The 140,238-nt window shown below is 49.0% G+C and overlaps 4 protein-coding genes across 5 annotated transcripts; all 4 read left to right on the top strand.

The window, feature by feature from the left end:
• Positions 1 to 39,615: 39,615 nt before the first annotated feature.
• SLC32A1 (solute carrier family 32 member 1) lies at positions 39,616 to 41,944 on the top strand (the record flags this gene model as incomplete). The annotated part of the gene is made up of 2 exons (XM_082065478.1): positions 39,616 to 39,993; positions 40,757 to 41,944. 2 exons carry the CDS (start codon positions 39,616 to 39,618, stop codon positions 41,942 to 41,944), a joined length of 1,566 nt encoding a protein of 521 aa, XP_081921604.1.
• Positions 41,945 to 51,957: 10,013 nt separating this feature from the next.
• Positions 51,958 to 65,542, top strand: SGK2 (serum/glucocorticoid regulated kinase 2; the record flags this gene model as incomplete). Of its 2 annotated transcripts, XM_082065484.1 has the most annotated exons (14): positions 51,958 to 52,132; positions 55,567 to 55,636; positions 56,858 to 56,915; positions 57,737 to 57,786; positions 58,346 to 58,403; positions 58,995 to 59,078; positions 59,403 to 59,534; positions 60,362 to 60,474; positions 60,972 to 61,008; positions 61,550 to 61,636; positions 62,998 to 63,093; positions 63,368 to 63,523; positions 63,920 to 64,009; positions 64,228 to 65,542. In XM_082065484.1, the coding sequence occupies 14 exons, from the start codon at positions 51,958 to 51,960 to the stop codon at positions 64,381 to 64,383; spliced, it is 1,362 nt and encodes a 453-aa protein (XP_081921610.1). In that variant the 3' UTR covers positions 64,384 to 65,542. The 2 variants fall into 2 exon arrangements, with proteins under 2 accessions (XP_081921610.1, XP_081921611.1); XM_082065485.1 differs by lacking the exons at positions 51,958 to 52,132; positions 55,567 to 55,636 and adding an exon at positions 55,850 to 55,911.
• A 343-nt stretch (positions 65,543 to 65,885) lies between these two features.
• IFT52 (intraflagellar transport 52) lies at positions 65,886 to 74,930 on the top strand. The gene is made up of 13 exons (XM_082065562.1): positions 65,886 to 66,171; positions 66,738 to 66,825; positions 67,085 to 67,214; positions 68,002 to 68,077; positions 68,165 to 68,236; positions 69,106 to 69,232; positions 70,349 to 70,435; positions 71,164 to 71,232; positions 71,977 to 72,131; positions 73,117 to 73,204; positions 73,720 to 73,828; positions 74,357 to 74,502; positions 74,606 to 74,930. The coding sequence occupies exons 1-13, from the start codon at positions 66,053 to 66,055 to the stop codon at positions 74,651 to 74,653; spliced, it is 1,314 nt and encodes a 437-aa protein (XP_081921688.1). The 5' UTR covers positions 65,886 to 66,052; the 3' UTR covers positions 74,654 to 74,930.
• A 6,904-nt stretch (positions 74,931 to 81,834) lies between these two features.
• On the top strand, positions 81,835 to 95,712 carry MYBL2 (MYB proto-oncogene like 2). Its single transcript, XM_082065048.1, has 14 exons — positions 81,835 to 81,949; positions 82,753 to 82,846; positions 83,990 to 84,061; positions 84,366 to 84,458; positions 85,106 to 85,326; positions 85,487 to 85,643; positions 86,418 to 86,660; positions 87,887 to 88,270; positions 89,827 to 89,966; positions 90,925 to 91,024; positions 91,654 to 91,767; positions 92,305 to 92,421; positions 92,663 to 92,809; positions 95,016 to 95,712. Exons 1-14 carry the CDS (start codon positions 81,849 to 81,851, stop codon positions 95,142 to 95,144), a joined length of 2,112 nt encoding a protein of 703 aa, XP_081921174.1. The 5' UTR covers positions 81,835 to 81,848; the 3' UTR covers positions 95,145 to 95,712.
• The last annotated feature ends 44,526 nt before the right edge of the window (positions 95,713 to 140,238 follow it).

Here is a 140,238-nt window from a genome sequence, read left to right as displayed (position 1 = left end):
ACTTGCTATCCTATCCAGAAACAAAAGAAAAGGGAGGAGAATCCAAGTGGCTTTAGAAAGCTTTCAGAGCATTTATCGGAGGAAAACACCAGTTTATCAAACTCATTTCACCCATTCATCTTCAGTAGTATCAAAGTGTTAATCTTTCCCATCCCCAAAGGCATTTTTTGATTGATCATTACACAGCTATCTCCCCCGCTCAGAACAACAGCCCGGGATTTATTCTGTATGCGGCTTGAAGCCGGGTGAGCTGAGATAACAGGATATAGTTTACAAGAACCTTGCAAAGGCTGGTTAAACATATATGGGGATGAAGTGGAACTGAAATACCACATCAAAATAATAAGTAATCTTCTTCAGGAAAAAATCTTTGCAGAAATATGGGATCTTCACAGGAACAAATGAAGCCTCAAGCCTTGGAGGGAAATGCCATAGGAAAACAACTGAAGGCACTTCCTGGAACAAAGTGAGTAAATGACAGCGAATTCTGTTGTAAACAAAATACAGCTGCATTTGATTAAATGTATTTCTTTCCCCTAGTGCACTCCCCAATGTTGAAAACAAGACAAATGACATCCATGCTTTTGGATGCTGAGAGAAAGGAACTTAAAAGTTCTCTCTGAATCCTGCCTGGTCTTGATTGCACACAAAGGTTGCCGATGTTGTCACCTTGGGGGAAAAATAGGAGGCCATAGTTCAATACTTTAAGTTATTAGAGAAGAGAATTTGCAGCTGCACTGACTGAGCAGCTGGGCAATGTCTGTGGCAGGATCGGTTCCTGTAGTCCTCCCCGGCCATCTCTGCTCCCCACAAACTTGTATTCCTTTCTCTCCAGCACCTGGACCTGGCAGGATCCACTGAACTCAAGGGGTTGCTACTTTTTTCCCCACACTTCTTTTCTGCTATCTAGCTTTATCCAAGGGTTGGTCTAATGAATGGGGTGAGGGGAGGAAATCCCTTTAATCCTTAGTCCTTAGAAGGGAACTTGAAGTTATGTTTTCCCCTATCTGACCCCCTTGGTTGTCCCTACTTGCCTGGATGGTGAAGTTGAAGGAGTAATTGGATGAAGGAGTAATTAACCACTGGATAAAAGAGGAAGAAAACCAACAGAAATAGAGGGTGTAGGTGTACCTGTGGGGGTTATTTGTGATTTTCTGTTTGTTTTGCAGGGTTTGGAAGTGATTCAGATGCACAGGACCTCTTCTGTCCTCTCCACGCCCATCCCAAACCTTATTCTTAGCAGGCTGCACTAGAAGCCTCCAGTGGTTCCCCATCCTTTGCAGGCTGAAAACCAAAGGCTGGTTTCCCTCACCTGCAGCTCTTGCCAGCCTGTCCTTTCTGTGCCAGGAGCCTTCAGTACTGACTGTACTTCGTGTTGGTGCATGCATGTGGATGGATGCTCCAAGCTGTGTATGGGCTGCTGGGACTTGTGTTGGAACTGATCTTTGGAGCCTCACCCAGAGTTTTGAAAGTCCTGAGGAGTGTGGTTATACATAACCTGCCTGTGTTGCCTCCTAGCTCAGCTCTTTGTATGTGCCTAGTCAGTGCAGGTGGAGAAAGTTCCTCTTATCTGTGTTGATGACTCAGTAGTAAACCTCCTCTGGACACAAGAGGCAGTCAGAAAGTGGAATAATTGCCTTTTACTTATAACAAACGAGCAGAGCTGGCTCGGGGTTTCAAGAGAGACAATTAAAGATATTGCATTGTTTTCTTCAAAAGCAGAAATAGACCTGGGGGTTCCCTAATAGCCCTCCTGATTCTGTGCCGCGCTCTTGGAGCACGTTGTTGTGGGTTGCATTTATTATGAGCCACTTATTATCCCTAATTATTTAGCAGGGGGGAGGTTTCTTACTAACAGGCGAATTTGTGACTTGATGAACACTCAGCTGTCTGTATTTAAGATAAAATTACTGTAATTAACAAATCGATCAACCCTACTTTCACTTTGCCTGGCTGGGACAGAACAAATGGGCTAAATGGGACCTATTTAGTACAGGGGCAGAGAAAGGGGTTTGCAGACCTCAGGATATACAGACTTAAAGCTGCTTTCTTTTTTTTTTCTGCATGCTGCTTTTAATGGTAATGTCACATAATTGTCTCTTGTTAGATAATTCTATCTCCAACAAAAAACACGCATGCTGTGCTTTCTTCAGCTCAGCCCAGCAAGGCAGAGTCACAGAGGGTGAAGAGCCAGGTGGGTTGTTTTATAATAACTTAAACCTTGAGCAGGGTTGGGTTGGGTTCCTGAGGTCCTGTGCCTTCTTGTGACTCTAATCTGGTTGTTTGCACAACTTATGTCCATGTTGAGGGCAAGATTAATCCCTCAGGTTGTCTTATGTTTGGCAGATGTTGCTCCATCTCATCTCCTCCAGCTGCTGCTCTTGGTGCCGCATTGCTGACCAAGGGTTTATGCCCTTCTGACCCTGGCTGAGCCTCCCAGCTCCCTGCTGTGGGAAGGACTTGTCCCCAGCTCTTCTTACAGGTAATTGGTACCTGCTAGCAGTTGCTCATGTAGAAAAGGAATTTAAAGAACTGTTCTACAGCTGCAGTTTTGCCCTGGATTTCTGGACAAGGCACCTGCCCTAGATGGCATCTCTCAGGCCACACTGAGCATGTCTTGGGTGTGTTGAAATAGTCCAGGATGCAGAATAGTCTCTGGGCTTTGAATTCATGCCCTGACTTAGTTCACATTAGTTTCCCAATGAAAACCAGCATGTGCTGTCTAGAAAGCATTCGGCTGCCAGGAATTGTCCCTGTCTGAGCTTTGAGCTCTGTCTGCGCTCTCTGGCAAGCTCCACTGCATGTGGTGTCAGTCCATGCTCGCTGCCTTGTCACTCCAGGATTATGTGGCACCCCTATGTGTGTTTAGGGTGATCTCTTCACAGCAGACAGACTGGACGGCCAAGGAGTTTCTCTCCATTTTGCTGTATTCTGCTGCCTTGTACTATGTACTATTAAAGGGTAGACCTGCCATGGAAAAAGAAACTGGCTCTGGCCATCAGCACGAAGACAGGGGGGGTTACAAAGAGACATGGGGCTGTCCCTGTGGTTGACTTGATGAAGGGCAGATCTGGCAGTGATGGGGGGACAGAGTCTCCCAGTTACACAGTGTGACTGCTTCAGCACCAGTTGCTCTTACAGGAGAACAAAGATGTCTAGGGGGAAAGCTGGTGCTCCTTGCCTGTGATGGCAGCTCTTGCTGTGCCTCCTCATCTAGCAGAAGAGGGGTTTCCTTTACAGGTGCTGTGTAAGAAAAACATGGTCAAATTTATTTCAACAGACTGATAACAAAGATATTTTCTAAGTGCTTCAAGGGACTGGAACTGCTTAACCTGGAGAGTCATCTTCATCCTGTCCCTTTTTGCATACTCAGGTGGGGAGGTTTATTCTTGCTGCATCCATACCCACGGGCACGTGAGCAGCAGCTTTGGTGTGATATTATGTCTGATGGATAAATGGGCACTAGAAGATGTCTGGGCTTGGTCCGTAATGCCGATGGCTCAGTGTTTGAGGGCTTTGTCATCGCTGCCTTGTTCCACGGTGTGTGTGGCTGCCCTCCATTTTGAAGACTGGTTGCATCTTTAGGGCGTTGTGCCACTCTCCTCCAATCGCATCCATTGCTCTTCATCGGGCATTTCCTCCATCCAGCTCTGCAGACATCCCTGGCTGGAGGGGATGTTGGGTCGCTGCTGTAACTGTCACATACATGCAAGGAAAACCCGTGTTGAACCGTCAAAGGCAGAGCCAAGAGCATTTGAAAGCTTCATTAGCCGGGCTTTGTTCTGACGGCGCAGTCAGGCGGGGAAATAATGCCGTGAGTGTTATCAGCCATGTGCAGGAGGTGGTTGCGTAGCAACCCCGATTGGGGTACCGCGCTGCTTTTCCGAGAGTAAAAGAAACACTCATTTTCTTCAATTTAGAGGCATTTCAAACAGGAATTCATTATTGGTGAAGGATTCACTTAGGTTTTACATCTCCTAAAGAGATGGCAGGCAGTGCTGGCCTCGTTTTAGCATCGTGTAGGTGCAAACTCATAAGTTAAATGAACCTGAGACGATCTAGGTTTTGTTTGTATTTTCAGCTGCTGTTTTTCATCCCTTTTTCCTGCTGGGGCTCAAAATGGGATGAGAACTGGAGATTTCATTGCTCTGTTCAGACCTGATGTAAAGGCATCTCCGGGGAGCCCTCCTTGGTACCACGTTGAGTGTTACAGGTGAGAAGGGCGACTGTGTTCCCTCTTTCCCCTGAGCCCTGCTTAGAGAGTAAAGTGCAGAAAGGGGTTGGTTCTGCTACCGCATCTCTGTGCCAGGCTGGAACAGTGGTCAGACTTCAGAGCCCCTTCAGATCTGCGATACTGGTGAGGCTCTTAAGCACTGGATGTGATGGACAGGAAATAGGTTCACCAACCCACTTCTTGTCTGGAATCCCAGATAGTGAGATGTAGGTAAATTGAGACAATTCATATTGTTTTAAAGAGCAGCAGGATTACGTGGCACAAGTAAGAAACAAGTGCCAGCCCTGAGGAGCAGGATTGCCAAGTGTGCAGGTAGGACAGGGCATCCCAGCATCTCCTGTTCTGCTGCAGCTCTGGCCATTTCACACAGAAGGGGCACAAATTGCCTTTTTAAACTTCAGCTTTGACACATATTGTGTAGTAACAGCGGTGGGGTAGGGACAGTCCATTCTGAGAGAGGAATTGGGCTGCTGAGACATCATGTGGGCATTCCTAATGAATTGTCTAGGTTTGGTGACTGGGTACAGCACATTGTCCATGTGCTATTCATCCAGACAATGGATCTGCTTTTCCAAATAAACCTGCGTGGATCTGATCACCTGCCCTTGTACATCCCTCTCTGGGTGCCTAAGACAGGGCTAGCACAGAAAGGGCACACCTGAGTGCTACCAAGAGAAGACAGTAAATAGGGAATTAACAACTACAGAATATTTATTGTGCTTTTGCAGCTCTGTACAGTAACGTGGAAATCACTTTTGTTCACCTGTGAATATCTGTATTGCCTGGGTGTGCAGGTAACAGCAGAAGGGTGCTGGTGTTGGCAGAGATATTCAGGATCTGTGGTGAGGGAGACCTGATAAAACAAACATCCTCACTATAGTCTCATATACTGAGAAAGCGGAGGCATTTTCTTTCCCTGATTAGCCAGTGCATCAAGTGACAGCAAGTAGAAAGAATATTATATGTATATTGTGAAACTCCTTTCTTGAATCTGTCCTCTCACTTCAGTCTTTCAATATTGAACAATAATACATCTTCCCTTCCCATTAGCAATTCAGTTTGCAGCCTGATTCAGATTAACTTGGACTCTCGCTGTATTAAACACTTTAAGGAAAAACCATAGGATCTCAGGATGTTTATGAAAAGCAATTTCCTCAATGCCAGGCAGTTTAATAACTCTACAGCCATGGCATCCAGGCTCATTTATTTTAAGCTCTGTTTCCAAACTGTGACGGGTCAATAATAAATAAGGCAGTGTGGCAGATTTTGCATGGAAGAGAGCTCATTTCAAAGAAAAGAGCATAGGCAAGTTCAGTCAGGAGTGCAGAGAATAATGTGGCTCTCGGGTCTGCCGAATGAAAGGCTCATTTAGGAAACAGAATCTTCTTCTAATCAATATTTCCCTGGTGAACTATTGGCAGCAAGCGAACATTCGGAGGTGTGTATGGCAAAAAGAAAATTTTGCTTCTCCCCCATCCAAATAGTTCTGTTTCTTGTAACAGTAACATTGTTCTTCTGCATATTGGTTTGCTTTTTCCCTTAAATCAAGATCGTGGTGTAGAGGGCTATGTAGCCTCAGGCAGAGTTTTGCACCTGAGACCTCAGACCTATTCAAGCAATAAATACACACAGCACAGTGTGTTTCAAAGGACTTGTTGGAAATATTGGAAATCGGTATCTTGTAGGAAACAAAGTGAGTTAATACCATTTGTTGAAAACACCTTTTAGAAACCACGTGGGACCCCGAGCAGGTCAACTGGAATGTGTAACAACATTCACCAGTCTCCTGCTTCCCTCTGTGGGGATTCAAGCAGCAATGGTGTTGGCTTTAAGTTTTATTATCTCCTTTCGGAGCATGGAGCGTGCTGACGGGCCAAGCTGAGCTGGTTTGCTTTGTGTCCTGCTCCACTTCTGGCAACTTTGGGCTCTCCTGCTCAGCAAGGGGTTTTCTTTGGCATCTGCCATGTTCTGAGTAGTGTAGGTTCAAAATAAAAGTAAGCTTTGAAAAGTTGGAACAGTCAGATTGTCATTAATATACAGGGAGTGGGAAATTGGTTTCTGTTGGTGAAGTTTCCTTTCAGGTTACTCCTTGGTAGAAACACGTCCCCTTCCCTTCTCTGTGGAGTGCAAAATGCTGTAGATTGTTCCTTGTTAATCAAAATATTTAGCTTGCCTAAAGTGTTATCTATCTCACTAATATTTAAGATGTATCTGTTGGATAACTACGGTGAATAATTGAGCAGGTAGGTTGTCTCTGCCATTCATTACGAACCCAACTGGGAGGTTTCTGTGTGGCTGATCAGGGAGGTGAATTGCCTCTGCTTTTATTTTGGTTGAATAATAAGTTTATAAATCAGGTGCCCAGCATGAATGTTTATTTAAGAGTCCTAACTTACTCATAATGTTCCTGAGTGTTCACTTATTAGAAGCTCACACTGTGAATCCCCAGGAATTCATGAGATGTTTTATGTATCTGTGTACCTTAAATAAAGCCCACAAGTGCAGGCTGCAGGTCCTGGGTAGATGTGCTGCTTCTGAACAGGCTTCCCACACTAATCTTCCCTTTCTAAAGCTTGGCTGAAAGAGCTGCACCAAAACCTTGGGGTCTTTTTCCTGTTGATGAGCTTCCATGCGGATTTCTTAATTGAAATGGGGGTTATGAAATCTCCTCTGGAGACGTTAAAAACCTGCCTGGATGCATTACCTGTGTGATCTGCTCTGGCTGAACCTGCTTTAGCAGGTGGGTTGGACTAGATGATCTCCAGAGGTCCCTTCTAACTCCAACCGTTCTGTTCAGTGGTGGCCAGGGTGACACTGGACCTATGGGTGGCACTGTCTCCCGTGGCTTTGTGGATAATAGTATGAGCAAATCCAAAAATATGTCCATAAGAGCTAATGAGGAATTTTAGTTAGGTCCATTGCTGTATGTTCATGACTTTAATCTACGCTGTCACCTGTGATCTGCCTGTGACACCTGGTGTCTCATTACCCTACAACCATAAGTACCTACAAGCGCTGTCTCAGCGCTGTAACATTTCGGTAACGCTGCTGCTGAAATCAAGACCTGGATCTTTAAAGAAACAAACCCCTAACTCCTGATCTTCTGAGAAAGGTCAGACATAAAAATATCTTCACCCCCACCTTCTTCCTCCCCTCTGTCCTGAAGCCCATGATCTCTGTGACCCAACGAATCAGGACTCTTGGCACAGCATCTCTGCCATCAGTGCTACAGCTGGCAGGCTAATGAGACGGAAATATAATTCATCTTGAAGCCCCATCCCCTCCATCGCTCCTGCTCAGTGCACATGGTTCCTCCTGTTCTGTCCATGCTGTCTTGGGTATGGACATATGTGTGTGTGAATACCTACAGCAGGATGCAGATGTGATGCACAGGGGCAAATATTGCTTGTTTGGTGGTTAAAGGATTTTATTTCTTTTTTAAAAGCTACCATGACAAATTGAATCCTACAGCCTGCTTGCACTGGCAAGGATTAAATGGGAAGAATGTGTTATGCCTTGTCCTCGCAGTCCTGTCCACAAGGATGTCTCTGCTCTCAGAGCCATTTCTGAGTCACCACGGATGAGTGTGGCTGCAGGGGACCGACTGAGCGCAGCACGGTCCCGGGGCTGCAGCGCAGGGTGCCGTGAAGGGATGCTGCTGTTACATCAGGCGACCAGGAGCATCTGACTGATTTAAAGTCATTCTGCCACTGTGTGGGGATGCATTTTGCTTAGAAATGCTACTTACAGATTCATAAAGAGAAAGAATTTTCATCTAAATTTTTTGCAATATTTTCAGGCATTTTGTGGGTGCTGATTGTTGTTGTTGTTCATGCTTCGGCTCACATGTGCTTTGCTCTCTATCCTGATTTGGAGGGATATGACTTCTTTGCCTTTCCTTCTCAAATATCCTGTCTGCTGAAGGCTGAAGAAAACTTCTGTCTGAAAAACTTTGCCTGATTGCAGGCTTCCCTGCCTTAATCTCTGGTCAGGTAGCTGGGAAAATATGCAGAAAAGATAGAGAAAGCAGATAGTGTGCCAGTTTTAACAGTGTTCAGCTCTGGTGGTGACATCCCAGCTGCTTCCAATCTCTACCCTGTTAGAAAACCCATTTCCATGATGATAATCGTTTGACAGCTTTTAATCTTCTAGTGCAGATGTGACAAAATAGTTTCATAATCTGTTTCTGTGCATTAGGCTGCTCACTTCTATTCCTGGAGATCTGTGGCCGACTAATGTATGGCTTAGTCTGATGGTATGTGACACAACCGCATCAGCTTGTGCTGCTTAAGTGAAAGGGCTGTCGTGTTACAGCAAACGTGTCCTGAAAGCGGGTGTGTTGTAAATGCGTTGTCGTGATTTAGTGGGAAACCTGAAGCAAAAAGTCACAAAAACCCCATGGATAGCAACCTGAAAAACTTTTGTATGAATTATGGTAAATAGAAGTCACTGAGTTTGTGTAGTAACCAGGGAAAGAGCAGAGGGGTGATGTTCCCCATGCTATCTGCAACGTGACCGCTCTTGGTGGTGTTGGAGGGATCTGTGGGCTTCAAACCGAAAATAAGAAACGGTGACTCACTCCCACTCCGAAGGGGGGCAGAGCAGCAGGCGATCGTGTGCTCCCCTCCGTCACAAACAATGCCAGTTACTCCAGAAACCCCCAGAGAGGTTTCTATGAGTCATTTGTGGGAGGCGAAAGTACAGGGATAATAGGGAGCAATCTGAGCATCGTGTCATCTGAGGTGTGCTTTGCTGCAAAACTTGTGGGAAGGAGATAAAGCATTAAAATCTAACAAAACTGCGGCAAGAGGAGTGTGGGGAACATCTGGTTGTATATCTGAACATGTCATTTTAACTTGCACTCATGGTCATTTGACTCTGCATGTATATCTATTTAACAGTACACTAATTTGGTCTCGTCAAAGCTGAATGAAAGAATGGTCGGACACTTACTCAGAGTAAGTGTCTACATGTTCACTCATTCCTAATTGACCAAGTGTGTTTAATTAAAAATAATTAATTTCAATAGGTCTCAATGCATAGACAGCTTAAAATGAAGGTGAAACACGGTTGATGTAAAATCAATATCATGGTCAGTATTTGAATTTATTTCTGGGAAGTGGCAGTGAGACCTGTGGGGAAAAATGGCAAAAAGCCTTTTTCTCTTGAGATGGAATCAGATTAATCAAGAATGTTGGTAGAAAGAAAAGTAATTTCCAATTGTGCCTAATGGATCTACTAAAAAGTCTGTGAAAATGTGTGGACGGAAGGTTTTGACAAAGAATCTAACAGTTGTTTTACTAATAGTAACAATACTTAGATGTAGGTAAAGAGGGAAACGAGTCCAAAGCCGAGCCTAGATATAAATCCTGTCATTTATCATCCGTGTTCTTTTAGAAATAAGGAATGACTGGCATACATGCTTAATTCAAACTAAATAGCCTATAAAACAAGTTCCCCAAGGCTAATAATAATAATATCAGGAGAAATGAATATAAGGATGATTGAATACAGGATACACTGAAGAGTGAATATGGAATATAGATACATATCATGCTGGCAAGAACGGGCTGGTGTTTATGGTATGCTCGGAAGTCCAATCCATCATCTGACCAGAGGATGTAATGCGGTTAGAATCAAAAAAGATGCCTCTGTTCGAAGCAATACATGCAAGTTATAAACCAGCAAATTCAAATAATCAATCAAAAGCAGCAAGCGGGCAAAAGTAGAATATCATCAAGCAATAATTCAGATCACAGCTGTGATTATGAGCAATAACCTTAAATCTCCTATTTAATTAATATTAAGCTTCTGACAACCCCTAGGATAGGGCACGCAAACCTTCCTAGGCTAATGTGATAATAATAAGAGAAAATGTTTTGTTCCTTAGATATTTCAGAAAGTGAATTAACCATTCATTGAAAGGTTTCAGATCTGTGTGTACAACCAATGTTCTCTTCACCCAAAAGCTGCTCAGGCAAAGGCTGGTTGGCTGGGATCGAGCATCCCTTGCCAGAGACCCCCAGGTCACACTGGGGCAATAGGCTCAGTCTCCCAGTCACCTTTGGGGTCCCTCTTTTGGTACTGATCCATAACTGCTGTGTATCTTGGTCTTTTCTGCTCCCCAAGGAAGAAGAAAAATCATCTGTATGACCCTCCTGAGCAAGACTGGCTGCAGCAGCTCCTTGTCCAAGGCTGGTGGCTGAAATCTGGCTGCCTTAGTGCAGGATGAAGGTGCCCAACTCCAGCATCCAGCTTCAGAGATGATAATCTAGTAACCAAATACACATGTAGAGAAGTGGCTCACACCTGCTTCCACAGCCTGGATGTCCATACGCATGCAGATCTAAAGAACGGAGCTTTTTCTAGGTGAGTGCACTGGCTGCAGCGAAATGTATCTTTGTAGTAAGTATGTAGGTTTGCATCATTAATGGAGAGACTGTGATTTGCGATTCTGGGAATCAAGCAGCTTCCATCACCTTCCCCTGTTTTGTGAGTGTGTGTGTGTGTGGTAAATGACCTTTGGAATGAAAATATTAACAGAAAAGGAAAACATGATTGTAATTTATGAAATGTTAGCCCATATGCCTCTAGGGGGGAACAGACCTTTCAGTCTTGCAAGCTGATACATCGCTGGGGTGCCAGCATTGACACAGGTGCATTTAAAGAGTCAATTAAGGGGAAGCTGTGTATTTACACAGCCTGGATTAATTTTGTGTTTTGGCAACTTTCTTTTTAAACACTCAAGACTACTGATATTGCTTAAAGAGTTTGCTTGTTCAGAAAGTACTGGAGAAGGTACCAGAGGAAAGAGGTGAAGCACAGACCTCTGGTAATAAAATGTTTATGTGGATGTGGGATGGATTGAGCATCAGGCTGAGCAGCCAGAGCACAGGCTGGAGGAACCCTTGGTGGTGGGATATGGGCTCTTGGATGGAAATGGTGTTGGAAAATGGCTGCAGATAATTACCAAATTTCTAGGGATAATATCTGACAGAGAATAGAGAATGCGGGTACTCTCCTGGCCGTTGCTTTGTGCAATTCAATTTTCTGGGTAGAAGCCACGGGTTTCTGTGGTTGTTATTGGCCAGGGGCTTCCATGCAGAGCTATAAAAACCTTTAAAGACTCTCTTTGAACTCTGAGGCGGATCAGTGCGAAATGGAACAGGGGAAAATTGTTTATTGCTGAAGAAAATACAGCGCTGTGAATAATAAGGAAGAAAACGCAGCTGAGGGCTCAAATTGAATGTCTATTATGCCTATGATTAAAGATAATGTGCTAGGAAAAGGGGATTACAGAAGGGTTTCTGTGCTAGGTCGGATGGCTAAAAACACAGTGATTGTGGCTGCCGAGCCCTCATTGGCCTGGGCTTGATATCTAAATTATAGGGCTGTTACACAGAAATGAGCTTGATTCCCTGTCTGAAAGGCAGAGCCCTCTGCTGCCCAGCTGGCCGGGGAGCCTGGTCCTGCTTGAGGCTTGGAAACCCTCGGTCTCTTTATTTTCTTTGACAACTAAGGGTTTGTTGTGCTTTGCATGACTGAGGAGCAGTCTGTGAGACTAGGACTTGAACTATCAGCATTGTTGTTTTCCTCGAAAATCTCAGAAACACCACGTCAAAGGAAGGGGAAGAACCCAAATCTGACTCAGCTCAGATCCTCCCCCGGCAGGACGGGTGAGCAGAGCTGTGTGTTGAGTGAATGGGCTGAGGCTGATGATTTCTAAGGGCTGGACTTCATTTTGTTTTATTATAAATGCCATTCCAACCTTGAACACATCACTGGCCCTCTCACCATCTCCATTAGCATGTATAGAATAGGATAATAGTATTCCTTTGGTGTATTTTGGTCTATGCAGATTATAAGATGTTTTGCAGGAGTATACGTTTATACAAAGGGATGTCAGATTTGGTTAAACCTTCTGGTCTGGAGTAAAATACAATAGTGTGTACAACAGCCATGGAAGGAAACTCAAGAAGGGATAGAGACCTCTTCACAGACATCTGGAAGCCACCAGCAGGTACTCTGCACCCCTGTGCAGGGGTGCGGGTATACAAATAAACTGCTTCATTTTACTTTAAAACTTCACACTAAAGCTTTTTTTTTTTAGGAGGCTACAAAAATCAAATGTGTATAGGTCCTTCCAATCACCTACGCTCCTGTGTAGACTTTCTGACAGCTCATAAGTGACTACTTTGTTTTAAAACTGATTTTTTTGTTGTTGTTTTAATGAAGTCTGTGTCTGTTTATTGATAAGCATAATGTATGGGGAGGCAGTGCAAGATTTATGGTATTTTCAACAACAAACTTGCATGTTTTTAAGTAGTTAAGTTTGTAAGTGATGACTCAGTTGTTGTTATTTGGCAAACTTAATTACATTTGAAATGGATCTGGACTTGAATTTGGAAGACGCTACTTTCTGTTTTAAATAGAATTGTTTTCCATAGGGATAGGAATAAGATTTCAGTGACATGTTTTTGTTTAGTAAGCTCAAGGCACTTTTTACAAATCTCAGAACCATTCAGCATCACAAGTTGTTTTTTCTGGAAAATCTTTCTTGCTCTTGTATCCTCAGCCCCCATGAGCCTTGATCTGGGAATTGCTGCTATCAGCTGCCTGCAGGGTTCTGCTCCCGGCTTATCTGCTCCCGACACAGAAAGGACACGGTCAACTGCTCATGGGCCTCGAGCCCCCACATCTCCCAGAAACATCACCAGTATCTGCAGGGTCCCCTTCTCATCTTACCGAGGAGCGTGGGGGGAGCATCCTTTGCTGTCTGCAATTTCCCTAAGCTTAAAAACTGAAACACAATTTATTATGCTTGTTCAGTTCAGCTTATTGACATTTAGCTGAACCTTATTTTTAAGCATGGAGCTACTTAAATTTGGAGTTACAGGGCACACGGTTATCTGCTTAGTCTTCAGACGTGAAGGTCAGATCTCTCTCTGGCACCAGTAGTACCAGTTTGTACTGTGGCACTGGGTGGTGTAGCACTGCTTCCACTCTGGCTTTGTCACCGCTTTAGGGGACGTCCCGTTCCCTTGGAGCCCCAGACTGGTTGTTGGCTGCTTGGTGGCACCTCCGGGTCACCCTTCCCGTTAGTGCTTATTTGGTGAGCTGGCTGTGGGGTGTGGGTGCCCCACAGTCCGTCTGCAGGTGCCAAGGGTCCCATATGACAAACTGTGATTCCTCAGCCAAGGACAAGAGTGAAGATGCTGTAGCAAGAACTGTCCTCTGCAGAAGGACAGGACAAATTGTTGTTTGGTCCATCACCAGGCAGGTATTTCGAACTGGAGTATCTAACCTGTGCTAATCACATCCTTTCAAGCCTCTATTGACCTTGATGTTCCTTGAATTATTTAGTTTAAAAACCCACACAAACAAACCCCAGCTTTTCTTGCAGTCTTCCTATTGCCACTCCTATTTCTTCTGCTGCTCTGGCTGCCTTTGCCTGGGACCTTAACATCACAGTTGTCATCATTTTAACAAAATGGGGTAGGAATAGTGAGTGTTCCTGCAAGGGTGTGGGTGCCAAAGAGGATTTGGGGTCCGTAACTGGGGAGAGGCTGGCTGATGAACTTAAGCCTATGTTTGGTGTTTCTGTGATTTTTACTGAAAAATCAGGTAATACGTGCAGGCTAAACCTCCAGCTCTAAGTTGTGTGCAATTTTTACTGTTTTTAAAGGTGGAAAAATGATTATGAGTCAGAAGGTGCATCCCATGGTGTTGGGCTGCAGAGGCTACAGGCACTGGTGACCAGTGCGGCGCTGGTGCAGTGAGGTTGGAGACCTGTGTTTGGGTGATGCTCAGCTCCGTAGTGAGGATGAGGCAATGGCATCTGCATGTTTTACAGCTTTCGTCTGACTGGTTCCTATGAATTTTCCATTGTGCCTTTGTGGCCAACCGTGCGGTTGAGCCAGGCTGTGCTGGACCCCAACCTCCACCCTTCCATGTCTTGTTATTTAATGTTAGCAAACAAGGTCAAAGGTACAATAACTCCCCCCTCCTTTTTTTTCACAGCTCTCCTGCTGTAATTTTTTAAGAGCCAGTCATGTGTGGGATCAGGCAAAGGTTAAATTGCAAGGTTTTCTTAACCAAGGTAAGGTTTGACTCCTAGCCCGAGGCAGGGGTATCTAACCCGAGCTGTTATATTGCTTGTTAGAGTCTGTTTTTTCATAGGCAAAACATACAGACAGCATAACCTCACTATCCCTGTTTGCTGCAGGGAGCGATGGATTTTAGTCAATCTGTGTAAACCTGATCTAACACATCCTGGTAACATGTCATCCATAACCCTCCCAACATCACCCAAAGAATGGGTGACACTGTACATTTTTACTGAGTTATACCAGGAAAACGTGGTTTGTCTCTCTGCATCTCGGATCTGGTGAGTGTGAACCGATGATTATTAGGTGTCTTTTCAGACTGATGCAACTGCAGATGAACAAGACTTGTGTTTCTTGTGTGTGTATACAGGGCACAGAGCTGACTTGTGACGTGGCCATGAGTGCTGACCAGTTGCTTCTGCTTTGTAAAGGAATTGAGAAAATTTATTTTCCATTATGTAAGTTCACCTGCATTTAAATTTATACAAACGCAACCTGAAGGCAAGTTGCTGAAAGCACCTTAGGTGGCAGGTCTGCTCGGGTGTGCTGACGAACTGCAGGGAACCTGTAACAGAACAACAGCCCAGACTTGGCTGGTCCTGAGAAGCCTTACTTCATATGGCTTTTGATAGGAAGAGAAAATGAAGGTGCAGCACAGAAAATTGCATTAAAACCATGAAGTAGGACCATCCATATGGACCATCTGGCAGACCCAACCGAATTGCTGAGCCTGCAGGGCTCTGTGTCAGCGACACGCGGAGGGAAACCATGCGCGAACAAAAGCATTGCTCATTTTATCAGCGGGAACAGTGCTTAAATGTGAGAAAGGTTCTTATAGTGACAGTCATCTTCCATGAAATCTGTTGTAGTTATTTTTTCTTCATGGTGATATAGACAGACACAACATACTGTGTTTTTTCTTGACCCTGTGTAGATGTTTTGTACTCCATTTCTGGCCCCTTGTCTGGTGATGGAGGTAGTGGTTTCTCTATCCAATCCTCCCAGATTTCCCTAATTTAGTTTAGTTTTGTCACCAAGGAGGAAAATCGCAAGAAGTCCAACAATGTTCTGAAGTTTCAATTATTCTTTGAGATGTGGCTCAACAGAACCGCGTCCTAATGGCTGTTCTCTTTCTGCCTATTCCTTCTAGGCATCTCTGTCTGACTAATATGCTCATAAAAGAAATATTTTGGTAATCAGTCCTCACATACTGTTACAGAATAACTCCAAGCTTCTTTAAAAAGTCATAAACCCCATTTTTGTGGAGTGCTGTACTGAAATGCGGGCCATGGTACAGCCGCAGCAGATGGGAGAGAAAGCTCCTCCATAGCCACCTTCTAGGTGACTTAGTGCCTTCTGATTGCCAAATTAAAATACTTGGGACCCAAAGGATCTGGAATTTAAGGCGTATTAAAGCTTTCAGCATCTAAGGTGAATTTAGGAAGAAAGTATAGTTGATCTTCCCTCCTGTGGACTGGTTATTTCTCCGGTGTCTGTACAACATATGCCCCTGCAGACAGAAAACAATCTTTGCTTTCACATCAGGATTCAGATAAACAAAGGCATCGTCAGCTACCCCCCGAGAAGCTGGGCTGTAATTGAGGTTATTAGCGTTGCTATTTTTCAGAGCGTGGAGCAGGCTGGCGAGCAGCCAACCCCTCCTTGAGCTGACAGCATCTCCGCTGCTCCCACAACCGCTGCGTTAAACGCCTCCCGAATCCCCATCTCCTCTGCTCCCCTCCCCAGGCTGCCAACCCCCTGCTCACCAGGGAGCTTTTGAAATGGCAGCGTGTCTGGTTAAAAATAGAATGAAATTTTAATGACTGCAAAACATCCCCTTTTCCACCCGACTGCCCTCTGGAGGAGGGGAAGGTTGGGAAGTTGGAATGTCCAAGGGGTGAATGTCTCTCACCTGCTTTACTAGAGGTGTAGGGGTAGGGAGGAAAAAATAAATAGAACAGGTATTTTAATTAATGGTTTTTTAAAAATTATTATTAACTTTTAGTGTCACGGATGGAGAAAAGCGGCCAGGGAATAATTTGTTTTACTTGGTAGTGACATACACAGGCAACCATCTCAGCTCATATGGTTGTGGTGCAACTGGTGCCTGAACACCAAACCCCTTTTTGGGCTCTGACCAGCACTGCCAAATCTGCCCAAGCCCTGGGACAGCAGGAGAGCCTGACTGGCAGAAGGTAGAAACCTCTGAGCACCAAATGCTCATCATCAGAGATTTATGGTGGACTCTCATCATCTGAAAATCAGAGCCACCACACTGGCATCCGTGGACCTCACAACTGGTTTTCAGGGGAGCTCAGTGCTGTGGTGGCCAGCAGATTCTGATCAATCAGTCTGCTCGGTGTGCTCAGTCTAGATTGAATTTGTCACTTTTCCCCAATTACGCCCTTGAGAAAACACGGTGTTATAGCACTTGGTGTTTGTGTTCACCTGAGCACAGTGCTGAACCACTGCTCTGCTCCAGGGACCGCTGTGCTCTGACATCTCCCAGCCTTTCTCCCAGCAGTGTTCTGTGACCTATTTAATCATTGCTAAAATAAATTAATTGGAGACATTGGGTTAAACTGTAAATCAATAGTAAGGCAACACATGGTCCCACTACCAAGATGGGGACTAGGAGGCAAAATAAACAGAGATGTTACCATCATTGTAGAGTTTACTGATGGAAGAAGTTACCTCGGCAGCAGAGCTCTGCAACGAGCTTCCATAGAATCATAGAATAATTTTGGTTGAAAGAGACCTTTAAGATCATTGAGTCCAACTGTAAACCTAACACTGGCACTAAACCATATCCCTAAGAACCTCACCTGTGTGTCTTTTAAACCCCTCCAGGGATGGAGACTCCGCCACTGCCCTGAGCAGCCTGTTCCAATGCCCCACAGCCCTTTCTGTGAGTAAATTTTTCCCAGTATCCACTCTAAACCTTCCCTGGCACAACTTGAGGCTGTTTCCTCTCATCCTATCACTTGCTACTTGGGAGAAGAGACCAACACCAATCTCACTACAACCTCCTTTTTAGGTAGTTGTAGAGCATGTGTGAAACCCTCCTTCAGTTGTAGACTAGTGTGGAATCCTTCTGGAGATTTTCAAACTCCAGAACTTTCTGCTAAAAAGCCCTTTCCCTGCCTCTATGTCCTTGCTCTAAAAGCTGCAGAAAGACTCAAGCCAGGACCATTTGTCCCAGGGAATTATCACGGAGCTGGTTCTGTCTCCCACCCCATCGGCTCCTGTGGCAGAGCCTGGTGGGATCCCAGGGCCAGGATGGGGTGGCCAGGGGTGACTTGAGATGAGTCTCCCCAAGAACTGCATCTATCACACGAGATCTCATCCTGGTGGCTGCTGGGGAACTGTGGGGAGTCCCAGAGGTCCCCCAGCTTCTGCAGCCGCTGCTCTGCCAGGTACGTGCTGGCACATTTGGAGCACACGGGGTGGCACAAGCCCTCCCCAGGGCTTGGGGAGCTGCAATCCCATCGCCCTGCTGGGATTCCCCTCCTTTCTCCACTAAAACCCCGTGATCAGCAATCACTTTTTTTCATCCTCTATTTGCTCACAATCAGAAAAGATAAAGCCACCGTTGTTATTTTTATCCCCTCTGTGACTTTATAGATTAATGTGACATTTCTGACTGCTGCAGTTTAATGAGGAAAACAAGGTATCGGCAACTAGAAATTAGTGATGGGTCCTTTACAAATGTCTGGATACCTAAAAATAGCTGCGGAAGACAGTGCTGCTTGTACGTTTTAAGCAAAAGAACAAGCAAAGCAAGCTTTCCCAGAAATGCTTGAGGGAAGAGCAGATTTTTCGTTTAAGGCTGTTTTGTTTAATTGGATAATATGATTAAATATATAGGTTATGTGAGGACCTGATGCAATCCCCTTTAGAAACTGTGGCATATACATGAAAATGGCATAACAACCAATTGTATGTGAGGGATAGTTACAATAAATGCTATTCTTGACGCAATTGCTCTGGAGAAATTAGTGGCAGATGCGTTATTTGGATAAAAGGGCTATTTTCTGCCAGACGAATCTGTTTATGAAAATGAACTGTCCTTCGCCAAAATAATTTATTAAGCCTGAGTCATTGATAACTGGGTATTTTGTTTGAATTTCCTTGTTTTATTTATCCTATGCTTGGTTTACGTGTATATGTGCCAAATGTACGTACTCCTGCAATGGCTCTGCTGTGTGAATAGATCTACGTGAAAGCCACAGAAGCTGCTATTAGATCCCCATGGTTTTGGCAGCAGTTACACCGGTCCTGGGAGCTGGGTAATCTGAATATATTTAACTCAGTGCTTTTTTGGTGCCTGAGCAAGGGATTTGCCATACCCTGGGGTTGACTGTTTATTAGCATAACTTAATGGCTGGCTATAAATAGAAATAAAGGGAAGTACAGGCTGAGACCTGCCTTCCTAAGCTGTGTCTTGGGTTGTTGCCTGTGATCTTATGTTTTTATGTGTTTCTTTTTTATTTTTTTTTCCTTTTCCACAGTGATAAATAGTTAAAAAGCAATTACAATGTTAATTTGTTGTGTTAATGTGCTACAGCAGGAAGCCAAAGGGACCCGCGCTGGCGAGCCTGGAGAGCCAGTCAGTTCCCATTAACCATCCTGGCTGCCGGGGGAGTTTTCTGCCACGGAAAAACGGGGAAACGCAATCAGCGTCTTATCAAGACTGACACCGAAAATGATGCAATCACGTTCAAGTGCCCCAGAAGGACCACGGCACTGAATAAAGATAAAGCCACTTAGCCCTTCCTTTCTTCGCTGGGGTCATTGGGAAGGGAAGGATGTTATTAACCGAGCAATAAATCTCACTCTTGAGGCTTCTGGTTTTGGTTTTGCTCCCCTGCAGCTCCTTGGTTATGCGAGGAAGGGGATGGTACCCAGCAGACACCTTTGTCCCCGCACGGAGGGTCCTGTCCAGGCACTGCCACGGTGACGAGATGCTGAGTGCGGAGTTATACGGTGAGCACCAGTGGGAGAGCTGTCACCTTGTCCCTCCATGATCATGTTCTTGCTTTGCCATTGTCCCTACCTGTGCTCAGCTGTTGCTGGAGTGTTGCCCTTTGGGGTCGCAGAGTTGGGAAAGCAAAACTTCTTGTCTCATCCTGTTCTTGCTGCCAGTGAGCAGCAGAGCGCCTGGCAGAAACCTTTGATTCTTTGTGTGGACCGCATCTGGACCATATTTGGCCAATTGGGCGCTCTAATGGGGGACGATCCTGGGGTTCATGGGCTCCAGTGCAGGTTATCGTCCTTCCCTTGAGCCTGTCTTTTTCTGTTTTTTTCCTTTTCTCCTTCTGATATGTTATCAAGGGGTTCAGTTTCCCCTCGCTGCTCTTCATGGCTCCTCTGGGCTCCATCAGCAGCTGAAAGCTGCCCAGAGCACCAAGCCATATTCCAGCATACGCTGTTCCTTAAGGAGAACAGCAGGTTTTTCCTCTCTTCTCCTCCCCATTTGCTTCACATCCCAGGTTCCCTTCCTAGCAAGAAGCAGCAGTGTTGCCATTCCTGTCCTTGTAACAGGGAATATTTCTCTCACCTTGGGAATCCTTTTCTATAGAGGATGGAGCTGAGGATGATGGAGAATGATTCACTCCAGACCAGGGGGATGGAACCAGTGAAATAATGTAAATTCTGCTGGCTGGAGTATGGTTGAACAGAGTATAACTCCTCCAAGCAGTAGTGTCACCTTTCTACTCTGGGGCAAAACAGCAAGGATTTGCAACATCCACAAGATTTCCTTGGAGAAACCAGCAGTTCTCCTCTCTTGTGTGCATCAAGAATCATTTTGCCTGACTAAATGTTGGTGGAGATGTTATTTTTTCTGGCTTCACAATAAAGAATGGGACTGTCCCACTTCTAAATGTTCAGGGAGAGTTAGAAAAGGTGACTGATTTCCCTGAGATCCCCATCTCCTGTGGTGGTCCCTTAGCTAGTGATGTTCATTGGAATAATTTGCAGCAGAATCTTGACGGAGCTGGATATTAACGTGAGATGTGCAAACCCAGACCACAGGCTCAGGTAAAGAGTCCAAGTTCTGTATTGAAATCTGAAATTTTACTCTTGGCTTTAGTGTGGGAGCAAGACCTGGCTGCTGTTCTTGTAGCTCTTGGGCCGTTCTGTGTGTCCTTCCCAATTGCTGCTCTGAGCGGAGAAAAACTGCGTTCAGACTAGGGTGCTGGTAGAAATGCCCAAATTTTGGCTTTCGGCCTTTATTCCATTCCACCTGTCCTTCCTTTTGAGTGTTTACAAAGCAAAACCTGCTCCAGCAGTACTTCTTATAATGTCTTGAATGACAAAATACAGCTTTAATCAAATGCTTTTTGGTCAGGATGTATATAAATAAGTAAACCAGTCTTCAAACCAGATAACTTGCTGTAATAGAAAAATCCCTTTTTATTGAAGGAGCTGACCTTCCAAGGAATTAAAACTCATTAGCCTCTCCCATTTAGGAAAAAAAGAGGCTTTTAACATCAATTTAGAATCCATTTGCAATCTCTCTTGAGGCCCTGTATTGCCACTTGGATTCAGTGAGAAGTATCCCTAACAAACAGCTGGAAAGTGCAGAAAAGCAACAGGGGAACTGGAATTTCTGAAATATTTTCATTTTTTTGGTACTAAAACAAACAACTGATTATTAAATTAGCAGTTAAAGCAAACAAAACAACCCCCCCACCTTCTATCGCTCTTGTAAAGAGGAGAGAAATAGAAATTCAGTGCCAAAATATGCAAACGTTGTAAAGTTTGAAGAGGAGAAATGACACATTCCTGCTCATATCATAGGCCTGGCCTGGTGCGGTGCTGAGTGTTTGCACTGCCTGTTCCCCACAGAGGATGAGTGAAGCATATTTGCATTAAAATAAATGTTACCAAGCCAAAGAATATTTATTTTTCAAAAACTATTCATTAAAGAGCACGTGCAGAGCTATGTTAATATCTTACCACTTGATACTCCGAGACCTGATTTTTTCAGTAGTCCTCAGGTCAGCAATTAAAGCCCATAAGGTTTGCATTTTGAACATACCAGTTGCTCAAGAATACTAAATTCCGGTTAAAAAATGAGATTCTGTGTGTTTCGAGCTGACTATAAAGTTAAGCAACTTCATAAGTAGATGAAGATAATGCTGCCGCGTCCTACTGAATTATTGTGCAGATATATGTTAGTGTCTGAAAAATCTGGTTGCTCTCTTGCCCATGAAAACTGACTTGTGAGGATGCAAATACTTGTGCATTCAAAATAGTGCCCACCCTTGTGTGAGGAATGAAGCTTGTGCCCACACAGTGAAAATAAAGGAAGATGTTATTTAGTCTTTCTTGGAGTGTTACCCTTTCCATGTGTGATGTAAAGCAGGAGCCATTAAGAGCTGTGGTGGACAGAAAGCTGAATTTTGGATCTGCTTAAAACTAAGGTTGTAGGGAACAGTTTGGCTCTGATGTTTTTGGTCTCCCACGTGTTTCATTTTGCAATGGTCACTGATGGCGAGTATGTTCTGTGGGTATTATCCTGCCTTTAGAGAAAACGGGCAGCGTGTTGGTGCATTTATCCAGGAGGCAGCCCAGCTCCTATTTAATAATGCTAATGCTGTGTGAGACCTTGGCTCTAATAGGCTGCTTGTAGTGCAGTCCCTTTAAAAGCATTTCTGAAAATGTAACAGGAGTGCTGTGGATCTGGTGATCCCATTGTTGCTCCTCAGTTTAAGTGATGAAGATGCTGCAGAGAGGTTTTCAGCTTCCTCACCTCAATCCTCCTGCTGCCCTGGAGCCAGCACCAGTGGAGATTAGATGCTATTGCAGCCCATGGTGTCCTGTGCCAGCCGTGTCACCTCTAAAGGTCCCACGCTGTGCTAAGGTGTCACAGGTGGTGTTGGGGACATCGGAGGGTGGGAAAAGCCCTGACAGGGAAACCCTCGCCGTGGCGGAGGACAGGGCAGCTTTCCATAAATCAAGTAAAAATCTGTATTTAACTGGGGCAGCTAGTGTTTAAAAAAGATTAGTGAGGACTATCTGTGTCCCACTGGCATCCACACAAGTAGGATTCACTCTTCATGAAGCAGCCTGCAAGAGAAGGATGGTGTAAATATGTCGGTAGGTGTTTGATTTACAGAGATGGTGACTTGAGATAGCTCTGTGTGTGTTTGTTCCCCTTTTTAAGCCTCATTTTGATACCCTGGGTTCCGTTCACTCTATTATTGTATTTATTATTATTATTAATATCATTGCATTAAGGAGCTTGTGCCGCTCATGCTGGTCCTTTCACAGTGTCCAAGGGCACCTTGTATACAAGAGCGATCTCCAGCTGAAGACCAGGTGGCTTAAAAAGACCCATCCTGTTAGTGAAATTAATGAAATTAATGATTGCTAGCACGGTGTTAGCATTTCCCTACAAACTGAGGTGTTTACTGTCTGAGTCGTAGCCAAAGTGGCGCTGATAGGAGGGAGGTGTTGCCTACACCCCTTCTCATCTCACCGAGGGTTGGCTGTACGTGTGTAACTCAGCACAACAAACACCAGGTTTGCTGCTTTTCTATGGTATATAATGATAAGCAGTTGGCTGATTCCAGTATAGCACAAGCAGCACAGAGTTTGGTGTAAAGTAGCTGTGTCTTTTAAATGCTGGTTTGGTTTGGATGGACGAAAAAAAGGTAAAGGGTCAAACTATGATGCTTTTCATATATATCTTTGCTGTAAAATCCTGTTCAATGGCAGTATATCAGCACAGCGGAGGAGCAAGTTACATCACTCGACAATTATTTTTTTAAATAGTATTTTTTCTCTTTCTGTAGATTTAAACACTTTGTCATATTTGCCAAGCGAGCCAGATTGTTAAAGGGAAGAGAAATCCTCTCCTTCTCTTGGCACTCCATGGTGCCACACAGCTGGTGTGAATTTTAATATTGTCATCGTCAATTAAAAGAAATAAAGCCAATTTTAGAAAAAAACAAGAAAAGTCAGGATTTTCCACTAAGCCAAACTCACCCCCCTGCCCCTTCAAATGTTATAAATAGAAAAACATCATCAACAAACTCCTCCACTGTGCAAGAACCTAATTTCCTCCTCTCCGCTGGGATCTGGTGTGTTTTTCAGAGTCTGTCATTAATTGTGCTGTATTGTGTGCATTTTCTGCTTCACTAGTTAGTCAGATAGGCAGCAAATGGAGTCAGCTCTAGGTCAGAGAACACGAAAAGCCAACTCCTGCTGCCTCCCAATCAGGTAGAGATATTGAATTGGGCTTCACGTAATTGAAAACGTTAGCAGGCTGGAAAATAAGCCAATTCTTAAACACACAAGTCTGAAATGCAGAAAAGAGACAAGGTCTGAGATTCTCAATGGGCCTGACCCATCTCACCCTGAAAGCAATGGAAATTCTCCCGCCTCTTGCAATGGGATCAGAGTAGGGTGCTTGGAAAGAAACACAGTGATTTAAAGGTAGAGATAAAAATATTTAATGTTCCCAAAACCTATGAATAAAATGAGGTTTAGTGTTCCCATTTCTTGAATAGACATGCTGAGACGGAAAAAATAAATAAGGGTGCTTTGCCTTTTATGAATATGGGGGTTTTCTTATCTATAAGTACATAGGGCAGTCTTCCCAATTGTCCAGAGCTTTTCCTTTCTGGAGTTGATGTCTAGAAATTACTTTTCATCTATAACCAACAAAGCAGAAAGTTTTGAAAGGCAGGAAATACCTCGCTGGTCCAGCATTTCCCCAGCCATCGGCTCTTATTTAAACAAGACCTGGACCTTTGACTTTCCACATTGCCACTTTTTCACCCTGGCTCCTTTTATAAAGGAAGCACAAAAGCTGAGGGTTATCGGCTGACCCTGCAGACGTTGACTTTGACAAGTACATTTGCTAATTCGTGTCTTCAGCTCCAGAAGATCCACACTTGTGAATGTGACGTTGGCCATTAAATCAGCTGATGGAAACCTCTTTGCTAGTGTCTCGTTTCGCACTGATGAGATATTGCACCCGACCCTTTTTCCTTTTTCCTGGATATTCTGTGGCTAAGTGCAAGACAGACTCTTGGAAATACAAATCCTGACCAGTGCCAAGTAGACATGTCCCCTGGGTGCAGCTACAATTTGCAGCAGCTGGGAGCATCTCCCCTGGGCACAGCAGAGCCTCTGTGCTAGGGGGTATTTTAATGGCATCAAGCAAGTAAATATCCCTGGGTAAGTAGGTGAATATTCCCATGCACATCTGCATAAGTTTCTGTATGTCCATAACTACAAATATTTAATCTTTCCATTTTATAACTTGCTTATTTTGGTGTCTCAGTCGGTGGTGGTGGCAACCGCCTCAACCGTAGGAATGTGCATGGGAAGACATTACAGTACCTTCAAATGCTCTGCTTTTTCTATACAGCGTAATACAACTGAAAAAGGACACCAAAGGCTCCAGTTAAGGTTGGGTGGGTGCTGCGGGTAGGGCAGGGAAAATGGTGTCCTTGGGGATGGGCTGCTCTGTACAGAGCATCTCAGAGTGCCTAAGCTAAATCTCATCTCCGCTCTTAAAATAAGGGGAAGGAGGAGACAGGGAGAGAAATGTGCAGCACACCTTTTCCCACAGACAATTTTTTCTGGGGCAATTATCATATTGCTTGCCACCAAATATTGTGATGTTCAGCACAAACTTGCATGTTATGCTGTAACTTGATCCCCACCCCCCCCAGTCTGGTCTCCACTGTGAATGCTGTGACACCACCAATATTTGCATTTTAACTAGGATTAGCTGCATGTGCAAATCTCCTTAGATATGAGAAACGCAGAATAAGAGTTGTAGCTGTGCAAAGTATGTCAGGAAAGAAACTGTACAAGTGTATGTGATGGAGGTTCCCTTATCAGGTGAGCAGCACTGGCAGAAGTGTCCTCCTGGGATCCGCCAGATCAGGGAATGGCAGAAATGATGACGTGCACTGAACAAAGGAGATAAGGCAAAGAATAATTCCCCATTGCCTCCTATCTACATCATCGCAGCCCCTCGGTCTGTGTACACCGAGCATTTGGCGGTCCGTCACAACAATACCCGCGCTGCGTATCAGCAGCACAACAAAATGTTCTGGGTTCATTGCTCTGAATATCCTCAGCTCAACCGTTTCGGAAGGCGTGAGCTGGAGCCGGTTGTTCCTCTGTTATTGGCCCCCAAAGTGCAACATAATTCCCTGAGTAAAGGGGCAACTGGAATAGGGATGGATGGATGTGGATGGGTGGCTGTACCTCCAGTATCTGCCCAGTAACCTACAGAAAAGTGTCACAGAGAGAATCTAAGGGCAGAAGATAAATGTAACTCCATGGGAGGAAAAAAAAATAAACAGAAATCTGCTGTAGCCACCATATTCATATATATAGCAGTTACCTCTATATACAGAGCATCCCTGTACATTTTGCTACCTCCACATTTTAAAAGGCAATTAATTTTATTATGGCTCAGGCAATAAACTCTCTTCTTTCACAGTGCAGTGCTCCGCTGGAGGGGGTGTGCCCATTCAGAAATACCTCTTTACAACCTCAGGCATTTGTTCTGATGATGCAAATCACACATTAGAGGCACAGAACAGCAGTTCCCGGTCTCCTCGTGGGCACAGGGACGTGCTCTGGTTGTGCAGCTGGATGCAAACCACAACTCGGCGTGTGCTCAAGCGTAGGAAACGTGCAGGGGGTTGTAAAGTCAAAGTGACGAAATCTGTGTGAGGTGTTAAAGGTCCAAACAGTAAAACACATTTGAGCTTTGAATTTTCTTCACCATCACACCGCAGGACACCCCTGAGCTGTGTTCCAGTTACTGCCAGCAGACTGCTGGGGAGGAGAAGGGGGAAACGCAGCTATTATACAGGTAAGTATATTAATGCTATTGATGACGCAAGCAGAAATCCCATGGTGATGGAAAGGAGGGTTGGGAACATGTGTAAGTAGCTTCCTGGGATGCTGGCACTGCCTGCAGACTTTCATGTTGCCGTAACGCTGATTGTACAGCAATGTGGTTTGTGAGGATCACAGAAAAACAGCAGTTTGCAAGTAACACGGACATACAGGTCACCTTCATTAAGTTTCAGAGTAAACACCGCACAGGGATGAAGGTGGCAGTTCACAGTGCTCAAAGAGCAGTGAAAGAGATTACTTTTAGGCATTGCAATGATTTCAGAAAGGTGAAAATGAATCTGTCCCTCGACCCAGCTGTGTGTTGTTAACTGACACCTTTAACAATGTGCTTTTACTCCCGGTGTTGTTGCAGCTGAGACTCTTCGGCAGCTCCCTGTGTGTGATGTCTGTGCTCAGGTCCATGTGGGACATCTCAGCAAAATGAGGCTGCTCTCCTGGGCACGCCGGCAGATGAGTGAGCCTTGTGCATTTACAGGCGTAAATTTGGTGATGGAACTGAGCAGAAACAAGAAGAGGATTCCTGCCCTGTTTCCAGTGGCAGATTCCACCTCACGGCTGGTAAACCCTCCCTCCATCCTTCCTCAGAGTGTTACCCAGCGAGCTCCTGCACGTTCCTCATGTGGGGCTGCAGAGGGTGGCCCGAGGTGCGTCCTCATCTGTGCGTGAGTCTGTCTTGTGTCACTGATGAGTGGAAGGTGCTGAGCCCAGGGTTGAGGACAAGGCACACAAGTAGAAAAAAACGTTCTGTGCTTTTGTCTTTTCCATTTCCTGCCTTTTCCTTGTGTTCAGTTTTGGGCCCCTCACTACAGGAGGGACATTGAGGTGCTGGAGCGAGTTCAGAGAAGGGGGTGAGGCTGGTGAGGGGCTGGAGCACAAGTGTGATGGGAGTGGCTGAGGGACCTGGGGGTTCAGCTGGAGAACAGGAGCTGAGGGGAGACCTTCTGATCTCTGAACTGCCTGAAAGGAGCTTGGAGCATGGAGGGTGTTGGTCTCCGAAGTATCAAGTTATAGGATGAGAGGAAACGTCCTCAAGTTGTGCGAGGGAAGGTCCAGATTGGATATTAGGAAAAATTTCTTCCTGGAAAGGGCTTTCGGGCATTGGAACAGGCTGCTCAGGACAGTGGTGGAGTCACCATTCCTTGAGGGCTTTAAAAGATGAGGAGATGAGGTTCTTAGGAACATGGTTTAGTGTGAAAGTTAGGTTATGGTTGGACTCAATTATCTTAATGGTCTATGATTCTATGATTGATGCGAGTGTGGAATCTGGCCCCATGTCATGACCACCTTTCAGAGCACTGTACGGGGTGGCTTGAAGGCACCTCCCAATGCTTTTGAACCATCAGGTGTCCAGCAGCGATGTTTGAAGCCAACAAGTCTTGTTGCACGACGGGATGAGGCTGGGGGTATCTGCAGAGCTGAGTGCTGAGCTCTGAGTGATGCTGCAGGAACTTGCTGCAGTTGTCTGTCCATAGCGTGACAACTTCTGTGGTCTGACCCAACACCCCGCACCCCTGGTTTGTCACCTTGCCACTGCCTCGGCTTGCACTCACACACCATGGGGCATCTCTGTAAACGCTGCTCCTTAAGCAGGTTTAGCTTCTATTTCAGGCCATAAAAGCTGTGTATAGGGCTCAAATCTCAGGCTGATGCTGATGTCCAGAAATATTAGGTTAAAACAATGCTTTTCTGGGCTATCACTAAAGCGTAGATTTAAAGTCTGGCAAGGTTTTGTGTGCATGTGCTGGTAAAATGGCATTGGTGCTAACTGAAAATCAAAAGAAACCGTCTCAGAGTAACAAGAAAGCAGGAAAAAGAGAGAGAGATATACAGATTTTGATAAAAAAAATGAAACTTTGATTCTTACAAAGCCCCGAATGAGACGCAGGAGGGGCAAATATTTGTTCTGCTGCTGACCTTCTCAGGCAAACAGTGCGGCAGGCCCTGGGGGCTGGGGGAGTGAGAAATCACCCGCGGCCAGACAGGGCTGGAGAGCAGCAGCTGATTGCTGGGGGGAGCTGGGATGAATTCCCCAAATTCCAGCACAGTGAGGAGCCCTTATCTGGATGAATGTGCCCAAAAACCCCCTTGGTTTTTCAGGGTAGGGTCTGTCCGAAGCAGCCCAGCCTTTCCCCGCCTGGCACTGGCTGTGGGACGGGAGGTACCAGTGCAGGTCTGGGGCGTCGTCAGGAGCAGTTTGGGGGGGCAGCTCTTCCTTAGCAAATTGCTTTAAATCCATAACACAATCACTGAGGAAATGCATAAACGGTGACTTAGCAGATAGGGAAGAACAGCTTAGTAGAAAATGAGGCAAATACATAATTCTTGAAGAATAAGAAGCTCTTTTGCACAACTGATAAAACAATTGCTCTTACTCGGATATGCTATAAAGTTTACAAAGCTTAGAACAGAAGCATCCCCCTGGGTTAACAGTTTTTCTTCCAGTAGCAACATAGATTCATTTTGCAGCTACTCATTGCTGCTGGAGAGAGATAAATTCATTTCCAATGTGAGTCTAGGCTTGAAATTCAAGCATATTTTCAGCATATGTGTAATTTTCTGAGTGTGAGGGGTCCTGCTGTCTCAGCTACAGAATAGTTTCAGTGTTTTGAGGTGAAAAATGATCTTCTAACAAAATTCAGTAGAATTTGCTGTTCCATCACACTAAGAAGCTGATCCTGGTGATGTCTGTGCCCGCAAGGGCACGGCTCTGCTGTCAGGCAGGGAAAGGCGCTCGCCTGAGCTGGGCACGCTCTAGGATCAATTACTTATTTTCCCTACAGCTCCAAAGTGTGATTGTTTTTCCTCCTACCTTGAGTGAGTATCTGGGGATGACAGCAGCCACCAAAGCGGTGGTAGCTCTGATCTCCGCCCAACCTGGAGGTTAGGACAGGTTTAAGATGGAAAGGAGGAAGACTACCCAGGAGAGGCACTGGGTTAATGGGGTGTGAGTTATGAGTTCTGGCCTTTTCATCACAGCCCTTCGTGTCCTGAAATCATCCCAGAGCCAAGCCAGTGTCTTTATTGTGGGCAGCTGATCATCTCCATAATGATGCCATTTGTGACTAATCTTCCAGGATTAAAAATGAACTGTAGCCGCTGCGGCTTCCACCTTTGCCGCATAGCAACGAGAGCAGAAAGTCAATTAATTACCTTCTTGCTGGAATCCAGGGGCCCTTTCGTCCTCAGCTCAGCCGAGTGTGTAATGGAAAAGGGAGCGAGGCAGGCTGCGGCCGGCCGGCTGGGAATTGCACGACAAAGTGAAAGATGAGCTCTGGAAAAAGAGGAGAGGAGGGTGCTGGGGAGAAATCCCCATCCTACAGGTTCATTAGGAAAAAAAAATGCCACTGATTACACAATTTTTGACTGGTTTCCCTGCTGTCAGCCCCAGTGATGGTTCTGCAGACACCCTCGTCTCCTCGCAGGGCATCGTCCGAGCTTTGGGGATGTGGCTGATCTGCTCTGAACTTCTCCCTGCTTTGGATCTGGGCTTTCGAGAAGCTTCTTTCACTGACAGTCACTTTTTGGCTGCCACAGCCACTCACATTGCCCCGGAGAGATGTCACGCAGCAGCTGATGCCCCGACCTCTGGTTGCTCTGAGAGCTGGTTTCAAAGGTGACCAGTTTACTATTCTTTCAGATGGCTTTCTACAGTGCAAGTTAATGGAAAAATCATTTTAAAGGTTGAATTGCCTCAAAAAGATTTGTCTGATGGGTACAAGCACAATTGAGAAAACATGGGTGATGGTCTGAACAGAGGTGCTACTTCTAGAGTCTTGTCCATAATTTGGGGACTTATAAGGTCATCCTCAGGCCTCCCAGGCTGGGACTCAGTGAGCAGAACCCTGTTCTGAGTGAAAGTGGAAAAATGAAAGAAGATAAAATAATATTTTAATGTCCGTTTATCAGATATGACAGCTTCAGACCCCTCAGTAATTAGCTGTTAATAAGAGCAAGCCAATGTTTTCTTTGGCCCCTCAGGTTTAGCAGTCCCAGGCCACCTCGTGTGGGTTAGGAGTGGGGACATCAGGAGTGACACCTCCTGGGGCAGAGAAGAAGTGCCAGGGGAAGGGGGAGGATGAACTGGGGTGTGCACAAGCATCCAGCATGGGCAGCGGTGGGGGAGGCAGAGCCTGCGGGTCAGGAGGGGATGGATCCTTGCGGAGATGGCAGCTGGGGAGGCGTTAGAGGGAATGTCTGAGGGAACCTTGGCATTGGATGGTCAGAAAGGCATCCTGGTTTGTAGGAGGAGTTAAACCTAGGGAGACCATGGAAAGTGAGACCCTCTAGTTTAACTTGACCTTCAGAGACTTCTGTCCTGTTACCAGCTGGGATGTGAGCTGAACCAGCTTCTTCTCCCAACTAACAAGTGACAGGATGAGAGGAAATGGCCTCAAGTTGCACCAGGGGAGGTTCAGATTGGATATTAGGAAACATTTCTTCCCAGAAAGGGCTGTCATGCACTGGAACAGGCTGCCCAGGGCAGTGGTGGAGTCACCATCCCTGGAGGGGTTTAAAAGGCGTATAGATGAAGCTCTTAGGGACATGGTTTATTGCTAGAGTTAGGTTATGGTTGGACTTTATGATCTTAAAGGTCTCTTCTAACCAAAATGATTCTATGATTTATCTACAGTGACAAAACTTTGCTTATTGAAATGAGAACAATAAACCTTAGTCTCTGTTCTCCTGCACAAGCTGGTAGAGTCTGGGATCCCAGGTGGCCACTTCCCCATGGGGAATTCGTACCACAGAAAGGAGATTTTGGCAAAACAAACCCTCCAGCTTCCCCAGACACAGACCTCTGTCATGGCAAGGAGGACGTTGGCTCCTCTTGAAGAGCTCGAGCAGGTGCCGTGCTCAGTTCTCAGTCTAATGGCACCTACAAGTCTTGAGGAGCAAGTCCTGAGGATCTTCTACCCCGTGCAATCACTAAAACATGTTTAATTAATAAGCTGATCCTAAGATCAGGTGATTTAGTATTGGAAGAGAGTTTCTGAATCACAGTCCTGCTCTCAGACCGGCCAGCCCTCTCCTTTCCTGGGCTCACAGTCTTCTTTCGCTGTTTCCCGATGTGCTCTGTGGAGAAGCACTAACTTTAAATCTTATTAGTAATTTATCTCAGCCACAGGTTATGTGTGTGCAGGGGGAGGTAATCACAGAGCTACCTTCCCTGCTGTTCTTTTCCTGAGGTTTTACACTCTCCAAATTTCTTCTTTCATAAATCAAATTAACTAAATTGCTTAAGAAGTACTTTTCTATTAAAAGAAGATAGTATTATCGTGCCAAAAGATTTACTATGAGAACTGTCTGTGTAATAGTAATACTTTGAGTTTACGGGCTACTCTCTTCAAAGTTTAAAGGCTTTGAACATGCTTAAGACTTCTCTGTGGAATGAATATTCTGGCATGGATTTAGAGAGGTACAAACTGAAGTATTAATGGACGAGAAGTTATAAAGGTGGATAAAATATTAGTTACTGTGTTTGCTGAAGACCTTTGGATTTCTGTGCAGAGCAGGAGTGGTAGCTGGAGTCTGGTGGATTCATTGCCCGGACAATTTCTGTTTCTTCTAGTGATTTAGGCCCAAACTTATATATGTAATAAAGTGTTAATCTACAGTTTTCTGCAAGGGGTAAGGTGGAAGTTAGATGTGTATGTACCCATTGTCCCTGTCTCTTTATGACTTAATTTATCATGTCTGAAAGGCAGAATATTAGGGCTTCCCACCGAGGTGGCAGCACCAGCAGTAGGATGCAGCCATCCCTATGGGAAGCCCAGACACCACTGGGCTGGGATTCAGCATCCCCCGGGGTGGGAGCTCTTCATTTCTCAGCTTTCTTGAAGGCAAGAGCAGAGTATTTTTGCCTAGTTTTGCAGCTGCAAGAAGGTACCTGTCATGATGAATACAGATATGTATACATATGTCTATTTATATACATATGCATATATGGTATTTTTTACGTTGGGGAGTATTACACTACATGAAAGAAGAAAAGCTTTTCTGCAGTAGTCCGGTCTCCCCAGTGTGGGGTTAATGGGGTTAATCCAGGGCTGCCTGGATTCCCTTGGTGTTTCTGGACAAGTGACTGTTCGCCTGGTCCTGAGGACAATAAAAATTACCCCATCCCAGTTTTCCTAATCTAAAGTGCTGTCACAAAAGCTTTCCAGATCAGGCTGTTTGCTAAAATATATAGAAGTACTACATTTAGACCCTCATGAATACATGCTGCCCCTGCGACCAGACCCAGAGTGAGCGCAGAGGAGCTGATCTGCTGCCCCGTTGTATGGAGGATGAGACCCTTGTCAGAGGTAGGATGCAAGACTGAATTAAGACACTGAGATTAGCTGATCTCTTTGAGCTGCGTAAGAACTAAGCAGGTTCTCTATGTAACCCTATTTCTTTGCATTTACCCTCAGTTACACCATTAGTCCCAAGGAGACTGGTTCTCCCCGATGCCAAGTCCCCTTTTGGATGCAGAAAGCCCGGTGCACTCACTTTCCTTGGGCTATAGCATGTTTTCCCAGTGCTGTGCATTGAGTTGAAAGAGAACAACATTTCTGCAGCCTTTCTGCAAAAAGATGATTATTTTTTTTTTCCTTTATTTTTCTAAGAGCAGGACTCTACCTGCACTGCAAAGCAAAGGAAACCGAGTCAAGTGCAGCAGCCCGTCCTCGCCCACGGGCACCGGTATCTCGGTAGCCGGCAGCGGGCACACGGAGGATGCGCAAACACCAGCACAAGGTGAGGTTTTCTATCTCACCCTCCCCAGCAGCAGCTCTGGTGTGGGCTGAGCTGTCTATCCCTTTGGATCAAGCAATGACGTACCCGGCTTTGCCCTTCGTTTTTCCTTACACCATGGTGACAGCCTCATGCGGCGTTTTCAATGGCTCCTATTTTGGCTGTATCCTTTATGTGGGTTTTATTTTTGGTCTTTAGCAAACATCCAAATTGATGATACCAGCATGCAGAGACTGCCCATCGAAATTCTGCCTCTGGAAATAGCAGCCTTTGTGTATGAGGCTTCAGAGACCCCGACCGCAACTTTGCCGGCAGTACCAGTCCCTGTTTTAGGTGTTCCCTGTTTGTATCACTCCAAAATACCGAGCGTAGTTCTGTTAAAGGAAAATACACCGGCATATACCTGCAGCCTTCCCTTATCAGCCTTGGCTGAATTGCCAGGAATATCACAAAGCATGGGCCAGGTTTTCGTGGTGTTGGTTTTCAGATGGGGCTGGGAAAAGTGTGCAAGAGATGTGAGTAACCGTCTGTGTCACCAGTGTGTCCTGATCAGAAACCAACACAAAACGGAGGAAAATGGACAGATGGGGGATGGACCTGGCTGAGATTGAGCCCTCCTGACACAAAACACCCCAAAGGCTGCCAGTGCCACCCCTCTGCTCTGAGGGGCCTTTCCTCACTGCCTGCGTCACTTAGAGAGAGGAGGACTCTTTATGTGCAAGTTGACCTTAATTGGCATGTATGAAGTACGCACTTTCCTGGTCCATAATCACTTCCTATGAAATACAATATCATGTACATATATGAATATTTAATTTGACAGTGATGAAGCTTAATATATAAAGTCAGTGAGAATTCTGTTAAGCTCATGGGAACAATTCTGCTTGCGTAGTGAGCTGGGAATTTGGCATCACAAGTAACCAATGGCTAGCACTTAATTTTTATGTCAACAATAAAGACAAACTCCAAGTTAAATATAATTCGAACCTATCGGAAGTATATTTGAGAACTTGCAGTCAAATTGCAAATTAATTTTTAGTTCATAGATTATAACGGTTTATCAGAGCTCTTCCCTTCTGGGAAATGAAAATCATAGAAAATGATGTATAAATTGTGTCCCAAATTACAGATCAGAAGTTGTCTATTTTAGGAATAATGAGGCTAAATCAAGATGCCTTTATTTAGTTTCATATATTCCTCAGGTGAATTTTCTTATTGCAATTCACGTTAATCTAAAATTATGGTATTTACAGCCTTTTATATGCCCTGTCTTTGTTTTACGTCTCTATAATTTAGGCAGCCATTTTGTGCTCAGGAAAAAAATTGAATAAAGAGAGGACATCCTTTGCGGGCTTTCTCCTGGAGACTTTGCTTTTGGGTTTTACTCTGTTATGGTTGCCTTACTGCAAAGTATCTGTCACTCTGGCTACGACTGTCTCTGTCTTGAACGCCATACTGCGCACAAATTCAGCCTCGATATCCAGAGGGCAAACTGAACAGCAGCTTGTGGGAGAACCGATTCTGTATCCAGTGTTTTCCCTTTATCCCCTAAATGCTGAGAGCAAGCTCTGAACAGGGACCAGGAGGAGATGGTGTAGCCCAAGGCAGGGGTGTTTGCTGTGCTATGCTGGGGCTGATTTTTTGGGGCGTTTCCAGGGTGCTGTGCTGCAAACTGCAGCCCTTCTTCCCCCCCAAACCCTCCTCACCCTGCACCGCAGACTGACACCGCTGCCTTTCCCTTCCCTGCCCTCCCGAAATTCCCAGAGCTATTAACTAGGTCACGGGAGCTGGTCCCAATCCAGCAGTTTATCTAATTGCCTTTTTATAGTATATTGTGCGACTCTTTATTATCCTGTCAGCGTCCCCTGTGTGGTGCCGGAGCGTGGATGAGGAGGCAGAGCTGGGATGAAGCAGCCACTCGTATTTGGGAGCGGAGGATGAGCTGCTGCATCTCGGATGCTGCGGGGATGGTAAGGACCTGGGCAAGGAACCCAGGAGCTGCTTTTAGCAATGGCTGGGGGCAAGGTGGACCACTCCTGACTCCTGCCAGCCCATCTCTGCGTACACACTGTGTGTCTGGGACGGGTGGCTGCCTCTCTGAGAACGAGTGTCTGGGCTGGTCCGCACTGGCGGGCTGGTCCTTGGGCAGACTTGGCCAGGAAAGAGTCTTGGCTGATTAGGCAGGAGGTGCCCCCCTGGCTTTCCCATCTCTGCAGGTTTGCTGACAAAGCCCAGCAACAGGTTTTAGGGGATGTGCACAAATATTGCGGCATAAGCAAGGGGGCTGCGCAGGAGTGATTGGGAGGATACACGCTTTGATTTGGACACCCACGTTTTTTTCTGAGTATTACAGGAGGATGAAGCTGAGCACGCAGGAATTGCAGGTCCCCTTTTTTCATACAGACACAATTCGCAGCACAGTGTGTTTGAGGCAGTTCACAGCTCACCAAAGCCCATGCAAACCAAATTTTTTGGGGTTTTGGAGCCTCACTGAGCAGGGAAGTAGGAGTGACGCTCGTCTTGCTCCCAAATAATTGCACCTTCATGCAGTTGCTGCTGCACTGTGCCATCCAGCAGCCTGGAGAGGGGCTGTTGGCAAGAGCTATAGAAAGGCAGCCCATTCGGGGCTGACCTTTCCTGCCTGCCTTAAATGATTTTTTGAGCATGAATAGCTCTTTTCCCTCAGTTTATTAATCAGAAGACCCAGTCACGACCCCTCAGAGCCTGCTCTGTGGAGATAAGGCAGAGTGACTCCTCGGGCGGCATCTGCCGGTGTCTGGGGAGGATGGGGGGGACTGGGGGAGCTGTTTCCCGCAGGAGCGGGGCTGTGCACCCCAGGGCTGCCCGAGGGGGGACGGGACCCTCTGCCCGCCCCGGGGAGTGGCTGCAGAAAAAGCAGTTTGTACCAGAAACCCCCAACGTCAGCCCCGGGCAGAGGGGAGGGCTCCGGCTCGTTTGCAGACTCGCTCTATCTTTTTAGCTTCATCAGAAAATGATTTGCAGCTCAAACGTCGTTCCCTCCCCGCGAGAGCCGTTAACCTTTGGATAAGGTTTGGCACCGTTATCCTGCTTGGGTTAATTAGGAGTTAGGGAGAGCCCAGGAGTGACGCGGCTGCCTCCATCCCTCTCTCCCTCCATCCAGCCCTCCCTCCATCCCTTCATCCATCCCTCCAGCCCCTGCTCCCCCAGTCCGGCTCCCCGGCGGCGCTGCGGGCGGCGATGGGGAGAGCAGCAGCGGTAAATGCCCCTACCCTCCTCCTCCGTATCTCCGGGCTTCTCTTTCCTCTCTTCCTCTGTCTTTTCTCTCTGTTTCCCCCCCTCTCGCCCCCACTCTTTCGGTGTGCTTTATCCTCGGTTTTAGCCGCGAGTAGAAGTTCGGGGAGGGGGGTGTTTTTTGTCTTTTTTCTTGTTCTTTCTTTTTTCAGCCGTGGATATAAAAAGTCTTTTTCTTTCTCCTCTGGAAACGGGACAGGAACGACCCGCCGTCCCGGGGGCAGAGGGATCCCTGGGGAGGTGTTTCCAGCAAGGCCGGGGCCGGCGGGGGAAGGGGGGGTGTCCCAGGTGCGCCCCTAAGCGGGGGGCGCGGGCTCAGCTTCCTGGTGTTAGAACCGGGCGTGGGATTATCGAGTGGGCACAGAGGCACCTCCGGAACCCTCCACTCCCCCATCTCCAGCATCCCCCGGACCTGCTGCAGCCCCCGAACTCTCCATCCCTCGCACCCCTCAGGCTTCTCTTCTCCTCGGTGTCCGCAGGGGCTGGGCAGGCAGCCGCTGCTTGGCCGGGGGTGTTGGGGTGAAGGGCCCGTCGGGCAAGGAGGGGGCACTGCCGCATCCAGCAGCGGAAAACAAAAGGATATCCCTTGTCCACGGGCCACCCCCGCCCGGATAAACGGTCCGACGCCGCAGGCGGGGATGGGGGGGGTCCCACGGCCCACGCAGGGAGCCCCTGCCCCGGGGTACGACCCTCTGCACTGGCCCTGAAGAAAAGGACTTATTTTCAGTCTCCTTATAATTTTTAAGGATTTTTTGATGTTGGTTTGATTTGGTTCGGTGGGGCTTTTAAATTTAGTTTGGATTCTTTTGTTTGGTTTTATTCCATATTTTTCGTAAGAGTTGCCTCCCGAGCCCAGCACATCCCTAACACCCCAACAACAAAAAGCCCATGTCCTCCACCCTTGGCATGATGCCGGTATCTGGGATCCCCCGGGCCCCCCGGCATGGAGGGGTGCTGGGGGGGACCGCATTGGGGCTGCAGCTGGGTCCTCCCGGCCCCCAGCCGGGCAGGACCGACGGTTGGGGTGCCGGGGCAGGGGAGGGGATGTGCCAGGGCGATTTGATGAAATATTCACGCACCAGACAGCGGTTTGGGTGAATTTTCGTTCCTCCCTGATGCCCCCTGCAGCCTCCAGAAATAGGTCTCCTCCGTCTTCTTTCACAACGAACTTGTCTTAGGCTGAATTAAAAATAAAATAAAACTTGAAATGATAATAATTAATAACAATAATAAATCGTTGAATTAACCTCCCCAAATGATCCTCGTAGCCGTCGTTTTCCAGAACTGTCAAGAGGCGAAACGGCGGCTGCGGTGGCCGAGGTGATGGCCCCAGCTCCGGCGTCCTCCCCGGCTTGATTTTCATCCTCCCGGTTGATTTTCGCCCCCCTGGTTCAGCCCCAGCCCCCCCGGCCCTGCCGCGGCCCCGGCTGCGGGCAGGACGCTGCTAAACCCGGGGCGAATACGAGCCCCGCTTGGCTTTCTCGACCTATTTGTGCACTGACATGTTATAATTACGCCTCAAAGCCAAGGATGTGCTTCGTTCAGCTGCCTTCCTCCCCTCGCACGGGAGGGGTTGCTATAAAAAAAAGCCCAATTTTTGGGGGGGTCCGTCTGTCGGAGCAGCCGAGAGCAGCGACCAAAAGATCCCTTTAAGGATAAAGACCCCCAGGGATATTAATATATAAATATAAATAAATATTTATATATTATATGGGGTATTTTTACGGATTTCATCTGCTTTGCACCCAATTTCCTTTCAGATTCTGGCGGGGGGGGAAAATGTATTTAAGGTTTCGTTCCCCACGTCTGCTCGGTGCCGCATTCCCACCTGCACTCGCAGCCCGAGCGCTCCCTCCCCTCTCCCTGCTCCTTAAAAACGACATTAGGAAATAATCTAACGCTGTTTTTTCCGCCCATCTGTATTAAAAAAAAAAAAAAAAAGTTCTTTTTTTACCTTCCAAAGCAGCAAACGAAACACAGATTCCCCACCTCCTTCAAGGAATATCTATATTTTTTTTTTTAATAAAACAACGATGCAAACGATGTCCCCGCAGCAGAGGCGGACGTGCCCTCACACACAACCCCAAAATACCGACACTCCTCCTGCCACCCGGTGCTTGTCTTTGCCATAGCACAGGACAAGAATTTCTCGTTGCCGTTGTTTATCGTGTTGGCTGCTCACCTCGGAAATATTTTAAATAAAGAAAAAACCCTAGGGCTTTTTAATTGCAACGAAGTATAATCGTTTGAAAGCAAAACGAAAAAAATATATATATTTTTTTAAGAAAGGAGATTCTCTAAATTAAATTTCGGGGAGCAAGGGGAGAGAGCCGCAGCCGAGCACCCCCGCAGGGTGTCCCGCAGCTGCGTGGCGGTGCTGGAGCGGTTCGGGGGCAGAGCCGCTGCCCCCCTGTCTACCAGTCCCGGCCGGGAACGACAACCCGTTCCTCTCCTGTTTTGGAGCACATAGATGACAGGAATCGTTGCAGAGCCCGAAACGCGGGTTCCCTGTGCGCGATTTCCGCACAGCGTTGTGCTGCTCAGCGATGGCAGGATACGCTGCCCCCGCTGATGTCCCCAGTCTCCAAAGGGGCCGCACGTTTTGGGGGGGCAGAAAAAGAAAAAAGAGGGGATGCGAGGAGGAAAATTCCGTTAAGAACCAGTCGAGAACCGTCTGTCCGCCCCTTCAATGGAGGCTCTTTTGTTTCTCCGTGGGGAAGGGGCTGGCGGCCGGGGGCCCGAGGCGCGGGTGTTGGGCAGGGTGTGGGGCAGGGTGGGCAGCGCAGGGGCTGCGGAGCCGGGGGGGGAATGTCCGCGCTGCGGCGATGCTGGCGGGGCCCGGCGGGCGTGGGTGGGGAGGGGGTGGGGGGAGAAGGTTGGGCTTGGCCGGGGAGGCTGGTACCTCCCCCAGAAATGCAGCAATTCTCTCCCCTCTCCCTCTTCTCTCCGCGAGGTGGGTGCACTGCGATGGAGACGCGGCGAGCTCTGCCAGGGGCTTGCGCTGCCCGTCTGGTGACAGCCACCGGCTGCTGACAGCCTCCCCCCACCAATCCCCGCCCGACTTGCCCCCCGATCCCGCCACACGGGCCTGCGGAGAGGCGCGGAGCAGCGCGGAGCAGCGCGGAGCGGGCGGCGGAGCGGGCGGGCCCGCACCTCCCGCCGCGGTGTCATGCCCCTGGGCACCCCGGCGCGGAGCCGCCCGAACTGCGCCGGGACTCGGAGGTAGCGGCTCGGAGGAGCCCCCAGCAGCGGCCACAGCCCCTCGCGGGCGCGGAGGTCCCGTCCGCCGCCCCGCCGCTCGCTCGCCCCGTCGGGTCTCTCCGTCCCCAAGGGTCACCGAGCAGCGGAGTTACCCGAGCAGCCACCATGGCCACCCTCCTCCGCAGCAAGCTTTCCAACGTGGCCACCTCGGTGTCCAACAAGTCCCAGGCGAAGATGAGCGGCATGTTCGCCAGGATGGGCTTCCAGGCGGCCACCGACGAGGAGGCGGTGGGCTTCGCTCACTGCGATGACCTGGACATGGAGCATCGGCAGGGGCTACAGATGGACATCCTCAAGTCCGAGGGTGGCGAGGAGGGCGGCGAAACCCCCCTGGAAGGGGACATCCACTACCAGCGGGACGGCACCGGTCCCCTGCCGCCCTCCGCCTCCAAGGACGCGGGCGTCTGCTCGGAGTTCTCCGGGCAGGGCAAGCCCAAGATCACGGCTTGGGAGGCGGGCTGGAACGTCACCAACGCCATCCAGGTACGACCGCCACCGCCGGGCACCGGGGGAGCGCTCCCCGGCCCCGCTCCCAGCCCGCCGGCAGCCCCGGGGTGATGGCAAACCTGCTTGGGGGGAAAAGGAAAAGGGGGGGGGAGGAGAGAGAGAAAGAAAAAAAAAGGGAAAATTAAAAAAAGAAATAACAATATATGGGAAAGATAGGGGGGAAATAGAAGGAAAAAAAAAAAAGAGGAAGACAGAGAGAAAAACAAAAAGAAAAAAAGAACGGAAAATAAAAAGCCTCAAACCTGGTTTTCTCTGCTTTTCCCCCCACCACTGGAATACATAGCCAGGGAGGGGCACTGGGCCCCAAACCCGTCCTGTTGCACCTCCCTGTGTATCCTGGGGGGTGATGGGAGACCCCAGGGAGGGCCTGGGTTGGTGGTGGGGCTGCACCGGGGTGCACCGAGAGGGGCTGGGGACAGAGAGAGTAGAGGCTGGGGAACAGCCCAGGCGCCAAAACTGTACTGGCTTGTTCTGGCTGCTGCAGGGTGAGATGCTGTGGGTGTGCAGGTGTGATTGTGGGGGGTGGCACGTCAGAGAGGAAGCTGGGGGGTGTGTAATTGTGTGTGGCCGCGGCTGCGTGGCGTGACTGTGTGACTGATTGCGTGGGTGTGATGGTGTGCAACCGAGACAGCGAGTGTGCATGTGACTGCGACTGTGCGACTGCGTGTGCCCGGGTACGGGCGCCTGCGGGTCCCCTCCGTGAGACGCGCAACACGGTTTCCATTTTGTCTCTTTCTAGGGGATGTTTGTTCTGGGCCTGCCCTATGCCATCCTTCATGGTGGATATCTAGGACTCTTTTTAATAATTTTTGCTGCAGTGGTTTGCTGCTACACTGGGAAAATCCTTATTGCCTGTCTTTATGAAGAGAATGAGGATGGGGAGATAGTCAGGGTGAGAGACTCCTACGTGGACATAGCGAACGCATGCTGCGCGCCGCGCTTCCCCACCCTCGGCGGCAGAATCGTGAATGTGGCTCAGATCATTGAACTGGTCATGACCTGCATTCTCTATGTGGTAGTCAGTGGGAACCTGATGTACAACAGCTTCCCCAACTTGCCCGTCTCCCAGAAGTCGTGGTCCATCATTGCCACGGCAGTGCTCCTGCCTTGTGCGTTCTTGAAGAACCTCAAGGCAGTCTCCAAGTTCAGCTTGCTCTGCACATTAGCCCACTTCGTGATCAACATCTTGGTGATCGCCTACTGCCTCTCCAGGGCACGTGACTGGGCCTGGGACAAAGTCAAGTTTTACATTGATGTGAAGAAGTTTCCCATCTCCATTGGCATCATTGTCTTCAGCTACACCTCTCAGATCTTTCTGCCTTCCTTGGAGGGGAACATGCAGAACCCCAAGGAGTTTCATTGCATGATGAACTGGACTCACATAGCAGCTTGCATCCTTAAGGGACTCTTTGCCTTGGTCGCCTACCTGACCTGGGCTGACGAGACCAAGGAAGTCATTACAGACAACTTGCCATCCACCATTAGGGCAGTAGTCAACATTTTCTTGGTGGCCAAAGCTTTGCTCTCATACCCCTTGCCGTTCTTTGCGGCTGTGGAAGTCCTGGAGCGGTCCCTTTTCCAAGATGGAAACAGGGCCTTCTTCCCCAACTGCTATGGGGGTGATGGGCGGCTCAAATCCTGGGGCCTCACCCTCAGATGTGCCCTGGTAGTTTTCACCCTGCTCATGGCTATCTATGTCCCACATTTTGCCCTCCTGATGGGTCTTACTGGGAGCCTCACAGGCGCAGGGCTCTGTTTCCTGCTCCCCAGTCTTTTCCACCTCAAACTCTTGTGGAGGAAGCTTTTGTGGCACCATGTCTTCTTTGATGTCGCCATTTTCGTCATAGGTGGTATCTGCAGTGTCTCTGGGTTCATCCACTCTTTGGAAGGCCTCATAGAGGCCTTCAGAACCAACGCTGAAGACTAAGGAGGGGCCAGAGCCGGTTACAGTAAGAGAATCGCATCGAACATCCACATAGCCAAATAATTCTGCATCCCTTTAATGGAAAGAGTCATTATTTTCGTTACGTGCATCCAACAAATTCTATGTCATAGAATCTGCAAATTAAAGGTAATAAGAAGATATGAACGTGTCCACCCTGCCATCTTTTTAAATAAGCTAAGAGTTAAATATATTTTTTTGTTATTTAGAATTTTTTGAAGGAAAATGTCTGGTGCCCCATCCCTATCTCCTCACTTGTTGCCTGAAGCTTGGCTCCCCGCAACTGACCTGTTGGGAAAGAGTCGCAGTTTTCAATACTCCTTACAGATATGCAATTCAGTGTTTCAGGAGCTGAAACACAGGTGCCGATCCGACGGGATTGGGTTAACGCGCTCACAGACGGAAGCAAACCAGCCGTGTGTGCTGGGAGCAGGGACCTTCATTTTACACTGTGTGAGATGGATGTAGATGAGACCCAGATTGTACAACCAGCCCAACAAGTCCAAGCAGCGGCTGATGACCAGTGATGCCAATTACCTGCAATGTTTACACCGTAGTCACATAGATGTCAGGACTGCTTAATTCTTCCATCCAAATCCACACCGAGGAATGGCACTTCCCATCAGCTACAATATTTTGTCTCTGGTTGAAATCGCAGACCTGGAGTCCACTTCTCGGTGACTTTTGTTTTGTTTTGTTTCAACGATTGTTATTTCTAAATTATCAAAAGTTAAAAAAAAATAATAATAATATATTGTTGGATTTGATGTCGTTCAGGATACAGGAACAGAATTACGACACAATTCATTCTGTGCAATCTACCAGATCCGTGGAGCTGTTTCCAATGTACGTGTGGTGTCATTGTGGTAAATAAGATGAAAAATGTATATCAGAAAAAAAAAAATCTATCTTTAACTTATAATGTGGTACATAAATATATCAAACAATAAAGAGAAAACATAGTCAATGAGGCTGGCCTGGTTCGTGGGGGCTTCAGAGGAGCTGGGCAGAGGCAGAGGGAGGTTTATCCTCAGTGATGGTGGGATTAAGCTGTTTGCAAGAGACAGGACACATATTTTGGGAAGGGGTCGTTCTACAGTTGAGGGGGCTGCTTTCAACCCCCAATCCCCACAACCTTGCTTTACTCTCGTAGCGCTCATGTTCTAGGGATGGATGGAGTTTACAGGTTCTTGTGAAGGAGAGGAAAAAACCCTCACAAACTAACAAATGCAGTGGAGGCGGGGGAAACAAACGAAATAAGGGGCTTGAACGGAATTAACTCTGCCCTACCCACAGGTGTGGAGCGTCGGGCTGATCCCCGCGGCGGGGGCGGTCGCCCCCAACCCCGTGACCGAAACCACCTCGATTTACACCGATTTGAAAGCCACATCAACTAATTCGTTGTCTGCTCGATACGGCTGCACAGCGGGGATGGGGGGGTACGAGACACCCACCGACAGCGCTCCCGCAGCCCGGGCACAGCAAAGGTCCCCGTGGGGCTCCTTTTATTGCCCCCTAAATCATGTCGAGCCCCGGTAGGGACTGAGGATCGTCCCCCCACCGCCTGGCCGGAGCTGGCGGAGCTGCCCCTCGACGGCCGCGGCAGCTCCGCAATGCGGTACCCGTGGGTGGGAGGCGGGGGGGGTTGGACAAGCCGGGGAAAGGGGCTGCGGGCAGGAGGGGGTGATACTCCTTCCCAGAGAAAACAGCATTTCGGGTGGTTTCCCGGGCAGCCTCCGAAAGGAAAGCGCCGGGAAGCTGTGGGGTTTATTCTGCATGGGGACAGTGATCTGTTGTGCCGTGGGTGGGTGTGGGGGGCATCGCGGTGGGGTGCTTGCCCCATGGATTAGCTGCGTTTCCCTCCTTGCTGGGCCTCTGTTTTTGGAGGGATGCAGCTCTGCCCCATCCCAATTCTCAACCTCACCCCCATCCTCATCCCCGTCTTCATCCCTGTCCTCATAATCCTCATCCCCATCCCTATCCTCTTTCCCATCCCCATCCTCATCATCTCTATCTCCGCCCCCATCCCGGTGAGGTGACCCGTGATCACCCGTCGCTCCGGCAGGCACCGGCAGCCGAAGCTGCCCTCACTCCCTGCCCGCCCCCGGCGCTGCCTGCTCGGTCCCCCCCGCTGGCCGCCCGGGGTCTCGGCGGCGGCGCAGCGCCCTCGCCCGACGGCGCGTCCCGGCCCGGAGCCACCGCACCGACCGGCCCGGGAAGCGGGGAGACAGCCCGGCCGGGGGAGCTGAGCCAGCAGCTCCTCCTTCATGGCTGCCGGCTGCTTTCTCTTCTGCCCCGAGCTCTGTGTTCCAGCTCTGTTTTCTCCCCAGGGTGCTGAGAAGGGACCAGCATGGGTGGAGATCCAGCCCACCTTCTCCCTGCCTTGTGTAGGGCTGAGATAACCTCTCGGGTCCTGGAGAGCAGAGGAACCCTCAGAGGTTAACGCACCCCTTTGCACATCTGTGGTTTGCATCTGCTTTGCATGTGGTGGTTTGAGGATCCTTTTCTCTCTGTGTTCCCCGTCTGGATTGCAGGAGGCACAGGGATGCAGCCAGGACAGCTGCCATGCCGCAGTGGGAGGGCAGCTTGCTCGCCTCTCCTTGCGGGCAGCTGCCTGTGCCTGGATGCAGGATGCTCACTGACTAACCTCTCCCATGCCTTTGTGTTTTTCAGGGGCCGAAGGTTCTTTGGTTCAGGGCTTGTGATGATGGAAACCATTTCATGAAGCTTTAACTTTGCAGAGGTTTTAAACCTAATTCAGCATTTCCCCCCCTCCTTGTGAACAGAAACAGCTCCTGCTTTGAGTGTATTTGGGATTTTAAGATGATCTGTGCCTTTCTTGTGACAGCAGGGGGAAAGCGAGGGCAGCTGAGGGCTCCTCGCTCTGCCCCTGCCCCAGTCCTCAGGGTGCAGAGCAGGGGACCAGGAGCAGAATGTGCCCTCAGTCCCAGCAAGTGCACCTCAAATCACCTCAAATCCCCGCGTCCTGCCCAGGCACAGGCCCCCAAGCCCCTTGTTCCCCAGGCAGCTGAGATACCCCCTGGCTGGGGGGACTCCGCGTGGCATTTTGGCCTCCCCTGTGATGCCTGGCGGCAGGTTGAGCGGGTCCCAGGGATGACAGGGAACCTCAGCGTCCGGCTCGCTGTGGTTTTCAGCTGTGGTAAAGCCAGTGATTATCTAGTGAGCCCCAACGGGTTTTGTCTCGCTGTCAGTTCCGCTCAAGCGCTTTCTCCGTGTTTCTGCCAGGTGCCGACGCGCACTCGTGGCTGACGTGCGATGAGCTGGCGAAACAAGCCCGCTCAGCAAGCTGGAGTGATAAGCCGAGGCTTTGTCCTTTGAATTTGTCCGTGGCTGGAATGAGTGAGGCAGTTGGTGCAACCCTTGTGACTTGGGCTTGAAATACAGGCAGCCCCCTCCAGCATGCTGCAGCAGACATTTTGATGCTGTGCTGATGCTAGTGAAAGCGTACATGAACCATCGCAGGAGATGTGCAGCCTTTAAAGTAGAGGATGCAGAGGAATGAGCAAAATAAACCCTAAAATAGCAGCAGGTTTAATTTGGACAAAGCAGAAATATGAAAAGCCAGCATAATGGTAAAGTCTGATCTCTGTTCCAAATGGCTTTTGTCTGCGGCTTCATAGCTTCTGGTCATGTGCTGCAGCAATCCTCTAAACCTTCTCATCCTGAAAATGAGACAAACAAAGGCCCTCTCTGCACTAGCAGGGAACAGATTTCTTTCTCTCTCTGTGTCTCTACAGTCCCTCAACTACAATAGAGACCTCTATTTGGGTTTGTTCCCTGAGACATGAGGGTAATATCATATCTCTGTTATCCTCATGCACCCGCACGGCTGTGCCACCCACGGGACCGGCGGTGGGGGGGTCTGGGCCCCCTCCTCTCCAAGTGCTGCCAGAGCTCGCAAGGGGCCAGACGTGGCTCTGCCTTCTCCCCCCGCACAGAGCCAGAGCCATTGGCTGCGGGAGCAGTCAGCTGCCTTGGCCTCGTGAACCTTGGATGCCCCAAATCACATATTCCAGACATTTCAGAAAACGCCTGTTTTGATGGCAGCACCAATATTCTACACCATCTGATTTTATACATTTTTGTTTGTTTGTTTTATCCATCTGTGTATTCAAAACCTACCTCAACTCACCCTTTTGGTTTTATAATGGCCTCCTGGTCCAGTGACCCTTTTTCTTTCTCCTCTCTGCTTCGGGATTCACAGGCCCAGCTGAGATGAGCATGTGCTGATGGCAAGAGGTCAATAATTTAACAAACACTTGAAGAATTGTGCTGCTATTCATGTTTCCTCAGAGCTGTGGGACCTCTTGACCAACTACATCGTGGTCCACTCCTGCGAGAGGGTCAGGCACAGAAGGGCTTTTTGGGGTGAAAGAAACCACCCTGGGTAATCAGAAAAGGCCTCCTGGGTATGAAGTTTGTATTTCGGGTGAGGAATTGGAGGCTCCACCAGTGGCCAGCAGTGACTCCTTCAGCACGCTTGACCATTACACCATTATGTGGGTACCCACGCAGGGCTGTGGTGACCATGGGTGCTGAGGACTTGCAAGGGGGAAGGGAGAGGAACAGATAGCAAATGGGGAAGGATATAAAGGGAGGGCAAGTAGATTTTGGCTCCAAGAGGGTTTCGCTGGGCTCAGTTCTGATGTGCCCATAGGGCTTGGTCCTTGTCAGCTGCTCAGGTGCTTGTTCCTGCCTGTGTGTGGCCCAGGATGGGGAGCCTGGAGCCACAGGAAGGTCACACAGGAGGCAGACGTGAGGTTGTAGGACTGCTGCACCTGCAAAGTTCAAGCGTGTAGAAGTCCCTGGATCTCCTGCCCCGGATGCAGCACCTCACTCAGCACCTTCCTTGCTGGCAAGTTCTGTGGTTGCTGGTGGATCGACAGCGGGTCTTGCTCCCGTCCAGGAGCTCTGGCTGGTTTGTGCGGTGACCCATGCCTCACTACCTCTGCTAGGACCTGGCATGTGGCCCGGCGCAGCCTCCGGTGAACAGAGCACTTTGTTCTGACCCTTCGCACTTCCCTGCCAGCCAGCTGCCCTCTAATCTCCCCAAGGAGGGATTTTCCTCTCCCACCCCGGCTCCCTGTGCCTCGGTCCCCTGGGAGAGCAGTAGCAGGGTAATCATTTACTTCCTGCCACAAGCCACTCCTTCGGACTTTTCCTTCGACCTTCAGACCGAATTGACAAAATAAAAACAACAGGACGGAGAGCGGTACATGCTGCTTTCCACAGTGGGAGCGTTGGCAGCACCCACTGGCCACACTGCCCGAGCCCAGGAACCCAGCTTCTGCGCCTCCTTCTCTGCAGGTAACGTTGATTTACTTTATCTGGGATGATCATGAATCTCCCTTCTCCTGATGAGGTCCAGAAGCTGTTTGGTAGAAGCAGAGGTTTTTGTGCAGAACTTGTCCCTTGCTGCCAGGGACTCGGCTGGCCCGTGGGAGAGCTGCTCCCAGGGTCTGGCTCAGCGTCAGCAGATGGAAGCAGAGAGGGTTTCATTTCTAGATGTGGAAGAATCCAGAGAGGAGAGAAGCAGCCTCCTTGCTCCTCCTGGAAATATTGTATTAGGTGAAAAGGTTTCTTGCATTAACTGTGCTTCTCTCAGGAAACTTCCATCGCAAGGAGCTTCCATCATCCTGTGTGTGTCCACAGCCCCACACCAGCTCACCTCCCTGGGTGAGCTCCCGTGGGGAGCAGCCACAAGTGTTTCTGATCCTGCGTGATTTCAGGAGCTGGCAGAGCAGCAGAGGTAGCTGGTGACTGACCATGTGTCCCTCCATGTCCCTGAGCCCCAGGGAAAGGAGTCTGGTGTTGCACTGAGCTTTTGCAGTAAGCACTCGAAGGGTGAGGTTTGCACCTGAAATTTCGGGTGGTTTCGGCTGCGTCTCTGCAGCCAGGCTGGGCCTGGTGAAGCTCAGGGACGCTGTGCCCGATAGCGCTCTAACAGGGCATCCCGGAGCCCCCTCCAGCAGGACGGGGGGGCTGTTTCTGCTCGGTACCAGAGCAGGGGATGAGATGGGCGCAGCAGATTGCGGCACAGAGCTGCTGCTCTTGCACAGACTGACAGGTCCTGATGATTCCTTGAGCAGCATTTGGACTGGGCTGCTCACTGGATCCAGTATATAAAGCTCTGCTGGAGACAATCTCCAGCTGCACCAGCACCAGTTGCTTCCCGGCTTTTGCATGTGGATAAAGAGAGGCGAAAACTTGCATCCCATGCAGTGGAGCTGCAGTCAGCAGCTCTCAGGGATGGTGATGGGGACAGAGAAGGGCAGAGGGAGGCATCCTGAGGGACGCTTTGCCCACAAGCTTTCCTAAAGAAACCAGTGCTGTGCCAGCAGCAAGGGGCCTGTTTTCAGGCTCTCTGAGCTGTCTCCAAGCTGCTAAGCCCTGCTCAATCCGGCCGGGAAACTGCCTCTCTGCCCTTGTCCCGCCAGGCTGGTCACACTCCGGGCTGGAGCTGTGGGCACAGCCTGCATCAGACTGTGCTGCAGAGAACAGGGGTGCTCATCCCCCCAAAAACATTGTAGATTTGTTTTAAGAAAGGCTCTAAAACATAGTATGCAATATATCCTAAAGTCCTGCTGGGGAGGGGAGGACAGGACGACAAGCAGGTAAATTGCACCTTCCCCAAGGACAAGGCTGGGCAGCCAGGAGAGGAAGGGTCGCTTAATAGTCTGCTCCCAACTTCATGTTATTTATTCACTGACATCGTGCCCACACTTGAAAAAATGCTTGGAAGCAAGAAAGTCCCAGCAAACTAATTTAAAGGCAATGATACGATCAGGCGTTTCTTCCTCTGAAGATGTAAAGGCTTTACAAGAGATCAGTAATATTCTGCCACATTCATATTTGTAGAAACAGAGGCACAGAAAGTTGCAAGAGTTGCTCAAAGCCACTTCAGCTGTTCTTCAGAATAAAAACCTGATCCCAAGTGGCCTCCTCTTAGCTCCTTCCACCAAAACATGGGAAACCTCCCAGCACTCGTGTGGGATTCCTTGGCAAAATCAAAGGCAATGCCTGAGGCAGAATCCCGGCTTTTGGAAGCTGAAAGAAAAATGTAGATGGGAAAAAAGAAATTTGAAGAATCCCAGTGGTCACCAATAGTCTATTTAGTCTTTCATGAATCCTCTTAAGATTAAGAAATAGGCTCTGACCTTTTAAAGAATATCCTATCCTATCCTATCCTATCCTATCCTATCCTATCCTATCCTATCCTATCCTATCCTATCCTATCCTATCCTATCCTATCCTATTGCTTACCCAGCAGAGATAACCAAGTGGCCAAACATTTTAGGTCACCTTTCACTGCAGGTCGATGGAAACTTGCTTTGTGCTCTCTAGTGAAATGTTTGTTTTACTCTTATCTGGCCCCTTCCCTGCAATTCCAATTGCTCAGGACTGTGTGGTTCCACTTCAGTGACACTTCTATGATTATGGTTATGGTTATTGCTAGATAGGGAGATTAAGATAATGCACCTTTCCCTACAAAATAGCATATATGCATAGCATATAAAATATTAGAAAGAGGAAAGAGTACTACTCTGTGTGTAGGGAGGGTGGGTCTGGATCTGTTGTCCACTGTGTCCTGCCTTGGAGAAGCTGCAAACGTGGTTTCCCTGAGGAGAGCGGAGGGACCAGGCTCAGCTGTTCAGGACCACCCAGCTCTCGACCCCTTGCAGGGCTTGGGGATGTGGAGGCATGAAAAGGAAAGTATTTCCAAGCACAAGCAATGCTCCAAGCTGTGCCAGTGCAGCTGAAAAATCAGCTTTCTGTGGCCATGGCTGGTTCCCACTTTGCCTGATTTTTCCACCATGGTCTGACTGAGCCCTGCCCAGACAGGGGACATGCACAGAAAGGGTTAAATCACCCCAGAGCTGCTCATGCCTCTGGACCCAGGTCCAGCCAGAGGTTTTCCTGGCACAGAAGTGCTCTCTGGAGGGCAGGGAAATGCCTCCTGTGTGCAGAAGACCAGTAATGCTGGCAAAACCCAGACCCGACAGCAGCAGCTCTCCAGCTTTACTGGAATTGCTTAATTTTGTTTAGGAGCCTGTGGGTGCTGAGCAGGGGAACAGGCCAAGGTCAGTCCTAGTGTAACAAGTGCAGGGCAATGCCTGCAGCTCCTGTAAGGATGTGTGCCTGCATGCCCATATAATGTACATATCTATGTAATGTATGTGCCTATACAATGTACATGTCCTGCAAGTGCTCCCATGTCCAGCAGCCCTGTCAGCATGGCATTGATGTGTCCCACCATAGGCAAGGGATGCTGCTGGTTGTGACCGTGGATGCCTATGACAGCGCGAGGAGGAAAGTTCCACCTCTCTGGTGATGTCTGATGTTGAATGCCCAGGTGAGGACCTGCTCTGTGCCAGGGATCTGCTGGTGGCCCGTGTGTCCCTGGGCTTCCAGAGAATGTCTTCTCTTGTGCCATGGAGCCATCAGTCCCAGTCCAGTCACCCCAGGCACAGGGAGGACAAATTGACTCTCAGCACCTTAAAAGCATCAGACAACAAAATCCTTTCTTGAGAGCAGAAATCTGTGAATTTAATAGTTGTAGAGTAAATCTCTTCTGGTGTACAGAAGCCAAACAGCCAGTCAGTACCACCCAGCTCTCCTTGAGCACCCTTCTTCTGCCAGTTCCAAAGCACTTTCCAGAGGGGTGCACAGAGAGGGACACTGGAGTGGTGGCAGAGCCCAGAGTGACCTGAGCACCCTGATCCCCACCAGCCCGAACATGGTGGGTGTTGGTCGGGGAGCCAGACCCATGTCCCAGATCTATGCCCGGCTGGTGGGCAGCCAGCGCTGCACCCAAGGGCTTGTTCCTCCTCTGACTCCTGTGCCCTTTGCCTTTGCAGCCAGAGAAATACCTGTGTGCTCTGCTGCCCGAGGACGCCTGGTGCCGGTCGCTGAGCTCCAGCCGTAAAGAGAAGAGACCATTTCAGTTGGCTTTATGTACGTGGCCTGGATGGAGCCCTCCTCCACCACCCTGGGGAAGACAAAGGGTAATGCTCCTGGCTGGTATGGTGTCACTACACCCCTGGGGACAGCGAGGGTGTGGAGGGCTGGGCTGTGGAGCTGGCACAGCCCCATTGCACATCTCCCAGTTGGGCTCCAGCCTGGCTCCCAGCTCCCGCAGCCGGCCCAGGAGGCGGTTGTGTGCGAGGATGTTGGCTGAGAAAAAAAATCAGGCTTTGACCTGAGAGAGAGCAATATTTCAAGCAACATGCTGCTTCCTCTCTCTTGTTACACATAAGAACATGAGATGTTTCAGATGTTTTGATCCTGGTAGCTGTAGTTTGGGGAAAGGGATTTGTCCTGTGTGGACCAGTCCCTCTGCTCCCCCAGGGAAGCTGGTTTTCCTCCTGCTCTAGCTGCACGTGGGAGATTTTATACGAAATGACAACGGGAGCAAAAGGCAACTGCTTTATTTTTAATGAAGAGAGCGGGAAGACACCAGCCCTCCTCTAATGCCTCCTTTTGCACAGAGCTTGGTCTCTCTTCTCCCAGACCACTGCATGTCTCTGACACCAGGTGTTCCCCTCCACATGTGTTATGTTTGCATTTAATACTGCTGCAAAGCACCAATCTGGCTGCCCCGGGCTGCAGTCTTCCTGTGTGGGTGAAGGACACCGCAAGCAGCAGCTTCTTCTGGGTTTGAACTGAACCAAACAACAGTTTTGACCTTCCTCCAAACCACAGGACAGTGGACAAATTTCAAGCCTACTATGGTATAGAAAATCATTCTGAACACCTGAGATGCTGTCTGGGATGTAATTGGCTCTCACCCATCACCTGCACCCCTCCCTCCTCGTCCCAAACTGCCACGCCCACTTAAGTTCTCACACCTTGGGTATACCCAGCAGGTGTTTCTTCATCTTTTGCAGCTGATCATCCTTTCCTGCTCTCTTTAAAGGGCTGCAGGGGGGCAGCAGTGGCCTGATCACCCTGAGAGGGTGGGGCTGCTTGTGGGCTCAATGAGTTGCTGTAGGAGATCAAGCTACTCCCTTCTGAGTTTTAGGAAAGAGCTGGTGGCAGGGTGGGCTGGTGCAAGGATGGGAAGCGTGGAGAATGAGGCATCTCTGTGCTCGCTGGCTGTGGAGTGCTTCCCCTGCTTCAGGACACAGCCTCTGCTGGGAGATGTGCTCCCAGGTGTGTTTGATGCTTTGTTTTCTATTTTCATGAGATTATTTTTTTTCAATGTGAGATTATTTGTTCAAGCTTTAGCTATCTGCTTCCCCCCCCTCTCTCTCCAGCTTTGCATGCAGTTTTTCTTTAAAATGTGCAGGGTTGTTTGTGAGCTCCGGCTTGCTTGGAGCCAGGGCTGCTTGCCTGGGGTTCCTGCTCTGGTTTGCTGTGTCCCTGGGGTATAAGCAAAAGGATCCCCAAGAGAAAACTGGACAAGCTGGGAGCTCTGTGGAGGGTGGCTAAGAAAGCTTCCCCAAGTGAAGAAGTCCTTTAAAGTCTTTCCTAACCTTTCCCTGGACTTGCTGTGTGCTGTAGTGCTTCAGTGGGAATGAAAGCAGAGCTCAATGCTGGCCTGGAGGTATCTCTTGGATCTGTAGCAGGGGAAAGCTTGAGCTTTTTTTTTTTCTTGCTAGTAAAAGCATGTGTTTGCTGGAGTCCTCCTCCTTCTGAATTCCCCCTGTGCCCCTTCTCTGAGCTAAAACTGGGGCATCTCTCCCTTATGCTGCACGCAGCCCCTGTGATGGGTGAAAGCTGTGGGCTGCCTTATGTGCCCCTATCTCAACCTGCCCCTCCAAAACCTGTGCTGCTCCCCAAACATCACCTGCTGCCCCGGTGACAGCCTGCCAGGCCTCCTTGCCTCTCTGTGCTGGCAACCAGCCCTTTCCAGGGCAGGAGAGGATGAAGCACTTGCTCCGAGGGGTTTGCAATCTAGGTTAGGTAGGAGATGCTGAGAGCTGTGACATCAGGGGAGAGGGTGGGAGGCAGCTTTGCAGATGACGAGTCTATGAGGTTGCTTCTCCGTGCAAGGTACGCGTTGCATTAGTAATGTGTTTGTAGCAAATAACGCTGGGCTAGCATGGGAATGTGGGTCAGCGCTGGCAGAACTGTTGAAGGGAGAGGGAGCTGCTCGTGCTGGGAAGAAAATGTATGTTACTGAGGGGTGTTTGGTGGGGGGAAATTTAGCTGCAGCAACTGCTCCAACTTGTAAGTAGCAGCTTTATGTTGTGTTAGTGGGTTCCTGCTACCTGGGGGTGCCTCTGGCCCTGGGTGTTGGGGTGAAATGGTCTTTGGGGAGATGGGTGCAGGGTGCATATGTTTGTTCCTGGTGTGTTATAGTCACTTCATATCAGGAAGCTCCTAGACTTGCTTGCTGATGCTCTCTGTGGCCCTGGCCATGCCTGGAGCATCCCTGCTGCCCCAGCAGGCACAAGGAGGGATGCAGCCGGGCATGTACGACCAAGGATTCCAGCGTATTTTCGTGACCTATTTCTGATTCTGTTGTTCAGCGTGTGTGCGCTCAAGAAATCTTTGTGCTTTAGGGGGAGTGAGGTTTGTTAGTGATAAGGAAAAGCCTTTTTGGTTGCTTGGGAGATTTAAACCAGAAACTAACCTGGCTTCAAAGGTGAGCTTGGGTTGAAGAAGGTGACTCTGAGCCTGAATAGAAAGTGATATTGGATGTGGGTATAATTATCCTAAAAATGTGCATGGTACTTCAGTGCAGAAAGAAAGACTCTTGCTCAGAGCAAGTGCATTTAATGAAATAGCTTTGCTAGAAAACGCTGCCCTTGGTCAGCAGGGACTTGTTGAGTAGCTTCACTTCCAGCAAAGCAGCAGTGGAGCAGAATGGGGCTGGTGGAGGGAAGCATGAATGGGCTGCCAGGCTGTGACCCTGGAGAGCTGTGCAGCCTTTGCTCGCTGCTGGTGCTCCTGCCTGGCTGCAGCTGTGGAGGTCTTGCCAAAGTAGCCTTGTCCAAGCCCCTTGGAGCAAGTCGGGAGCTTGTCCTGCATCCTGTGCTACCAGAAAACACCTCAAACCAGATGGATGCATTTTGGTTTGCCCATGTGACCCCCAAGATGCCCAAGCTGTGACATCTTCACCTGTGTCTGAAGGGAATCCTGAGTCTGGGATCAGGAGAGTGTTTATGGCAGCATGTGGATCCTGGGGCTTAAAACCAGCTTGTGAGGGTTCAGATTTGGAGAGCAGGACTGATGTCCTTCTGCTGTGACCATGATATCTGTCTGGTTTGTTGAGCAGCCCATAGGCAGGCGTTGTATGACCTTCAGCAGACCTCAGTGAGCCAGGGAGAGCCAGACTGTTGGGGAAATAAAGACTGTGTCAAGTGGGAGGAGATGGGGATTGATCTGTCTGGGTGCTGCCTGCTGGGGCAAGCTCTTGGACCTGCTCCAGGGCCAAGTATTGGCCAAGGTCAGGGTCTCAGACCAGCCTGATGTGGTAAGCTCATTCGCTGAATGGTTTATGTTTCTTTAAATGCCTGCTTTCCTCTTCCCTGTCCATTCAGAAACTCTAAAACCATATCCTGGTTATCGGCTCCTCGCCAGATCCACAGGTCCCAGAGCTGCTGGTGGTGCATGGTTGGTGGATCTCTGGAGTGTGCAGCTCCTGCAACCTGCCAGATCCTCAGAGCTATGTGGGCAGGGCTCTGCAAATGGGCCTGTGTTTGCTTCAAATCTTGTCGTTGTCCTACAGACTCCTTGCCCAGGGACATGGGCTCTGGCAATCACTGCTGCCAAATCCTTGGTCCATAGAAGAGCTGTTCCAGGATGATAATTTGCTTGTATCTACAAAGGCTTTTTTTCTTTTTGAGGAGAGAGGGGAATACATGTTTCTGTGGATGCTTTGGTTCTTTCCCTTCAGTAGTGAAATTAAGGCTGAGCCAGGGAGTTAAACTGAGTCTAGGAATATTTTTATCTGCTCCTAAGCAAAACAAGGAACTCCTCTGTGCAGGCTGCACTTCTTGGGCTTTTCTCTTGCTCAGCCTGTGCAGCAGGGAGCAGGGTCCAGGACTTTGCATCTCTGTGAAGGGCAAGGTGACGATGGGTGGTGGCAACCGCCTGAGCAGGGATGATCCGTGGTGGGAATCCCGGCTTCTGGCACCGGCTGCGTGTCCTTGGGCAAGTCACTTACTCACTGCGATGTGTTTGTGCTGGCTTACCTCCTGTGGGGCCCTGAAAGGTTTCATTCATGTCCCTAATTACTCGTGGAGTCCTGAATGAAAGGAGCAGTGCATATGCCAAGTGTGTGACGTATCCCAGTACAACATCGTCCTTGTGAACGCTCTCCTTGTCCCTCCTGGGGACCCAGGGGTGGCTCAGGAGGCTTGAGGGTGGTGTTTTAGCCAGTCTCCTCTGCCATGGGAGAGAGCAACTGTTTTGTTGCATTTCTCCCCGTCCTGTGAGCTATTGAGGGCTCCTGGCAGGGCTGGGAGGGGAGCTGTCCTGGTTCCTATAATTTCCTGGTTATTTTGGTATGTGGGTGGAAGGGGGAGGAGGGCGGCTGTGGAGAGAAGAGCAAGGTCAGTGAAGAACAAACATGCCTCTGTGCACTTGTGATCGTGCCACCAGCTAATAGCCTTCGGTGCTCCAACTTTTCCTCGCAGAACTCATCAAGCAGGGCCGTGAGAGGATAGGACAGACCATCAAAGCCTCTGGCTCCAGGCTCTGCTCGTAGTGAGTATGGAAAACCTTGTAGTGAGTATGGAAAACCTCCCGGCGGGATGAGAGCCCTTTAAAAAGCTCAGCCTGATAACCCGGCGCTGGCAGGGCGGTGAATGGAGCTGGCTGGCACCGGGCAGATGTGGGCAGGCCCTGGGGACAGCCGCCAGCACCCGCTGCCGCCCGCCACCCCTGCCCTGCTCAGCCCGGCCGCCGAGCAGAGGGGATCCGGGATGGCCGCGGGTCTGTGCACGGAGATGTGCAGGGGTGGAGAGGGGGAGCACCCACAGGTGAGATCTGGGGGGGCTGGGGGGATCTTTGGGCACCTTTTTTTGGAAGGGACAGGGGCTGTCAGAGCCCACAGGTGTGTGAGAGTCTGGTGGGGCTGAGGGGGAATGGACAAAGCACTCTGGGGCAGAGGAGAAGGGTATGGAGCTTTTATTTTGCCTTCTGTCATTTCTTTAATCCTGGCTTTTGCAAGGAGCATGGGGGAACCCCTAAAACCAGGGGGAGGAATGTCTGGGGTGGCAGGACCCATCCCTCCTTAGCAATGCTTGAGCAGGCTGGCTCTGAAACAAGTGTTCAAGTCCAACTCCTCCAGCCCCAGCAGCACTGGGTAGATGACAGTCCTGTGCTTTAATGCCTTTGCTCACCGAGCCCCCCCTGGCTGCCATGGCCAGCCCCTCTTCCTGCAATGTCACCAGTCCCAAACTGTCCTGCTCTGCCCTGGGGGAATGGTCTCCAGGTGCTGCCAGCCCAGATGATGGAGGGACCAGCTGGGACTGTCCTGGCTGCCCTGTGGGGATGCTGGGTGGCAGAGCTGGGTGCTGCAGCATCCCTGTGTGGTGCAGAGGGGGCTGTGTCTGCATTGAGAGGGGCCTGACCATGGCCAGAGGGCTTCAATTTTGCCTGGCCCTGATGCTCGGCTGCTGCTGGGGCTGCGCTGGTCTTCACATGTCAGCGCCCTGACTCGTTGCTGCAACTGTAAATCAAGGGCTATCTGTGGCATTTGATATGCTTGTGCTTGTTCTCATCAACTGGTGCACCTGGGAACTTTCTTGCCCCCATTTCCTGTCAGTGTGCACCACCAGTGCTGCCAAGGAATTCAGCTGAGGTCTCCTGTGATGGAGGGGAACATGCCCTGGGGTTTGTGCTGGTTCCTGGCAGGTTAATGATGTGAAGCTGTTTCTCTCTTGGACTTTGTTTCCAATAGTGGCTTGCTTTTCTTTTTCCAAGTGCTGAACGAGTTGTTTTTTTAATGGATCATTCCCGGAGCCCGGACAAAAGCACCCAGGTGAGACCATTGTACTGTGCCAGCAAGTCCTCACCATTGGGATGAAGAGAGGGGCTGATGCCTGTAGTAGAAAAGCAAGGAGAGCCTGCATTAGCTTGCTGGGAGTCTTGCTGCTGCCTTGCCCCTGTGGGTGATGCTGGGTGGAGAAAAAGGAGAGCAGAGAGGCCCTATACAGCCTTCTGGACCAGGCATAATGCTCCCAGAGTCTGAGGAAGGGAAGATGCCTGGGGAGCAGGAAGAAGAGGAAAGCTGTATGTACCTCCTTCTTGTTGGGAAGAGGGAGGCTGCACCTCTGGGGTGCTGGGTGTGTATAAGGCCATTTCCAAGGCTCCAGACTTGGCAGTTTTGGGGCTCAATGGGAGCGGGCAGAGGGCTGCAGGGTTTGGGGGGGTGCTGGTGTCCTGCTGCAGGGGTGCTCCTCTGTCTCAGATATGCACAGGCAGTGGGCAGTGCCTTGTTTCAGTGCTGCAGTGAGCAACTAAGCCATGCAGTGCCTTTGCTCTGGTAGCACAGCAGGGCTGGGGTGCGTCAAGTGAGGAGCTAAGCAGTTGTTTAGTACTGTTGCTCTTTGGGCAAGTATGGGATGAGGTCTTCAGCCCAGACTCTAGCTTACTGCAGCCTCCAGCTCAGGGATGATATTACTTTAATGCAGAGCTCTGTTCTCCCTTTCCCCACCACTTAAATGTTTGCCCAAACATCCACTCTGTCTTTTGCTGATGGGTGTTTATCAGTGACTCTGTGCAAGTGATGCTGGACTGAGGAAAGAAAAGCACAACCTGCAGCACGGTCCCTGTGAATAACGTGATCGTTATCTTCCCTAGCCTCCAACATCAACTGACAACATCAACCTTGGACCTTCTGCTAACCCCAAGTAAGCCCCCTGCAGAAGCCAGGTAGGGTGTGGAGCATGCAGGGAAGAGATCTGGCAGGGGAATGCCTTTGTCTCATGTGGGTGGTGTCTGCAATGTCCTCACAATTATATTACTTGGCCCTTAGTGCCATGTGTATCACCAATGCACCAGCTTTCAAGACAAGTAGCTATAGCGGGTCCCCGTTATCATAATCACCCTCTCCTGTCCATGTCTGCAGCCCCTTGTCCCATCTCTCTTGAGGGGTAGGAAGGGAAGACCTTCCTCATCACTGCTGGCTCCCTGACTCTTTCTCTAGAAGTGGGGATGAGCTGTGTCACCTGACAGGTGCTTTCACCTGTGGCTGTGTTCTGCAGATGGGATGCTGAGGGATTGCTCATCCTCTGCTGGGTGCAGGACACACACAGTGTTAATCCGCTGCTTGCTGGCTGGGAGCAAGGGCCACTTTAATCCCTTTCACAAGCACTTGTGCTTCCACAAAGGAACTCTGCTTTGATGGCAGTGTTGCTGTTGCGTGTTTCTCTCCCAGAAACATTAACTTGCTTCATTCTTCCCCAACAGTGCCAAGCCAACAGACTTTGACTTCCTGAAGGTTATTGGCAAAGGAAGCTTTGGAAAAGTAAGTGGATTTGTACAGGTGGGCTGTAGCTCTCTGGAGGCAGCTTGGAAAGAGACTTCCCTACTGGAAGAGTTTCTGGCTGTGTCATTTGCTTGCCCCACTCCTGAGGGGTTTGGTCTGAATGGGACTGGGCTTTGACAAGACCTGAGATGGGGTTTGCATAGCCCATTCTTACTTTGAGCTGCCCTGCAGCCTCTCTAAGGACAGAAGGGTGAGGTGTTTTATGCTCAGGATGGTGATGAACAGTAATTGGTTTAAAATAGGGCTCAGACTTTTTCAGCTAATAAAAGATCTCTAGACAAATCTATGCCTTGATAGCAAGGATCCACTATTAATGGATTGTCCACAAATAGTCCAAACACACTTTTTAGGTAAGAGAAGTATTGTGGAGATGTCATGTTCCTTTTTCTGACAATGAGAAAATGCTGGCAAGTCAGTGGGCTGGAGCTTGGTCTTTACAGCTTTGTACCTCACCCCATCAGGTTGTACTCTGTGTATAATCACTCACAGGAGTGTTGAGCTAATGAGAAAAACACTCTTCAAGTGGCACAAGGTGAGACTGAAACTGATGACCAGGACCTTCTGTTGCAGGTTCTCCTGGCCAAGCGCAAGTGTGATGGGACTTTTTATGCTGTGAAAGTCTTGCATAAGAAAACCATCCTAAAGAAAAAAGAGGTATGTCTGCTGTCCTTGGCTACTTCTGCAAATAGAGGTCAGTGTATGAGCAATCCTGGTAATACAATTGGTGTGTATTGTGGCTGAGTGAGCATTCGCGTAGACAAGCCGCATGTTAAACATGGATTTCTTGGTGCCATGGGAAAATGGAGAAGAACTGGGATGAAACAGGTTAGAGAGGAGAGATTGGTTTCTTTTCTGGAGCTGGAACTGACCCCATAGAACTTGCAGCTTCTACTTGCTTTCAGAACAGCAGAGGGTCCATATGGTGGACTGCACTGGACCTTTGCCTGAAACTTTAACTCCTTTCCTACTTCTTTACAGCAAAACCACATCATGGCAGAGCGCAATGTGCTCCTGAAAAATGTCAAGCACCCCTTCCTTGTGGGACTCCATTACTCCTTCCAGACTTCAGAGAAGCTTTATTTTGTGCTTGATTATGTAAACGGGGGAGAGGTGAGTGCATGTACAGGCTTTATTTTAATCCTCTTTACGGTCCTTTCCAAACAAACTGCTTTGTTGGCTGAAAATTTCTTGTCAGAAGATAATTATGTTGAAGTATAATGTTGCCTTGACTGCTGGCAAGGACCAGCTAGGAGTGGCTGGCATTCACCTGTATGTTGACTGAAGATCTTGCTGGATATGACCCATGCCAGCTGATTCCCAAGGCAAAAACACTGAGAAAAACATGTGCTGGGGTGTTTTAAAATTCTCTGGAGAATATTGGAAATGCTGATGATGTTGGTGAGCTTTGGGAAAAAGTCATTTGTGGGCCAGCTCTGGATTCCAGTCTAGAGCTCTTGTGATTCCACTACAGCAGGTCAAACATCTTCTGTCCTGTAGAAGCTCCTCTCTCCTCAGCTGTGTTTTTCTGTGCTACCTGCAACTGGCTGGGAGATACAGTTAAATGGATGTCTTTTCCAAGTCTAACTCACATTGGGGATCTTGGCGGGTTCAGTGCTGTGCATGTACCTCTCTTCATGGCCATACTACAGCTATAATTGTCCTGTAGGTTGTAGCAAACTAGAAAACTTAATTAGATCAGCAGATTACCAGCTTTGGGGTGATGTATTAAGTAAGGGGGTGACATGAGTAGGACAAATGAAGCAATTTCTGGAAAGGTGTTTAGATTGCTGAAGTCATTTAGCTTCAGCTTATTTGGTGCTGTCCATGTGTCACTTGCTGCAAATTGATTTTCACTCGAGTAGCTGGCTTTTGTGCTTGCTCTAGTTATCCTTCAGTTTTTTAGAGAAGAAATGATCCACCTTATGATCTCGTTGTAGCTCTTCTTCCACTTGCAAAGGGAACGGTGTTTCCGTGAGCCCCGGGCTCGATTCTATGCTGCAGAAGTCGCTAGTGCAATTGGGTACCTGCATTCCCTAAACATCATTTACAGGTAAGGCACATCTGCCAAGGACAGCAGGGACACCAAGTTTGCCCAGCCAGGCTGTGTGCAGTGCTGGGGAGAAAAAGGGCTTCACTGACAAGACAGTGCACAGATAAGACAGTGCACAACTGGCACTTTATCCTGCAAGACAGTCCCATGCAGATGCATCTTGATGGGCAATAAATATTCCCAGTCTGATAGTGCGAAAGAGAAAGGTTAAGGGTACAGAGCTAAAATAAACCTGGCTCAATAAGTAAGACATTGTCTCTCAGCAGCAATTCATGCATAGATATGCAGGCTAGCACCTGACCTTGTACGACAGCAGTGCCTCTATGTTTGCATGTATGTTGATACCAAACAGTGATGGGGATCTGCGCTCTGTGAAGGTCTTGGTGAACTGGATTGGGAAGTTTTGTTAGGTCCTGCTCTTAACTGATGGTGTTTCAGGTCTGGCTTTCCTAAATATCTGGTCAAATCTGCTCAAACAGCACTTTTTTGTCTTGCAGGGACTTAAAACCTGAGAACATCCTTCTGGATTGCCAGGTACATTCACAGCTTGTGTTGCCTGCCTTCTGCCTTTGAAATCATCAGGACTATAAACAGAGGGCTACATTTCTGCAAGCTGGGCTATACTTGCTTCACTGTATGGGTTTTGTATGTATGTATCACTGCATAACTGTGCAGATCCTGCAAGAGGGAGTGAGCCTGCTCTCTGCAGAGCTGCACACTTGGAGCCCTCTCGGCTTGTTCCAAAGAGCTGGGACCTGACTTCTGGGCAGGGATAAGGGATGCTAAGAGCAGGGATCAAGGATGCTAAGAGCAAGTAATGGGTGCTGCTCTGGTGGTGGCTCTGCCATAAAGCAGTGGCAAAGCAGTGCTGCATCTCTTCATAGCTATGTAGGTGTAGTCAAATCAACTAAAAATCCAGATCCTTCTCTGTAGGCTCCTGTACTTGTACTATAGGAGGGGAAGCAGATGAACAGTGAGGAACATGCATGAGATGCAATGTGAAGGCCAATGCTTGGAAGTCCTGTCTCTTCTCTAGAAAGAGTGGGCCAAGCTGAAATGTCCCTCCCTTCTTTAGGGACACGTAGTATTGACAGACTTTGGACTTTGCAAAGAAGGAATGGAGCAAGAGGAGACAACATCTACTTTTTGTGGCACTCCTGAGGTACAGCGTGTGCTGGGGTTCTCTGTGACCTGGGGGCTCAAAGCCTTCAGAGATTTGCTGCTCTGGGGCTCAGACTTGTGTGTGTGCTCAACTTCTCAAAATATGGTCTGTGAATTAGAACATTTTGGGCTCTTTCAGGCTGTCAGCCTGAAGCTGGAGTTCAGATAAGACTTTCCCTACTCAGCAGAGACATTTTTACCTGTGACAGCTGATTAGTATTCCAAACTTGCTGTGCTACCGGGGCAGGGATCCCTGTGCTTGGAAATGGCTGGTGTTGTGAAACTGGGGCTGCTGCAGGTGGCTGTGGAGACAACCTTGACCCTGGGAGCCTGTAACCAGGCTGTTTACCTGCCCCGATACCCTGGAGCTGCAGAACGCGGATCCTGCTGGCACCGACGCACACAGGACCTTGCTGAGCTCCTCTGTGTGTCCTTGGTGTGCGGGAGCTGCAGAACACCCTGTGCAGGGGAGAGGAGCAGGCATTTTCTCTAATGCACCTCAAACAGGTTTTGCTACAACCTGTCTCCAGTTTGGCTTATGGGAGGATTTTTTTCCCCACTTTTTGCTGAGCTGCGGATTATTGGTAGCAGTTTGGTTTCAGTAATACACCTGTCCTGCTGCCCCTCCGTGGGTGGCTTGAAGAAGGGTCTGTAAACAAGACACCTTTCAGTGTTCAAGCTCTGTAGAACAGACAGGAGTTTCCTGGTAGTAGCCCTCGGATTTCAGTGTGGACCCTCTTGTGCAATAGTACAGCAGGAACCAAGCAGGAATGTTTGAAGTCTGTTTTGTGGGTTTTTTTGTGTGTGTGTCTGGTTTGTGTTTGTTTGTTTGTTTTTTTTTTGGGGGGGGAGAGTTGTCTTTGTTTGTTTGTGGTGTGTCTTTGTTTGTTTGTTCTCCTCTGCCCTAGATAAGGAGCCCGATAGTTGACAGTGATAATGCTGTGTGAGACCAGGGTCAGTGTGCTGCTCATTCTGCAGGCAGCTTGAATTCTTGACTGTTGCTCCCTGATGATGGTTATTGGTAGTTTTGCTGCTTTGGACAGACTTAGTGGGATTGAAAGCTGCAGCTTCTTAGAGATGCAATGTGCCTTTGCAGGACAGATATCCCAGCTGAGAGGTGGGTGGCAAATCCTTGTGCAAGTTCTCTATAGGAAGAGAAATGCTTTGGGGGAATTTGGTAGGTGTCTTTCAAACCCATTGCTCTGAAGCAAGTGGGGAATCCATCAAAGCAGGGTAGGAATTGCATCTGTGTGCTTCCTAATGCATTTGTTCTGCTTGCACCGCAGCTAGTTTTGCATACTTAGGAGGGCAAAGCCCTTCCTTTAGAATTTGACTCCAATATTTGCTTCTGAATCTTCCCAGTACTTGGCTCCCGAGGTGCTAAAGAAGCAGCCGTATGACAGGACAGTGGACTGGTGGTGCCTAGGGGCTGTCCTCTATGAAATGCTGTTTGGACTGGTAAGTTTGGAAGCAGTCTCTTTTACTTTACATGCTGGAGAACTTATTTTCAAAAGTTGTGTGAGATTGGTCTGGTGTTCACATGGTACCTGACACAGACAATTGAATTCTGAACTAGATGACCTGGTTCAATCATACTATTGTCCTTTTGGACAGAAAGTATGTGGCAGGTCTCCCTCACCTACTTGCTGCAGGACTCACTTTGACCTGTGATGTGTGGTTCCGTATGGTAGCTCATGTTTTACCTGGCTGCTTCTCCTCTCTTTCAAATTAGCCTCCTTTTTACAGCCGGGATGTGTCTCAAATGTATGACAACATTCTGCACAAGCCGCTCCACATCCAAGGAAGCAAGACTGTGGCAGCTTGTGACATCCTTCAGGGACTTCTCCACAAGGACCAGAAGAGGAGGCTGGGTGCCAAGACAGACTTTGTAGGTGGTTTCCATTACGATCAGGAGGGAGGATGGATAGAAAACATTGCTATTCTGAGCCTTTCTTTTGTGATAATGGCACTGTCTTGGAAAAAAGCTTTCCATGCAGGTTGACTCTCCAGCTTCCTAAAAGGGGCTTATGGGGTTGACTTGGATTTCCCAAGGGAAAGGTGTGGTGGCAAGCTAGGACACCAGTGTGTGAGGGTGTCATCTCCCTTTAAGGGAATCCTGGACCATGGCCCCCATGTATAAAGGAATTGCCACGTGGGCCCTACATGGATATGCAGTAGCTCCAAGAATCACTTCAGCCACTTAATGCTGTGAAACCAGCTGGCAGGTCCTCAAAAAGGAGGATTGGCAGAAGAGTGACTTTTTCTCCCCTCATTTTCTATGCAGCTTGAGATAAAGAACCACGTATTCTTCAGCCCAATAAACTGGGATGACTTGTACCACAAGAGGATCACTCCTCCATTTAACCCCAATGTGGTAAGTAGGTATTTCTGTTGGTATCTCTTATATAGTGGTACAAAAGGAATCATCTTTACATGTCTTATGATGACACTGAGGGATGCTGAAGTGCAGGTTATGAACTGCAGACTCAGTGGTGATGACTCTTGAAAGAACAGCTGTGTTAGACTGTCTGAACAGAAGCAGTTTGGGCTCTGCTCACTCAAAATGATGTGTATCTCTGCTCCTCGCCTTAGGCTGGTCCAGCTGATCTGCGCCACTTTGACCCAGAGTTCACCCAAGAAGCGATCTCCACCTCCATCACCCACACGCCTGACCTAGCAGCCAGCAGCTCCAGTGCCTCAGATGCATTTTTAGGGTTTTCTTATGCACCAACTGAAGAGGACATTTAGGTTTTATACAGGCTCTGAGAAGCCAGATTTTAACCGAATGGGTTTTATGTTTGAGTTTTTTCCTTTTTTTTTTTTTTCCTGGAAGGGTTGGTACTGTCCTTTGCTTGTGGTTTAAGGAAACTGGGACTAATACACTAACTGGCTGGGATGGAACTCTTAACTCTTGCTGTTTGGTGGATTTCTCTCTAAGTGACTGTTCCCCTGGCAAGAGAAGTGAGACACTGATTATTTTCCCCTGAGTGTACTGTGTTACTTGGCAGAATTGTATTCACTCTGTGGTTGTATTTATGGTTGAGGTATGTACCACCATTCACATCAACAGCCATGTCCTCTAACTGGATACTTTCTTGTTCTGTTTTGGAGGAGCTAACTCAGCCCAACTGCTTTGTCCCCCTAGTAGAGAGTGAAGCACCACACTACCAGGAGCAGTGGCTTCATTGCTTTAAGTGGACTGTGCCACTTAAACCACTCATCTTGAACTGAGCTGAGAAATGGTTTATCAGTTATTGCTCCAAAGGTGGCTGCAGGTCTGTAAATCCTGACCAGGTCTGTAAATCCTGACCAGTCCTGTGGCCTTTCACACCAGCCAGTCCCTCCCTAAGGTGAGCGGATCATCTCTCTCTGGTCCAGGGCTGGGATGCTGCTGGAGGAACAAGGAGGCTGCTATGGAGATGGTGTGTGTGTGGAAAAATACCAGATAAAATAGGTGGGAAGAGGAAAACAAAAATAACCTTGTGGTCTAACCCTCCTTGGGGTGCGGGCTCCTTTCACAGCACACACTTGACTTGCCTGAGGCACAGAAACACTGCACCAAGCATGATCCAGAGCAGTGAGGGCAGCCCCATCACTGATGTACAAGTTATTTATTCTGCTTTAACTCAAACACTGGTGTATTCATTGAATGTCACTTCCTGCTGTTCTTTTTTTAAAGTCATTTTGTTGTCCTCTTGTTGTGGGGAGGAGAAAGGGGGCTCAGAGCTTCTAACAGCAACATGGGGATAAACAAAGGGGTTTCTAAAAGTTGTGTGATGCTCACCCTGGTGGGAAGCTTCTGCTGGAACTTTTTTTTCCTTAATTACCGGACTTTATGTTATACCTGCTGCATCAGCATCCGCAACATGATATGGTTTATATTAAAATGCATATACTGCTGTGCCTCCATCTCTGTGCTGTGTGTGAGGGAAGTGTGGAGGAGAGCAGGGAGGTGGGTGTTGCTGTTACGCTATGCCTGAGAGGGGCTGTACTTAGTTTGTTTGGGGTTTTTTTCGGTATTTTTGCTTTTACTGGCCCAGAAACCTGTTCCTGCTGTGGCAACTGCCTGAGAGGACAGCGGCCAGCCCTGGGATGACGCCAGGCGACTGCTGGCCCCCGTCAAGCCCCAGCGCTCCCCGCCCGGCCCCGGGCTGCACCGGGCGCGGCTGCAGTGGTACCGTCCCGCTTCCCCCCCTTCCCGGCGAATGGGCCAAACCACCGCGGCGCCCCCCGCGCATGCGCACTGGTGTCCGGCGCGTTGCTACGCGGTAGCGAACGCGTCCCCGCTCGGCCCGGCCGCCGACGCGGGGACATCCCCCACCGGACCCGCTACAGCGTCCCGCCGGAGAGTGGGAGCGGTGGAGGTTCGCTCCACGCCCGGAGAGCTGGCATCCTTTGGGGTAGCCCCGGTGACGCTATGGAGAAGGGTGTGCGCAATGTCATCGCGTTCAACGCGTCCAAAGGGGAGAGCTTCGCTCTCGGCAGCAGCTACAAGTCCCTGCGGAAAAGGCTTCGCGGCAACTGGAAGATCCAGAGGTGAGGGGAGAAGCCGCGTTTCTGTGCTCCGAGGGGCCGTTGGGTGTCTGGCGAGCAAGAGGCTCCGTCAGCCGGGCCTGGCCCTGCGGGGCGGACGGGAGCCACCCGTGTCCTGGGCAGCGGGGGGAGGGAGCGGATCCTGCTCCGTTCTGCTCTGTGAGACCCCCTGCGGTGCTGGGCCAGCTCTGGGGTCCTCAGCACCACAGACATGGACCTGCTGGAGACGCCCCTGAGTTTCAGAAGGACAGGGAACTGCTGAGAGAGTCTAGCGCAGGGCAACAAAGACGCTGAAGGGAAGCTCGTCAGGTGCAAAGTTTAACAGCAGCTTTGATGGTTTATGCCAGTTCTGGATTTTCTAAAGTACCTTGTTAGAAAGGCTTTTCTATTTAATGAGTGGAAATTTGTAAAGATTATTTTTACTGGAGTTGTTAACTTTAAACCCAGGTGAAAGGATGCAAAGTGATTTGCTTTGTGTTTATTTGCCAGTTCTTTCATTGTTTTTTCTTTAAGTTGTGGTTCAGGAATATGTCCGAGAATAACTTGTGTCTTTATTAATCTGTTTATAGCTTAAAAGATGAAATCACATCTGAGAAACTGTTTGGGGTAAAATTGTGGATTACAGCAGGGCCAAGAGAAAAGTTCAGTGCTGCTGAGGTAAGAAGTCAATAATTGTTTGCAAATTAGTTATATTTCAGTATTTTTTTAATGTGAAATAGAAAAGAGCAACACAGAAGAATTTGCAGTAGTACTGCTGTCTATGAATTTACACAAATTGAAATTCAAATGCTTTTTCTTTCGAGTTCATTCCAAATAGTCAAAATTATTCACCTTCCCTCACCTCAGTATAATTTCCTGCTGTCATGTGTGTTGTTTCTGTCACATGTATTTTTTCTGGATCTTCACTGTCTTCTAGTTTATGGTTCTGAAGAAATTCCTGGAGGATGGTGGAGCCATCCTGGTGATGCTGACAGAAGGTGGAGAGGCCAGATGTGGCACAAATATTAACTTTTTGTTAGAAGAATATGGGATCGTTTTCAATAATGGTAATGGCACTCACTCATACCTTCTCTTCCCTTTTCAACAAAATCTAAAGTGTAAGTTCAGCCTTTTTAGGTAGAAGCCAAGCAGGTCCCTCTCACAAAGTACCTTTTAGTCCAAGAGATGCTTTTTATTGAAATATACATGGACATCGCTGTGTGATACTGGAGCACACCAAGGGCTTTCCATGGACATAGTACCTTGGTAACAACTTGGCCATCTCCATTCCTTTGCTATAGTTGTTTGTTTTAATGGTATTTACTAACAAAAATTAATTCTACTGACATTTCTTAGTTAAAGAGCCTTTCATTTCAAACATTTTTCCATATGTTTTAATACCCTGAATAAACAGTGGCACTTTTCTATAGCAGACCAATAAAATGCCATTCATTACTACTGATGTGAGAAAACAGAACAAACCAACCAACCAAACCAAACAAACAGCTGCGCCTAAGTTTACATGAACTATTTTTAGGGTCTTGAGTCACATTTCTAGACCATGCCTCTTTTGCTTCACCAGTATTAGATTCATTATGCTTTTAGAAGATGTATAAAAACAGAATTTGAACTTGTAAAACTTGATACATATTCTTTTAACTGGATCATCCTTTTGCATCTTCTGCTTTCCAGAAGACATGGAGTGCTTATTTTTATTTGAACTTGCAAATGTATTCCTGTTCTAAATCTATATGTCTGAAAGGAATCCAAGAGCTAAACTCATTTTTTCATTGCTATATCTAGCATGCTGATCAGCTGAGATGTAAATTTCTTTATATTTTTTCTTTCTTCAAGATGCTGTAGTACGAACTGTATATTTCAAGTACCACCACCCAAAAGAAGCACTGATCTCTGATGGAGTCTTGAACAGGTAAATATTTGGGGTATATAAATCTTTAGAGTAAACTCTTAGAATCCGTATTGTTTTCAGTAAGTTTTGCTTTTCAACATCTTGTAGGGGAATCAGTGAAGCTGCAAGAAAAACAGTCCTTGAGACATCAGATGAAGATGGAAGTGGAGGTGACTCACAGTAAGTGTTTTCCTTTGAGGCAGCTGATGTGAAAAGATTTAGAATAATTTGGGATTGGCAGGTTTGCAACCTAGCAGGAGTATGTTGTGCTTGTGTTGAGGTTTTCTAATGTATTTCTTGTGTCAGCTTCCTGCTCCTCAGGGTTATATCTGGAAAGGACAATCTGTTTAACAGTGCTGGATAACCAGTGAAGGAGCAGGCATGGTAGGGTTTGAAGGGAATTAGTACTGTCCTGACCAGATCTATTTTGTCACTTGTCTGTGGATTTGAATTTGACAGAACAGTGTAAATATAAATAACCTCTAGACAGTGACCGGTCTGTTGCAGGTGTGAGCAATGCTACGTCTTTTTAAAGAGCCTTAATCCAGGGTAAAATAGACATTTAATGCAGTTTTTAGTTTTCCATCCCTCTGTGCTGCAGAGGAGTGAAAAGGCATTGAGATGAACACAGCTTTTCCATAAATAACTCTAAATGTTTGTATTCTTCCTTGCAGCTAGTTTTTAGACTAATAAATGACTGTGTGGTTGATTATAAAGAAAAATGTAAGTGTAAAAACATTTTATATAGTTTTGTTCCAGAATAGATATTCATCCATGAGTTAACTAGCCTTCTCTCAGGTACAGGACTGTGCAGACAGAAATCCAGAGCGTTCTTTGTTCCTTATTTAAGACAAATCATCAACCTGGAAAAATCCATAGAAAGAGACTAAAATGTCATTATAATGATCTGAATGTTCTAACCCACGCCTCTCGGCATTCCCCTAGCAGTGCACAATTACAGTTTGCAGTTAAGGGAGACAGGCTGAGTTTTATATGTCCAGCCTCCCCGATACATGCAGGTGCTTACGGAGTGTCTGGATTTCCCGCAGAGCGCTCACTTTCGTGTATCCATTTGGTGCCACGCTGAATGTGATGAAACCAGCGGTGGCTGTTCTGTCAACAGGATCCATCTGCTTCCCGCTCAACAGGCCTGTTCTTGCGTTCTACCAGCACGAGGTATGACTCTGCATGTGACAAAGCACCAGTTCTCCCCCTGCCCCGCACAAAAACTGAGAGTGGATTTGCTGGGAGCACTTACAAACCCACTTCTAGTTTTGATGCATTTGCAAACTCCAGATGGGCCTGCTGACTCCTCCTTCCTTCTATGGGAAACTTTTTTGCATGGGGTTCAGAGAAGAACTAATTTGATGGTCAGCAAAAAATAGATATTTATTTGGCTGACAGATCTTTTTAGTTACTCCTTAGAGTTTGAAGTTTTTCCCGCTATTTTAGTGATCATTTAGTAAGTTAAATTATTGTTAGCGTCATAAACACGCCGAATTGAGTTAAAGAAGAGAACTGTCACCTTGGAACCAGTGGATTTGTATGTGTTATCTTACCTGTCCAGCCCTGTTAATTAAAAAAATACCAACCAACCAAAAAAACCCCAGACATCTAGTAGTAGTTGATGGGTACAAATAAAGGATTAATATTGTTAGTGAATGTGAACATGTTAACACACTATTTACTATGTAGATGAGTGTCTAACACTACTGTGGTTCTTCAATATCTGTGTTAGGAAGGTGATTTTTTTTTGTCCTGAGGATGCCCAACTTCATCCCCACATGTTGCAGCTGAAATAAACCCCATAAATCAAAGACAAAGCAATATGAAGTGAACTTACAAGTACAACTTACTGCTTGCATTTTAATATTTATAGCTGTCAGACTAAGATACAATAAAATTCCTACACCCACACAATATTTGCACATAGATCTGCTAATAATGCATTCAGTTCACATTATTTCTTTTTACTTGATTGAGAAAAGAGTTTTCTTTTTCTGTAAAAATAACCTAAGTGCAGCTATTGTTGATGATACTCCGTGGGTTTTGATTGCCAGCCAATTGTCTGTCTACTCGTTTGAAATGCAGAGCAGTATTTTTAATACATTTTTAATACATTTATGAGCCTTAAGAGCAAATACACTTACAATGCTGCTGTGCTCTTGTGAGCTTGCCACTCCTTATTCCAAAATCACTTTAAATCACTTTGCAGTTAGACATCACTAACAATTGCCTCTAAAGCTGTGATTTGAAAGGAGTTTTTTGCTGTATCATGTTTTTTGTTGATAGAGTCAAGGTGGAAAGTTGGCAGCACTGGGATCTTCGCACATGCTCAGTGATCAATATTTAGATAAAGAAGAAAATGGTAAGATCATGGTAAGTTGTTTTTTGTTTGTGTTTTGTTTGTTTGGTGTTTTTATTTATTGTTTGTCTGGTTTTAGTTTTCTTAGTGGGCATCCACAGCACTTACAAAGCAGTCCAAGCTCACTAGCTCCATTTTAGAGCAAGATAGCTGTAAAATGGATTCAGTGTGGAGATTCTAACCCAATACTAACATCCTGGGGAATATGTTAGAGCGCAAGTAACAGGAGGAGGTTTTAAAGACAGACTTTATTATTTATGTTATAGTGCACTAAAAAGCTTTTGCTACTTCTCTTCGCCACTTTATTGTCACTAATATTTAAATATTCAATAGGGTGGTTTTGTTTTTTTTTTTTACTACTTTCTTATAGCTTCCTTGGTGCTCGATTATGGCTACATGTTTAATAACAAATGTTTGCACATATAGCTCCTGATACCTGGAGGTTGTAAAGCACTTTCTAAAGTGGGATATGTAACATTGTTATGTGTGAGAAGGGGAGTTTCCTGCTGAAGGTGCTCATGAAAGTCTGCACCTCATACCAAGTATGCTCATTGCCATGACTCATTGCTTCCATATGGAAATACAAGAAAAGCTTGTGTTTTCTCCACAGATACTCTTTCATTTATTACTTTTTTTCTTACTTTTCACTATATGTTATTGAGTAGATTAAATATGAATGTTTAAGCATTATAATAGATTATTTGGACTCTCCAGAAGTTAATTAAGTTTTGTCCTTCTCCAGGATGTGCTTTTCCAGTGGCTCACAACATCAGATATCCATTTGAACCAGATGGATATGGAGGACCCTGAGGTAAGAGATCCATCAAAAGGAAGTAAATAATATTAATAGCGTGATCTAGCAGCACCAGTTTTGGCAAACCATGTATTTAGCACAAGACGGCCAACAGGTAGATGGATGCTGTTGTTGCTGCAGACCCTTTATTCAGCATCTGAGGTTGAGTAGATGGATGGATTAGGCATAAAAAATAATGGTATTGTGTCTCTGTCAGATTGCTACTCATTATCAGATTTCATTTGTGAAAGTCTCTTCCCAATTTGCCCATGTTTATGAGATCATTTGCTGCTCCAGCATAAGTTTGCGCTTCACTCTGAGCCCTCAGACATGAGGAATGTGGGTGAAGGCAGATTTTCTGTGTGTGAGTAGGGATCGACCTGTGTATCCATTTTAGTTGCTTTTTTCACTGATGTTTGCAAATGCTGGTTTTATGTGGAAATATCATGTGATAAAATTGCATACTCTGTGTGCATAAAAAGACAGTTTTTCACAGTTGACAGGTAAGCTGGTTCTTTTAATTTTAAAGAATTAGCAGAAATCCAGATACAATGTCCATGTGGTGAGGAGCTTTACAGCTGAGAGTGGAGTTTGCACAGTCCACCAGTCCAGTAAGCTGCACTGCAAATGGTCATGCCTGGTAGAGACTGAAAGAATTATTTCTAGATGACATATTAAGTGAGATATATACTAGAAAGAGACTATGGGTCGGTCTTTTTAAATCACAGATGCGTCTATCTGTGTGTGTATGTGTGTGTTCAGATTTCAGACTATACCATGCTCCCAGATACAGCTGCACTGAGCGAGAAGCTGCGAGTCTGTCTGCAGGAAGGAGACGAGAACCCAAGAGACTTCACAAAGCTGTTTGATACGTCCCTTTATCAGCTGGATACAACTGCCCTCCCTTCAGTTATCAAGTCAGCAGCTGTGATTTATTTTTTTTAGTTCCATTGTGTATTCTGCATTTTCTGTTTGTGCTCAACTGTGTCTGCTCAAGAGCAGAAAGGACTGAGCTGTAGGCAGCATTCTGAGCATGGATATACCAGGAGGTTGATTTATATTAATACAGTCTGGTAGCAATGTTTTCTCTTGCTTCTTGTCTTAGCTGCAGTTTCTGACATCGTTTTTACCTTTTTTCTGACTCCTGCTGGTTCAGTGAACTGATATTTTTAGTAGAACTGTCTACAGTGATGTCAGGTACTTTCTGGAGTGATAATTGAGAGCTGGTTATTTTTCCACTTACGAATGGCTTCACATTTACTGAATCTGCATTTCATTCATCTTTGCATTTCCAGTAATTCTGTCTTGAGATTCATCTGCTGCTTAGTTTTACTGGTTTGGGATTGCTAGCAGCTTTGTCCCTCGTAATTCACGTTACCCTTGTATTCATGTGCGAATACTAGCAGGCTTGACACAGATGCCATGAGACTCCACTCTGTTACAGATGCTTTTTTCTTACTCTTGTATTTTTGCTAGATGTGAATTAATAGTGGAATCTCCCTTCTCATCCTATCACAAATAACTTTAAAAGAGCTTTTGGTTACAGACTTCCTGAAAAAACATTTTTGAACTGGATCACTTTTTCCTTCTGTGCGTTCACACCTTTAAAAGTTACTTGAAGAACTGAGGTGTGACTTCCTTCTATTTTATAATCTTACATATCCACTTATCATTATCTTCTTCTCTGTCATAAGTTTAATTAATTTGCTCACTGTAGAAGTCAGTTATTACTGCTAAGTACTTTTCTGGGATCCTTCTAAAATCAGACGTTCTTTTTTTTATGCTATGACTGTGCATACTGTTGACCCTGGTGTCTTCATAAAAATCAGTCTCTATAATCTGCAGTGGAAATGGATGTTGTATCATTTCTTCTCTCATACTTTGTCTTTTTCTGTGCTGCAGAGCTTATGAACAGCTGAACGTGAAACATGAACCTCTCCAACTCATTCAGCCCCAGTTTGAGACTCCGCTCCCTGCCCTCCAGCCAGCTGTGAGTGATCTTGTTGATACAGCCCGTGCAGAACCCTTCTGTTGCTTGTAAAACCTCCTTAGAGCTGCACGGTTGCAACTGAAAGTAGTGTCTTATGCACTACTCTTTAAAAACACAAATCCAACTGCATGAAAAAGAAAACATCCTTCCCAGAATTAACGTGAATATGTTTCCAAGGTGAGCTGTTATGGCGAGCTTGGTGCCTCAGCTGTCACCTGGATCTCTTTGGAGCAAAACTGAAAACAAACTGCAAATGCAGTATGTCTAGTTGTGATGCTAGGTGATAATTCTGGCATACTTGTGGCTGAACTCTTTTGGAATATTCAGTTATTTTTTTACAAAATACAAATGGAGCTTTTAAAAAAGTGCACCTTTGTACTTCGGGCCTTGGAATTGCTTTTGACTTAATGAAAGGTTTCTTCAAGTCCAATCTAAGTCCACGATTATTGTCGTAGAGATCTGTAAAGTGTAAGAGAAAGATGTGACAATAAACCGTGCTAATTCTTCACTTCAAGGTTTTTCCACCTGCTTTCAGAGAATTGCCTCCTCCTCCTCTGGAGCTCTTTGACTTGGATGAAACTTTCGCATCTGAGAAGGCTCGTCTTGCAGAGATTACAAACAAATGTAAGCGGAGCAGGCTGATTGTTGACACATTTATATATAAAGTCGAAGTTTTTGGAGGAAAATTGTTGTTATATTTAATTTTCAAACACGAGTCTTGTTTATGAAAATCCACTCCTCTCATCCTGGGCCAAGAAACTGGATGGCCTTGGAAATGGATAAAATGACTTTATGTATGATGACATTTTGTTTGTTACATGACATTTTAATACGTTTCTGCCTGCTGTTTCCTATATCACACATAAATTGCTTTGCGTGCTCTTGCTGATTTATTTAACATCTTTTTATGCTTTGGAGTCAAAAAGTTAATATTGTAATTATTACTTAATAATATTCTAAAGACACCTTAAATCTAAACAAGATGAGAACGTACTAGCTTCAGGAATACATCATGGCTAGTTCACTGAACTTAGTTACAGGACTTAACCTCCCAGAATGCTAACAACAAATGAGAGTAATAGTATATTTTTGCCCAACTGATACGGATCTGTGTGATATTCACCTTCCTTCTTCCTTGGGATGCTTGTTTAGGTACTGATGATGACCTGGAGTTCTACATACGAAAATGCGGCGATATCTTAGGAGTGACAAGTAAACTCCCAAAGGAGAAGCAAGATGCCAAACATATCCTGGAGTACATCTTCTTCCGAGTGGTTGAGTTTAAGAAACTGAATCAGGTATATTTAATAACAGAATTACAAGTGAATAGTTGATGGTGTCAACATTTCTACCCTATTGATAAAATTCTTTTTGTTTTTCTCTCCTTTTCCCTTACCTAAGGAACATGATACTGACACAAGTGAAGCTGGATTCCAGAATGCCAACTGAGACCTGGCTTTCCCCAGTTTGAGATAGACCTTCTAGTAAAAACATATTTTTCCGTTTTTTTAAGCCTCCATGTTCAGCATATTAATTGGTTCAGTACATTAATTGGGGCCATCTCCGTAGTTCACTGAATGTTCAGATCGTTTATGTGTTTTCGTGTATGTTATGTGTTTTATCATTTATTAATGCCTTTTGAGGCAGAGCTTGCATTTTGCAAGCACTTTCCAAATGATTTCCTATTTTTCTACTTGTTTATGAAAAAAATTTTGTACTAAGAAAATGTGGTTTGGGTCTTCCTTTCTGGCTCCAGGATTTATTTGCTTGCAAGGCTTACTGGGGTTCTCCTCATGTCCGTGTTGTCCTTAATTGCACTGTGGGAAAGATTGTGATGTTTGGTTTGCGAACTGTGCAAAAGAATATACAGCCATAAATACAAGAGCTGCTGAAAATACGCTGGACTGTCATCCCGAGGCAGTTTCCCTTTGTCTCTCAGCCAAAGTGAACTGAGGAGAGGTGGGTTTGTTACTGTAGAAGGCAAACATTTCTTCCAAGGGAGGGGAAGAATTGAAAATAAGCAATAATGACATTGTTGCAGGTCATTGCCTCATAGGAGAATGAAAATAACATCATTTTGAAAAGAAGGGACAGCATTTGGATGAAAAAGGCTTCTAAGATTAAACAGGTTGTTCTTAAGAAAATGTGATACTGTGTAGAAACTCAGGAATATTTTTACTTACAGTTATTTGATATCCAGTCTATTCCCAGAGAGAGTCAGCTAGGTAATGCACAAGAACGGAAATTCAAGTGGAATTCGTTGACCGTGAGATGCTGAAGCTCAATGCACAGCAAAAATAGAGCCAAAGATACCAGTGGTGAGAAGAAAAAGATTTGTCAACGCTATTAACACCATGTGGCTTTGTTGCAAGGACTTTTTTTATATCAACACTGTGAGATTGCACTTTAAATACCACACTTTTTGAATGTCAATCTGACACTCAAAGTGTGGAACTTATATTCTTCCCCCACCCAAGTCTCTATGTAGCCTTTGCGACACTTGTGCTTTATCTCGCTTTGGAATGTCTTCTAACTCAAAAGCTGCTTTTTCCAAAAGATCATCTCATCTTTTATCTACAACAAGTCATTTTACATTCCTCATGCTTCGGATGCCAGCTTGGCGCAGCGTTTTCTAAAGGAGGTGCCCCAAGGTACCTTCCAAGTTACTGACCAGTCGAGCTGTGCTAATAGAATGTTAGCAGAGGTTTGTATATGCTTATTCTGCAGACATGCTTTTTTTTTATAGCAGCATGTTTGAAATTTTCCATTTCTTCTTCTATTTATTTTTATTTAATGGCACAGTTGTGGTTGTCACAGAGCACTGTGTACATTCCAGCTCCAGGTTTACACAATAAGCTGAATCTTTGCAGTATCAGTCAACTGGCACAGCCAGCAGTGGAACCAAACAATGTGGGATCCTCTTGCTAATTCTAGACCTGGTTTGTACTGTTCTGTGGTGTTTATACTTCAAACTGTAAATACATTCTCTTTCTGGGCCCTTATCTGAGTTGTTTGTCACCTGTTACTGATGTTGTAACATGGTTTAGATATAAGTCGACTGAGCAGCCAGGGAATACAAGCAGCTCCCTGTGATGTTGTACCACTCTGACAGCTGAAGTAAAAGAACAGATTATTTTTCACTAAATGGATGGGTTATTTGTTGGGTTTTTTTGGTCCAGAAACCCTAGTGTGAAATGTATGTGGAGGCAATAGCTTGCATCTGCCTTTTAAAGCTGTCCCTTTGGCCCTCTGGAAGTATTTAAACTGTTATGTTGTAAACAGAAGCGCTCACTTTGGTCATGGGAATAGGGTACATGTAAAGTTTATGGCTGATTGGCAGAATTTTGAAGGAGGGGGAGGGTTTTTAAGAAGGGAGGCGAGGCCGCTGGAAGCTCAGGCACACAGCCATGGAGTTTAGATATTAATGAAATTACTGCTTTAATTCACAAAAGTTGTTTACAAGCAGCTGTTGCCGTTTTCCCTTTTTTCTCTCTGCCCTCTTGTGCAATGGGACTTCGCATCCCTTAATCTCCGCCTAAAACAAGAAGGGGGGGAAGCATATATTGGTTCTTCAGTAAACTTAATGCCCTGGAAATCTGGTTTTAATGAGTAATTCTCCATGCCTTTGTGTTTGTTGTAGTTGCGGGGCGGGGGGGGGAGGAAGGAAGAAGTGGCTGTGTAAGAACAAGAAAACACCGGGTGGGGGGAGGTTGCAGAGGAGCCTGTCCTTGGGCGCTCTGTGTCCCGAATGCTCGCGGTGCTGAATTCCAGCTGGGACGAGGATTAAAACCTTCTATAAAACTAACGGCGGGGGCGGCTCGGGAGCCCCGAAGCCGCTTCCCCGCCCGCCGCCGCCGCGGGCCCGGCCCGCCGCTCCCAGCCTGTGTTTCTCCCCGTGTGCCAGAAGAGGGATCCCCAGCCCCGGCGGCGCCTCTCCGCCTCTCCCCGCGGCGGGGCCCGGCAACCGGCCGGCGACTCCGTCATGGCCCGGCGGCGGGGGCCGCACCGCGCTCCCCTCCGGCACCGGCACCTCCCGGAGCCCCTGTGCCAGGTAACGGGGGCGGGCGGGGCCGGTAGCTGCCGCGGGGCCCGGCCGTGTTGCGGCGGCCCCGGCGGTCGGGACGGGCCGTGGAGCTCCGTGGCGGCGCCGCAGCGGCCGGGCCGTGGGGCTCCCGTTGCGAGTGGGGGAGGCTGGAAGTGGCTGCGCTCGGTGGCTTTTACCGGCAGCTGGACCTGCGCCGCGTTCAGCAGAGACCACCCGCACAGTGAAATTTATATCTTTATTGCGTGAATACAGAAAACAGTGGTTGGGGAGGAGGGGGGGAGCCAGTAGGGCTGCTGCTGGCCGTAGGGAGCTGCCTTCCACAGCCTCAGCATCCTCCAGCCAGCAGTACCCCAAGTAGTTTGCTGTTTCTGTCACCCCAGGCTGAAATACTGAACTTTTTGCCAGGTGGTGCCTTCAGCAAACCAGCCCCTGGCTCAGGGCAGGAAGGCTCCATCATCTTCTGTGCTGCACCATGGATGGCAGCTCTGCATTGTGCTCCTCTGTAGCACAGAAGATCCCCAGGCAGGAACCCCGGCTGGAGCATCACAGAATCTGCTGCAGACACGCAGGGATGGGGTCAAGATCGCTCAGCTGGGTCTCGGGGGTGGCAGACCTGTGCATCAGCAGAGGTTGCCTCTTGAAGGCTCCAGGCCAAGCCAGAGGAATTACTACAGAGCTCTCTAGGGATGGCGTGTCTGGTTTGGAGCATCCCAGTAACCTTAACTCCTCATTGCTCACATCAAGGGACAGGCTGCTATCCAGGGGGGGTTTTATGGCTGAGATCTCCCATGTGGGTGCTGGTGTCTTCCCGAGAGTTGAGGGGTCACCAAGGAGCTCGATGCTGTTGGAGAGCAGGCTCTCCTGCAGCTTGGAGTGCATTTCCTTCTTGCATGGCGTTGAGGTGCTCTGCAACGCCACGTCCAGCAGGCAGCCAGCTCTGCCGAGGTGCTCACAAGGCAAACCAGACACATCAAACATGGCCTGACCATGGTGGGCCTTGCAGAAGCAGACAAGACTGAGGTCGGAGGTACCTTGGGTCAGGCTGTGCAGGTCAGTCTTCACACAGCTGCTCAGAGACTGTGACTGCTTGACAACACACAGAGAACTGCCTTTTGTTGAGTTGTCCAAGTCCGTGAGAAGCTCCCAGGCCTCTGGTTTGGAGGCGCTGCCAGAGTCCGTGTAATAACTGCAGACGGGAGAATAATGGGTATGGCTGGAGGCCCCGGCCACAAACCCATTGTCCAGGATGTCCTTTGTGGTCAGGGTGCTGGCACCATGTCTCTTGGTGGACAGCATGGTACAGAATCACACCACTATCAAGCTTGTGGGGACCAAGATGTGCCTGTCAGAAGAAACATGTTACTGTTCCCTAATGAGTTGCAGACTTAAAGTAGCAGGACTGTGCTTTCCAGAATCCTCAGTCTTGCTTAGGAAAGCAAGTTGAGTGGGATCCAGGACAGGGAGGTGGGTGTCCAGCTTGTCATTGTCTTCTGGAGCAACATAACTGCACCACAGCCAGTTTATTGCTCAGAGTTCATCATGGAGCCTCCCTAGAGTTGTATTTATTGAGCCTTAGCCTGTACACTACTACTCTTAGCTTTATATAGGGTATAGAGCATATCAGTAAACTTCTGCATCTGTCAGTGGTATTAAGATGGAGCTGGTTTTCCCCAGAGATAAGACACTTCATCCTTTTTTCTCAAGTCAGGGGGTTATTAGCCCCAGTTAGAGTTGAGTCCCTTTGAGAGTGAGGCACTAAAACCAGGCTCCGGTTAGGACAGTAAAGACTCTTCTCTTATTTTCAGTCCCACACGTAGTGGCCCTCACATGGGTCCCTATGCAGGTCTGTGGGGACAGGCCATCCTGCAGGTCTCACACTACGCACCCCTGCCTTCCGCTCCATGGGCAGGGCCTCCCTCCACGTCCTCCTACCTAGGAGGGAAATTCTCAGCACCAGCTCAGTCAGAGAGAACGGGGCAGGTCAGGGAAGGCTGCTGTGCTCGGAAACCATTTTTACACTGAACACTTCAAAAGCAGAGATAAAAAGGCTCCTGAATTTACTGCAATGGGCAGCTCTATGGTCAGTCTAGAAGGAAAGTATTTTTTAAGACACTTGAAGTGCTTTTTCCTTAAAGATAATTTAAGTAAATTAGTATGTGGGGAATAAAAAGTACATGCTAAGAGGATAGACTAAAAAGCACTACTTACCTTCAGCTTCTATAGAGACCCCCTTCAAAGTTTTGATCCTTTTTTGTTAGTGTTACTTACAGGGGTTTTATAGTTCTGGTAATTAATTAACAGGCTAATTTCCTAATTAAGTCAGTTTGGGAGGGGGAGGAGTTTTTGTTTCTTTGTTTTTAAGCACAGGGTAGGGGGCTGTGACAAACTGCTGAAGGTAGACTGGGTCCTGCCAGGGCTGGGTTGTGTTTGTAGCCGGGCAGCCCTGGAGCACAGGGAGGAGGAGGATGCACGGAGCCTTCCTGCCTGGACAGCACACCCAGCGAGGGTCCCCAGCAAGGTGGCGTCTCTCTTAAGTTTTATCATTTGCTCTGAAGCACCACCCAGGTGCATCCACGTGCACAGGCTGAGGGTGGTTATTATAGATAACGTATGGGCGCTAGTGTGTGCTGTGTATACACAGGCAGGTGGAAACAGCAGGAATCCAAAATGCAAATGTGTGTTTGGGGACAGCTGTCACCGGGGTGGCTCCTCCTGCTGCTGTTTCTCTCCCATGTTGTCTGCACAGTGTGACAGCGTCACCGCCTGGGCCCCGTTCTGTGCACGGTGTGACAGCGTCACCGCCTGGGCCCCGTTCTGTTCACGGTGTGACGGTGTCACCACGTGGGCCCCGTTCTGTGCATGGTGTGACGGTGCCACCGCGTGGGCCCTGTTCTGTGCACGGTGTGACAGTGCCACCGTGTGGGCCCCGTTCTGTGCACAGTGTGACAGTGCCACCGCGTGGGCCCCGTTCTGTGCACGGTGTGACAGAGTCACCGCCTGGGCCCCGTTCTGTGCACGGTGTGACCCTGTTCTGTGCACAGTGTGATGGTGCCACCGCCTGAGCCCCGTTCTGTGCACGGTGTGATGGTGCCACTGCCTGGGCCCTGTTCTGTGCACAGTGTGACCCTGTTCTGTGCACGGTGTGATGGTGCCACTGCCTGGGCCCCGTTCTGTGCATGGTGTGACCCTGTTCTGTGCACGGTGTGGCGGTGCCACCACCTGGGCCCTGTTCTGTGCACAGTGTGATAGCGTCACTGCCTGGGCCCTGTTCTGTACACGGTGTGACGGTGCCACTGCCTGGGCCCCGTTCTGTGCACGGTGTGACCCTGTTCTGTGCACGGTGTGGCGGTGCCACCACCTGGGCCCTGTTCTGTGCACGGTGTGACCCTGTTCTGTGCACGGTGTGACGGTGCCACCGCCTGGGTCCTGTTCTGTGCACGGTGTGACAGTGCCACTGCCTGGGCCCCGTTCTGTGCACGGTGTGACCCTGTTCTGTGCACGGTGTGACGGTGCCACCGCCTGGGCCCTGTTCTGTGCACGGTGTGACCCTGTTCTGTGCACGGTGTGACGGTGCCACTGCCTGGGCCCCGTTCTGTGCACAGTGTGATGGTGCCACTGCCTGGGCCCCGTTCTGTGCACAGTGTGATGGTGCCACCGCCTGGGCCCCGTTCTGTGCACGGTGTGACAGTGTCGCCACCTGGGACTGGCGTGCAGGGAAGAGCTGAGATTTTCTTTGCTGACCTCCTCTTGTCTCTTCTAGAGTGTCAGACCTGTGCTCCTGCTGGGGTCCCCCTAGTGCACCCCTGGAGCGGCACACGCAATGTAGGGAAGGTGCTTGATTTTAATTAGTTTTCTTTTTTTCTCCTGTTTCGATGGGAGGGGACTGCTGGGGTCCCATGTCCCATGGCTGGTTGTGGCATGAGGTGACCATAGCAGCGTGGTGGCAGAACCAAAAGCCTCCATTGCAGAATCCCAGGATGTCAGGGATTGAAGGGACCTGGAAAGCTCATCCAGTGCAATCCCCCCATGGAGCAGGAACACCCAGATGAGGTTACACAGGAAGGTGTCCAGGCGGGTTGGAATGTCTGCAGAGAAGGAGACTGGGAGAAGTTTCTTCTCAATTTTAAGTGGAACCTCCTGTGTTCCGGTTTGTACCCATTGTCCCTTGTCCTGTCACTGGTTGTCACTGAGCCTGGCTCCATCCTCCTGACACTCCCCCTTTACATATTTATAAACATTAATGAGGTCACCCCTCAGTCTCCTCTTCTCCAAGCTCAAGAGCCCCAGCTCCCTCAGCGTCCTAGAGCTGAGCTGAGCAAAGCCCTGTCCTAGAGCTGTTCACAGCGAGATCCCATCCTAGAGCTGAGTGAAAACCCATCCTAGAGCTGAGCAGAGCTGCGGCCCCGGCGGTTTTTGGTACATTCCAGTCCCGGGGGGGTTTGCAGCGGGCTGTGCAGGGCTGGAGGTGACCTGGAGGGGAACCCCCTGTCCCGGCCCTGGGCGGTTGATTTTTGGGGATCGGGACTCGGGTTCCCCCGGGGGCGGGGCGGGCGCCCTCCCGCGCGCGCCTCTTTGTGCGGGCGGGAGGCGGCAGCGCGCATGCGCGGCCCGGCCCCGGGCGGGTGGGGGCCGCCGTTGGCGCGAGATAGGAAAGCGCCGCCGCCGCCGCCCGGCCCCGCCATGGCGCGACGCGGCCGCGGGTGAGTGCGGAGCCGCCGGAGCGCCGGGGGCGCCGGCTGCCGGGGGGAACGGGGGTGCGGGGCAGCCCCGGGGGTCCGCTGGAGGCTCCTGTGCACCGGCCGGCCCGTTCCCGCTCTCCGGCGGGCTGCAGGCAGAGCCGCGGCCCCGCAGCCGCGGGCTGGCGGTTCGGCGGGTCCCGCGCTAAGGGCTGCAGCCGGGAGCGGGGGTTGGCGGGGCAGGCCCGGGGTGGTGTGTAGAGCTCCCGGCGCTGCTCCCTGCGCCCCTTCTCTTTGCTCCGGGATGGGATATGGGAGGGAAATGGTGCCAGTCCCTCGGTGCAAAGGCTCCCCGGGGGATAGAAGGGTGCAGGAGTCAAGAGAAATGCTCCTTCCCTTGCTCTGAGCAGCATAAGGTTCAGATTGGGTATTAGGAAAAAATTCTTTACAGAAATAGCTGTCAGGCATTGGAACAGGCTGCCCAGGGCAGTGGCAGAGTTACTATCCCTGGAGGAGTTTAAAAGGTGCATAGATGAGGTTCTTATGGACATGGTTTAGTTCCACGGTTAGGTTATGGTTGGGCTTAATGATCTTGAGGGTCTCTTCCAACCAGAATGATTCTGTCATTCTATGATAAAAATTGCTAGCACGCACTGGGAGGCCAAAGCAGAGGGACCCTGTTAAACTGGGGGTGTCTGAGTGAGTGTCTGTGGGGTGTCAGGGCTCAGTGCAGGTCTGCAGCTCTGCTCTGCTCGGTGAAAGCTGCTTCCTCTGCTGCGTTTTTATGAGAGTTAGAAATTATCATCTTTGTTTCTCCATCTCTTCAGCGAGGACCAGGATGAGCTGCATTGCCAGGATACCGACTCAGATGTGCCGGAGCAGCGGGACAGCAGGTGCAAAGTCAAGTGGACACAAGAAGAGGTGAGTGAGAGCCTGGTGCTTGCTGAGCACAGGTCCTCTGGGGTGAGCCTTTGGCGTGGCACACAGGGCTTGGTGCCCCCACCCACTGACCATGACGCCATCTCCTGCTGTCTTGCCCCTGAAGAAGACCGTATATCTGTTTTACTGTTGTGTGCCAAGGTCTTTATGTGAATGGGGAGTTCAAGTGAGTTTGAAACACAGCCTGCGAAGTAAGAGCTGTGACCACTTTAGCTTAAGCATCTGAGCCTTGAGTGAGGTGCCTGCAGCTCTCTTGTGAGCTAAGAGGGGTTCTGGGTGATGGCTGAGGCCTCCAGCAAGCTCAGTCACACTGTGGAAATGTCCTCCCTTTTGTGCAGCAAAAATGAGGAGAGCTGAGACTGTTGGAATCACGGCTTAATCATCCTGGCTGAGAGCCTGATATTAGTTGGGATATTTTCTTCCGTTCTTCCATTTCCTTTATTGCCTTTTTTCTATGCGAAAACTACAAGGTGTCCTGTCTCCCCTGGGATGTGAACACTGAGTAAGATGATCTTTGTGCAGAAACTAAAGCCTTGGGCTCATTTTGGGCATGGAATTATTTCATGCCTCTACCCAGCCGGGGCACACAGACAAGAACATCTATAATAGGCTTTTTGTGAGCTGTACATCAGCAAACCTGGGCTACAGCGGGGTTCAGAAAGAAATGCTGTAGAGCCCAGCAGCACTGCAAGCCTGTAGACCACTGGGCAAGTGGCGATACACTGAAACCAGTTAGCTTTCTTGGCTGGGCAAAAGCAGTGGCCAAGCTGGGAGATGGACTGTCTGGTCAGGGGTTTGCTGGGGCTGGATAAGCAGGTAGGATTGGCCACAGGGTTTGAAGCAGATTGTACTGGGACAGAGCTGGGCTCTTGTGTTGTACTCACTGTATGAGCTGGTCTGAGTACAGAGCCCAGAACCAAGCATGCTGTTCCACTTGGGTTCCACATACTGGAGTGCTGCTAAAGGACAGTGTGAGCCACCTTCTTCCCCTGAACGCAGAAAGGCAAAGAAACCTTCGTGACAGTTCAAAATGTCTGGCTTTTTTTCTTGGTGCTGTCAACCCAGGGGTGCCTGTGGCTTGTGTTGCCTCTGTGTATGTGACAGCGATGTCTTTGTTCTTTGCAGGATGAGCAGCTGAAGACATTAGTAAGACATTATGGGCAGAATGACTGGAAGTTCCTGGCCAGTCACTTTCCTGTAAGTGACCCCTCTCCCAGCTGGAAATCGTGGTGTTTTCATGCAGCTTCTTATGCTCAGCGCGCTGGTTGTCTGTGTCTGCGCAGCACCTTGCACAGTGGGGCTGGGTTCTGTGACTGCAGATCTGGGCTGTGGAAAGTTGCTCCTTCAGAGCAGGGAGACATCATTGTATTGAGTCTGTTGGAGCTGGGAGGAGAAACTGAGGTTCCTGTCCCTGTCTTCTGTGCCTCGTGCCCTAGTCTCTATTCTAAAGGCCTTTGGAGCCTCTGGACTAACACACGGCTACTCTCATTCCTTTTCCCAGAACCGCAGCGATCAGCAGTGTCAATACCGGTGGCTGAGGGTGTTGAATCCAGACTTGGTTAAGGGCCCTTGGACCAAAGAGGAGGACCAAAAGGTGAGGTGGAGCAGGAGAGGGTCTGAGCCTTGGGCTGTGACTGTCTGCAGAGAGGATGGAGGTGTCACACCCTCCAGTCTTGCAAACTCTGGGTAATTCTGGCCTGTTGTGAGCAGACTAATGCAGCATGGTCATGACAAGCAGGTCAAGGCTTCTTTAGCTAAACACCTTCTCCCTTTCACACAGTACTGCTACAGCAGGCTGCCAAGGGAGAGAGCAGAAAAGAGAATTAATTCATCTGCCTGCTGGCACATCTCCACCTGACCTGGCCATGTTGACCTAAGAGAAAAATAGCAGTGGCATTTCCTGTGCCACAGCAGACAGCCTGAAGTGGATGTCTGAGGTTGGCTGGGTGAATCATGACTGCTGTGAGCCTGGTTCTCTGCTGGTTCCAGAGTGAGCTGAGAGGGACCAGCTCAGATAGAATCATCATCCTGAAGTACACAGGAAAAGTTGGAGTTGCTATCACAAGTCTTGTTACACTTGATTGTCAGTGCTGGATCCCTCCAGCTTTTTCTCCTAAGAGGCTTTTCTCTCTCTGCCCTTACCTGGTCACAAGAGAGGTGAAGAGCAAAACCTGGAGATGACTCTACTGACCTTCCCCTGCTTTATTCCATTTCTTTATTTCCTTCCTGCTCTCTTCAAAGGTAATTGAACTGGTTAAAAAATATGGCACCAAACAATGGACCCTGATAGCCAAGCACCTGAAAGGGCGGTTGGGGAAGCAGTGCCGGGAACGCTGGCATAACCACCTGAACCCAGAGGTGAAGAAGTCCTCGTGGACAGAGGAGGAGGATCGCATCATTTTTGAGGCCCACAAGGTCCTGGGGAATCGTTGGGCAGAGATTGCCAAGCTGCTGCCTGGGAGGTAGGACCTCTTTGCTTGCTGGTGCCTTCAGAGCTGGGTGGCCCATGGAGATCTATGTGTTGGGCTCACGGGACATGGCTGGAGAGCATGTAGGAGCTGGTAGCTGTGCTGTAAAGCTGATGTAAATGGTGACTTCTGTTTCCTTCTGCTTTCTGTGCAGGACTGACAATGCTGTGAAGAATCACTGGAACTCCACCATCAAGCGGAAGGTGGACACGGGAGGCTTCCTCAATGAAACTAAGGAGTCCAAGTCGCTGTACTTGCTCGTGGAAGTGGATGACAAGGAGAGCCAAAGTCAAACCAGAGCAGGGAGCCAGGTACTGCACCAGCACACTTGCAGCAGGCAGCTGGGTCGGTCCTCTGCTCTGCTCACGCATATCAGAGCTGTTCATCCACCCTTCTGCTGCCTTGCACGCTGCCTTTGCCGCTGCCTGGTGTCTGCACCGACAGTCTGGGCTTTCCCCCAAGACACCAGCTCTTGGGAGAGCTCTCCCTCCAGCAGCAGGAGGTGCGGTGTGAGCCCAGGTGGGTTATCTGGGTGGAGCACAGCAGTCTGCTAGTGCTGTTATCTTGCCAATCCCAGCACCAGATCTGTCTTGGAGACTGCAAATTCTTTTCTTATTTTGGCTCTGTTTTACTGCTCCTGGTGGGAGAAGGAGGCTGCCCCAGACAGTGGGGGGGTATGGTGAAGAGGTGTTGTCTTCCTCTTCTCTAGAAAAGGAAGCAGGGGAAATACACCCAATTATTTTTGTCATGAAGAAAGCATGTAGTTTGCAATGGCAGGCTCTTGGAAAGTAGGAAGTGCAGAATTCGTGCTACCTGCTCAGCCTTCATTCAGCTTTCTTCTGGGATACTGTTCAGTGAAATCTTAATTAAACAGTCCTGTGCTTGTTGTGATGTATGGACTCCTGCTCAGATGGTACGTGAGACAGAGCAGTGAGGGAGAACAGGGACCTAAACGAACTGAATGGCTGTTAGGAGAGCAGGTGAAGCCGAATGTGGCCAGGGACCCTTCCTTTTTGTCCCCAGGTCTTGACATTGTTCCCTTGGTTTCTGCTAACGGCTGCACTTCCTTTATTCTATGCATAAAGACCATCCTGCCAAACCAGCCAGTCAATGTCTCTGAAATAAAGGAAGAGGATGTCAGCGATGAGGAAGTGACGGGCGTGCAGGAGTTACCCTCGGAGCTGCCGGCTGCCGAGCTGGTAGAGCAGAACGCGGAGGGGACGCCAGATGATGCGGTGCTTGAGGATGCCTCTTCACTTGTCACGTCACCGTACAAATGGGTGGTCGAAGCTGCCAACTACAATGAAGCTCTGGACATGATTGAATCTGTGAGTAACAGACCCTTGTTCCTCCGGCTAACGTAGGGAGAATGATCTCCGTGTTTTCCCTTGAGTAAATTTACTTGGTTCCCTTGCTCGTCACCATGGGCATCCCGAGGAGGGCTGGGTCTGTCACTGGCCTCTGGTTTTGCGTTGTCTCTTTCCCAGGGCTGGGTCTGGCCTTTCCAGCTCTGCCAGTGTTTCTATGGGATGCACATTCCCTGAGATGGATGTCTGTGCAGGGGCTCTGCTGGTGTGGGAGGCTGTAGACACTGGCAAGCCTGATGTTAAACCTTCTGTCAACCAATGTTCCCAGCTCTCCCTTTCGTAACAATTTGGTCTCATGAGCTTTCCTTTCCCTTCTGTAATGGGATGGGATAGCACAGGACAGACTGGGAAATAGGCCAGACCCACTTGTACTGTGTAGAACAGAGCCCTTCACACTGGGATGGCACCACCAGTTGCTTTCAGTGGAGGTAGCTTCACTGAAATGAATAATTTTGGGCCAGTCAAGCAATGCTGAGGTCCCCAGGGTGATGGAGGCACGCCAGGGCCGGGGAGTGGCTAGAATCAACAGAGCGCTTTGCTGCCATCAGAGAGAAATGTCACTTTAGCCCCCACGCTCCCCGAGGAGCTGATTGATTGTGAAGGATCCGCTTTGCATATGTATGGGAGGACAGAGAGTTAAGCCCAAGGCTTAACGGGCCATCTGTGGGTTCTTAGGGGGCTGCTCCGTGGTGCTTTGGGTACTGGTGGGGTTGAGCTGTGGAACAGCTGATCTCTGAACTGCTCCGGTTATTTTTAGTCCTCCAGCAGTGCGGGTTCCACAGAGCCCTGCGTCCAGCTGTACTGCTGTGCCCAAGTCTGTGGCTTGGTGTTGGGTGACAGTCGCTTCATTCAGCCCCTATCCCCAGCTGCTTTTTTGTTTTGTTCCCCCTGTGTGGGGGTGCAGCTGTTTGTGCAGCTGTGCTGTGAACTGAACTGGGGAAACCAACCTTGCGTAAATAGAAAAATCTGCCCTGCGCTCAGGCGGCAGCTTTCGGCTGGGTCCCTGCCCTGCTCTGCTCTCAGCCGTGCTGGAGGCTCTGAGCTCTCCTCTTGCCAGGCTCCTGGCAAAAGCCTGTGCAATCTCACAGACCCAGTTATTTCACCTCTCAGTTCATCTCTGCGTCTGCACCAGTCGGCTGCTCAGCTTTCCTTTTTGGGCGGCTTCTGATGGTTTCTCTTGCGTGCAGGACCTAGACGGGTGGTGTGATCTGACGCAGTTTGACCTGCCTGAGGAACGCTCGGCCGGCAGCAGCGGCAGCAACAGCCCGGTGAGGCAAACCCCCAGCAAACCAACCCCGTCCCTGCCCAGCGTGACCGAGTACCGCCTGGACGGCCACACCATCTCTGACCTGAGCAAGAGCAGCAAGGGGGAGCTCATCCCCATCTCTCCGCACGCAGAGGTGAGCTTCGGCACGCCGCCCTCTGTGCTGAAGAGGCAGAAGAAGAGGAAGATCTCCCTCTCCCCCGTCACGGAGAATGCCACCAGCACAAGCCTGTCCTTCCTTGACTCCTGCAACAGCATGACACCCAAGAGCACCCCTGTCAAGACACTGCCCTTCTCTCCATCTCAGGTACGGAGCCAAGTCTGTGCTCCTCTGCTTGGGCTTGGTAATGAGCTAATAAGCTTGTTAGTGCTCTGTCTGCTTGCCTTAATGCCATGTATCCCCACCAGCTCTGCCAGCCTTGTATTTCTCCTCCCTTCAATGAGGCAGTACCAGCACACAGAGTGTGTCTGTTTGCTAAAACAAGGCTCGGAGCTGGTCTCTGACACTGCTTGTCTTCAGAGTTGCTTTTCCTGCGGGAGCAGCAGCCTGTGTCTGCCTCTGGCAGCGTTGCTGGAGCCCACTTCCCCTGTGTGATGGGCAGGGTATGTCCTCGCGCTTGGCATGCAGCGCCACATGCCTGCCCACTCCAGGATCACCGGAGAGCATGGGGCTGCTGTCCCCAGGGCACTGCTGCCCCAGCTGTGGTAGCAGAGTGGCAGCAGCAGAAAGCGGCTTTCCCTGTTTGTTTCTATTTAAATCATGCAGGCAGACTTGGCAGCACATGCCTTGTGCAGTTGCTGTGCTTAGGAAAATGCTCCTGGGCTTGTTGTTGTTCCAAAAGGGACTCAGGATCTTTGTCATGGCTCCTACAGTGTCCACACATATGTGCACACATGGTCTGCGGCGTACATGGTCGTGGAGCACTGTGGTGGTCATACCCACTAGTGTCTCGTGGATTGATATGGGGGAGTTCTGTCTATAAAACAGAATAAAGGCAGCTGTGTTGCTGTGTTCTCCATTGCGGTTCCCACAGCTGTGCTGCTGTTCAGGCCCTGTCTATCTGTGCTTTCCAGGCCTTAATTTCTGCTGTTTCTCCAGCCCTGGGTGGCACATGGAAGTCTGACACCCAGCTTCAGGTGGTTGTCAAAGGCAAGGCCAGCAAGAGCTGGGAAATCAGAGCAGGACCTGAGATGTGCAGTTCTGCGGAGTGTAAAAGGCTGGGAAGCCTGGAGTGAATCTGAGAAGGCAAACAGCATGTCCTGCCTCTTGGGCTGAGCTTCAGCCACCAGTGAATGTAACACACACAGCTCCTCTCTCCCGATAGGTTCTTGAGTACAAATTTCGTTCCTTGTGGGAGTAAAGTTGTCACTTATTAGCTGCCATGAAGTAAAATCCTAGCGGAGATGAGACAGTTTGTCATTTTCTCACAGTTCAGACAGAAGGCAGCTCAATGCAAAATCTGTTAACTTGTACACTGTTGTGTTTCCTTCACGTTTGCCAAGCTGAGGTCAGAACCGACCTTTGGTGGGCTGGCATTACTTCACCATTTTGCTTTGCCTTATCTGGACCAGTGCAAGGAGAGTCTTCTCTTCCACCTTGTAGCTGCTTGTAATCAGATCAGCTCATCCCTTGTAGGAATTGAATGATCTTTATAGGTGTGAGGCACCTTCTGGCAACTTTCACATGTGTGTCTGTGTACAGGACTGTATGAGTCTGTAAGAGTTGTGGTTTATATTGTGACAGATCCCTCTTGTGCTGGGCAGATAGTCCCTATTTCAGGTTTTTCCCCATATTTAGGAAAAAGTAATGACTCTGCTGGGATGCCTGAGTGTCTTCTCTTTCTTCTTTCCTGTGCTGTGTAGTTCTTAAACTTTTGGACCAAACAGGATACTCTAGAACTGGAGAACCCATCTCTGACCTCCACACCTGTGTGCAGTCAGAAGGTGATTGTCACCACCCCTCTGCACAGGGATAAGACTCCTCTGCTGCAGAAGAACTCAGCGTAAGTCCTTAGCTCCTTCTCCTCCATCGCCACCCGAACAGCATCCTTTTCCTGATCCAATTCAAGCATAGCTCCCCCAGTACTTGTACTGGAAGTACTGAGAGAAGGGCAGAGCAGGCTGGGGATTTGCTTAAATCAGTGTTTTTTCCCCCTGCAAAGACAGCTCCTCTCTGAGCTGCGGGGAGCAAGTGTGGAGGCCGCCTGGGGCTGCAGCCACGTGCCCAGCATTGTGCTCAGCTGCTGGGTGTGCTGCTGCCGTCTGTGCATGTCTTTGGGAGCCAGTGCTGTGCCAGCAGGGAAGGGGGTTGATTTCCTTAGCAAGAGCTGGTCAGGTCCATCCCTTTAGTTCTGCACCCTCTGCTTTGCCTGATCGGAGGGGCAGGCCAGGGTGATGACTACCCAGGTGAGAAGAGGGCTCTGCATGGGGGGTGTTTTGCTGGCAAACTGAAGCAGCAGAGTGTTTGGGGGTGCTGGCTGTGCTAGCAAAACTTCCTGTTGTTGGCATGGTCTAGAGCAGCTCCCCATGCAGGCAGTGTGAACTGGCTCAGCTGCTCTGGGTGCATTTTTCCCCAGAACTTCTGCTGGTCCAGCTGTGACTGTCCTGAGCCCAGGCTGGGCCTGAGCAGACTTGCCAGCAGAAGTGTTCAGAGTAGTGCTGGCCTGCAGAGCTGCGTGTCACTGGTGTCAGAGCTGCTGTGCCACTTTCTGACAGTGTGCTTGGCAGCTGCTGGGGCGGAGCGGCATAGCTGGCACATCTGAAGGATATTTTCCCCGCTAAAGGCTCCTCCGTGCCTGTTTGCCCTGCTCCCACCCCAGGAACAGCCCAGGCAGGTGGCTTTTGCTGCCACATCAGACTCTGCAGGTAGCTCGTGTAATGAGAGGGCTTGGAAGAATGTGGGTTGCTTTGTCTGGGTTTCACCATGTCTGATCCTTTGTGTTTTCCACTTTTTGCTGCCAGGTTTGTCACACCAGATCAGAAATACGTGGTGGACAACACTCCTCACACCCCCACACCTTTCAAAAACGCCCTGGAGAAATACGGACCAATTAGGCCTCTGGTAAGTATTGGGCAGGTCTCCCTCTTGCCGATGGCAGAAATGCAACAAACGCAAACAAGACGTGGGGTGGTTTGCAGTGGAGCTGTTAGCGAGTTACCTGTGCCATAACAATGCGCAGTTTGGTATTGCCAGGCTGAGGTGGGAGGGATGAAGGGGGCCTTGTCATGGTACGTAGCCACAGGACTTTCAGCTCCTCTGTAAACTAGCTAAAAATGCCCCAAACTGCCCTTGAATCAGACTGCAGTGCTTGGCTACTGATGACCTGGAGGAAAACCAAGGGCATGACCTACCTAGGCATCCCTGAGGAGCTGGGTCTGTTAATGTGGTTTTTGTGAAGCTGGCAGTTTCCAGTATCCCAGGCCTTCTGTGCATGCTGGTCTCTCAAAGGCACATTTGGGGTTCAGCTAATAAGCGCCTCTCATGCCTGGACATCTTGTAAATCTGTCAGCGTAGAAGAAATCTTGTCATATCTTTTACAGCTGAGAAGTAAATAAGTCATCTTTGTGCATGTCCCCCCACTGTGGGTTCCTCTGACCCCATTATCCCTTGAGCAAAATGTAATACTGGCAAGTCTGCCCAGTGTAAAGATTTTGACTGTCCTGAGCTTTCTCCCTGCCTTTTCACACCAGCCCCAGACGCCTCACCTGGAAGAAGACTTAAAAGAGGTGCTCCGAAGTGAAGCTGGCATCGAACTTATCATTGAGGATGATGTGAAGCCTGAGAAACAGAAGAGGAAGCAAGGGGTGAGCTGATTTTGCATCCAGTACCTGCTGCTGAGCTGCCATGTGCTGTCGAGGGGTGTCTTGGCTGGTTTTGTTCATCTTGCTGTTGATGCCAAAGTGTTTTGGCCTCTGGCTGCTGCCTTTTAATCACAAGAGGTTAAGACTGGCTAAAAAATACAGCCAGCTGTGTCCTGGTTTATGCTGAACTCGGGCATGGCAGGAGATGCCGTGTCTCTCACCCACAGGAGAGATCTCGGGGCATCTGTGGCCAGTGGGGCTCCTGGAAGGCTGTGGGCTGGCGTGCAGAGTCTCTTGGCTCACTTGCCCTGGTGGATTCCTTTTCTTACTGAAAGGAATTTCCTCTTCTGAATGGGAGGCTCTGGGTGCCGGTAGGAGAGCACTGGAGGCCCTGTGGTGGGGAAGGCTGCTGCTCACCTTCCTAAAATGCTGGAGCAATGCAGACCTGGAGTGACATGGGCTTGCTGAGCACCCTGGGCCCCAAGGATGGAAATTCACCAGGTTGATTCACACCAACACTTGCTTCTCTGTGTCCCCCAGTTGCGCAGGAGTCCCATCAAGAAGGTTCGGAAGTCTCTGGCCCTGGATATTGTGGATGAAGATATGACACAAAACATGCCTGCCCTCCCCAAGACTGTCTGTTTCAAAAGAGCCCAGGTGAGAGATCCTGTGTTCAGGTGTCGCTGTTGAAGGGCTAGAGCTGGCTTCTCCAAAAAAAACATTCCTGTGGAAAATGGCAGTGGGAGCTTTGCCATCTGCAGCTGCCTTTGGGCAGTACACGTGAATGTGGATGAAGGGCTGGATTTGTTAGCTGACCTTTTGGCCTGGCCAAATATCAGCATTGTTGGGGTAAAATAACTCGTTTCCTTATGCTTTTCTTTTTTTCCCCCCTTTGCAGCCTGTGAATTTCCTTTCGAGGTCCCTCAACATTACCACCTCGAGCAGGAAGAACGACAGCGGTTTGCTCAACAGAGCCTTCGTGCAAGTGCAGCCAGAGAAGATGTCCTACAGGAAAATGCCGAGCCATTTCAGACCACCAGCACCGGTGAGCCCTGCAGGCACTGCCCTCCAGCCAGGGGGCTGGTGCTGCAGCCCTTGTCCCTCTTTGGGAGGGGGAGTGAGGGATGAAGCTCTGTGTGCTCCTGCATAGGCATCCACGTGCTGGCAGGCCTGCCTTTGCACCCAGGTTTGGAGATGCTGAGCCAGCAACATCATGCTACAGTTTCCTCCTGGCTCTTTGCTAACCGGCCCTCCTGGGGCTCAAAGCCCCGTGGCTGCTTGTTTGGCCCTGGACTTACTCATGGGAATCCACATCCTTTTCCAATCCATCAGGGAATTTAGAAGATTTCCTTCAGGCAGGCGAAGCCTCTCGCTCTTTCTCACAACAAAGCACGAATTTCAGACTTAGGGATAAGGTGCCTAGAGTTTCTCACAGGCCTATGTTATCTAACACAGGTTCTACTCATCAAGCACACAAGGTCAGTAAAACAAATTAGTGTGAGGTATGTGCTTTTTCTACAGACAGCTGCAAGTCACTTGAGTGTATTTACATATAACCAACCTCCTCGCCAAATCTTCCACTACATTCCCATACAAGTGGGCAACAACAGGCTCATCTTTTTTGCTTCTCCACGCATAGCAAGTCTGCAGGGTGCTGTGCAAATGCCAGACAAAATGGTTATTTCCCATCTCTGATTTTTAGGGTGTTCCCAGGCTGTGATGAAGGCTTTGTGCCATAGGCTGTTTACCTGAACCCGTGGTGGTGCAGAGCTCCTGCTGCTGGTGTCACAGCACCCTGTGCCTCAGCTCCGTGCTGGAGCACATCTGGGCTCTGCTGGAGTCCTTGTAGCTTACAAATGCCCTCTGCGGCATAAATGTCTTCTGGTGCTCTGCTGAAACCGTTCACCATTTGGTGTGTCTGCAGGCAGAGTGCACTGGTAGAGGGGTATCCCGGCCTTGTTAGGCAGCGTGGCTTAAAGAAGGGGATTTGGACGGTGATTTTTGCAGATATTTGCTTGGGCCAAGTCATGGGAGTGCTCTGGTAGCTTGAACGAGGATGGAAATAAATGCGCTCCTTGGCGGGGTTGAAACCGCAACTGGGCCCGAGTGTGGAGGTGTTTCAGATCCCCGAAGAGCCCAAGTACAGCGTTGTCTCCACTGAGCAGCCTCGGCTCAGCCTTCACTAACGGGGGTTGCAGCTGTCTCTTGTGAAAGCTGTTGCTCCTGACAAATACTCCTCAGCCAGAGTAATTCCTTTCCCTTCTCAAAATAAACCCTACCCAAACACTTCCAGTTCTCCTCCTGTCCTATGCAGGGTTGGTATTGCTCTGGGAGCGAATAGGTCCATATAAATAAAGCTTTAGGAGCAAATTGAAGGTGACAGTAGGGCAGCTAGTGCGGTGACAGAGTACAGGTGAGCAGTGAAATCCCACTGCCCAGAAACAGCAGAGCTGCCTGCGGTGTTACTGGGCGCTCAGGATTTATTGTACCGGACTGGTGCTGCTGGCAGTGACAGTTATTTATTAAGGAAGCTCACCTGGCTGGGCACTGAACCGGAATCAGCCCCAAGCTGTGCTGTGGCTGCCTGGGGTGCTGTTACCATAAGCTACGCTAAAGCTCGACCTCTGGTTCTTTGCAGTGCACGTAAACGGGTATTTCCAGTTCAGGGCATTGTGTGTCTCTTGGCTGGTTTATCAGAAGATTTGCAGGGGTTTTCCTGGAATGCAAAATCACCTCCCAGGTGCCCTTTCTGCACCTCATTTTCAGCTCTGCCTGTGAGCTGCAGAGCCCTGTTGAAGCCACAGGTGCCAAATTGCTGTTAAGGATGGTCTTTGACCAATCTAGACCTGGGGCTATGCAGGAATTAGACTGATTTGGAATAAATCCCAAAGCTGTTCTTGAATTCCTTCCATCCCTCTGGATTCTCTTTAGCACAAGGAGCCTTGTTTGTGCTTTGGGGTTTTTGCTGCAAGCCAGGTCAGGGCAAGCCCTGAAAGGGCACACGCATAGTCCTGAAATTGAGTATTCACCTGGGAAACCACTGAACACAACTACTCAGCTGTGATGAGTAACTGCTGGTGTGCAAGTTCCTCCTGCTTGCAAGAGGAGAGTTTGTAAGTGGGAGGTTTTATTTCCCTTGGGTAGCAAGTAGCTCTTTATATATTTTTGTAGTGTTTTAGAACAGGGTGTGGACCTTGTGTTTGTCCTCTCCATTAACCGTGGTGTACGCGTGCTTTCTTCTCTCTCTGTAGATGACCAGGGCTTGGAAAGCGGTGGCCTGTGGTGGAACCCGAGACCAACTCTTCATGCAGGAGAAAGCTCGACAGTTTTTGGGCATGTTGAAACAGAGTCACACATCAAGGACCTTAATCTTATCATGAAGGATTGCTCTGCTTTTTTAATTTTATTTTTTAAATTTTCTTTTATAAACAGAGGGGAGGGGGGAACCACAGGAAAAAGTATCTTTTGCCAGGCCATGGTGTGTGGGTGGATTTTTTTCCTTCTGTTCCCAGGTAGATCTATATTGTAATCAATTGGGATAACTGCTGGCTAATGTGTGGAGTGCAATTTTTGGGTTTGTTATGGAAAGGCAAACAAGGGAGGGCGCAGAGCTGACAGCAAGACCTCTCTCTTGGAACACCTGGGTTCTGCAGAAGTAGAAGCACATGGAGACCAATCCGCCACCTGCCTGGATTCCGTCTAGCTGCTCCAGTACCTCGAGAGTGGTTTTTGTGAAGGTTCCTGCACGTATTGGATCTCTCCTTCCAGCTTTCCCCAGGGATGGAGCCGTCTCCCTTCGCTCTAGGAGGAGTGAGGGAGAAATGCTTTGGGGTGACCCGTGTTAGGAGCTGGTCCCTCGTTCCATGGGGCTGCTTTGTACTGCTGCACTGCGGGTGCCTTTCCCCAGGGCTGTGCCCCCTCCCCAAATAAACCATGGTGCTAATATCACCCTGTCCTCGGAATCTGGCTCTGCGTGGGGTGAGCGGGATGCAGCAAAGCGCCGGCTTTCAGGAGGGATTTCTTCTTTCCTGGCAAATGGCTGGATTCATGTGTGGCTGGGGCTGCTTTCCTCGTCACTCGGTAATTTCATCAGCTGTTCAGGAATGGTCTTGGTTGCTGTATGGGAAGGTGCGGGAGCGTGTTTGAGTGGAACGTGGCTGGGATCTCTGCAGAGCTACAGGATCAGGTGGAGGCTGCGGGGTCGTGGGCAGGAGAACAGCACCAGGAGTGTGGGACGTCATGAAGCCTCTTCTGTCCTTCCTTCAGGGGCCAAAGCTGTGTCCCTGTAGCTGTCTCCGTGCAGTCACAGTTACAGGGTGTGTCGTTGCAACGTAGCCGAGGATGAGATGCAGTGATGGTAGCAGTGTGTTACACTTTGCAATTGGAAATTTGCTGGAAATACTGAAGAGCAGCTTACTAGTCAGCCCAGCACATGAACCACTCTTTGGGTGAGCCCTGCTCGAGGCTGTGCTGTGATGTGCCGCCTCTGTAAGTCACCAAAGCTATTGGGGCAGATCTGCCTCTGGCTGGGGGGTCACAGCCCAGCAAAGATGCAGGGACCAGGGTGTCTGTTCATCCCAGTGTCACTGTCCCCAGTCCCTTTGCAGGCTGGAAAGACAGAGCTGGGCTGCTTAAATCTCATTTCAGGTTGTGGCTTACATTGGAAATAGAGTCAAAAAATCCTTCCTGACAAACCTGTTAATAAAATCTTGGATCCTGGGAAACGAGGGAGTTTTAGAAACCCAGCTCATTTTTCATTTCTACAAGCTCTGGGCCAAAGTTAATCCATGAAGTCATTTTTATTTCTGTTTCTTGGTGCTGCAATGTTTGCTTTGGAAAGATGTCTGGGACTGCTTGTCTGAAAGCCTGGCTTTTGCAGCTTCAATTCTGGTGTTATTTTAAGAGAAATCATCATAAAACCCATCCCTCTCTGCTCGGGATTAAGCGGCCTGGGTTGTTCCTGCGCTGGGTGGCTACAAAACCAAGCCTGGCATTGCATTTCTTTCCTGGGGCTGATGTGAGCTGGGAGGCCAGAGGAGCCGACGTCTGCTGGAGAATAAATCTGTGCGTGAGCCCAGCGCAGGTGTGCGGGAGTTGCTCCTAAATTAAAGGATGGTGAGGCTGAGAAGTATTAACTGCTGCTCTAATGCTGTAAATCCAGATAGCGTTGGGTGTCCTGCAGGAAAATACTGAGAAAAATGAGTAAGGCCTGGCATGGGTAATGAGTAAAGGGACAATTAGCTTTTAATTGGAAAATGGAGGTGCTTCTGGTGTGGATGGTACTAGGCTGGCTTGGCTCTGCTGGGGCTTGGGAATAGGCACCATTCTGCAGGTGGGGGAAAAAGGCCCAACTTGCTTTATTTTTCTGTTAGTTTGGGTGCTTTTCTTTATTTCCAGTAAAAATCTTGTAAAGGTTGAACTTCTTGCTGGCTGCGGCATCCCTGGGCTGGAGCTGGAGGCTCCTCTCTGTCCAGGGCTCTGTGTCTCCTCGGTGTCCCTGGCTGGTGTCTCTTTGAAACCTCTGCAGTGACCCAGCCCTCAACCACCAAGAGAAACCTGGGAGTTTAATTCAGCTTTACAGGAAAGACTGGGATGGCAGAGCCCCGGGAGCTGCGGTGCCTCCACCGTGCAGGGGAGGAATCTCCTCCCGTGGCCCGGCTTGCTGGAAAGTCGCCCAAAGCCTGCGCTGCTGCTTTCTTTTAAACTTTGGATTTCCTTTTCACAGAATCACAGTATCACAGTATGTTTGGGATTGGAAGGGACCTCAAAAGATCATCTAGTCCAATCCCCCTGCTGGAGCAGGAACACCTAGGTGAGGTCGCACAGGAACATGTCCAGGCGGGTTTTGAATGTCTCCAGAGAAGGAGAATGTCAGGGGTTGGAAGGGCCCTGGAAAGCTCATCCAGTGCAGTCCCCCCATGGAGCAGGAACACCCAGCTGAGGTTACACAGGAAGGTGTCCAGGCAGGTTGGAATGTCTGCAGAGAAGGAGACTCCACAACCTCCCTGGGCAGCCTGGGCCAGTGTACTTTTTCCAGCGTCTTATGATATTTTACATTCCTCAACAGAGCAGATGATGCTTTGTTTGAATCCAGCAACGGCGGGGCAGAGCGGTGCTGCGCTCCCGCTGCTCCAGGGCCAGCGGTGCAGGAGCCGCCGGGCGCCCTCAAAGGGTTTGTTCCTGCTGCTCGGGGGGATTTTACAGCCTTTTTATCTTATTTTCACAGCTGATCCTGCTGAAGCGCTGTGCAAACAGCAGGTTGCTCGCAGGGGGCTGTTTGGCACGGCGCCATGGGGAGAGACGTCCCTGTGCGCGGCCGCAGAGGGGTGCAAAGTTTGGGGGATAAAGGCGTGTTTTCACCATCCTGTGTTTGCAAAGCTGCCGCAGCAGCAGTGCTGGCACAAGCGGCTGGGGACGGCGCTGCCAAGTGTGTCTGTCCAGGGAGAGCGTCGGTCTGAAAACTCCGCTATCGAATTGGGATCTGCAGCCCTGGGAAAATATAAAGCCTGTTATCTGTAATTGTTCAGCAGGTAACGAGTGCCAAGATTGGTGTCCTGCCCAACAGGACTAGATAAGGGGAAAAAAAAAGTAATAATTTTAGGTGCAGTTCTGTACCCATCTATTGCCAGAGTTTGTATAAATTGAGGTTTGAATCAAACCAAAACAGCCCCAGTTAATGTTTGGATCTGCTGTTTGCCAGGCCCTGCAGAAGCAGACAAACACAGTGTCGGTATTTTTCTCTAACTGTTGCTAAATTTTATTTACAGGTTAATTTCTGCCTAGTAATCGCTGTCCTGCCCCATGGCTTTCTCTGGGTTGGTGCTCCTGCCTTAACCCCAGGACCAGGGCTGCTGCTCAGACCTCTCCTGCCAAACCAACCCCGCTCTGCCGTCAGGGGAGCACACAGCACCCTTCCTCTGCAAAGAAAAAACCCCTGATTTCCCTTCTCTTGCTGTCAGGCATCATTTTTTAGCAGGCTGTGGCAAAGTCCCACGCTGTGGAAATGCAGCGGGGTTAATACCCGGATTTACACTCTGGACCCGTGGTGAGCTGGGGGATAATTTTATCCCTTATTGGAGTTATTTCTGATCTGAAGGCTTATTCTCGGCTGCTGCCACTAAGCGGGGGTGTTGTCACACCGCAGAGCTGCCGTGGGATGGGGACAGACCCGGGCACCCGGTCGCCTCCATCCTCGCAGCCGCTGCTTCCTCGGTGGCAGAGACAGGAGTGAAGGACCCGCCGCAGCATCACCCAGGGGAGGGCAAACTCCCTCTTGTTTGACAGCAAAGCAGCGAGTGATCTGCATTTCTGGGACAATAAGGGCAAGTGTCATCCTTCCCTTTCAACCAGAGGGGTTGGATGACATGGAGCAAGAGAGACTGGTTCACCCACAAAGCCCTTTGAGGCCCGAGGAGAGGTGCTAGTGAAGAGCATGATGAGGATGTAGGCTGGTGAAATGGGCTTTCCTGCTACAGGAACAAGTGGATCAAGGAGAGAAGAAATGCTCCATGGCTGGGGAGTTGGTACCTCCCAGCCTGGAGAAAAGAGGAAAAAATGGTGCTTAGTGCCTTGTTAGGGTAGGGCAGCTCAGGATCTCTGCTTTTGGGCACTGTCACATCGTCTGGTGCTCATGTCATAAGTTACGTGCTCAAGTTGACCTCACCGTTATCCCCCTGCCCTGTGAGATACAATAGTTAGTTATATTTAATTCAACTCTTTCCCTCACTAGGGCCCCAGTCCCTTTGCCTTTGAAATGCAGATAACCCCACTCATCTATTTTTTCACCTCTCCCTTCACAGGATATTCGGATCCGCAGATGCCAAACGCTCTTGTTTACAGCTTACTGGGGTTAGAGTTGTGAGTTTGCTTTAAAAATATATTCTGTTTTCAGTTTGTTATTTCATTTCAAACATCATCCTTTTTCTCTTCTTCTTCCAGGGCCACCCAGGGATTTTATTCACAGAATTGGAATGAGCTGCAAAAGGGATAAAGATCATTCACAGGAACCTTGAAAGAATTGTCTGAGCTCTATGAAATGAAGATTAAAAATAAAACCGGTAGGTGAAGCGCAGGCTTCAGCACAAACATCTTATAAACACTTGTCTGTGAAATCGAGAGCTCTTCCCACCACGCCATGCGATCTGCGCAGAAAGGAGCTGCCGTATCCATCTCGCAAGCGGGTAAATGGGAGCAGAGCCTGAGGGGAGGGGAATACAACAAATAGAAAATCTGCCGGCTCTTCGTGAAACACTTTCATGGTGCTTTTCCCCTGTGTAAACTGGACAGGCGAGCTCTTGCATGGGTTACTTCAAAGCTGGCAGGTGTGAGTGGTGGTACCAGCAGAAAGCTCCAGCTCCCGAGGAAGATGAGCTGAGGAGGAGGGATAAAGAGCTGTAACCCTGTGCTGCCTCTAAGCACAACCCTCTGGTGCTGCCAGTGTTGGTGTAAAACAAAGGGCTGTGATGATTTCTGCTGCAGACCTCAGCACTGGTTGTGTTCCTGTGCTGGGTTCTGTCTCTGGGCTGCTGGTGTTGATGGGATGACTGGTTGCAGCTGCTTTTCTTTTGAGTCTGAGCATCCCGTGTGAGCTGTGTCACACCTTGCTACCCTGCATCCTCTACCAAAAGCTCATTTGTGTTCACAGACCTTGTTTAGAAGTCAGGCAACTATGCACAAGCACAGCAGCCCTGACAGCAGCGCCTCAAACCAGCTGAGCCTCCCTGTGAGCTGGTTCTGTGCCTGGGGGGCAGATCTCTCCATCCAGCCCAGCTGCCCCTTCCCCGGCTCCCCTGGATGGACCCCAGACCCACTGAGAAGCTCCAGCTTTGCCTGTCTCTGGTATGTACCTCTCATTGGTACTTTCCTGGGCTCTGTGAGGCCAGGGCCGTGCTCCAGCAGCGATGTGGGAAAGCTTTGCCCGGGTAGATTTATCTGTTACACGTGACTGGTGGGTCTGAAAGGCAATCGGTTGCACTACGTGTTATTTACTGCCTCTCAGATGAAGTAGGTCACCAATCCATCTTGAATTTCTTTTGTGTGATGCACAGGAGAAGGCAGCAAGATCCTATTTCTTCCCTGTCCTCCTCCTCCCCACCCACAAGCGATGGGAGGCAGGACTGTGAAATCCCAAGGAGAAAAGCCTGGCTCTGGGTCTGCCCAGGCAGGGACCGTGACCCCGGGGAGGATGACAATGTCCCAGGGAGACGGCTCGTTGTGCAGGTTCTGGTTTGCCTTGAGATGTTGGGCAGTGGCTGGTGAGATGCTCTCTGCCACTTGTCCCCAAGCAATTTGTCCTGATTTTGCATCAGGCAGGGGGTTCATGTGTGGTGTTTATGTTTGAAAAGCCATGCTTAAGCGTAAAATGTTTGTGTTATTCCTTCTGTTGCTTTTTTCTGGGTAAGTGACATCAAGAGGTGTTTTTTAAGATAAAGTGAAGGGAGATGAACCCATTTTCTGCTTGATAGAAAGCCATACAGTGTCTGTTTTGTGTGTTTTGGAGTATTCTGTGGCTGGCCGGAGACCTGCTAAGTCTCCTCTGTTATCAGGAACAACCCACAGTGAAATACAAAACTTTCCCTATCTCTCTCCCTTATCTTGTTTAAGATTTTCGTTGGGGGTTTTACGAGTGCCCACCTGGCTCTGGGCTGGCTGCTTTCCCCTCCTGCCCTTGGGCCACGTCCCTGGGACAAGGGTGATGCCAGGACATCGGAATGACTTGGGGAGCTGGAGATGACCAGGAACCAGGTTGGGGTGGGAAGCTGGTGAGGACACAGCAAAGTAACTCAGTGAGGACAAGGAGCTCCAGTTCTGCATCAACCAGCAAGGGGGAGAAAGGCAAAGCTGCTGTTTCTGAGGATAAGTCCTCCTAAAAAAAAAAAAAAAAAAAAAAAGAAAAAAAAAAAGCCATTTTGAGTGTTTCTGATAAGGAATCAGCTAAATTCCTCCTGTCTGTGTCCCCATCTCTATAAGAGATCATTCAGCTGAGACCTAAATACACAGGGCTTTTGAAAGCATCTTGGTGCAAGTGCTTGGAAAATGCTATCACTTAGATCCATAATAGCTCTGTTAGGAAACATGCCCCCGGCATTGCACATCAACTATTGGTGTCACGGAGTGTATGTGTGGAAACGCTTCGTATCACCCATGCCGTAAATAATGTGAATCAAAACCAACATCAGCCTCAGACCGTGGCCCAAAAAGTGGGCCAGGGTGCCCAGGTGGCTCCTGGCCAAGGCTGGGGCTGTGTGACAGACCCCGGTGTCCTCGCAGGCAGGAGAAACCTCCCAGATGAGCCTTGCTGTGACATCTGCCCGTGGGGCTGCACGTCCTGCTCAACACTGGGGCTTCTCTCTTGGGTGTTGGGAGAGGCAAAGCAAAAGGGAGAGCGATCAGTGCGTCATTTTCTTGGAAAGAAGTAAAAGCTGAGTGCCACCAACAGTGTGACACTGGGACAGCCATCTATAGCCAGAGGTGCAAGTAAACCCTGCCTGGTGCCACCTTTTGGTGACAGTATTGAGGTAAAGAGGAAGATCTGTCACATCTGCTGCTCATGTCTCCCCCCTCCTCTTCTGATAAAATATGGAACTGGGAGATTTTGAAAGCGCTGCTGCAGCTACTGAAATGTTTTTACATCACTTAGCGCTTGCTTCTGCCCACATGTGCTTCTGAATAACGACGAGTTTCTTCTATAATGACGTTTATTCCACACTTGCTATGGTGACACGCTGTCCTGTGGATGAGCTGGAATTCTGCTCCGGGCGAGCAGCTGATTCCTGAGGTGTGGGAGGGAAATCCTCCCCCTGCCCAAGGTGGTGTCACAGCAGGTTGCATAGGAATTAATAATGCAATCATCTTGCTTGTGTATTTTGGTACCATCGAGCTAATTGGTACTGATGGGTCAACAGTTTTTAGGCTTTTAGGATTAGCACCAGGTTTAGAGGAGGATCACATGCATGTCTGAGCTGCAGTGCACAGATGTGGGTGGAGAGGTTGCAGTAAATGATATGTGACCCATATTTCAAAGTGTGTCTTTTTTTTTAAAGGTTACAGACTTAATCCTCTTCTTCCCCACCTGTCTCAATCCCTCTTATTTAGGACAAAACAAGGACTTTTGCTTTATCAGGTAAATGGTGGCTTTTGGGTGAGGTGGCTCAGCCCCCTAAACTTCACATTACTTTATGAATTACCTCGTTGATGTGTTGCAGGGCTGAACTGGCAGCTGAGGTGCTGTTGGCATCTGATGTCCCAAAAGGCCAACAAAGAGTTGCTGAGACTCTCAGATCAGTGGAACTCAGCATGTGAGCTGTCGTTCAGGACACCCATGATGTCCTGATGGCTTCCTCATGGGGGAGATCCTGGCTTGGACAAGCTGTAGACTCTGCTGTGGTGTAAGTCTTATTCTGTTTCACATTTCAGCTTCAAAACTACAGGTCTGAAGGATTTTGTTTCTACAGATATGATTTATTGATAAAAAAAGTCTGCGCTGAGCTCCCTCCTTTCTAAGGTCCCAACCTGTCTTCTCAGTTTGGCTCCTCTCAGCCAGCAAAGTGAGCAGAGGGTTGGGGAGTGCTGAGCTGGTTTGGAAGGGCAGCTGTGATATTCTGGTGGGCACTGGCCCATCCTGAGCTCTGGCTTCTGTCGTGGTTGTACTTAAAGGCTGTTTTGCAGTGACCCCACTTGGAGAGGGTCAAGAAGTCTTTAGTTCCCTGAAAACTTAGGGTAAGACTGTACAGCTCCAAATAGTGGAGAAATCGCTGGAGATGACACCCCTCAGTTTGGTTTTCAACCTGGGGTCCCAGCCCTGTACCAGATGCAGAAGAGATGACCTCTGCCATGTTATGGGCTGAGGGAAAGGCCAGCAGAGTTGTGCCTGGAGAACCCCTGGGTCTCAGGTGGCCTCCTTGCAGGTAAGTGATGGTGCACGATTGGTTTTGAATGTATTGTCTTTTCTGAAAGTGCTTTGATGTGAAGATGAATTGTCTGGATGGGTTGGCCAGGACTGCATCTGATTGCTGAACCAGGGTGTATGTTTTCCTGTAGTACGCAGCGAGATGCTTGTGGCGGGTGCTGGGCTTTGCAGATGGTGTTTGTGTAAGGGCAGAGCACCTTGTAGCTTGCACAGTGCTTTCCTGATGTGTTTGATGATTATAGCATCCTGGCCTGGTCCGAAGCCAGTGCTAACGCTGGATGGAGCGGAAGGTTGGATGGGACACCTCCAGCTTGACTTTTCTGATCGTTGCCCAGCACTGTGAAGTTTGCCAGGGTGTCCTGGACATGGAGAATTACTCTCATTCTGCTGCCCAGGCAGACATGGGTAACGCAAACCACCGCTCCCTTGGGCTGTGGATGGAGGGCAAGGAGTCCCCTGGCCCCACTGCACTTCAAGCTGCTTGGTGTAGCAGATGGCAAGACCCTGCCTCCCTCTCTGCCTAGTGTATCATGGAGTCTTTGCCATGGCGACCCTTCCTACCCCTTCATTTCCCAGTCATCTTCATCACCTCTTCCTTTCTCCTATCCTTACCAACAGCTTTTCTCTTTTCCTCTGAATGCTGTTAGTCTCAGCAGCAGAGGGATAATGCTTCAAACAGCAGCTCGACCAGCTCAGCCCCTCCAAGGAAGGTCCTCCTGCAGCAACTCTTGGCCTGTCTCATAGGAAGGGGACCCTGGAGGAAGAAGCCCCCAGAGCAATGGGTGATGCTGGGTGAGGAGGGCAGTGAGCACCCTGCAGCCATCGCCCGGCAGTGAGCGCAGGCTGCCCGCCTGCTGGGAGCGAGCCGGCCACATCGCACAGCGTGCTGGATACCAGCAGGGTAATCAGCGCATACGCTGCTAATTAAAATATAAGTATACTGCAGTGAGAAGGTGCTTGTGCAATGGACCTTGCAATGCACTGTTTGTATAGCTGATGAGGGACAGTTAATGCTCCACAGTAACTCTGCTCTGCATGTGTGGAAACCCAGGGTACTTGTGCAGCCCCTGACCTGCTGGTCCTCGGAAGGAAGTTCTGCTGCTGCCTGGGTTCATCCCAGCAGCTTCAGCCCTTGCAGCAGAGCGAGGGACAAGCTCTTGGTTCAGTTTATATTGAAATGGTGTCTGACGGTGCTGGTTGGGATGTTTAGGGAGGGGAGCAGGATGACCCATCCGCTCCAGGGTGTGAGTTAGGGGGTCAAGAAGGTGACTGGGGAGCTGCAGCCCCTCCTGCTCCTCGGGGTCTCCTGTCCTGCAGAACGTGCTGTCAGCTGGATGTTTGCTCACCCACACTTGTGTGCAGGAGGTGTGGGGGAGCTTCAGTTTAATTGCTGTTTGCCAAAGTGCTTTGACATCATTGAAGGAAAAATGTAGCCTTGGATGGTTTGTATAACGAGCCAGACCCCAATTCCTCTTCTCTTGTTCTTGCCCACCCGTGAGGTCTGAGCAGATTCAACATTTACTCAGGTGGCAAAGCCAGACATGGTCAGGACACCTGTTAAACAGGCACGCAAATTAAGGGTGAACTACAATAGATAATTCTGCTTGTAATGAGCATGGAAAATCAGAGAGGGCAGGAATTAGGTGGCTCTCTATTTTCCAGAGAAAATCAGGTGTAGGGAAAACCTTGTGAAAGCAAACTTGAATTTCTGGAAGACATCACAGGGTCCATCTGGGAGGGCAGGGAGCAGCATCACCTGTGTGACGGGTGTGAGGGGTGCACAGGGGTGCTGGGCTCAGCAGGCATTGCAGAAATTGCCTTTTCTAGCCCAACTTTCTGAGAAAAGCAGCACCAGCATGTGGGAAGAGGCACTTTGGTTTTGTTTTTATTTGCTGAAGGAGGCATCTTCCAGCCACTGCATACTTAATAGTTTCCTAGGACTATTCATTAACCTGACAAGTCGACCAGCAAACCCAGAGCCATGATTCTAACTGCTTGCCAGGACAGCTCTTTTTACCCCAATAAACTTTCCCCTTCCTCCTAACTCAGCTGATGAATCTGCCCTGAGATGCAGAGAAGGACATCTCCAAAACAATGAATCTCTGTCAAAAGATTTGCGAGCATCCAGGCAAATAATACCAACCACAGAAAGACATGAGAAAGAACATTATTCCCAAAAGCGCTGCATTATTGATTAAGCATTTGTGATCCATAAAACATAGTAACAACGTGGGGCTTGCTGCAGAATGAATTCCACCAAAAAGATCTTCTTTTACCGTCTCCAATCCTCAAGGACAAGGGTAAAAGTAAGTTTAGTACCGAGCAGGAATTCATTTGTATAATAATGGTTTTTGATGACTCACAAAGGTTATTTTATGATTAGCCATCTAATTATAAAATGGCCAACAATTTCATCTTATCCAAATCTGCATCAGCTAAATTATGAAATGCCCTTGTTTTATGCAAATTCTGGAAATATTGCTTCTCTAACCTCCCAACCCCACTGTCTGTCAATAAGGCTTGTGTGGAGCATAAATCTTAGGGCAGTGCCAGAGCTTGATTCGACTGCAAATAAAATGTGGCAAATTAATTCTGCAGGAATACCCAGCAGGCGGTGAATGACGGCAGAGGAGTGACCATGGGGCAGAACTGGGTGCCTAATCCTGTGTTGTGGCTTGAGCGGGGCTGCCCTGTCCAGGGAGGTAAGAGGGATGTGTAGATACCCCAGGGAAGGGTTCTCTGACCATCCCAGGCACCGGAGCTGTGCGATGTCCCCATGCTCGGGCTGTGCAGGCACTGGAGGAGAGCTGCCCTGTGTTGGGTCTGTTGCGTTCTCCATCTTTCCCCATGCTTTGAACCACCCACTGATTTCTCTCTGCTTTAATTTGTCTCCGTCAGAACAGCAAGGTGAAATCCTGATGCATGAGCACATGGGCCATGCTAAAGGAGAAAATGCAGAGCGGGCAGGTCTCTCAGTGCAATACTTACGTACGTGAGGTTTTCTTTTTCTTTCATCTTTTTATCTACATCCTTTTTTTTGAAGAAGCAGCAGATGAAAGAGCCCACCACTCACAGCAAACTCCTATCAAGTGCATTAAAGAAAATTATTTTGGCTTCCTGGTTTGCTTTGAAGGAACCAATGGCAAAATGAGCTAGGAAGGCACGAAAAGGCATCTAGGTGAGGTTCTTAGGGAGATGGTTTATCACTAGAGTTTGGTTAGGTTATAGTTGGATTCGATGATCCTGAGGGTCTCTTCTAAGCAAAATGATTCTATGATTCACACCAAGTTTGGGGATCGGATTCTGTGCATTTCAACGAGTCTGGGCTGATACACCCTGCTGAGCAGGGTAGAAAAAATACTATTTCCTCTATGGATGCTATTTTGTTGTTGTTGTTTTCACTGGGAATAATGCAGGCAGTCCCTATCTGGTGCTGTGCAATGTGGTTGAGAGGCACCAGGGAGGGTCCAGCACAAAAACACAGATCAGCAGGAACATTAGGGTTGCCTCCGGCTCTATACTTGGGTAGCATTTGGGGACCGCTGAGACTCCATCTCCGCAGCCACAGCTGCTGTTTCTCTCCCAGGCCAGGCAGGCACAGGCCATTCGGTACAAGCCTGTGCCTTGAGGAGCGGTGGCTGCCGAGCTGATGAGAAATCTGCCTCTAAATTGGAGGCATTTGTAAACACAGCTCGCTGGATTTGTAGGGAAACCCTGTTGAGCTGCTGTGCTATTGATTTAGAGGTTTACCTGGGGTTTGCAGTCTCACTCCTCTTCCTCTCTGTTTGCTGTGGGGCTCTGCTGGCTGTATCGGCAGGAGTGGTCCCGTGTTTACCCGGGAAGGGAGCGGGGTAGCGCTGGCACAGCTCAGGTGCTGGGGTCACACCGTCAGGGTGACACTCGTTCACAGAGCACAGCGCTGTCCCAGCAAAGAAACTTATTCTCCTCCTTCCAGGCTCAATTTTCCACTGTGGTGATCTGTAGGAGACAGAGAACACCTGCTGCAACCTCTCCATAGTATCACCTTGCAAGCAGATGCGCAGAAAGCAAGGATTTGAAGGGGATAACAATTTTTTAAGGAAACTTCCAAGCTCCTCATCTTTGCTGGATGATGGCATGTCTCAGGACATCACTAATGCTGATGACTTAAAAGAGGCTGCCAAGAAAAACTCCTTCCTCCAGATGCTGCTTCAGCATCTCTTTGCTGGGTGATAATCCCCCCGGTCCTCACCCCTTGCCCTGCTGCTCAAGATACTGAGCAGCTCAAGGCACTAAGCTGAATGGATAGACTTAATTCTGCTGCCTGGAAAACCCACAGCAGCTGGGGCAGAGTGTGACCACTGCCTGCGGTGACCCCCTGTCCCCAGCGCCATCCTCCCAGGCTTGACACCCCCCTGGCCCCGAGCCTTGGGGAACGGGGTGCGTCACCCAACACTGCAGCTCCTGGGGTCACCCCAGCCCCACAAACCCATGCAGGGTTGCTCCTGCACCTCCATTGACATGGCCAGGCTCTGTTGGGCAGCAATTTATTATAACACATGGATAGTTTCTACAAAACTGTGTTCCCAGCCCGTTGGGAGCTGGGCAGGTGGGTGCAACACAGCAGGAACCAGGTCACTGGTCTCTCCTCATCTCAGCTTTGTTGTTCCTGGTTCCATCTTGGCACTTTAAGAGCAGCTCCTTAAAGAGCATTTGGGGCACAGGGTGAAAAAAGTGATTTTCTTTTTTCCCTTTCGTGAGGAAAAGTAAAATCTCAGTACTGGTGTGAAATGGCATAGAAAAGGAGTTGTCTGGATTACAGGGAGAGAAACACCAATTATATTTAAATAGGGGTAAAATCAGGAAGGCTTTATCAGGGCCATTCACTGACAAAACTTGCAGCTACAGGCTGTGTATGAAAAGGCTCAGATTTGAATCTACAGAAACGTTTTGGTTATAATAATCCTGCAGTATTCAGGCAAAACTCCCGTGGGGTCCAGTGGGAGCCTTGCTCGGGGCCTGGAGGATTTACCTTATTGTTCTTTTGAAAATGTTAAAGAGTTTCAAACCACTGGCTGACTTACCCTGAAGAAAACGATGGATGGTGGCAATGCCGATGCCTGCGTGTCACAGCGAGGGCCAGCACTGGGCTTTTCTCTTTGTCCCTTCCCATTCACCGTACAGCAAGAGGAAAGGGATGAAAGCAAGAGCCTGTAAAGTTTTTCTCTCCACATTCTGTCAGCTTTTTTTTTTTTTTGCTTATTTCTTTTGCGCTTGGCTGGGCTGTGAAATCCTCTTTGTTCCTGGCTGCCCTCTGCCCTCGGTGCTCAGCGAGGATGCGAAATGGGCAGCGCGGGGTCACCGGAGGAGCCTCCTGGGACGTGCCGTGCTTTGTTAGCGGTGGCCGTGCCACGTGTCCCTCCCCAGAGCCTGCGGTGCTCACTGTGAGCCAGCACAATGCCACCCGGGAGGTGAAGCTTTTCTACAGCACCGGGTACCACAATGTCCCCGTGTAACTGGATTCTGCTATGGAGACAAGGAGCCACACTGGCATCTTGAGGATCTGGTCTCAAGCCTGTTGCAATGGGATTCAGGCACCTGGGAGCTTTTAAATACCAGTTTGTGCTGCAAAACATGGTCACTGGGGACAGTTGTCACTGCTCTTGTCCCGGGTTGGTGTAATGTCAGGCTGTGCTCCAGCCCAGGGCTGTTTGCCCTGCAGTGCAGAGCTGCCTCATGTCCCCTGACCATGGGGTGGGATGCAGCCTGGGCACTGTGCTGGCAGGAAAACTAAAAAAGTGCATTAACCTATTCCTGTTTTCTCTCTGCTGCAGTTACTGTGGGACCCCATCTCTTTCCCACATGACCCAAGTTTTACACCTCACGGCGACTGGATCGATGAAAACCCTTCTGTCAGGGTGTTTAAACCACAAAGTAAGTGGAATAAAGAGAACTGTTGAAAAGTGGCATCCTGATTTCTAGGATCTCCACTTTCCAATATGTGGTGTGGACAAGAGCTGGCCCTGCCGTGCCATGACCCTGCGTGAGCTGTGCTGGTGTAGGTGCAGCTCCTCACCAAAGCGCGTCCCACCTTAGAAAATGTCACCTTCTGGAAGGCTGGAGCCAAAGGGACATCCTGATGTAGAAGGAGGAGCTGAGGTGAGGAGCCTCTGGGGACTTGTTGGGAAATCATAGATGAGCAGGACACGCCAGGCAGCTCGAAACGCTGGGGCAGGACCAGCCACTGCAGAAGCTGTTCTTGCTGTTCTTGCTGCCACATGTTCCAGCAGCTTTGAGGGAAAGAGGGGGAAAAATGGTGACTGTGGAGAAGAGGGAAATTCTTTATGTGCCAAACAGCACTTGGACTACATGCTGAAGCATAAACCTCGGTTACCCATACAGCGTTTTTCTTCTCTTGTGCTACAGGTGACTGTGACTCTGCTCACCATTGATCTGAATGTCTGATCGGGTCAAGACCTGCACCACTGAAACCTCAGAGACAATTTGTGGCAGCATCTTCCAGAGGTTAATGATACGTTATGGGCAAGTGGTCAGTTTTAAATTCACCGCTGTCTGATTTTTCTCTATATCCTCTTGTAGTTGTGCTACTGCTGCAAAAAAAAAAAAAACAAACCAGCCACCAGCTGCTTATTGCAACAGCATCTGGCTTTCACCTGATTATTAACTTTTATTTTTTCTATTTTGGGGTTCTTTTCACTTCCTAGTAATTCGTGCTGGGTTGCTGGGGGGAAACCATCTGCGTGACTAGGGAGATTTAGAGAGTTGGTAACAGAAGGGATGTTATCAGAGTCTGGTACTTTATAAGACTATGGTAATCCAAAGCTGATTACTGCTGGGCTGGTGCAGCAGGATATTCGGGACATATTGGACACTGACACTTCCCAGCAGCATCAAGCAGCGTGGGGCCATCTGTGTGTGGTGGAGACCAGGAGGCTTCTCCTCTGTGTTTGCTCAGAGGGGGACAAATAGTGACCCTTTCCCTTTGAGATCCCAGCTGCTGGTCTCCTTTGCCAAAGGAGGTGGGGGGAAAAAAAGAGATGGGAGGAAAAAAGGAGGTGGAAAGCACCTCACCCATTCGCTGGGCTGCTGGTGAGTACGTGGCTGTGAGGGTGACTGTGTTCACAACAGCGCTCATGTTGCCTGGCCATGACAAGTCCCCACCCAGGGCTGCTCCCCCGGGTGCAGGTCAGTCCCACGCAGCCTTCCTGAGCGTGCAGATTGATGTCCTTGGACTTGGCCGGGCTTTTGTGTTGTCCCTGATGAGTAATGCAGCCTGTGCAAATAATAGACATAAATTCCACATGTCAGAGGGAGTGGTGATGTATCCCCAATGGGGCAGAGAGGTGTCTCTCACTTCTGTCGTGCTTTATTAACAAATATTGGGGATTTGGTTGCGTTCAGTCCCTTAAATAAATGCAAAGAGGAGTTGCGTTGGTGTTTTCTTCCATGGAGGGTTTTGGGTCATCCCCAAGGCCGCTGGGGCTGACCGTGGGATGCTTTTGCCATTCACACAGGAAGCAAAGCCCTGTGCCTGACCCCACGCTGCGGTCTGGCCATGCAAGGATGCTGTGGTCCAGTTTGACCACAGCTGGGTGCGGAGATGAGAAATCTTTCCCTCGGCTGCCTGTGGGGTGCATTCCTCAATGCATGGCAAGCTTTCTCAATGCTCTGTGCTGGCTGCTGTGCCTGCATGGGGGAAAAGTGCAACACGTGAGCCTTTGAGGGAGATGACGAGCTGTGCGGTTTGCAGTGCGGCTCCTTCCACTGCTTCTGGGAATGGCCCTGTGCCGAGGGGGTGCAGCAGGGGACGGGTAATCTCTGCTACTGGGGCTTTTGGGAGCCAAAAAAGGGCTTGCAGTGTGCACGCGTGCCCAGTGTTACCGCTGCGACGAGGGGGCTGCGTCGCAGCAAAGGCAGCGATGCGACCAGTGTGTAACAGGGGATGTAAAAGAAATCGAACACCCCTCTGCCTCTCCTATCCCAGCCTGTGCTCATCTAGCTGCTTTTTGGGGTGTTCATCGTTTCAATCTCCACTCGGCTCCCAGTGGAGCCCCCATGCAATGGAGCGTCCCCCTCGGCATGGCCACGGTGGGATCACACGCGAGGCCGTGCCCAGGCTGCCCCGGATCGAACTGCGCTATCGATTGCCGCTTTGATTCCTGCCGCTTTATTTACTTGCTCAGTAATAATTTGCTTAATAAAACCCTGCTATGGTGATTACTGAGTTCCCAAACCTTTTGATTTCCGATTACATTCCCAGCCCCAAAGTCACCAGAGTTTCTCCCTTCCCCTTGAGGGAGAGTCTAGGGTTTGTATTGTGTAATTTGGAGCTGTACGGGCTGACCCATTGCTGCTTCATCGATAAGTACGTGTAGATAGGCACCATCTTGGGATGTCTGGGTGGTTTGAAGAGCCCATGGGCATCTCTGAGACCCTGTGTTGGGAAACCTTCCCCTGCAAACCCCAGGGGGAGAAAAACAGCAGCAGTTCTCAGGGACCTTGATACCCCAGCTGGGAGCACAGACATAAAACCGCAGCAAAAAACATGATGGTCTCGTGTGCCTATGTGGGCATTGGTCCGAGCAGCCTGCTGCTCATGCAAACACTATTTGATTTATGTAGTAGTGTTGCACAGCGAGGTAGGCACCATCCTTCTCATTAATCCAGCACCCAGCACGGCAGGGCCATGGCTGTGGGCAAGCCGGTGATGGAAATATAAAATAAAGGAAAAGTGGGGCTTGCCAGATGCAACCACACTGGGGGTTGTCAGGAAATGACAACACTGCGTGCAGGCTCTGTGCAAGATGAGAAAGTGTTTGGAAATGGTTCCCTTGAGTCTTTAACTAGGAGTGGACAGTATGCAAATACAGTTAGTTAATCATTGCAAAATAGGACAAGGTTTCCAGGGATAGAAAGCAATTTCGTGCTTTCATTATGTGGGCTCCTCGCTTTTAAGTATGTTGAAGAGAAATTTGTATGTTTTGAAAAAAGAGGTGAACAAAAGTGAATTGAAAGGTTTGTACCAGGGAGATGCTTTTGGTGACCCTCACTGCTCCTGGGGGGACAGAGCGGGGACCACGGGGCTTGGTGCTGGCAGAGGGTTTGGTCCCAGCTTTGGAGCTGGTGTCACCCTCCCTGGTGGAGCTGGGTTTGGCGTGAGCTTTGTCCCAGCTTTAGGTGCAGGCAAACTGTAAACCCTGGGGTGGCTGCAGGCACCTGGGGGAGTCAGTTCGGTCCCATGGGCAGGTGTGTCACATTGAAACAAGGGCACCAGAAGTACAGGTGTATGAGCACGAGGCAGGAGCTGATGGTGCCCATGGAGCAGGACGGCACAGACAGATCCAGCCCCAGCCTGAGCACCGCCAGCACAAAGATATGGTATTTTCTCATAGCTCACCTTCTCATTTGCTATTTTTCCTGAGCTTTCCATCAGTGAAAAAAAAACCCCAACTCATTCCTGTTTAGCTGTTTCAATCTAATTTGAGATGAAAACCAAACGCTGAAATATTCCTCTGGCCCGAGGCGGTGGTTAACCAGCTCTGTTAATATAGCACCATGCATATTAATAGCCGGGCTGCTGGCGAGCGGGTGGCACGTTCAGCTACACCTGGGTCCTGGGACCATGGCCGCCCCCACTGCCATGCTGGGCAGGGATGTGGGATGCAGGATGTGGTCCTGCCTGCTCTCGGGGCTGCCAGGCTGTGGTGTGGGTCCCTGCCCGCCCATCCCACGGGACAGTGGCCAGTGGCACCGCTGGCTCTGCATCACCAGGGTGCAGCATCCCCTCCCAGGTCTCCCACCAGATGTGTTTTGGCCACACATCCTCCGGGCACTGCGTGAACCCTGCGTTGTGGGTGCTTTGGGTGCTTTTGGCTGGTCTGCTGCCTCTAGATGGCACTGACCCAACACACATGGTTTGGGAGCAGGACAGCTTCTGAATTCTCTCTTTTTTTCCCCTTCCCTTGGGTTATTTTTGTTTTGCAATCCTGTAATAATGGATGTTCTGTTTTGGCGGCGAGGTGCTGATTACAGAAATAATCGATGCCATTGAGAGAAAAGAACCTGTTCACACCAGGCTCTTCCCCGCTCTCCTCTGGAGGGAGCTGGGGTCTGGTGGGTGCCCATCCCATGGGTGGGACACCAGGCAGGAGGGTGCTGGCCCCTGGGCTGCGGGAAATGCTCTCCTGGATGTCTTCTTCCTTCCCCATGTCCTTGTTGCACTGATGTGAAATCTCCTGCATAGGAAGGCAGCAGCACTTTGTGCACCTGAGCAGGGTCCTCAGCTTCAAGACGCATCCCCTGTTCTGCTCTCAGTTATCCCTGGTAACAGCTTTGCTCTCTAAATCCCATTTTATGCTGATTTTCACATCCCTTGAGTCAAGCAGCAAGCGTCTGCCTTAAACCCTGGAGCAACACGAAATCTGTGGAGCTTGGGGATGCACCATGGACCAAAGGCGTGAGGAGAGGGGAAGTTTCTGTTCCTGCTTAGCCTGCTGTGGAGACATCCCGTGGGAGGAAAGAAGGGTTCATGGCCTGTCCCCCAAAACTCATTTATAGGTATTAGAAGACTGGTGTGGTTGCCTACTATACTTATTGGGCAGCTTGAAGGAGGGTATTGTATATATATTTGTATGTGAGTATATATTTGTTCATGTTTCTTAATAAGCTGCCGAAAGGACAGTGTAGCATTATTTAAGCTTTATTTAAAGGACAAGTCAGGGGAGATTTCTGGGAAATCGGGGCTATTCCCCATGCAGCAAGAGAGGGGAATACTTAATTTCCTCCTTTCCAGCACAAATTAGCAAGTGCACGTTGCCTGAGCAAGAGGGAATACAATTTTTTGGGAAAGTTGTATAATGCAGGAGGCAGCTCTTCTCCCAGGGTCTGCTGCCCTTACTGTCCTAATTTCTCAGAGGTGGATGTGTCAATGCATCTGGGTCCCTCGCTGGGATGTGCTCCTGAAGCACCTTCCCTGACACACTCGGGATGAAGCCAATTTAAACCTGAGGCCACTCTGTGGTGGGTGTTGTGTCAGGAGAACTCCCCAGTGTGAGTTTCATCCCACACACTTTGGGGAAGGTCTGGTCAATAGGTTCTTAACCCCTGGAACTGACATTATTGTTTCCAGCAAGAAAGAGTCACTGAAATGCACGTTTTCAAGGAGATTTTGGGGAACGGTTATAATGTCATTGAAACAAAGATGGATGTTTGGTTTGGATGAGGGCTTATAAAACTCTCTAAGGGATGGGTACATCTACTGGGAAATATGAATGTGGGTAAAAAACTTCATCTTCTATTTGCAGAGTTATCAAAGCTTCCAGAAATGTTGCTTTTAGGACTTACAGTATGTATTTAACTCTTCTTTCAGCAAATGTTTCTGGCTTTTATTCTTTCTTGTTAAATAGTTGATGGGCTTGCTGCATGTCCTGTTGCAGGAATATGGAGTTCAGGTCCCTGTTCTTGGCCTGGCAGGACACTGTTTGCTCTCCTGACTTGCAGCTCTGAACTTTTTTCAAGGTTTTTCTCCTTTTTGGACAAAAACACATGGACATGAGGTTCCAGGAGAAAAAAAAAAAACAAACAGGGTGGTGTTGTTGTTGGTTGGTTGGTTGTTTCTCGTCATGGTAAATGGTGGGTGTCTTCTGGGTGGTCCCAGCATTCCCCTGACAGGGTGGCAGCTGTTCAGTTACTTGCAAGGCAAGGTGTGCAAAGTGCCCTTAAATATTTGTCGGAAGCCCCCAGTGATCTATGGTTTGCTCATAATTCTGCACAGCCAAGGGATCAGTAGCACAGCAGGAGCAGCGGGTTCACCAACCTGCCCAAATATTGGGCAGTTTTTGGGGCAGGATAACAAGGGCAGAGCTTTGCGTTCCTACACATCCCCTGGGGAGGAAGGAGCAAATGCCCTGCACTCGTGCAGAGAAAAGGAATTCTCAGGCTACAGAGAGATGAAGATGAGGAAAATCAATCGAGAGCATTTATAATGAATAGTAAATAAGCAGACACGGGCTAGCTGTCTACGTAGGTATATAGCTTCATCAAGAGATGCCAGTGACATCCTGATAATGGCTTCCATTTAATAACAGGATTTAACGACCCTGTAAAGGGAGCGGGCAGTCATCTGTTGTCAGAACTGTGAGATAGAGTTTTCTTGTATTACACTTTCACAAATTGCTTGTGAAATAAGGTCAGGCGGCGACAGGACCTACTGTTGCAGATGTGCAGAGAGCAAGCAGTGACTTTGTCGGGCTGTGATGGGCAATGAGACCAAATCCCTGTCTGGCCCCATTGCAGACAGTTGTCCTGACCCAAAAGCAGCATGGTCGCTGGGGCTGGGGCTCCATGGTGGTGTCTGGCTTTTGAAGCAGAGGCTTGGCAAGGCTGGGCTGTGCACCCTTGAGGTTGTGGGGATGCTCTTGTGGGGATGCTCTCTCAGGGATGCTCTCAGACCCATTCCCAGGCTGCACAACCAAAAACCCCAGCACAGCCCAAGCTGGCACTGGCTCAGTGCTTAGCCCAGCAGTGCAGGCCATCCACTGTAATTCCAGACTTTCCCCACCCCATTTCAGCCCTGCTGCACCCCGGGATGCTACTGCAGACAGCTCTGCTTCCCTGGAAACTCCACATGCTCTGGATGTGCAGACACCCTCTGGGATCCCAGGGCGGACAGGCGGTGTGTGTGGGGGCATCAGCTCTCACCCCCTCCCAAATCCCCACTCAGCAGCTGGTTGGCGGAGGGGAGGAGATCTGCACGCCAATGCGAGCTGCAAGGCCGTTTGCAGGCTGTATCAAAGGGGTCTGTTGATATCGCGGTAACCACAGGGGTGAAACTTGATTAGCTGGGGTTGTGATCAATAATTAATGATGGTTATTTATTATTTGTTAAGTGCCAACACTGTGTTCGCTTCTAAATCCCCCTATGGATATATAGCCTCGTTTGGTGTCCCTGAGTTGCATTTTGATACTGCTCGCAGGTCACAAAAGATTTCGCCAAAAGAATATTTTTTTTAAAAAGCTTAATCCTTTGTACAGAAAGAACAGAAACATCCCACTGCTGTAAAATTTGCTGTAACCACTGAGAAAAATTCTCCTCTTTTTCCTAGCGGTTTCATTTCAGGACAGCTCTCAGCCAGCTCAGGATGGCATAATCTGTGGGTCAGAAGTCGGTACAGGAGTAGCGCGAGTTCATTTGAAGCCAGAGTTCTGAGCGCATCAGAGCAAAGAGAAGGGAGATGTGATGCAGCCGGATTTTAAAAAGATTTGAATAATTTAGTTGGCTGGGTCATGGGCAGAACATGCTACTTGTGGTACCTCTGAAGTTGTGTTGATGTCTGAGGGCTGCGAGTCATCCCAGGGCAGAAGGTGGGGGAAGGTCCTTGGCTTTCCTTGCCTTTCCTTTACCTGCACAGGGGGGTGCTGGCACACGTCCTCAGCTTGTGGGGGCAGAGGGGCCACCGAGGTAGTTGTAGCTCTCAGGAGAGAGGGGTCTGTGCCTTCAGTTCGACTTTACAATGGCAAGGAATTAAATGAGAAGAGCATGCAACATGATGGGACGAAGAGACCAGGTGATGGTGACAGCAGGACAAAATACTTACAGGTTCGGGAATTGAAGTGGATGCAAAAATTCAGACCCCCGTCTGAAAACCAGTTTTCTCTGGCTAGCTTGCACTGGTGGGAACAGGTTCTGGTGGGCAGGGAAGGAGCTGAGGTCTGTCTGCCCATCCCTGCCCTCGTCTGTCCAGGGTGATCACCACGGGGATGACCTCTGCTGTGCTGAGCACCATCACCTCCCTCCTCAGGCATTTTCAAGGGAAAAAAGAAACACAGCTGGGATTTGAGGAAACACTGCAAGTGGTTGTTTTGGACTTTATAGACCCTTCCTAGATGTCCCTTTAGGGATCTAGGTTGTCTGGGACTATAGGGCCCCTTTATAGCCCCTTCCCAGGAGTCCCTCACCTGCCCTAGGGGACATCAACTTGTTGTCAGCAGGAGAGAGAGGGAAGCACCTGTGGGGACCAGAGACCTGGGGGTGGGGACCTCACCAGTGCAGCTTCCATCTCTCCTACTTGAGCAAACTGGCTTGTGCTTCATTTTAATGAACTTAGCAGCTTTTAAAGTTAATTATATTTCTTGCTCTACTGCTTCAGGAGGTTAGGGACCCTCTTCTGATTCCTGACCTAGATGTAACTCCAGCCAAATCCCTGTGGCAAGTCAAGCCTGGTTCCCACCAACACCCATGGGAGCTCCCTGGGGGATCTGCAGGGCAGGGTGCAGTGTGTGTGTATATATATATACACACATATACATATGTATATATACCATATATATATTTATTATCTGGGTTAAAACCTGCCACCAAGGCTGTTCTCCCTGGACCCCCATCCAGGCTGCCACCATCCCTTGCCGCAGCCCCTCTGCCCACGGCTGCCCCATAAATCCCTCCCGTTCCCAGTCTCCCCATTAATTCTGCTGCGCTTTAGCTCGGTGCTTTCACCCCAGCTTCACAGCGATGGCTTAAACCAGCAAGTGTATGAGAACGGACAGTGCGTGATGGATGTAACCACGTGGCTTCAGAACAAATGCGCGTTGGGTGTCAGCGTTATTTGTTGCTGTCTGACAGCAACACATCAAATTCTTAAGCAAACGTTAGATACTATATGGCCCTCGCCATATCTCGCTCGTCCCTGTGACTTGGACAAATCACTTAAGCTTTGTGCTTGTGGTTTATATATATATATATTTTCAACCAGAAACCTTTGTTACCATCCTATCCCAGCCTTGTGTCACACAGAGCAACAGAGTTAATCTCCTCCTGCTAGAGAGAGAGAATTTGGGATGTACAGAGCATTATTTTGTATGGAAACACTCTCTAGTTAATCCCTGTTTTGATGCAACAAGAAAGGGAATGAGGGGTTAATGAACCCTCCCCGGAGAGATTAGTCTGGAATTTTTAGTCCCACAACATTTATTAAAGGCTCTTTTTTTTGTTTTATTGTTGTAATGCTCCATTCAGAGAATCCCTCCTGGAGAATGTTTTCAATTTGATCTCCAGCACAGAAATAAACTGGCTTATCTGAGATCTTTTAATATCATATTCAGGGCTTTTAATAAATGTGAGTTTCATTAATGTCTTCTTTTTTTTTTTTTTAACTGGTGAGATAATTTAATATTAATACATCACACCTTATCACCCAATAACACTTAGTCCCTGTAATCTTATGACAGGCTAATTTCTGTAGCAACATCCCCTGTGTCAAATCTGCTCCGTTCCATTACTACCCCAGCTGCTTGTGGAGCCCGGGTTAGTAATGAATATTCTGGCTTCTGAGCTTTTATCTAAGGATTATGAAATGAATTTGGAGTTTAGCTTGAGGGAGTTACAGCTTCATTTTGCCTAGTGGAGTTCGTTCGTATCATTGGAACAAATCGTAGGGGTTTTTTATGCTAAAAATGTAAGACAGAGAACCAAAAATATAAGTGCGCAAAATCCCCTGGATGGGGTGGGGTATTAGGTGTGGGATTTGAGAAAAAGGGTTAATTGAAAAGAGAGATGGGGAGAAGGCGCTGCTGGGGAAGGGGGGAGCGGCAGCGCGGAGCCTCTCGCTGCTGGCACCGTGTGTCCCATGGGCAGCCTGGGAGATTTTGGGTGGTGGTTGGAGCTGGGGCAGGGGAAGGTTGGTCCTCACTCTTGCAGGTGGCTCATCTGCCAAGGCAGTTGTGGTGGGGACCCCGTGAGCCTCGTCCCATCCCCGCTGCACAGCGGGTCGGTCTCTCTCCCCTCCTGCTTCTCTCGACTTTGCTAACGGCTTTCACTTAATTTAATATGTGCGGCTCAGAAGGCTGAAGATGAGGTGAGCTCATTTGGCATAATTATTGGATGTGTCAGGAATGTGAAATGCGAGGCAGTGTAACTGTCCTGGAGCCATCACACCTCTGACAGCCTGTCGGCTGTTGGTGCTGCAAGGATGGGAAATGCACCTGCTTCCTCAAGCAGAAAATAGACTGATAAGAAAAAATGGGTGAAGGCTAAACTGCTACCGTGTTTTATATGTTTAGCATATGCTCCCTCCCCCTGCTCTGCGCATTTCCTCTCTCAGCTCTGGTGAGCCCCTCAGAGCGGTGCTGGGGTGGGTGCTGTCGCCAGGGCAGATGTGACATGGGGACAAGCTGTAAAGGGAGCTCTGTCCCATGTGTCTGGATGAAGGTGGCGCTGATCACAGGCTCGTAGTGGCAGTGGGGGTGCTCTTGCTGATGTACAAAACTCTTCCTTGGGTGGGAGCAATGTGCTGCACGTGGGCTGTGCGCTCAGGTCAGGACAGGGACACCCTTGGCTGTCCCCGTTCCTCCTGCCTGTAATAGAATCACAGAATCATTTTGTTTAGAAGAGACCCTCAAGATCGAGTCCAACCATTAACCTAAATCTGACACTAAGCCATGTCCCTAAGAACCTTATCTATGCATCTTTTAAACCCCTCCAGGGGTGGTGACAGGGATGTTACAGGCAGCTGAGAGCCGATTGTTCAGGGGAAGCTGCAGCCGCTACTCCAGTCACTGTACAGAGCAGCACGGGGCAAAAATGTGCCTGTTGTGAGCAGAGGTGAGTGCCTGTTTCATTTCTGAGTTCTGCCTGGATCACTCTGTTACTCCTCACTTTCTCTTTTGAAAATCCCGTTCTCAGTAAATCTCCCATCCCTGCTCCCCTGGCCCTGGCCTGGAGCGGTTAGACAAGCCCTTAGCCCAAGCCCTTGGGGGGCAGCTTGGGTGGGCTGAGCAGGGCTGCTTCCAGGCTTTGGAGCAGACTTTTTAAAGGTCTCTGCCAGAGATGCCACAAGAAAGGAAATAAATAGATGGCGCTGGGATGCCTGTATCAAGCCGGAGTGGGTTTCAGCAGGACGATGGTGTTGTGCCCACTCCAGTTTGCACTGGGGAAGCAGGAGGATGTTACCTGGCTCAGTCCTGCCCATCCACAGTGCCAAATTTCACCCTCTGTCCGCCTCTTCCTTCCTCAACAAACGCCGACTGCTAAATTTGACAAAAATAATTACCTTGCCATAAATTGGCTATTAGCATATGAATTAGAGTTTAACATATGAAAGGGCTTTTGATGCCGCATAAAGTTAATACTGAAAATGACCGTAACGGAATAACAAATTGCACTTTAAAAGTCAGCTCCATAGAGCGCGTCTGACATCGCGATGGTGGCACAAGGACACCTGAGCTGGGGGGGACATCACCTCTGACCCCCCCCGAGCAGGCTGGCCCTGGTATTTGGTGCTTCACCGTGCCAGCTGAGGCAATTGGTGAAGTTAATCCCCAACATTTGTATTCTACCACTTTTTTTTCATTTATTTAGGCAAGTGATGGTTTATTTTTGCTCCATGGCTTTTGTCCAGTGTCATCATTTTGTTACTGATGATTAACCTGGTGCTCTTCTTCCACTTGAGTTTTACATCCCCTGGCCAGGCTGGCTTTCAGCTGCATGGTTAGCATATCCAGGACACAGGATTTAAGACAGCTGTTGGGGCGTGTTGTGATATTGCTAAAAACAATCTGTGGACATAAATTATTATTCCCGGGTAAAAAGTTTTCTAGGACAGAGTTAAGCTGTTGAGACAGGCTGTTTATTTTCTGAGAGGAGGGAAAAGAAATCCAAGCTCTTATTAAAACAGGAAAGGTATGAACATGATTAAACGTGGCTTGGATAACAGCAGCTCAATGGGCTGCCACTCATGGTGCTGGGCTGTGGCTGTGAGACTGACCCAGCTGCAAAAAACAAGGTCTTGGCCTAAGTTGCTTTCCCTGAAGTTTAAAGTCAACAAGCTTTACCTTGTATTTGGCGCAAGCTTTACCTTTGTATTTGGTTGCTGAGGCCATTAAGGTGTATCACATTAGTGCCTGCATTTATGACCTATATCAGTTCTTTTTAGCAGGGAAGGGACCTCAGCCTTGTTACTGGAGCAGTCTGGCAGTCCTGGCCCCGGGTTTTTACTGGGCTGGCGTCTGAAGCCGAGGGGGATCGAGGGAGCATTTTGCTGCCCTGACCAGGGCGCTTTCTTTGGACAGAGGAGCAGCGAGGGCTGCCCGCTCTGATGGCTCAGCAAGCAAACCCGAATCGAAAGAGCTTGCTCTAAATTCAGGGCCAGGCAGAGCAAGCTAAATAGAGACTGTGTGCTCTGCCCTGAGGGTTAACTACCTGCTGCTGAAATACTAATTGCAGTGAATTGTGTCCATCAATTATAGCAAAGAGGGTTTGCTTCCTGCGAGGGTGCAGGGGGAGGGAGAAGCCCTGATCCTCTCAAACGAGCTTTCTGCTCATCAGCTGAGAGATGGGAGGGCTTGGGAGACAGGTAATGAGTGGGACGTGAGCATCCCTGACCAGCCTGTAACCAGCATCCCCTTGGTCACCCAAAGCACCCCTTTGCGTTGGCACTTCATGCTGTGGTTCATACTGGTGGGTCCCCAGTTGGTCCCTGTCTGCCTGTGGTCAGGAAGGGCTGAGGTGTCTATGGCCACCCCAGGCTGCTTCTCCCGGGGTTCTCTGTCACTGCCTTGGCCAGGGTGTCTGTGGTCACCATGAAAATCACCATCACTTGGGTCCTGCGGTGCCTTTTTGAGGGTCTGGATTTCCAGTGAGACCCCGTGTCCTGCCAGATCTGTGGGATCATAAACCGGCTGGGCTAAAATTTCCCTTTCCTTCCTGCAGGCAACTATTTTAATTGCAATACTATGGTACTACTAATAAAAAGAGGGACACTCTCGCCAGCTTTGGGAATCTATTGTTCAGGCTGTTTACCTCCCTTTTTGTTCTGAGAAATGATTAATTGTCTCCTTGGACAAGGTTGTCCTCTAAATTATACTAAATTGGTGGTAATTTATGTAATATTTCTCACTTCATACAGTAGCTACTTGCTGTTTACAGATCCTCCTGCAGCAGAGTGCTTTTGGGGATGCTCAGCTGAGCCATCCTGGAGGGCCCAGGGCAACCCCTTCTGATGACAGGAGGGTTGTTTTCTCCTCTTTGGCAGAGGGTTTGTCTGTGTTTCATGGTCCTCCCTGGGCTGGGCAGGGCTCAGGGGTGCGTGGTGGACTCTGCTGATCGTGTCAGCCATGCAGCTGTGGTTGGGCGGCAAAGAGGTAGAATCAGCTGGAGTTTTAGGATAATTCCAAAACTTTGGGTTTTCCTATCGCTATATCTTGCCTTCTTTTCAAGTTAGAGGTCATTTGCAAGACCTAGGGTGGGACAAGCACCAATGCCACAGGGTCCTGGAGCCACTGGGTAACAACATAGCCTTTACCTTCTCCCATGCCATCAAACCTAAACACCTTCCCTTCTCTCCAGTCTACTTGCCAATTGTTGCCTCTTTTTCAGCACATGGGAACAGCGCAGAAAAGGGGTTTTGCCGTCAGCCTTTGGATGATGAGGGGACAGGCATCGGGGCGCCATGTGCTGTGGGTACCAGTTTGTCTTCGATGAGGAGATGCTGGTGAAGAGGAGAACCCATTTCCACAGGTGCAGCCGCCCCCACCGAAGGCCATTTCCAGCTACGAGTCCAGAATGAAGCTACTCTGTTGCCTTTTTCTTTTCTGCTTCCCTTTTATTCTTTTTTGCCTTGTTGGAGGCATTTTTTGCATTTGGGGAGTGTCATGGGCCTTCCTGGTGTCACTTCAAAGCCCCGCTGCCCTTAACGGCATTTCTCTCCATCCCATTCCCGCCCACCTGCACCCACTGCCTTAATTCTTTATGGACAAAAGCTGAGTTTAGCACAAGTCTCCTTTGATCAAAGGCAGCCTTATCCAGTCCCAGAGACAAGCGCATCCCGGGGAGATGGCAGAAATTGGGTCAGGTCTGCGGCACTCGGCATCGGGCAGACGGGGCTGCCTCCCCCCACTCCTGCCTTCGGGTCCCCCCAGGGCAAGGCTCTGCTTGGGGGTTCCTGGGGTGCCCCCAGCCCTCCTGCCCATCCCAGCCTGCCCTCAACCCATCGCCCTCCCCTTGCTGCCTCCCTCATCCTCCAGCGCTGCAGCTCTTTCCCTTTTATCTCAGGGTGCCCCGAGATGTCATGGGGCAAATGTCTCTGTTCAGGGTGATGATGCTGTCAGCGGGTTTGTCAGGCTGGCAGCGATGAGCACACCGGGATGGAGGAGCCTTGTCAGAAACTGAACTAATCCCTGTGCCCCTCATGCCAGCAGAGCCAAAGCCCCTTTACCAGCTCTGCCACTATAACACAGTCATCTATGTGATGGGACTAAATCTCCCTGGGAATGGGATGCAAAATTCACCACTGCTGGGACAGGACTTGTCTTGCATCTTTGAGATGGCTATTTGCTTTTTTGGAAACCAGCAAACCAGTGGGGAGGGAAAGGAGGGACCCAGAGCTCAGCTTCATGGACAGGATTCAGCTCAGCCCCATGACCTTTTGCACAGCTCATTAACAACAGATGCTGAGGAGAAGGAGGGCAGAGCCATTATAGAGCAATTTATATGTAAATGCCTAAAGTACCAAATAAAAGCAAGCCCACTAGTGTTCATTAGAAAAAAAAAATATATTGAATTTTCTTATAAGTGTCTGTGTTTGGATTCTATTTTTTTTTCAACTCAGGAAGACAAAGCACACTGTCAAACCACCTGTTTGGCTTCTTGGTTCTCCAGTCGCATCCTTGCTGCATCCAGGCACAGGTTAGGGCCAAGTTTTCCCCTGCCAAGGAGAGGTGGGGAGTGAGACAGTGAGGCTCTGGGGTCCCCAGTGACCCCTGCAGAGGGCCATCCCACCTCTGCTGCCCCCGGGACACCAAGGCAAGTCCCCTGTGAGAGGCTTTGCTGTCCCTACACCAGTGCGGGAGCCCAGAGTGTCCACTGCTCCTTGAAAAGACGATCCAGAAATTTCATCCCGGAGGGATTTCCAACCAAAGTGAGTCTACCTTTAGCTAAAACCTGCATTTTCTCTGCTGTGAGGTTTTAGCTCTCAGCTGAGGGCTGCTTCTGCCAGCAGCAATAGGAACAAGGTAAAACACATGTATAAATTCTTAATCAAACTGCTGTCTGTACTGGCCCCAAGTAGTACAGCTGGTGGCATTGCTGCTGGGAAGAGCGTGTTGGCCTCTTTGCATATTTGAAGAACAAGCTGATTTTCCCCTCCTAGGGCTGTACTGTCTGTTGTCAAGCTGAGACCGCACACAGGTGAGTTTGGGGGTCCCAGGGTCCAGCTGAGGGCCTGGGGGTGCCTTGCTTGTGTTGCAAGCCTGGATGTGGTTTGAGGCAGAAAAGCTCAGCAAAGACTGTTTCAGGACTTGAATGCAAAGTGGAAGAGCTGCCTACGGTGAAAGTCACACTGCTAAGCTGGTCTTTTTGCATCAGTGGCCATGTCAAAATCCCAGATCCTTCTCCCACCCCAGCATCCGTCCATCCTGGCTCCTTGGCAAAGCTGCATGAGTCTGTGAAAACCCTCCCTGCATCAGCTCTGCACCCATCGGCAGCACCCAGAGCTGTTTGCATGGGTGTATGACCCAGCAGTGGAGGCATGGGGAGAATTTTTGGCTTCCTACTCGTGATCTGGAGCAGGACGTGCTTCAGATGGCTCCTTGTGTGTTTGTGGGGTAACAGCATCGCTGTCCTGTGCATGGCATTCTGGGTAATATTATGCAAATGAATGTAAATATGAGACCTATCCCACTGACATCGAGATGGGTTTGGTTTCTTTGTCAGGTGTTAGCTCAAACACATTTCTATCATGCTTCTTGATATGCTGTCTGGAGAGTTCTGAGACAGACTTTCGGCAGCTGTGCAAGGGAAGTTATTCAAATGGGAGAGAGGGAAAAATGGAAAATAGTCAATGTTACAACATTGTTATCAAATATGTAGGAATCCATGTCTTAGAAGTGATGTGTTCATTATCTTTCAAACCATTATCATTGCATCAAACACAAAAGCTTGCTCTGGGATGCTCGTGCCCACGGCCAGGCATTGCACACCCAAAGCAGGTGCAGTGAGCAAATGTGTGCTGGGCCGTACCCCTTCCTCCCCATCAAACAGCCAATAGCTGTAGCTAATATCAGAGTTGGATTCTCAGCCTTGTGATGGGCCGAAGAAATACTAGTCCTTTCTGCTCTGTGTTAGTGATGAGCTGAGCTTGGGCAGCTCCTGCAGAGGACGGGTTTGCAACGAGCACATCTCTCCAGGCTGGGGTTTTGTCTGCTGCAGCTGCACGGCCAGCCTTGGGGAATGTTTTAGCTGTGTCTGCCGACACGGTGGTGGCACCGCGGCACCCGGCATCGCCGCCACAGCAAACCATCACCACAACTCCGGGGATCCAGTTTTGAGCCCGTGCGCTGGCCTGGAGACAGGTGAGTGTGCTGAGAGCTACAGCAAAGCAGAACCACCACCAGGAGCTGCAATTCCGCTCTATCTGCTGGGAAAAACAGTGAGGGGTAAGTTAAAAATCGTTAAAAGTTGCTGTCTGGGTGTGTGATGTCGATAGGTCTGTCTGGAGCAGGATCCGGGGCTGCAACAGCAGTAGGAGTCAAAGCAGCGCACAGACCTGGCGCATTAATGAGCAATTTAACGAGGAGCTGCATGGACTGGCAGCTGTTGGCTGCCTGAAGGGACAGAAAAACTCATCCTGGTGCTTGTATTGTGGGTTTTTCTGCTTCCCCATGTGCTTTGGTACCTCCACCTGGAAGCAGAGGAGTGCCTGCCAGATCTAGCAGGAACTCATCTAGACACTTGGCTGTGTCTTTCTTTATCTAAAATGACTAGCTGGGTGGGCTGGGGCCTTAATAAGTAAGTTAATGATTGGTCTAATGGAGAAAAAGAGCCATCTGCCAGATTTCCCACTGACTTGGGCAGCCTGTTCCTTGTGCCCCTGGTGTTGACCCTCAGAAATTAACTGGAAAAATATCACAAGAGCTCAAAGAATCCATCTCAGAGACGGTGTTCAGGGTAAAAGACTAAAATAATGTTACTTAATCATGTCATATAAGAAGCTGATAAACAAGAATGCAACACAGATCTGACATGGTGAATTCATATCTGAATGCCAGACTCCACTTTTATTATGTCCATAACATATCTCCATTGATGCAAGATAAATACAATAATAACATTTCATCTTAATTTCGAGGAGATAAAAATAATGCCTGTTGGCAAGATGGTGCTCCCACTGTTTTTCCCGGCTGTTAGTCCATGGGAAGCGTTGCCTCATCTCTGCCAGGCACACGCTTTCTGGTCCTGTAACTTCCAGTGAGCTCAACTTAAGCTGAGTTCAGCCCAGCAGCATGGAGTATCTGTTTAAGCTGAGTGACTGCTCGTGTCCTGCTCTCTGCTCCTGCTCCTGTTGGCTCCGGAGGTGTTTGGTGACCTCCTGCAGCATCGTCCCCTCCATCGTCCCTCTGGTACAGGAGGGCTGAGCCCTGGCAGGACCCCAGGGGGCACCCACGTCCCAGGAGGGAGGAAGGGAGGAGAAGATCCTGGGATGTACTTTTCCCAGCTCATTTCCAGCTCATGGTGCAAGATCTGAGGCAGGTCTTGTCTCCCACACTGTACCTCCTGGGCCACAACAATTCATCAGTCCTCAACTGCTGCCTACCTGGGATTTAGTTAATTTCCTGACATTTAGCATAATTCATAAAGTCATAGAATGCTTTGGGTTGGAAGGGACCTTAAAAATCATCTAGTTCCTGCCCCCTGCCATGGGCAGGTTCACCTTCCACTAGACCAGGTTGCTCAAAGCCTCATCCAACCTGGCCTTGAACATTCCCAGGGATGTGGCATCTACAGCTTCTCTGGGCAGCCTGTTCCAGTGCTACACCACCCTCATGGGGAAGAATTTCTTCCTTATATCTAATCTGAATCTCCTCTGTTTCCATTTAAAGCCATGACCCCTTGTCCTATCACTACATGCCCTTGTAAAAAGTCCCTCTTCATCTTTCCTGTAGGTCCCTTTTAGGTACTGTAAGGCCATTAATTCATGATATGGCCTCTCCTCCTGCTCCTTATTCATTGTTTGACTGTTTTATTTGTGAAATATCTCTAGCCTCTTTTATTTGAAGACATTCAAGAGACTTTTTTCTTTCCCATTCATTTATTTTCTGAAGAGTCACTGCTGACACAAAGCTCTCCTCAGCCTCCCTGAGAACAAGGACCAGGAGGTTTGGCCCTTACAGTGCGTCATCCCTCCCCCCCACCTACATGAAAGGCCTCTAATCCCTTTTTGTTCTTGTGTTCGCTTTGCCTGATAGGCTTCCGAACCAATATAACACCGCAAAAGGGATGCGTCTCTAGACAAGCTGCTGTGTGACAGTTTTAGGGTTAGGGCATAAATGTGATTTTTCTCCTCCAGCAGGTGTTGAACTAATTGTTTTTGTCCTTACTGCTAAAGAATCACCTGCATTTGCAGCATCTGCTCCTGCGTGGGAGAAGCAGTTGTGCGGCAGCACCTTGGTCTTTGTTCACAGGACACAAACAGGCACCCCTGCAAAAAAAGCAAACACAAAACCAAAAGGAAATCACCCACAGCACAGTCTTTTGTGGCTGTGAATGGATATGTTTGAAGACGTAGGGGTGGATTCTAGTTTCCCTATGCCAGTTGCCTTTACAGAGGGATTTAGGGGCTCTTTTAAAGATGTAGCCAAATTGCCGAGTCCTCTGCGATATACTCATGCCTTGGGCTTACTAGCTGGTGTAAACTCCAACCAGTTAGCTGCAGTTAGCTCTAACCATCTGGTGTAAGCTCCAGCTGGCTTTTACACCCTTCATCTGCAGTGATGTGCAGGGAGCTGGTCTAAATTTTGATTTGGGGCTGAAATACCCCTGAGTTAAAAGTGAGTTAAAATATGCCTTCCTTGGTGAAAAAGGAGTACTTGCTCTTCCCTCTCGGCTCTGGTACCAATCGGCTCCGGTACCAATTGGCTCTGGTACCAATCGGCTGGTACCATTGGCTAGGAGCCAATGTCGAGGGGACAGACCAGCAAAGCTGCCACTGTCACTCAGGCAGAGAGTGGCTGAATCACTGCAGATAATAATCCTCTATTGATTTTGCCTTGTTTTTACAATCATTTGAGAATTTTCACTGAGCAGAATGAGAAAATCTTCTGATCCCCCTGAGGGTTCTCTTGTTCCTCTCTTTCTCTCAAGGAAATAACGACAACAAATAAACTAGAAACAAAGCAGAAAAATCAGACCCACGAGTAAACCATACATAATGGGGTAGAGCTGGCTGAGAGTGCTTTGATGTTCAAATGCTTCAATTAGTTGTTTTGGTCCTTTTCCTTATAATTTTCTTGTAGTCACTTTCCTAACTTTTCACAGGCAGGATTTCATGCCAGGCCATGGCTCCTCACCAGTCCAACAGCATTTCCAGCCCCGCACGGAGGAGCAAGAGCTGGGCTGGACATGGCTGGTTTTGTTTCTTGGCTTTGGTGCTTGTGTCAGAGGCTTTTGGGGATCCACTTTGGGCGTCTTTGGGATGAGTCTGTCTGATAAGCTCTTAGCTCTGTTTTGATGAGTTCCCACAATATGTGTTTGTGCGTTAGCTCACTGTGTATGTCTGCTGGACTTGGGTGTCAGGATTGCTGTAGGCTGGAGCTGGTGCCCATGTGGTTGTCTCTGGGGCTTCTTGTGGATTGGGGGTGGCTGAGGAGTTTCCCATGACATGGAGAAAGGGTGTGCATGTGGACAGGGGTCTGTGCATCCTGTCCAAGTGCAGTGTTTGTAATAGAAGCCAATCCCAAGCACCAGCAGCATTGTTCTGCTCCTCAGAGGTGCTTGTTGGCTCACACAGCTGAAGGGATTATGACATTCAAAAGAAATAATTTATAAACAGCAGATGTTTTATAAACTATGATAAAAAAACCTCAACAACCGGAAGACCAGCCCCCCCAGTATGTGTGCATGTGCATCCACTTGGAAAAAGGTATCTAGACAGAGCAGCTGCTGAGAACGCCAAGGGAGGGCAGCTGTGGAGTGGCACTGAGATACACGTGATGCCGAATGCCTAGTAAGAGATTTCAAAGTGATACAAAGGGAGTGTTTTGAGTGAAATTAAATTCATGCATTTTTTATAAGAAACAGGGGCAAGAATGATATGAAGTGGGGAGATGTAAAGTGGGGAATGGGAAAGGAAGAGGGAAAAACAATAATGGAGATGCAACAGAGCTGACCCACAACGTGAAACACTTCAACAGTGAGCTCTGAGCAAAGCTGGAGCACTTTGCAGCTGGTAGGTAGCACTGGGACCCTGTCCCCTGTGTCCCCAAGCCTGGCAGGGGTGACAGCAGGACTGCTGCTGGGGGGACGGGGCCTGATAAGGGGAAGGGACAGCAGAGGCTGTCACTGCTGTGTACCCCTTCCCAAAGCGCCTTTTTGATAACAACTGCAAAAAATTCATTTCAGCAACAAAGTATGTTTTGATTTGAACTTTCAGTCTGATTGATTTCATTTCTTCTGTGCCTGCTAAATAATGACATGAACATTTACAGAAAATGCCCTTCTAGGGCTTGTTTTTTGACCATAATCAGCCCTTCTCCTCCTCTTGGTCCCTGCAAACCCTGCCCAGGTGGTGGCAGCAGCCAGGAGAAGGTGGACATCTCCCTCCTTGTGCTCCAGCAAGGCTGGGCAGCTGGGGTATAGCACCCATCTGGGGTGCAGAGCTGCCTCTGTCCAGCTGTGGCTCCTGGGGACACATCTGCCATGTACCCCCTGGACCAACTGGAGCTCCTTACGTCTCTCCCCATTCCCACTGCTCCACCACTCTGCATCTGTATATTCCTGGGAACAGCTCCTTACAGCCTTCACCCCCTGAACCCACAGATCTTCTGTACTTCTCAAATTTTAGTCCCTTCCATGTACAGTCAGAAGATATCTCCTGCAGCCCCAGCCTTAGTGGCCATCAGCCTCCCTGCTATGATCACACACATCTCCCTAGGGCATTACAGGGATGTAACTCATCTGAAGGACCTGGTCAGTTCTTTCCAAGCTGTCTATTAATCATTGTGTTTACCCCAGAAAGCCTTTGGCAGAGATCCACATCTCTTGACCAGCTTTTAACAACCCCCAAAACAGCCTCCAGGGATAGCCAAGGATGCAGTTTCCCACTCAGATCCGTAAGTGCCTTCACCAGCTGGGTAAAGAGCTGGCTGAAGCAGAAGAATGTCTCATATTGCCATGCAAAACCTATAGAGCAATGCAAATGAAATAGCGAGTATAGAAATGTGAAGGAGGTCTCAGGAAGGATCTGGCGGCCCCTCTCGGGAGGCTGGATTGAGTACCCCTGGCTGGCAAGAGAGTGACAAATTTGGTGCCACCCCAGAAACCTTGGCTGGGATCGCCATCTCTCACTGGTTAAAGATGGAGGTTTCATGGCTCCCATTCTTTTGATTGCCGTGTTCACGCCCTCCACGTTTCACTGACTGCGAGTGGAGACAGTTCACAGCACAGCGTCTGGGTATGCAGAACATTAAACCCAGAAAACACAGTTCACTGAAGCCATAAATCATTTTATTTGTTAAAGACTTCTGATAGCTGTTCCTCCTTCTACCTCGTGTTTCCTTTTTCCTCCAGTTTGTCCCTGTCTGGGGGCCAGTGCGTTTTTCAGATTTAGGGAACTTCTCCCTGCCACATGTGTTGTGGTGTCCAGAGCCTGGGTTTATGCAGCATTGCAAAACCAGCTGAAACCAGTGTGGTCATCCCAGAAGAAGGAGGCCACGTTCTGGTTTAATAATAACTTGGTCTCCCTGGAGACCACCACAGCTAGACAAGTGTCAGAAAAGGCTCATAAAAGACCCTAGAAACCCTAATTTTCATTCCCCCTCCTCTTCACATGCCCCAGGTCCATTACGGCTGAGTGATGGACAGCAGAGCAGGTTGTGCATTTGCAGGTGGTTTATTTTTTCCTAGAAAGACAGAGAATTCATACAAACCTGGTGCTGTCTCATCCCCTGGGTCAGGGCTGAGGGCTCATGTTCATGTTCAGCATTGCTCATTTGTTCCTATTTCCCTGAATGAATTGCTTTTCAGCCGGTCTCCTTGGAGAGGAGCTGTGGCATTCAGATAGGATTAGTGCTGTCACCATTACCTGCGTCATCCCAGAGCTTCAAGCTCACACTGCTCATGTGGTGCTGTGTCCTTATGGACATCAATTTCTCCAGTATTGAGGAAGACAGAGGCCCAGCTGAAGATGTTTGTCATGTTATGTCTAAATGAGCTCAGAAGGCAGCGCTGCCCACATACAATGCCCATGTGCAGGCTACGGTTTGCAGAGCTGCTGCCGGAGCTGGACCAGCCGCCCAAAAGTGACCTTCTCCAGCAGGTCTTCTTCTTGCTGAGAGCTGTCTTGTGGCTATAAGGAAATTCTGATGTTTTCTTTATAGAGTGAGGGCTCTGGAAGGTCAGCCATCCCTGAGCTTTTCCATCAATAAGAGATTAATTTGGGGGTGGTGGTTACTTGGGAGAGCAAAGATTGATCTACCTCAGCACCCTCACCTCCAAAAGCAGCCAAGGAAATGGGTTGAATTAAAGGAAAACAGCGGCTGCACTTCCCCAGCCCACAGCAGCTCTCCCCACCTGCAGCTCGGGCACTTTCCTGAGAGGCTGTGTTTAATAATGTTAGATGCATTTTTTTATATATTTTTTTTGTTCCCTGTGAATTTGTCTGATTGTTTTTTGTATTTCTGGATACCCATTTGCTGGTCTCAGCCAAGGAAAGGTTAATGAATTAGAGCCCTTAAAAAGTGCCTGAAGTGTTTTAAAAGAGAGAATTCTCTAAACACCAAGCCTCACGTTATGGTAATTGTCATTAAGAGCTGCAGGATCGTTTCGAGGGTGGTTGGTGAATGTGTGGGGACCTCAGTCTTATCCCTTTCCTGACCCAGAGAAACTGGGGTGGTTTCTTTAGGTCCACCTGAAACCTGCCGTTTCATTAAAGCTCTTTTATCCTGTGCTTGGAGGGTTTTGTTTCCTTCTATTTAGTTATTTTCTGTTAGAGGGGGAGGGAGCGTTTGGACTGTGTTTATTTCAAATGTGCATCCTGGAAAACAACAGCTGCTTATTGTGACTGAGTTTCACGGGACCCAGAAAGCGAAGGAGTGAAGAAATGTAAAGAAGGGAAGTTTGGCAGAAATGGAAAGAATCAGCTCGGGGATGCTCTGCTTATCCCCCTCACACCATCCGTGGGGCTGGGACAACTGGATCTGGGACAAGTTTGGCTTCGCATTTGCCCGTGCGTGGGCGGGGGGAGCGGCTGCTCCAGCTCCAAAGGCAGAGGGAGCGCCTGGGGCAGCTGCACATCCTCACACCCCCCTGACATTCGGAGCTTTCAACTGGGCAGTTAATGGCTCTTTAGCACCTTTTGTTCTCCCCTGTGCCTGTTCCTCATAGTCATATCCCCCCCAAAACAGAGCACGGTGTCCTCACATTCAGCTCCCCCCAGCTGGGGGTGCAGGAGGGGTGGGACCCCCGCTCAACAGACAGGGACCCCAGCAAAGGAAGTGTCCAGAGAAGCTCTTGTGGACTACGCTCGTAATAACCACAGCCAGATCCGACCTGACTATAAAATGGGGTCCCCGCTGAAGCCCCGCTTGGAGTGGCCTTCTGGGAGCAGCGGCACTGTGATCGGAGCCCCCGCAGAGATCAGGGACCCGTCTGCGAAGACCTCCCAGGACTGAGCCCTCACCTTCTCTTTGGTGAGTGATTTTCTTCTGGATCTATCGTCGAGTGAGCCCTTGCACCCCCCGGGCAAGTGATTATTCTGCTGGGTACCCTGGAGTGAAAGAGGTCTCTTCTTTCTGTGAGTGGTGCGTGCGGGCTGTGGATCCTCATTATCCTTGTGTGGTCGTACAGTAATAACATCCTCAACTGGCATCCAAACCTGTGTTTTGTAATGTTGTTGGAATGCTGAATAGTTTTGGATGAACCTCGTTTCTAGTTAATTTCTTTACTAAACAATTCTGGTTAGAATAAGGTCTGTTTGGAGCTTGTTGCCTGCCTAAATTGACTTTTGGGGTGCCTCCGTGACAGGGATTAAAAAGATTCCTGGGGACCATCCCCTCTGTTCGTGGGGTGTTGCATTTAAAAGCAGCGCCTGTCCATGGCTCCTGGTTGGGAAACGCTGGTGGCTCTGGGTGACAGGAGTGACCGGGGAGCTGCAGAGCCACGTGCTCCTGTCTGGGCAGGACTCGGGGTACAGTTTATGCAGGGAACGCACTGATCATTACTCAGCTCCCAAATCTGGAATTTGGGGATGTAATTGAGGCAAGTAGATTGTAATTACCCAGAGGGTTCAAGCACACAAACTCTCAAAGTATAAGAGCAGCTTGATGGTCTCCTGGAGCCTCCCAGGATGGTGGCTGTGGTGCCCTGGCCCCTGGGAGAAAGTGCAGGTGTCTGTGTATCTGTGGGAGACCTCTGTAATATCACCTCTAAATGGAGAGGATCAAAGACGGCACAGGTGAGGTTCTACACCGCATGGTGGGTGCCTCAAGCTGCTCTGAGAGCACAGTAAAGCCCCAGCATCAGTACTAATGGGGTAGGACCCTGAAGGAAAGCTCTCCTGGAGGTCTGCATTCATCTCCAGCCTCTAATCACCCTGACCAGCCTCACCTGGGACCCATTCCCACCTGCCCATTGACCTGCAGTGTTAGCCAGGGCTGCATTTAAGCTCAGGCTCTTAGTTTGCTCTCTTCTTTTGGCTTGGCTCTGTGGGTGCTCCATGGTTCTGGCCTCAGAGTTACCCTTGGACCTTCTCCGTTGCTGTGGACCTGCATGGTGACAATTGCTGCCCCAAAACTGGCTCTCCTTGCTCTGGTACTGAGGCCCTTGTTGGTGAGATTGCTGTCTCCTTCGGCTCCTGGCTCATCTTCCTTTGCAGAGCAGCCTCCTCTTGCTGTTTCTTGGCACTTTATCCCTAGGTATGTCAGCCTTTGTTTTATCTTTGGTTAATGCTTTTTATTAAAGGAAGCACTGCTGTCAAGATGTGGTGCAGTTTCCCCCTGAAATAGTCTCATCTGCTGCTTGGAAAGATGAGCAACCACCCCCTAGTAGTGAAAACATCAGCACAGACCTTGAGAAGGGGGAAAGCGTGAGCGATTGTGCAGGGGGAAGGAGTTTTTGCAAGATCCATGTGTTACTACCACAACTCTGGCAGCTGCTGGTGCCCTCAGGACCATTTCCAGGTGAGCAACACTTGCTGATGCTGTGCAGACCCCGCTCCGCAGGAGGTGCAAGGTGCCCAGAGTAACGAGGTGCTTTTACTCAGCTCTCCCCCCGTGTTTTCTTCCTGCTGTTCCCAACCTCTGAAGGCTGAGGGGTTGGCTGCGACAGGCTGCTGCAGGATTTAGGAGGTGATTTTTAAGGGCTCAGAGCGAGATCACAGTCTCTGCTTCCAGCTGCTACCCGAGTTTTAAAGCACCAGCACAGCTACTGATAGGAGCGTGGTGGGATGGGTACAACAAGGAGAAAGAGCTGAGGAAGCAGAGAGTATGAAAATAAAGATGAACCAAGGGAAGGAAGGAAGGATAACTGGAAGCAGCTGGTGGTTGGATTGTAATAAGGTGACAAGAAGCTAACACTTCAGCAGCTGCTCAGTACACCCGGTAACCCAACACATTTAATGAGATGTTACCTGCTGTTAGCTGAAAGGGTTGATTTCTTTAAATAAGTATTACAATAATGCATGGGAGACTGCTCTGACAATCCCCCCAGCTCTCCCTGTTTCACCTGACAGTGCTTTATTGAACCTGCTGTTTTCACACATGCTGGGGCTGTTTTCTGTGACCAGCTGCACCCCAAGGCAGGGGTTGGGCTGCGTGGGGATGTCTGGGAGCACTGGTCCTGTTTGCTTTCCCGAAGAAAGGCTGTGGCCTAAAGGGGGAAGGTTTGGACAGGCTTCTTAGACATATCTCAGCCAGGTTGAGTGAGTGCTGGCCATGGACCCTTGCCAGGCATTTGTGCTGCTGCACCTCTGTGAGCCCCTTGCTCCTGGTCAAAGGGATGGTCACCCCACCAGCGCCTGTCTCAGATGCATGTTGCTTTGAATGATACCCACAGATGCTTTTATCAGCTTAAAACTGCCTCTGAAATACATTTTAATTCCCTCTCACGCTGGCCTGATGATCAGTTACTGAATCTGGCTGCTGCTGTGGCTGGTTTCTGCACCCAGGAGAGCTGGGGAGCCTGGGCTTGCCAGCCTGGAGAGGGTCTGGACTTGGAGAGAAGGAGAGAAATGAACGTTTGATGTGCAGGGCTGTGCATGTGGGTCTTTGTGACCAAACCCAATGGGGATAAGTGTGCAACAAGTCTAATACCACTCTGTAACACATGTTCAGACCTTTAGGTGAGATGCTGGTGTTTTCAACTGGGATGCTGACTTGCCTTTTGGTGGAACTGGTGGTGGTTTTTATGGCTGCGTCAAGGTGCTGACCAGTGTTTGTAACCAGCCTTGAGAGCGGCTGAAGCAGCTGTGCTTGATGGCAGGGTAAATCCCTTCCCGCAGAAGTGGCAGGCTGGCAATTTCCCTCCACTCTTCTAGAGCAGCCAAGAGCTCTCGAGGAAGATGAAGAGTTGGAATAGTGGCCAGGTGATTGAAACCAAAGGAAAAGGTTAAAAGTCCGAGTTGCGCAGCTGTAATAACAGGAGCACTTTGCTGCAGTACAAGTGTAAGATCATTCCAGACTTTATTGCTCCTCCAGGCCCTGTTGCAGCTGATATTCCTCTCCTGTGCCCCACCACCAGCTGCAAAACCAACTGCAGAATAAGGGGTGAGAGGAGCTGGGAGGTGAGTTATGGGCTAACCAGAGCTCCTCTGCTTCAGCTTGGCAGCTGACTTGCTCAAAAATGCAACTGTCTGTAATTCTTCCCATGCAAAGTGCTTGTTTTTAACCTGCTTTTTCAATAGTTTCCCTCTAGCCTTTGTGGCCAAATACTTGCTTGTTTTGCTTCCCTGAGCAAGGTTATGTGGCAATCCTCTGGTTTCTGCTTTTCCTGAAGTGCTAATTTGGAAATAATTAAGGTTTCTGCTGTCAGAAGATGGTTGGCAAGCTGCGCTGTTCATAGGTTGCAAATGTGCTGTGGGTTGGCTTCCAGGAGCTGGGCGGACACTGTAAAAACTTCCTCCTTCATCTAAAATCCAGACAAATGGTCCTAAGGGCTTCACCCATAAGTTTATTAAGTGTGGGGAAAAGTTTGTGTTACACTTGTTTCTACACTGGAAAAGGTGTTTCCATCATGGTGAGCTCAAGAAATCTGCAGGGTGTGGGAGGAGATGATACGGAGTTAAATAAAATAGATGGTAAAAGAGAAGAAGTGCAAAAGCTGTTCAAAACGTTTCTGCATAGTTTGTTCTATATTTAGTTGCAATTTGATAAATGAATGTAGGTCAAAATATGGGGGAGAGTTTGCACTTTTGTACAAAATTCAAGAGAACTTCAGAAAGCTGGAGCAGCTCAGGAAAGGACTAAGGAGCTACTGAGCACTAAGCTTGTTTCTGCCTGAGGAACAGGCTCCTTGCTTGGTGGGCAGGGAGGAGTTAATTTGGATTTACTTCCAAAATGTGCCCTACTTTGTTGCAACTTTCATATAAAATCTTACCTAAACTTTAGGTTTCCACCTCACTTGTGGAGATTGTATAAAACAAAGCACTGGGAGTTGGCTTCATTAAGGGCTCCAGACACCTCACTAAAATGAGTAATGGGAGAGCTGAGGTTTTGGGGCACTTCATTGAAAATGGACAGGACTAGAGCTCCAGGGCTGTTGACTCTTGGCAGGAGGTGACAGCAGAGACTTCAATATTTTTCAAACTTTTATTTTGGCTGGATCAGTTTGTTCATGACAAAGCTGGGAGTTCTCTTCAGCTTTCACATCCTGGTTTCCATTTCTTCCAAGAGGTTGTGCTCAAAGTTTGGGGCCAGGAGAAGGGAGCACAGCCCATGTTTGAGGAGCAAAACCCCCTGTGCAACAGGGAGCTGCAGAGATCTTTGACCCTTTTCTTCCAGGCAGACAAGGAATTAGTTTGTACCAGCAACAGCTTAATTTGCAGAGTTAAAAAATGAGATGTTGACCACCTGCAAGTAGCCAGCTCTCTCTTCTCCAGCCTGGGGACATATCTGTCAGCAAAGGAGTTCAACCAAAGACATCAGTTCCTCCTGCAAAATATATCTTGGACTTGCTCAACAAGTGTGTACGAATTGGGCAGGACAGTTAGTCCTCTGGCACAGGAGAGATGCTGCTAGATGGATCTTAGCTAGTCCAACTTAATTCTGCTAAATTATTAATACAGTTAACTACTTGATACCTGTAGTAAGACATTATGGGTTGTGTATTTGTCACGACAGGTATCTTTTGAAGCTTAAGAAGTTGATTTGTGTGCTCCTGACTCTTCTCTAGAGATCAGGGGCTGAAATTGCTCCTGGACAAACTGACTCCCTGAGCGGCAGTGTTGGGCTTTTGGGTGCAGAACCAGACTCAATCTGAGCAGCTACTCAATGATTAAGGAAGAACAGCAGACTTCCCAGTATGTAGGAGTGTTATATTGCTTATTATAGCTGCTATAGAAGTTATAATTTAACCTGCACTTAAAAAAAAAAAGAGCTCCCTAGAATAGAACGAGGTATCTTTTTTCAATGTATTATTACTTGGAGTATATGTCAGGTGTCAGCAGTTTGCTGCAGAGTGTTTGAAATACCCAGAGTTAACTAGGAGAAGTACTAAGGAGTGTATACCCAGGGCAGAGAGGCACTTGAGTCTGTCTTGGATGCTGCTTAGCAGGAGGGCAGCTGGGAGAAGGGCTGAATTTATAGCAGAGTTAAGAGGCTGGTGCGGTCTCCACCTCCACAGAGCAGCAAAAGGGGTTCTCGGGGTGCACCAGGCGCAGGAGATGACTGCTGGAGATGTGGGAAAAAACCCACAAACAGACACACACAAAAGCCCCACCTGGTGAATAGAGTTGCAAAATCTAGGTTATTCTTGTGTCATGCTTCTGCTCCGTGGGAAGTATTTTAGAGCTGGGTTTATGTTAGGGGCTGATAAAATAGGTAGAGGTGTATGGGAAGGTGAAATGGGGCATAGGCTTGACCTAGTTCCAGCTGTAGCCTCAGCTGGGTTTGGAGAAGTTTTTTCACCAGGTTTTTTTGATCTCAGAATCCTTTGAAGGAAAAGCAGTAGCAATGAAATAAGGAGCCCAGCTGTATGAGGGACATGTCTGTTTTGACAGAGGACACCTGAGGATGAATGTCCTTCTCAGCACACTTGCAGGTGTCCCCTGTCAGCCCCTCAGGATGCAGATTGCTGCTGTGGGTTGGACGAGTCCCTTTGCAGTGGCTGAATCCCATGGGAATGAGCCTGGAGTGCTCCCAATGCTGCGGTGTGCAGGATGGATGCTCCAAACTGTGCCCATCTCCTACTTTACCCCATGCTGTAAAGAAAATAATACCAAAATAACTTCCTTGCTGTAGTACTTGGTTACCCTCAGGACACTTGCTCGCTCCTCTGCTAGCTTTTGGGCATATGCAAATGTAATTAATATGCTGTAAATTAATCTTCAGCACACAGGGGAGCAGAAAGGGACAACCTTCCCTGACTTTCTCCCAGTCCCCATTCGTCCTAATGAAGGTGTGGAATAATAGAACTGTGAGAAAGAGCATTTAATATCCACCTGTGCAATTATGAAGGTGTTCTTGCAGCTCTCTGCATGGCAGGATAATCACTGTACCTGCTGCTATCAGACTTATCAGGATGAGCAGGGTTGGTTGAGACCTGCAGGCAGCATCCCTGGCTTGCTCAGTCTGCAGCAAATGTCACTGCTGTGTCATTGGGGAGGCTCAAGTGCCATCTCTGACCTTCCCCTGTTGGGCTTCCTCAGGTAGTACTTGGTGAGGGACCATCAAAAAGCTCAATGTTCTGGCTGGGGAAGAATATTGTGCACCAGGAAACAAAAAAAACAGAATAATCATAATTAAAAAAATGAAAAGGGCTTGAGAGCTGATGCCTTTTTCCAGCCTGGCTCACTGTCCGTCTTTGCTGGCACACGCAGTGCTTGGGTGATCACTTGGTACGTGGTCATCCTGGCCCCAGCCTCTGCTCCCAGGTCAGTCCTGTTGCCGCATTATGTCCCTGAATTGTGGCACGTCCTGTCTGTAGTGACACAGTCGTGTCCCGAGCTGCACAGTGGCTCTGGGAATGCAGCAGCATTAACTTTGGTGGAAAACTCCATGAGCAGCAAGTTTTTTTGCATTACTTCTGTCTCGCTTGTCTCTGGTCATTTAAAAATATTTATGTATCAGTGGGAGAGATGCCAAGTTGCTTGTGTGTGCAAATCACATGTTTAATTATGCATTAACCTACATTAACAGCTTTTTATCTAGAAACCTCAAAGCAATTGGTGAGGGGAGGAGACGCATTGCTGTGACGGTGCGGGGGTGCGGAGCATCCCTGCAGGATGCGGGTCCCTGTTCCTACACCACGTGAGAGGCTGTTGGGATGGCCATGGCCATTCCCTCTGGCTGGATGAACCTGTCTGGATGAATCATCTCTATGTGTGCAACAACCTGGCCCTGGATTGCAAGGAGATCCCTTTGCACAGCTC

The sequence above is a fragment of the Streptopelia decaocto genome (assembly GCF_964273445.1).
Source record: "Streptopelia decaocto genome assembly, chromosome: 14".
Lineage (NCBI taxonomy): Eukaryota > Metazoa > Chordata > Aves > Columbiformes > Columbidae > Streptopelia > Streptopelia decaocto.
This window is presented reverse-complemented; position numbering and strand designations above follow the sequence as displayed.

Bases quoted from the DNA above. Each gene is read 5' to 3' on its own strand.
- IFT52 (XM_082065562.1), top strand. From the start codon at position 66,053: ATGGAGAAGGGTGTGCGCAATGTCATCGCGTTCAACGCGTCCAAAGGG. The intron at 72,132-73,116 runs GTCAGCAGCTGT...TCTGTGCTGCAG, and splicing joins GCCCTCCCTTCAGTTATCAA to AGCTTATGAACAGCTGAACG. The intron at 73,205-73,719 runs GTGAGTGATCTT...CTTCACTTCAAG, and splicing joins TCCCTGCCCTCCAGCCAGCT to GTTTTTCCACCTGCTTTCAG.
- MYBL2 (XM_082065048.1), top strand. From the start codon at position 81,849: ATGCGCGGCCCGGCCCCGGGCGGGTGGGGGCCGCCGTTGGCGCGAGAT. The intron at 88,271-89,826 runs GTACGGAGCCAA...TGTGCTGTGTAG, and splicing joins TGCCCTTCTCTCCATCTCAG to TTCTTAAACTTTTGGACCAA. The intron at 89,967-90,924 runs GTAAGTCCTTAG...TTTTGCTGCCAG, and splicing joins CTGCTGCAGAAGAACTCAGC to GTTTGTCACACCAGATCAGA.